The sequence below is a fragment of the Micromys minutus genome (assembly GCF_963924665.1).
Source record: "Micromys minutus genome assembly, chromosome: 2".
Taxonomy (NCBI): Eukaryota; Metazoa; Chordata; class Mammalia; order Rodentia; family Muridae; genus Micromys; species Micromys minutus.
Window position 1 is genome coordinate 30751397 of NC_137971.1, and position 144179 is coordinate 30895575.

Below are 144179 nucleotides of genomic sequence, written 5' to 3' on the forward strand. Positions count from 1 at the left end.
CAGAATTCCCAAAGGTGCCTGAAATGTCTGAGGGACAACTGGATGGCTCTGGCTTAGGTTAGAATCCTCGAATGTGGAATCCTTCAGACCTCATGGTGTCAACAATCAATGAGATGGTGTCACTGTTGATTCCACAGTACAAAGAGAACTGGAACACTGTGGGGTGACAGCCAGCAATAATCCACAATGCTGTACTGCATGTAGCCCAGAAGAAAGCCAAAAGCCACATCAGTGACATTGTGTCGCCCAAGCATGACCCTGGAGAGACCCAAGACGAAGGCCCACAGGACCACCAGCACCCTCAGTGGAATGGCCAGTACCAGGTGGTTCAGGATGAACCGCGACACCAGAGCGCCTCTTGTGGCATGGCCCGAGGGAAAGGAATACTTGTCCACCGCGAGGGTGAAAAACATGTCCATCTGATTGTGCGCCGGTCGGCGTCTGCGGACCAGCCCTTTAATCACAGCCACCAGCAGCAGGTCCAGCAGCAGGGCGAAGAGCAGGTTCATCAGCACTTCTCGCCCGGCCCAGCTGTCGCTCCTAAGTAGGCAGTAGAGGGTGCCCAGCAACCAGGGGATGCCATGCCCTGAGATCTCCAGCAGCTTCATCAGGGGCCTCACGCTGCCCCAGGCCGAGCTCTCCCCAGCACACACCCCCAGCTTCTTGGACAGCCACAGGTCGATGGCCAGCAGGGAGCGCAGGGCGATGCCCAGGAAGGACGGGTTCAAGTTCATGCCGGCGTCCTCCGGCGGCGGGGCCGGAGCTGCTTGTGCTGGGCCGGCGGCGGCCAGCGGGAAGGAGCCGCGCCGGTGCACCGGGCTATCGGACGCGCGCAGCCGGGCGCAGGCGGGGTCCGTGCCGGGACGGCTGCTCAGCAGCGATTGGAACTCGAACCTGCCGCCGCCGCCGCCTCCGCCGTGGGCCGGGCTGCCCGGGATGCTGCTTCCGCTCGAGGAGCCCAGCGGCCGTCCCTCGATGGTCCTCCGGGGGCTCGGCATCGCGGCGGGCGGCCGGTCCCCGGTACCCGGCCAGACCGGAGACTGGCTTCCCGGCCCCGCAGTCTCTTCCGCTTCCGCACTGCCATCTCGGAGGGCGGGCCGAGGAGCCGCAGAGCACGATTGTGACACCTGGCGGAGATGTGGGAGGGAACCGGGAGAACCAGCTTGAGAAGAGGTGGGAGGATGGAGAAGCTGGGAAGTGCGGGTGAAGGACGCAGTGACTGCTGTCGTCTCAGAGCTGTGGGAGGATAAACAGCCCCACTGCACAAAAACAAACCCTGATTGCCCTACTCTCTCTCTCTCTCTCTCTCTCTCTCTCTCTCTCTCTCTCTCTCCCTCCCCCTCCTTCCCTCTCTCCCTCCCTCCCTCTCCCTCCCTCTCTCCCTCCCCCTCTCTCTCCCTCCCCCTCTCTCTCCCCCTCTCTCTCCCTCCCCCTCTCTCTCCCTCCCACTCCTTCCCTCCCTCCCTCTCTCTCTCTCCCCCCTCTCTCTCTCCTCTCTCTCTCTCTCTCTCTCTCCCTCCCCCCTCTCTCTCCCTCCCTCTCTCTCCCTCCCCCTCCTTCCCTCTCTCCCTCCCTTTCTCTCCCTCCCTCTCTCCCTCCCCCTCTCTCTCCCTCCCCCTCCTTCCCTCCCTCCCTCCCTCCCTCCCCTCCCTCCCCTCCCTCCCTCCCTCCCTCCCTCCCTCTCTCTCTCTCTCTCTCTCTCTCTCTTTTTTTTTTTTTAAAGATTTCTTGCCCGGGAGTGTTCCTGCCGGACAAGGAAGTTGTGTACCTTGGAGTCTACCTTCTGAATCAGTACCTGGAAACAGACTGCTTCCCCTCTGTGTTCCCTATTATGATTCAACAGAGCATGAGGTTTGAAAAGGTGATGTTGACTTCCCAGTGGGTTTTGCTGACTGAAGCCAGTTTAATAGTTGTTCTGAAGTACAGTGGTTTTGTAGATTGTTTTTCTTTCCTTTTTAACTTAGGGTAAAAAGTACAAGTGGCCTTGAGGCACAAACCACAGTTTGAAAGTCTTGCTTTTTGCTATGCAGGCCTGAGCCAATTTCTGTCAATCGAGTGCTAAATACCCTGGTGGATGCTTTCTATTCTTGGAGCTCCCATGGCATTTCCTAACTGGAGCAGAGAGCGTTTCTGAATGTTCTTGGAGGTGTTAGAGACAGTTGCATTGCATTTATGAAAGGGGCTATTAATAAACTGCAGATCTTTAGAAGAACTTTCTTAAGCTCAGAAAAATAACTTAAAACTATAACCAAATCAGCTATACCTACTCCTTTAAAGCCTGTAACTAAACAAGAAAGCTGCTCATATTTTCTTGAGTTTCCTTAAGTCGTGTGCATGTTATATAACAATAGTAATAAGGGCTGTGTCCTATCCCAACAAGTGCAATTATGATTTAAAAACTTGCAAAAAAAAAAACCCAAAAAAACCACAGGCCAGGGCTTCCCACTGCAGTGCACTGTAGACTATCCAATACTCTGCAATCCCCAACAACAATCTACCATTTTGGTTTTAGATTTGGAGATGAAATTGGAATAATCTTTAGTAAGCCTAATGGTTTTGCCCAGTGTCCCTAAAGTGGACTTTTGGGGAAGAGAGAAGACTGTATCCACATCCAAAGTTTGGAAGATGCTCTCCAGAAACCCACCTAGCTCTTTCAATCCAAGGATGAGAGAAAAGATGAAGGTTGTAGCATTTTTTTAAAAAAAATTGCAGCCTATTTGTTTGAAATGTGTCAAACTGGTTGGGTAAATGTCTATTTTCCTGAAAAATGCAGTCAGAACCCAGGTCCCACTGGCCTTGTGTGGGTGATAGACATGGAGTTCCCCACCCCAGCATCTCCCCCACTCCAGTTGCTGGCCCTGTACAAGACTTCCAAGATAGAACTATAAGATGTGCATAGAAAAAACATTGTGATACAACATTGTGCAAACAGGGCATGATACAGCCATGAACGCCTGGGGGACGTACCCTAATCTGACCTCCTCTGTTTTTTAAAAGAAGAGAATGCTGAAGATTCACTTAGGTGCTTCTCTCCTGCTGGGTAGAAAAGCCCGAGATTACTAGTCAAACATACCATGGGACCATATTTTTTTTTTCCTAAAACAAAAGTTGTTTAGGCTCATATTCTAGTTTCTTCTAGCTCTAGGTTTCTTGCAATCTGTTCTGTTCTTTAGTTGGAAATATGTGTAGCACACAGCAAAAGCATTTGCCTTCTCCAAAAGCCCTTTATGTGGCTTAGATATGAATAACTTACAAGCATTTGGGTAAACAGATTCCTCATAAAAATTCATGAGCCACTGTATTTGAATAGACTAAGCTGACCAGTTGCTCCCCAAGATCACCCTTGAGAAAACCCTTACGCATAGATATGTTAGATTCTGACAGCCGGCATACAGACATACAGAAGTAACCTACAAGCAGCAAACTTACTGCCTCACAGTCCTGGAGAAGGATGGATGCTGGTGGAGACCATGCTACTTCCTGAGGCATGATGGAAGCTAGTATTTTGGTTTATAGCAGTGGCTCCCAACCTGTGGGGTTGTGACCTTTTGGGAAAGTTTAACTCTCACTGGGGTCGCCTAAGACCATTGAAAAATACAGTTATGCTATTATGATTCATAATAGCAGCAAAATTACAGTTATGGAGTAGTAATTTTATGGCTGTGGAGTCACCACACTATGAGGAGCTCTTTTAGCGGGTTGCAGCATTAGGAAGACCAAGAAACTCCGGTTGATAGCATCATATGTCCCATATAACCATTTCTTCTCTATAGCACATGGAATACAGAACATTCTGAGCATTAGCCGGAGGAACACCAGTTCTTTAAGGGAAGAGATATGTGTGATCTGTAAAATGAAAGCAGACACTTCACTGATCTGAAACGTCAGGTGCCCTTGCTGGGTTTGTGACCTATGTTGACTCAGTCTACTCTAACCAAGTAGCTACATTTGCTTTCTCTGGGTTGCATGCCAGAAGAGAAAACTTAAGAGCTTTTTATGGTTTCTGAGCTTTTTTTTCCTTTCCTGCTCAAGTGTACTCATGAATTTATTTTAGTTTATTTTTAACTTTAAAAACATGAAATTTTGTGCTTCCTCACTTAAAAAAAAAGACATCAATCATGTTAAATGCCCAACCTACTCCATTATGACCTCATTCAAAGTTTTAACTAAACATATTTGTAATGATCCTATTTGGAAATAAGGTCATATTCTGAGGGTTAGATGTCAACCTGTGAGTTTTGACAGGGACCCACTCCAACCGATAACAGTGTGGAATGGAAGGATGGAATTGTTGAAATAGTTTGGGGAAAAAAATGTTACCCACATTAGTAATCACAAGTAGGCAAAACAAAGTCCAATGTTGCCCTCAAAGGAGACTTGGCTCTAAAACCTCAAGCAGAATTTGAACCATGTTTAACTTTAAGCATTATTTAAATTAGAAGGTTAAAGGTACAAGGTTAAAATGAAGCCTTGTTTTTAGAAGGCCCTGTCTTTTTCAGTGCTGGCTCAGACCCTTTTATTTCAAGAACAAACCCGGCAGATCTGACGATGTTTAAGGTGCTGTAGTGATGCTTTTCCTGGGCTCCACCATAAGAGTCACTCCTGCCACCATGTCTTTGGTGTTACGCATGGGTAAAATCTGTCTTCCCGTTTAGTACAACCAATTGTATGGACAGAGGAGTCACCTAGTTACCACTTAGTGAGTACCTGCTGTATACAGAATGCTTTTCTGTGCACCAGAGACCCACGTTGGGACACAGTGTGTTTGCTCGTGGAATAGGTCAAACTGATGTCGCCTTAGGAGTGTGACAGACTCAAATGCCTTTGCCCTTATCATTCTGATCATTCTAATTCACCCGTGCTCCAGCCATTAGTTGTCTCTTACCACGTGCGTCTTAAAAATGTTCCCGTTGAAGACTAAAATGTTACATGGCTTGATTTTTATATATGCTCATCCCAGGGAAGAACATAAAGTACAGTTTCTAGAACTACCTCTTAGTAAATCTTTGAAAATTTCTTTTCCCTGGTTTTCTCTGTAGGTATTTGAAGAGGCACTAGATCCTGGAGCTGTCGCAGAACTTTTAGAAAGTAAGTACTTAGGAGGAAATAAAGAGACTCCCATGTAATTCCCAGGTACAGAACTCTGCCACCTCTGAAGTGTGATGCTTCTGTGTTTATTCCATATTTAAATTTAGGTAAATCCTGTGGTGAAATTTACTTTACATTTTATTGTTTGTGTTGCTTAGTTGGTTTTTAGAGACATAATCTTAGTATGTAGTTTAGCTGGCCTTGAACTCTCTCTCCTCCTGCCTCCACGGTCAGGATACAGGGATTATAGACAGATGCTATCACATCGACCATTAAAAATGTTAAGTTATAATAATGATAATTTCTTATTTTAAAATTAAAAATAAATAAAATGATAACAATTATCATTGTGTGTCTATGAATATGTATGTGAGTGTACAATATGTGTTTGAGACAGATAGAGGAGGATGTTGCGGAATTGGTTTCCTCCTTCCGTTCTTGGGCTAGAATTTGTGTCCTTGGGCCTGTGCGACTTTACCCCCGAATGATCTCACTGCCTACCACATCTACCTTGAATCATTATTTTAAATTGTTATAAACATTCTTCTTGTGAAACCAGATGGGGTGCCACAGGTCTCTAACTCCAGTTCTTAGAAGGCAGAGACAAGAGGACCAGGAGTTCAGGACTAACCTTGAGAATCTAGCTAGCTTGAGGCTACCTTGGGCTACATGAGACCTTGTCTTTAAAAACAAAACACAACAAAATTTTGTAGTATAGACATGATTTTTCTGGGTGACATTCTGCTTGGTTATTAAAAACATTATTTGAATGTTGTTACAACAATCAATTAGATCATTTGATTAGTACATTTTCAACGCCACAAAAAGAAACTTTACACCTGTTAACAGTTCCTACTTATGCCCCTCTTACTGTTCTATCGAATGCAAATGTCAACCTATCCCAGAGCCCAGGCTGGCCTGGAACTCCACTCTCTGTCTCTTGACTGCTGAGGTTCTGGATGTTAGCACCAGCCCAGTCAGCAGAGATGTGCTTATTTTGCATATCTTAACATGGAGACTATACAGTATGTGGTCCTCTATGATTGGTTTCTTTCACTTAGCATATTGTAGAATCCACCAATACCCCACTCTCTAACATTCCATTATATGAGTTTATCACATTTTGTCTTTCTAGTCATCAGTTAATGGACACGCGGGTTGTTTCTGCTCTTTAGACTATGGTGAATAATGATGTGGTGTTAAGTTTTGGGAGTTCTTTATAAATTCTAGACATTAATCCTTTGCCTGATATAGAGCTGGTGAAGATTTCCCTTCAGTTCTTCAGCTCCCTCCCATTTCCCTTGCTGTGCAGAAGACAATCCCTCCTGTCAGTTCCTGGTATCACTTCTTGAGCTGTTGGCATTGTTTCCAGAAACTTTCTGCCTTTACCTGTATCTTAGTGTTCCCTTACAGTGCCACTCTCCTGTTATGATCTTTGGTCTCTTTCTAATTGTTTTTTGTGCAGGACAAGGAGTAAGGATATAACTCCATTCTCCATCAGTGGCTCTCTTGTTTCACCAGCACCATTTGTTGAAGAAGTTGTCTTTTCTAGTGTGTATTCTGGTTCCTGGATACTCAGTTCTATGGTATTGTTTGGCATGATCCTTTCTGTCAGTACCTTGTTGGTTTTGTTACTGTAGCTCTGTGGTATGACTTGAAGCAGGCATTGTGATAGCCCCAGCAGTGTGTTTCTGCTCGGGATTGTTTTAGCTAGTGTGTGTGTGTATGTATGTGTGTGTGTATGTGTATGTGTGTATGTATATGTGTGTATGTATATGTGTGCATGTATATGTGTGTATGTATGTATGTATGTGCATATGTGTATGTATGTGTGTATGTATATGTGTGTATGTATGTATGTGCATGTGTATATGTATGTGTGTGCATGTGTGTATGTATGTGTGTATGTGTGTATGTATATGTGTGTATGTATATGTGTGTATGTATATGTGTGTATGTATGTGTGTATGTGTATATGTATATGTGTGTATGTATGTATGTGCATGTGTGTATGTATGTGTGTATGTATATGTGTGTATGTATGTATCTGCATGTATATATGTATGTGTGTGCATGTGTGTATGTGTGTATGTATATGTGTGTATGTATATGTGTGTATGTATGTGCATGTGTTTATGTATGTGTGTGCATGTGTGTATGTATGTGTGTGTATGTGTGGTATGTGTGGTATGGGCACAGATGTAGAAGTCAAAGGATACCTTTTAGGAATGGTCATTTTTTGCTTCTGGGATTTTGTGGTTCACATCATCAGGCTTGAGTGACACATGCTTGAACTTGCTGAGTCATCCATTCCTCCTGGTCAAGATTTAAGTTTTAGTCTTTTTACAGATGTTCTAGACAGCATCTTTAAAAATACTTTAATCTCAAAGAACATAGTAAAATATATTTATGTCACTTTTGTATAATCAAATAGCATGCTTTTTAGGCAAGCTAAACTTCTGTATTGCCAGCACTTGGCTTTCAAGCATTAAAATGAAAAGTGTATTGCTATTATAGTACTTTCAGAATATGCATACTTTAAGTGTGTTTGTGTGTCACGTGTGTACATAGGTGCCACAAAGGCTAGAGAGGGGAATCAGATTCTCTGGAGCTGGAGTCAGAGGCACCTGCTAGCTGCCTGACACATGAGTTAAGAGGGTTAGGGTTAGGGTTATCTAGTATCCCAGCAAGAGCAATGTGCTCTCTTGACATAGCCGTCTCTCCAGCCCCTAACATATATATGTTCCATGAAGTAAAATCCAAACCCTGTAGCTCACTCATCTGTGCTCCACTCCCCCACTGTATCAAAATCTGTTTGGTTGTTGCTATGGCATTTATTTTAAATTATACTTGCTCTGTGGTACCCTTGAGAAAATGGTTCCAGATCTCCTCACATACCAAAGTACACAGGTGCTCAAGGACCTTTTATAAAGTCATTGTTTTTAGTACCTGTAGTAGCTGAGTAGTACTCCATTGTGTAAATATACTACATTTTTTGTATTCATTCTTCTGTTGAAGGACATCTGGGTTCTTTCCAGCTTCTGGCTATTAAAAAAAAAAAAAAGACTGCTGTGAACACAGTGGAGTATGTGTCTCTGTTATATGTTGGAGCATCTTTTGGATATATGCCCAGGAGTGGAATAGCTGGGTCTTCAGGTAGTACTATGTCCAATTTTCTGAGAAACTGCCAGACTGATTTCCAGAGTGGTTGTACCAGTTTACAATCCCACCAACAATGGAAGGGTGTTCTTCTTTCTTCACATTCTTGTCAACATCTGCTGTCGCCTGAGTTTTGATCTTAGTCCCTCTGACTGAGGTAAAATCTCAGGGTTGTTTTGATTTGCATTTTCCTGATGACTAGGGATGTTGAACATTTCTTTAGGTGCTTTTCAGCCATTTGATATTCTTCAGTTGAGATTTCTTTGTCTAACTCTGTACCACATTTTTTAAATAGGGTTTTTTGATTCTCTGGATTCTAACTTCTTGAGTTCTTTGCATATATTGGATATTAGGCCTCTATTGGATGTAGGATTGGTAAAGATATTTTCCCAATTTGTTGGTTGCCAGTTTGTCCTATTGGCAATATCCTTTGTCTTATAGGAGCTTTGCCATTTTATGAGGTCTCATTTGTCAATTCTTGCTCTTAGAGCACAAGCCATTGGTGTTCTGTTCAGGAAAAATTCCCCTGTGCCTATGTATTGGAGGCTCTTCCCACTTTCTCTTCTATTAGTTTCAGTGTATTGGGTTTTGTGTGGGGGTCTTTGACTCACTTGAACTTGAGCTTTATACAAGGTGATAAGAATGGATTCTTAGGCAAATGGATGGAAGTAGAAAATATCATCCTGAGTGAGGTAAGTCAGTCACAAAAGAACACACACGATATGCACTCACTGATAAGTGGATATTATCCCAGAAGCTCAGATTATCCAAGATACAGTCCACAGACCACATGAAGCTCGAGAATCTGGAAGACCAAAGAGGGCATGCTTCAGTCCTTCTCAAAAGCGGGAACAAAATATTCACAGGAGGAAATACAGAGACAAAGTTTGGAGCAGAGGCTGAAGGAAAGGCCATCCAGAGACTGCCCTACCTGGGGATCCAGCCCATGTACTGTCACCAAACCCAGACAGTATTGGGGATGCCAAGAAGTGCATGCTGACAGATACCTGATGTGGCTGTCTTCTGAGAGGCTCTGACAGAGCCTAAGTAGTGCAGAGTCAGATGCTCTCGACCAACCATTGGACTGAGAGTGGGGTTCCCAATGGAAGAGTTGGAGGAAAGACTGAGGCAGCTGGGGGGGATGTTGACCCCACAGGAAGAATGGCAATATCAGCTGGCCAACCCCCCTAGAGCTTCCAGAAACTGGACCACCAACTGAGGGGTACACAAGGAGAGACACATGACTCCAGCAGCATGTATGATGGAAGATGGCCTTGTCGGGCATCAAGGAGGGGTGGGGGAGGTCCTTGGCCCTGTGAAGACACAATATCCCAGTGTGGGGTAATGCCAGGGCAGGGAGGTGGAAGGGAATGGGTGGATGGGGGAACGCTCTCATGGAGGCATGGGGACAGGGGAAGGGATGGGGAGATTCCAGCAGGAAAACTGGGAAGGGGATAGCATTTGAAAAGTGAGTAAAGAAGGTATCTAATTAAAGGAAAGATACAGAATTTGTTTATAACCTATGTATGAGTGTATGTGAGTCTGTGTGTGTCCCATATAATTTGGATTATCTATATATACTGTAAATTTTGTACAAAGTTGTTATTCTGTATAGTTTACAGAATAATGAGAAAAGAATATATATCTTAGTACAGATGCAATTACTTTGTAACTGTTTTCTGTTGGCAGGTGGTTGAGAGATGGCTGTAGAAGCTGCATGTAGGAAGCCTGTGAACACAGAGTCCCAGCTACACTCTTATTACTCGTAGTCTAAATGAGACATGGTGGTTTTAATTTAGCATTTAATTCTCTAAAGTATTAAAATTAAATATTAAAATCTCATTTTCTTCTTTTTTAGGCTTCCTAACCAGATTTGAATTAGTACAGCTAGTGTCTCCAGGTAATATGCTGGCAAACACACTTCTAAACTAACAGTTTCATCTTGAAAGGATGAATGGGGACAGAATTTCAGTTTTCTTATGACTGAACCATTTCTAATGGTTTACTGCTCATCCAGCAGAGTAGAGCTTGCCTGTTTCTCCTGTTTTGGCTAAGCAGGACATTATCATTTGGTTTTATGACTTTTGAGTTGTATATTAATTTGTTTAGAAATGTCTTACCATATTATAACCCCTTATATTTAGATATGATATGTCAAAACTTCAATTTTTTTCTATACTATGATTTGTTTTTGTTTTCCTTCTGGTCATGGTCATTGTTTTTTGTTTTGTTTTGTTTAAGACAGGGTTTCTCTTTGTAGCTCTAGCTGTCCTGAAACTCACTCTGTAGACTAGGCTGGCCTTAAACTCAAAGATTTGCCTGCCTCTGCCTCCCAAGTGCTGTGATTAAAGGTGTGTGTCACCACTGTCCAGCTTCTTCATTGTTTTTGATTGCTTGCAGAATGAGGTTTGGACACAAGCATTTCTCTTTGCTATAAATGTATAATCTATTTATTCAAGTCTTTAATCAGTTGTGATCAATACATATGTATTTCTTTCATTGTACCATTCAGACATTTTCTCAAGTGAACTTTTCTCCTGAGAGTTACTGAGGAAAGAGTGATGAGCTGGATAGAGGTCTCAGCTAAAGACTGAGTAGAGGATTTCCATGAAATGTGTGGATCTATGCACAGTTGAATATCCCTGGGCTAGGCCAGGGACCCAGGAGAGGGGGTTAGAGCTAGGCATCTGCTTCTTGGGTTTTGTTTGTTTGTTTTGTTTTTTGCTTTTTTGTAAACAGATAAGAACTCTACACTCTTAAGAATATAGGGTTGAGCCCTCGGATTATCGCGGTGTGAGTCTAGCAACAGGCGCTCAAATATAATTCAGTGTGAGTTAGGGATAGGCGCTTGAATATTATGGCCTGGATCTATACATAGATGCTCAGATATTGTGGTGTGAATATGAGGATCGGGGCTGTGAACATGCACACAGGTGTTCTAGTTTGAGCCTAGGTGCAGCTATTCAGACACTCCAGTGTGAATCCGGAGATGGCTCCTTGCATGTGTGGGGTGAATATGGGAGCACATGGACAGGCAAGTATTACTCTGTGAGTCCACGTGTCCCTAGATTTATACAATATTAATGTTATGGTGTCAACCCAGGGATAAGCAGGTACTTAGAGACCAGTATCTTCAGATTATGGTGTGAATGTAGAGATAGATATTTGAACAATACAGTATGGGGCTTTCCTTTCAGGATTATGTGTTGGGTAGACAACACAGAGCAATGCCTCCTACCTGCTATTTAGAAATGCTGACCGAAGGGAAAAACAGGACAGGCTGAAACTAGGCCATTGAGGTTTTTTCCATAATTTTTTCTTGTTTGACCCAATTTTATGTTTAAACATATAACCCTGTGAATTGGCAAGTTGCACTTTACATTAATAGAATAGGGTCATATTTATTTTGGTATTGCTTAATTTTGTACTAATTAAAAAATACCCAATATCTAAATATTGAAAAAATTTTCAATTAACAAATGATTCTGTAGACTAAAAGTAAGTAGAACATACTCATTTATTCATTAAGAATTCCTGATAGATACTTTATGACAGTTTAGTATATATTATTTTAGACTTTCAAAAACACACTTAGCATGTAATGTACTGGCATATGTACCTAGTGTTAGAGTAACACATCTGGAACGACCCCTATATATAATTATCTATACTATCCATAGGACATTGTGTATACTTACTTTCTAGAATTTTTATATGTTTTGGACTATTACATGTTTTTAGTCAAGCCTAGGCTGGCTTTGAACCCATGATCCTCTTGTCTCATTCACCCTGTTGAGTGCTAGGATGTGTTTGTTTTTCTGGTGACACAGATATCTACCTGTGAGGGTATAAGTACAGTCGTTTGAAGAGTTGAGCTGGCAGCATGCATACTGTTTATAAGGAATGAGTTACTCCCATGCAGAATGGGAGCCTTACTGTGCTTGCTTAATGTTCACAGACCTCCAGTTTCAGATTGCTGAAAAATAAGTTTCACTCAGCATCGGGTGCTGTTACAGTGAATATTAAAAATAAAAAGACTTATTTATCTCTTTACCAGCGCTCTCAGTCTCACTCCACAGATGCTGCTCTAGTGTGGCACTGTACGCATGGATTCTGTCACTCGGTCCACGAGCTACACTCTCCACAGGATTCCCTTCCCTGGCGGTTTACTCCACCTGCCCTACTGCCTCCGTCCCGGGTAGAATTACTGCCCGATGTCTTCTTTCCTCCACCACCCAACACAAACATCACTTCAAAGCCCGGTAACTTTTCAAACAGGTTTATGTAATAGATTCTCAAGTCACAAACCCTCTACACAATAAGATTACATCCAGTAGACAAAGATACAAACTGCCCTTCCATATGAGATAAAGACCTACAGAATCTCTTTATCTATATCTACCTATGTCCGATTACAGCCACCAGGATCTAAGTCTGCTTTCCCTGGCTCCATCTTGATTTCTCTCAATCTCTGTTCATCTTTCATTTTCCTATCTTTTCTCTGCCTACTTCTCCACTGTCCAACCATGTATCACCTTAACATCAATCTACAAGGTGCTGTGCAGATAAGTCAGTTAATTATACCAACATGGCACGTGACAGCAGCATATGTCTTTGGCATTAACTGAATAAACGTAATTTACTAAAGATTTGCATAGGGTCATATGGAACATTCTGGATCTCGGAGACCAGTTCTTTCACTGGCTGGCCTATTACTTCTTTGTTTACTGAAGATAGTATATTCTTGTTTGATAGTTTTCACAGCATTTTCAGACACACGTAGGGCAGTTGACCATCAGGTTAGGGATACAGTAGCCATGCTCAGATCCGTGTGGATCTTACTACAGTGAATGATGAGAGTCAGTGGCTTTGCTTCCAATAAACAAAGACCCCTCTGGTTGTTCAGTTCACAAAGGTGTGAAAAAGTGACCGACACACGGGCCAGTGTAACTCTATGTGACTGTGAACTTGGTGCTTTCTTCTTATTAATCTCCTAAGGCTTAAGCTTTAATACTCTCTCTTTAGCCAGTCCAACTCACTTTCCCACCACGGTTAGTAATGGTCATTAGTAATGGTCATTACAGTAAGGCCTCATGCAGACCTAGCTTTGAATGCCTACTTTGCCATGTGACATCATGACAGCTGGGTTAAATGAATCAATGAACTACTCTATCTGGAAGCATGGTGATAACTGTCATGTGCTCTAGAAACACAAGGTGGTCTTCAGACTGGGGTTGGTCCTAGAATCTCCTTTCTTATAATCCCTCTTTTTAGTGTGTGAAGGGGAAAACATGTTTACCGAAGACCCCGATGAACGACTGCTTCTAGTCCAAAGTTCCAACCTCTCCTACATGTATCCTGCTTTTAAAACTCAAGAACCACACAATCAAGTTTATGGTAGCAACAATCCTACTCCTGGTACCAATATTCCATCTTAGTTGCTTTTCTTGTTTCTTTGATAAAATATCCTGACCAAAGCAACCTCAGAAGGAAGAGTTTGTTTGGGCTCATGGTTTGAGGGTGTCATAGCATGATCTCAGGAGGCACTTTCTCAGTGGAGGGTCCCTCCTCTGAGGTAACTACAAATTGTGTCAAGTTGATAGAAGATAATTATCAGGCCATCTGAGCATCTGTTTTCTTAAACTTGAGGGCTGTAGAAGACATTTACTTATGTCCTTTATCCTTTTGTTCTAGCATGGGAAGAGTTGGCCTACTATGAAAAAAACACCCGAGATTTCCTATTCCCTGAGCCCAAGCTGACATCCTCACACCTTGGCATGCAGAGGGAGGTTCTCATGAAGACGGCTATCTGGTTTCCAGTGAGTGACCCTCCCACAGGGGCTTCTACAGGAAGAAAAGTTCTTGGAGAGAGAACATTTCATTCTTGACAGGGTTGGCCTTGGGCAGGTAGCTTTCCTTGCTTAGCTTCCATGGTCAGATGCCCAGCTCATGACGCCGAACTATACTGATTTCTACTATTGATCTAAGAGCTGAGAGTTTTATTATCTCACTAAATGATATTATTCACCTATCCAGTTGTCATATGGTGTCCTAGAAGGTTTCTCTTTCAATTAATGTTTATTGCAGATTGATAGAAAGACCTCTTTGGTCATACTAACACTTTTCAAATTAGCCAAGGCCAATATTCTGTTCTCTTTATCAGCAAAGAACTGATAGAGGCTGGTATCATTGGGGAACCATGCTCGGTGCAGCAGATAGTCAACTGATGAGCTGGTAGCATTTATCTATACCCAGATTCAACACCATCCTTTTGATCTCATGGTCTATGACTTCTATCTTTGAAACAACCACTTCTTTTTAAATGAATTTCTATGTTTCTTGGATGGTGTCCCCTTAAAGGGCCACATCTTTGGGAATTTTAAAAAGCTCAGTTACTCCCTAAGCTTTCTGTTTCTGCACCATGGATTGCTATTGTTATCATTTAGTGAGATGCCCCTGTCCTCGCTCTGCCCCAGGACTGTTGAGACTATGCAATCAGAAGAACCTCAGTGCTTGCAATGCCTCTGATGACCGATACTCCAAACGTAGTCATCAAACCTGTCCTAATCAAATTCTGACGCCCTCCCTGTTATCTTTCAGGATCTGGCAAATAGCCCAGAAACCACATTTTTCTTTCTTCAGCATCATCTGCATGTATCACTTAAGCCCCGGGGTGAGGAGGGTGGGGTTCATTCGAGATGTTTACCTTTATTCCTTCAAGTTATTGGCATGTTGTCCTTTGGACTGTCACAGGGAAAGTTCAGGGGAACCAGCCTGAGGAAACTTTGTTTTCCTCAAATTCCCAGTTAAATAAAAGCCACCTTCAAAATCAAAACAAGGAGAAACACTTATTTTTGTCTCTAAATGTCATGTGATGAATGCTCTAGGCACAAGTAGAAAGACTAACCTGTAAGACATTGTATTGGTAGCTATGTAGAAATGGAGGTGATTTATCAGTTTTAAAATGTATCGGAATACCCACACGCACCAGATGAAAAAGTATCACTTCCTGTAATTGGCTTTATCAAACTCTATCAACAATATGTTAAAAAAAAAAAAAAGAGAGATTCAGTTCCTCTGAAACATTTCACAAATAAGAACGGAAGCCATTGCCAAAGCTTCAGAGCAGTCAACACTCACTCCTGGAGTTTGCTGAGGTCACAGTGTGTGTACCTTGTTCGGTCACCTGCCATCCAGGAAGGGACTGCTGTCTCCTCCCCACTGAGTGGAGGGAATGTGCCAGGGCTCAGCTGGTGGGTGGCAGAGCAGAGACTCTTATGCTTCAGCTTTATGTTCTTAGCTGCAAACATGATGCTAATTCTCTTAGATTTTTTTTTTTTTCAGTTCACTCTTCCCGGTGTTTATTATAACTGTAGAGAACGAGAATGAATTGTATAGTCAGCAAACCAATCTCCTGCTTACTCTCTCTTACCAGTTCAGCAACAATTAGATTCCCCCCCCCCCACTTTTTCCTTTTCTTTTTAGTTTTTAGAGACAGGGCTTCACTGTGTAGCCCTGGCTGTCCTAGAATTCTCTCTGTAGCCAGGTGGCTACATCTTGAAGTCACAGATGCACCTGCCTCTGCCTCCCGAGTGCTGGGACTAAAGTTGTACACCACCTCTACCACCACTACCTGGATTTTTTCCCCTCTGCATTTCCATTTCATTGTTGTTTTATTCCATTTTCAACCCCATCAGTCATTTAGATGATAAAGCACCACACCAAAGTAGTCATCTAGTAGTTAAGAATAGGCCTGATGAATATAAATGCTTTATAAAAGTTTGCCAAGGGAAGAAGACCCTCTACCTGTCTCCCCAACTTACTAATTTCTTTTTCATGATCCCATATTTTAGATAGAGTAGCTAATAGCATATTACCCAGATGCCTCCAGTGACCATCTCTGTCACTGCTGGCCTGTGTCTGGGATCACGCTTATCCAAATGAGCATTTTATTAGGAACCACTTCACAGGGTTGTGTTAGAAGTGTGCATGTATTCCAAGTTAGGAGTGTGCTCTGTTGACTTACACCTCAGCTCAGTATGGAGTATACATTACATAGGTGTTTATCCTAGTGCTTCTCAACCTTCCTAATGCCGTGACCCTTTAGTCCAGTTCCTCATGTCGGGGTGAGCCTCAACCCTAAGATTATTCCATTGCTACTTCACAACTGAAGTTTGCTACTGTTATGAATCAGTTATGAATCAGTATGTAAATATCTTACGTGTGACCCCTCAACACACAGGTTGAGAACCGCTGTTTTAGCTCTTGTTTTAATTTAAAGTGCATTCTGAGTATGCTGACTACAGGACACTTGGGCTCTTGGTGGCTTCCCAGTGGAGACAAGATGGGCAGGTGAATCCTTTTCAACAGTTTTATTTGCTTCTCTTTGTGCTGCCTTATTTTTAGGGCATTGCTCCCAAACTAGAGTTTTCTACAAGGACAGCCATCCTAGAACGTGTGTTCCCGTCTAAAAACAGATTTTCTTCCGTAAGTATAATCAAGGGGCTATCGTAAAATTCACAGGAGCCATTCCCCTGTCTCCACCCCAACTTAAAAGACTGTTAGTCTGAAGTCAGCTTGCTAAGTTTAAGTGAAACTGAACATAGGATAACCTGGGCCGTTTGTGCTCAGTTTGTTTTGTGTTCAGACCATTTGCTTAGACTGTCACATTAGAGCATGTTTGCTGTGTGTTCAGAATGGCGATGTTCAAGTGGAGGCTGATGGTTAAGTCACGGTGTAAAAACCAAAATATGAGACCACTGTCTCCCCCCCCCCCCACACACACACACATCACACGCACACACCACAGATACACTCGACAGAACAGCTAGGAGGATTGTTCCGAGGAAAGGTGGGATTTCATCAAAGATGCTTGTTCGTTCACCGAGACAGCTAGTTTTAATTTTTTACAAACCATTTGAAGCTGCTGGTGGTGGAGGTGACACATACCTGTGATCCCCGAACTGAGGAAGTTAAGGTGGGAACTTGCTTATAGGTTGAAGGGCAAATCTGGGCTACGCAGCGAGACCCTGACTCCAAACAGCCACCCTAAACTATTAGAAATGCTGTCATTCAGTGCACACAGCAAGACTTAATTCCTCTTAAGTGAAATGAACGGACCCATGTGTGTATGCATGTGCCGTCCACGCTTCTCCTGGCCTGTGATCTCCTGCGCTTGGAGGATGTTGGTGTGTATCTGCTGTTTTCAAATTTCTGCTAATACATATAAACCTTCCTGTTATTACTTAAAACGTGATTTTAGTGAGCTATCAACACTAATTATGTTAAGCTAAATGATTGATTAAACAGAGAAATGCTCTTTTTTAAAGGTTTGTTTTATAAATTTGAGGCATTCTTCTATCTTAGTTTTTAAATGTTCACCTAATTGCAGTTATAATCTTGACTGAATTATCTTTTTTTTTCAATTGAAAGAATATTTTTGGCTGGAGGTAGGGCTCACAGGAAGTGCGTCTTCCAAGCATCTCCTAGAGCTTACGCTCAATTCCAGCACTGGACAAACAGAATGAAACAGAACAATACATCTTTGCTTGTTTGTTTTCTGCTTTCAGGAAGAAAGGTGTAAATTGCAAAGGTCTTTCTCAAAACCACATGGACAAAGAGCCCCGGCAAATAACAGGAAAAAGAACCAAAAGGAGAAAAATTCTGGCCAACTCTCCAAAGGCACACAGTCCTGGGGACCCTCCCCACAACGGCTCCATGTCCATCGGCCCAATCAGTGGAACCATGGAAAAAGCTTCAAGTTCCTGGGAGAAGGGAAGCCTCCCTTTGTGGTTAGACATGTGAGCTTAAAGTAATTTTCTTTTTCGGAGTAGCTTCCTGCATGAGGATGTTGATAAGAGGGGGAGAAAGAATTGTCCAGCCTTGCAAACGAGTGGGTAGTAGTAACTGAAGAGGGAATTCAAATGAGTAATAACTGTCATTAAATTATGTTCATTTCCCAGGGCTATTATTAGGAAATGTCTATAAAGGCATCTCAGAGAGAACTTGCTCAGTAAATGTCAATCAGCCCATTTTAAAAATTTGAACATGATTAATAGAGTGTGACGTCTGCAGATGACAGCTCACCATTACTCAGAAGAATGTGAGCTGCAGGAATTGAAGATGTCAGCCCAAGGCTGGCAGACAAAGTGCATCCGTTCAAACTGAAGCTCCGTCATTTACAAGAAACGCTTCTCACTTTCTCGATGAAATCGGTGCTCAGTAGCCAAATGTTGAGCAGGGACAGGCTTTCAGCATGGGAGCTGGGAAGGAATCAGTAGTCAGTGTCATTGTCACTGTCTTGGGAGATTGTTCTTAATTACTGTATTGTAAAGTAGAGACACCCAGGATGAGTTTACACATTGGCTCATCAATGTAATAAAAAGAAAATCTAAAGTCAGGTGTGGTGATGTGCCCTTGTGGTTCCTACACTTGGGAGGCTGGGGCAGGAGGATCACCATGACTTTGAGGCTATAGCTTTGGCTACATAGTATGTTCAGGAAAAGTTGAGCTACTGAGTTTTACACACACACACACACACACACACACACACACAAACACTCACACACACACACAAACACTCATACACACGTTCACAAACACACACCAGCCATAAATTCATTTTCTTCAGTTTTTGTATACGTAGCCTTTATGTTTTCCACAGAGATGTAATTATACTGTTATATAGATACATTCAAGTTAATATTTTTTTATTTTTTAATACTCTTTGTGATCTCTACCCCAAATTCCAGTAAGTGACTGTCTTCAGAATGTTAGTGATGGATAAAATGCTAAATTAATATTGACTTAAAATCACTAGAAATGATGATTGTGCATCTGATAGAGGCTGTGAGTTGGGGTTAGTCTCGGTGAAGGTGCTGATGTAGGTGTATGTAGTTTGCTTGTAGGTAGACCAAGTTTTCTGGCTAGAAAATTTGGACTGACTAATATAAAAATAAGAACTATTCATAAGCACAGAAATATAATGCGGCTGGTTTCTTTATGGTGATCTTGGTAAAGATGCCTAGCAAATGTAGTAACCTGTCATTAAACATAGCCCCATAGAAGTATTGATAGCTTGAATTTTTTTGACAATGTAGTTTACTTATTCTATTCCATATAAATGGTTAAAAAATGTAGTCCCTGACACTGGATTAATTAATCTTAAAAATAATGGCTAGATTTCTTAGGGAATGAAAACTTGACATTTTCATGATTTAATAATTCATTACAGTTTCCATTATGTGTTTAGCTTGTTTATAGGTCATTTTGCATACTTGATTACCTAGGTTTTCTGATCATATGTGAAACATTAAAACTCAGAGAACTTGTGTCTGAAGAGGTGGCTCAGCAGTTGAGCACTGGCTGTTTATCCCAAGGACACAGGTTCAATTCCCAGCACCCACATAGTAGCTCCTATGTTTGACTCCAGTTCCAGGGCATCCGATATCCTCTTCTGACTTCTCTGGGCACCAGCACACATGTGATAGACACATGTACATATATGCAAATAAAACACTCGTACACCTTTTAAAAATTAAATTAGAAAACTTTACTCTATTTCTTGTCATAAAATAAAAATTAGCATTGCAGCCTGCCTCACCAAAATAAATAAATAAATAAATAAATATAAACAATTTCAAAGTCTAGCTTTATGCTGCAGAAGAATCTCCTTTTTGAGTATTTTGGTCTGTTTTTGAAGATTGTGTTCACCAATTTTAAAGAATTTAAGTTTTAGGAAAGTGTGGTCTGTCACATTAAGTAAGAGTGTATTTAGTGCTATTGTGTTTTAAAATAATCTAGACAGCAGACTGAAAGGGATTCTGATCAATCTCTTGATTTCTAGAATCCCCTGTCCAGTTAACCTGCAGTCCCAACATGCAGGAGGCATAAGCTTTCGGCTCTGTCTTCTTATCATTACCAGTTCTGAGAATATACCTTGTGTCTAACCTTAGTTCTTTATGCTCACAATTAACTCACACCCTCATATCTAGCCTCAGTGGAGATGGTGGAACGTTTCTTCTGTGGAGTAAACCTAGCACTTGGAGACTGTGATTATTTTCCAAGATTCTCTTTGACTGAGGTAGAAAGGCATCATGGGTAATAAGGTAATCCAAGCGATGTAGGTGAGGAAACTTACAGGTTCCCTTCACTTTCAGGTGGACAGTGGAAACCCCTTTGGTGAAAATAATTCGGAGCACAGTCCACAGAAGACCAGAAGAAAACCTAAGTTTGATCTTCCAAAGAGAAGAGGTACCTGAGTTCCTTGTTACCGACATTCCCCAATGAACAGCGCTGCATTCCACTAAGCATCTTCCACTGGGGAGCTACAGGTTATGCCGGAAGCTGTGGGCTTGATTCTCAAGGTCTCTCTAGCTGTGGCGTTCCCATGGGGCAGAGGAACTAAGAAGTGGTTTGTTTTTAAGTTGTCCCTAATACATGAAGGGGACGGAGCTGGATGGTGTGACTAACCACATGTGGCCACAGCTCTGGCTAGGCTGGCAAAGCTGACAGCATCTTGTCCTCCTGCGAACTCTGCACAGGCAGCCCTGACAGTTAGCAAATGTGTTGTTTGTTCTGCTGGTTTTGTCTGAGAGGAAGGAGTGAGAGACTCATGGTGGTCAGGACACTTGCTGACCAGATCCCATGTTAGTGAGGATTGAACCAGCTCTCTGAGACAGGCAGGCTAAGGTAACCAACCGTCTTCAGTGCTGTGGGCCTCAGGATCGCATCATTTGTAAATGATTCTGGGGGCTCTAGAGAGCTTTGGTTTACATGAATGATGGCGATCCACATTTAAAATGTTGGAAATTGAAGCTGAGTAATTGTGAAATAGTAGTAGCCCAGCAGAGAAGTCACTAACCACTAGACTGGTAATGTTATGACATGACATGGCACCATTAGAACAGTAATGTTATGATGTGCCGTGGTGGCCTTTGTTAGACTATGGGAGAATGAGACTCGGAGGAATAAATCATGTCTTTGTGTAGTTATAAATGTAGGCTTTAATTGGGAGGTTTCATAAAAGGTCCTGAAGCGATCCCTGTCCCCCATTGAGGTTTCTGGACTAGTTACTGGGATGTGTGAGTCTGTCCCTAGTGAAGGTCATGGTCGCTTGCCCAGAGGTCTAAGTCTAGACAGGGCTGGTGATGGTCCCCTCTGATACCTCCTGGGAGAACTGGCTTGCAATGTGCTCACACTGGAGTTCCCTGTGTTAGTCTTAACGGTTTGTACCATTAAGGGACTGCCCAGAGTTTTAAGCTAACTCAGGCCAGTGTTGTAAGAGCAGAGTGTCTGATCACGGCTGACCACAGACAGAGTGTGGGGTTGAGACGGGAGAGTGCTTTGTCACATCTGACATCTAAGCCCTGCAATTAAAGGTCACTGGTGCGGCCTGTAAAAGTGGTGCCATCCTCCCCATCACTGAATGCAGGCAGCAGCAAACATCCTTTCCTAAAGGAGAGGGTCGAGCTTGATGCTGGCTTGTGCCTGATACACCATGTTTGTTCTGGTCTTTGCTTTTTCTTAATCCTGGCAGGAAGGACGTTTTGCAGAGGTTACAGTGGGAGTGCAAGTCACACATCCAGCTGTTAGCAGAGGTGCAGCCTGCCTAAGTTCAGATCTCTGGAATTAGATCCTGCGATCCCTGTGGCCTGTCAAGCTATTCCTGAGTTTAGGCCACCTCCAGGCGTGTGGGAGAGGGAAGCATTGCCACCCAACTGCAGGTCTTGATTCAGTGCTGTCCTGGGGCCTGAGCCCTTTTCTCACAAGCTTCTGGGTGGTCTGACGGCAGCATCTGCAATGCCAGCAGCTGTTCCGAATCTGGAGAAGGTCTGAGGGTTTGAAAAGAAAGACACAACTTGATTATCCGTGTTACCAGAAAATGCTGCTTTACTCTGACTCTGACCCTATTCCTCTTTCTTCTAGCATCTTCTCTTGACAGCCTGGAGGCAAACATAAAGGTAAGTTTATCAGCAGCATCTAAAGGTGATTTATTTCCAGCATCTGTGTCAGGCCCCATGCAGTTAGTGGGGAGGATATGTCTCTAGCTGTGGCGCCCCTCAGAGCTGGCATAGGGTTTGTACAGACTGGTACTCAGGCTTCACGGTCTGCTCCACTGTGGGGTTCGCTGTCTGGCTCCCCTTCTTCCATTTGTGGGATCCATTACCAAGGAAGGGTTGCTATCGGGTGATTTTTACTTCATCACCAGGGACTCATGTTGCCTTTCTCCAACCAGACACCTCTATACAGTGAGGTGGTAAACGTGGCCTCAAGCTCGATCCATTTGCTAAGCTGAAAGCTTGTGTGCTACACACTGAAGGAGATGAATGTGGAGGAAATTAGAAATACATTGTATTGCATATGTACAGCACAGACATTCTTTGTTTAAAAATTAGATCTTTCCCAGAACCAAAAGGTCTGTGTCCTCGGAAATCCAAGTTCCAAGTGCGAGTTCAGTTTTTTCTTGTTAACATGCAGAGCTTTTTGGCTGTGTACCCCTGGCCTGGACTCCTGGCCTTTCTGGACCACGGCCCCCCTTTATGTACAGGAGGTCCCTGGCCCCTATTGTTATCTTGCCTCAGTTTCTCTTCCTTGTCCTAGCCTGCCCCTAGCTATTACTAGGCGAGTCAAACCCCAAACTCCAAGTGAAGAATAATGACCATTGTCACTCAGGTTATCAGAGAGCCAGACGAGCGGATTGTCCTCAGGAGTCCGTCACCACTACCTTTAGATTCAGTGGAGTCCAGAAAGCCCTCGCTTACTCACCAAGGGGATATCAATTTCCATCCGGAAACTTCGCTTACCACCTCCCAGCTCTCCAGACCTCCCAGCTCTCTGGGTCAGCCTCTTCTCCAAGAAAGGTCAGCAGCCAGTACCTATTCCCTTGCCCGAGGAGTCTCACGCTCTGTCAAGAAGGAAGCCTGGGTGCTCTCTCAGTTGGTTTTGCTGGAATGTGACCATCTCTTTTCCAATCTGCACAAAACATACCGTTAGCCTCTTCTCTTTCCCTGGGAGAGTGTGTGAGGATCCCTGGGGTAGGGTTAGTGCTGCAGCTCAAGGGCAGAGCATTTGTCCAGCATTCGTGAGATCCTAGGCTCAGTCCTCATCTGTCAAAGGGAAAAGCCAAAACTGAACTAGTGCTGCAAACAGCAGCAGCAGCAACAAAAAAAAAAGAAGAAAAAGAAAGAAAGGAAAAGAAACACAGGCTAGAGAGATGGCCCAGGGGATAACAGTGCACACTTGCTGCACAGACTTGAGGGCCTGAGTTCAGAACCCCGAGCACCCATAGAAAAATGCCAGATGTGGCCCCACTGGTGGAGGTGGGTTGGGTTGAAGTCAGAGAGTAGCCCACTAAACAAAGAAATTAATGAACTTCAGATTCAGTGAGAGAACCTGTCTCAAATGGAATAAGGTAGAGCATGACTGAGGAGGACATCCGACATCTTTCTTCCTTTGCTGTGTGCACTTGTGAGTGCACACACACACACACACACACACACATATACACTCACACACACATACACTCATACACACACTCACACACATACACACACATGCACACACTCACACACATACACACACACATACACATACATGCACACACTTACACACACACATGCACACACTCGCACACATACACACACACTCACACACACATACATGCACACACTCACACATACACACACATGCACACACACACATGCACACACTCACACACATACACACTCACACACACACATTCACACATGCACATACACACACGTTTGCATGCATACACACCACAAACACAAAACAAAATAAGATGCTTGGTATACACAGTTTGCAAAACAATATTTATCTGTCTATTGTTGTCTGTCATAAATTTTTAAAACGGAAGCTTTTAGTTTTACAATACCAAAGTGTTCACTAGCCATACGCCAACAGAAAGGAGCCCAGGAAATTGTTTGTGTTCTACCAGTCAACAATAAACACCATTAGTGTGCATATTTAATTTATTTAATTGAATAGGCATTATTTCTTGGTTTATTTACATGGCTGCAAATAGTGAAAACATCTGCATATGACTGTCTAGAGAGCTGAAGCAGGGACCTATATTTGCCAGCCAGCATCTCAAATATGATCACTACTTGCCTGAGTTTGCCAGGAGTTAGCCAAAGCCCTATGTTTTGGATTGATTGGCAATCCGGCAGAGCAGCAGAGGGGTCAGTTACCTTCACTGCATGGAAGGGCCCTGAAAAAAAATCAGACAGCTGCTTTGAAAGGAACATAAGCAGGCCATCTCTTCTCTGCATTGTTAGTGATGAGCATCAGAAATTCCTTCCCCAGAAACACACCTGCTACACACAGAGGGACTCCATTAAACTGTCCCCGAATGGCCCTTGAAATTTAATAGGAATTATATGTGAGTTTAAGATAGTATAGGAAAGTAACAATCAGTTTTTTAGTATTTTTTTTTCAGAAATGATAGAACAACTATATTAAAATGTTAAACTATTTAAGGAAATTAGATCAAACATTTTAATAAGCTAATAATGTATGGTCAATTTTTGATAATTCACTGTGTTGGATAGAGGTATAGCAGATTTTTTTTTTAACTTAAACAGTCTTTAATGAAAGTCATGCAAGAAACGTCTCTATTCTTGCATTTTCTTGATTATTTCTTCCTTGTATTTGCCCTTCTCTTTCCCTACTTATCCGGACTTGACTTTTCCCTCCAGGATCTTCTTGTGGTCCTTGTCCAGCTTTAGCCTGGTGATGACCACCTTGCTGGGGTGGACGCCCACATGGACAGTTGTGCCATTAGCATTCTCTCTTTGGACTCATTCAATGAAGATGACATATTTCTTCCTGTACACTTGGACCACTTGGCCAATCTGCTGGCCTTTGTAGTCCACGAACAACCTGAACTTCATCATCCTCTTGGATGGGCCTAGACCGAATGTTATCCTTCTGTCTCAGTTCTTTGGAAAGAGGGGGAAGATATGATCTCCTTCCGAATGTGAGAAGGTGCATTGAAATGCCATTTTTGGTTCTTGCTTCGGTCAGAAGTCATGAAGGGATTGAACTACATCTTGGTGGCTTTCGATCAAGTGATGGCCGCCGGTTTAGCAGATTTTAAAACACTGGGTTTGTCAGGCTCCAAGGGTCAGAGTCACAGTTATCCCTGTCCAGGGTCTAGTTTCCTCCCCTTCTGGTTTGTGCTTTTCCAGTGTTGACAACGAGGGGATTGTTCAGCATTCAGAGACCTAGAACATGAGGTGTGGTGGGGACCTCGAGGTGTGGTCTCCAGTGACATTTGTCTCTTAAGTGATGTGTGATCTCAGCAGTTATTCCACCTTTAAATCTGTTTCACTGTGAAGATGACTTTGACGATCAAAGGCCCATCTGCCTCCAGCCACAGTTCCTCTGCCGCAGGCAGAGGCTTTGTCTGTGAGCTTTGTTTAGCTATACCCTCCCAACTCCCAGAATTAGTTTTACAACAGGCGTTTCTGACACTAAGATACATATGAACTTCTTGGACAGCTATTTGTAAAGATCATGACAGCTCTACTTTCTAAGGGCTCACAAACTACACAGGAAGGTTGACATAACCCCATCCTGCTTAACATGACACACATCATGGTATGATCTCAACAGTAGTCCAATGCAAGGGAGGACAGAGCAGATGGGAGTGAATTCCACAGAGAGCAGAGGGACACTCTGCTTCTGAACATGTCAGATGGCATCTGCATTTGAGTATCCATGCAGCTCCCCTTAGATGAGGGTCTTCAGCTGGCCAGCTGGTCCTCAGTTTTGGCTCATGTTGGGATTGGACGTTGAGTGTGAGAGATTAGGACTGATCACCTGTTTACCACGCCTGGAATGGAGACCAACTTAACACCTAACACATTTCTCCCATTCTCTGACAACTTGCAACATAGCACAGAGTAAGAATACACGTGCATACTCATGTACACACACAAACACACACACGTGCACATGAGCATGCACATGCACATGAGGCAGAAATTGACAGATACCTCTGGAGAATAAACGAGGAGAATGGTTTCTTCACTGGGCCCTGAACAAGACTGGTTCATGGTTGAGTGAGTGCAGGGTGGGGGATGGGAAGTAAGAAGACGGGGCTTTGTCAGCTTCCATCAGACGATGAGTTTGCAGAGAACTGTTGGGTCCCAGGGTCCAGGATCTCATGATAACTGGAAGTACAGTGGAGACTTAAAAGGCAGAAGAGTTCCAGAATGTTCAGTCATGAAAGCAGGGCAGGGAACATAGGAAGACGAGAGGTCATTCAGCCATCTCAGATGAGGCAGCAAATTCAGTGTGCCCAGTCATTCTAAACAGGTGACTTTGGACCTAACCGGAGTAATATGTATGTAAGGCCATTATCCACAGTGACAAAGAATTGTGACCACAGAAAGGCCATCATCTAGTTGGCTTATGGCTGTCTTGGCTTTTGTCCCCAAGGTCCTACATTGTGGGAAAGGCCTGATTCTAGGGTAAGCCAGGTTAGTTGGTTACCTTTCCAGTAATGGAGTAGTGGAATGGCCTTAAATGCTCTCTTTTAAAGAAAGGTGTTTGCATATGACAATGTGTTATGTGGTGACAAGGACAAGGGGAGGAGGAGCCTTGCGTTCAGCAATGTCTGTGCTTTTTTTTTTTTTTTTGCACATTTGTTTGCCAAGCTTGTTGACTTGCTTGTTTCTTTTTTTTAATTGGAAATTTTCTGCATTTACATTTCAGATGTTATCCCTTTCCTACAATCCAATATCCAGTCCCCCCTCCCCCTCCCATTGCTTCCGTGAAGGTGCTCCCTCTCCTACCTCAGCACCTTGGCATTCCCATACACTGGGAAAATGAGACTTTGCTGGACCAGAGACCCTCTCCTCCCACTGATGTCAGAAAATGCCATCCTCTGCTGCATATGTATCTTGGGCCATAGGTTTTTTTCATGAGAACTGGTTGGTGTTTTAGTCCCTGGGAGCTGTGGTGGGTTTGGCTAGCTGATAATTTTGTTCTTCCCATGGGGTTGCAGACCCTTTCAGCTCCTTCAGTCCTTTCTCTAGCTCCTTCACTGGGGTCCTTGTGTTCAGTCTGATGGTTAGCTGTAAGCAACATGACACCTTTCATAATAGTCACAAAGAATATAAAATACCTTGGTGTGACCCTAATCAAGCAAGTGAAGGATCTATACGACAAGAACTTCAAGTCTCTGAAGAATAAAATTGAAGAAGACCTTATATGGAAAGATCTCCCATGCTCATGAATTGGAAGAATCAACATATTAAAAACGGCCATCTTGCCTAAGGCAATCTACAGATTCAATGCAATCCCCATCAAAATTCCAACTCAATTCTTCATAGAGTTAGAAAGAACAATTTGTAAATTTATTTAGAATAATAAAAAAAAACCCAGGATAGAAAAAACCATTCTCAACAATAAAAAAATTTCCAGGGGAAATTACCATTCCTGATCTCAAGTTGTATTACAGATCAATTTTGATAAAAACTGCATGGTATTGGTACAGAGACAGGCAGGTAGATCAATGGAATAGAATCAAAGATCCAGAAATAAACCCACATGCCTATGGTCATTTGATCTTTGACAAAGGAGTAAAAAACATTCAATGGAAAAAGGACAGCCTCTTCAACAAATGATGCTGGTTCAACTGACAGTCAGCATGCAGAAGAATGCAAATGGATCCTTTCTTATCTCCTTGTACAAAGCTCAAGTTCAAGTGGATCAAAGATCTCCACATAAAACCAGGTGCACTGAAACTAATAGAACAGAAAGTGGGGACTATCTTAGAACACATAGGCATGGGGGAAAACTTCCTGAACAGAACACCAATGGCTTATGCTCTAAAACCAAGAATTGACAAATGGGAGCTCATGAAATTGAAAATCTTCTGTAAGGCAAAGGACACTGTTGAAAGAACAAAATAGCAACCAACAGATTGGGAAAAGATCTTTACCAATCGTATATCTGATAGAGGGCTAGTATTCAATATATACAGAGAACTTAAGAAGTTAAGACTCTAGACAATCAAATAATCCTATTAAAATGGGGTAGAGAGCTAAATAAAGACTTCTCAACTGAGGAATATCAAATGGCTGAGAAGCACCTAAAGAAATGCTCAAAATTCCTAGTCATAGGGAAATGCAAATCAAAACAACCCTGAGATTCCACCTCACACCAGTCAGAATGGCTAAGATCAAAAACTCAGGTAACATGGCAAGGATGTGGAGAAAGAGGAACACTCCTCCACTGCTGGTGGGACTGTAAACTGGTACAACCACTCTGGAAATCAGTCTGGTGGTTCCTCAGAAAATTGGACCCAAATGAAGCTCCAACATCTAACAAGAACACATGCACAACCATGTTCATATTAGCCTTATTTAAATAGCCAGAATCTGGAGAGAACCCAGATGTCCTTCGACAGAGGAATGAATACAGAAGGTGTGGTACATATACACAATGGAGCACTACTCTGCTATTAGAAACAATGACTTCATGAAATTTCTAGGCAAATGGACGAAACTTGAAGTTATCATCCTGGGTGAGGTAACACAGGCACAAAAGAACACTCATAGTGTGTACTCATAAGTGGATACTAGTCCACAAAGCTTGGAATATCCAAGAAACTATCCACAGAACTTATGAAGCTCAAAGAGAAGGAAGACAAGAAAGTGGATGCCTCAGTCTTTCTTAGAAGGAAGAACAAAACATTCATGAGAGGAAATAAGGTAGAGGAGCAGGGATTGGAGAAAAGATCATCCAGAGACTTCCTCACCTGGGGATACACCCATATGTGCCCAATAAACCCAAGCACTATTGCTGATGCCAGGTAGTGCTTCCTGGCAGGAATCTGAAATGGATGCCTCCTGAGAGGCTCTGCCAGAGTCATACTGATACAGAGGAGGATGCTTGCAGCTAACCATTGGACTAAACATGGCTGTGCCTTTCATGTGCTTGAGGAAGATTCCATGGCTCCCTTCACAAGGTTAGCTGATCACAAAGGCAGACATTTGGAACCTTGGTGGCTCTAGTACCTTGTCCTTTCCTTTCAACTGCCCTTTCACAGCAGCCAACAAGACCAGCCCCTCACAGGGATGCATGAGAAGAAGCATCTTTTGAGACTCAGTTTGCTTACCACTAGAGGTAGTCAATGCTCAACTTGCAGGGATGAGGAGGCCCAAGGGCATCTTAAGGTATTTAAGATAACAGTAATGGATCTCATTATGACATTCTCATATATATTTTGTTGTTCAGACTCCCCCCATCTCCTAACTCCTTGCTGGTCCCCTTCCTTACCTTGAAGCAACTCTCACGCTCTAGTCACATGTCCCCTACTACCCTCCTCCCAGCAGCCACCCCGAGCTTTCTTCCTACTTGATTTCTATCCTGGTTAGTGTTATCATTGCTAGGATGAAACACCAAGACCTAAGCAAGTTGGGGAGGGGAGGGTTTATTTGGTTTACAGTACCAAATCACTGCTCACCAGTGAGAGAAGTCAGGACAGGAACGCAAACAGGACAGGAACCTGGAGGCAGGATCTGATGCAGAGGCCATGGAGAGGCGCAGCTGGCTTGCTTGCTTGGTTGGTTGGTTGTTTCCTTCCTTCCTTCCTTCCTTCCTTCCTTCCTTTCTTCCTTTTTTTCTTAAATAGAATCAAGGCTCATAAGACCAGAGATAGCATCATCCACAATGGGTTGTGAGCCCTCCCCCTTCAATCACTAATTAAGAAAATACCCTACAGGCTTGCTTGTAACCTGGTCTTATGAGGCATTTTTTAAAATTGAGATTCCCTTCTTTCAGATGACTTTAGCCCGTGTTTAGTCCACATAAAACTAGCCAGCAGAATTCCCTTCCTGGTTTTATGACCTATATGAATAAAAAAATATAGTATTTGTCTGTGTGAATTTGAATTTGTTTGACATAATTATTTCCAATTCCATTTTTCTGCATATGTCTGGATTTTCTTTTTCTCTGCTTTTGTTTTGTTGTTTTAAAACAGGGCTTCTCTGTGTAACCTTGGCTATCCTGGAACTCACTCTGTAGACCAAGCTGGCCTTGAACTTATAGAGATCTGCATGTTTCTGCTTTCCAAGTGCTGGGATTAAGTCATGTGACACCACCACCCATCTCAGGACTTTATTCTTAATGGCAGAATAGACCCCATTGTGAATACTTTCACATTTGTATTGGTACAAATACATACCACATATGTATCCATTCCTCTGTTGATGGGCACAGAGTCTGGTTCCGTTTCCTAGCTGTTGTGAATGCTAGAGCAATGAACAGGATGTGCAGATGTGGTAGTTGTGTCTTAAGGCAGTCCTACTTTTGGTTTTTGAGAGACTGCACATTGAATGCATCGCTGCCCACTGACTTCCACGGTGGCCACATCAGTTCCCACTCCCACCGGGTGAGTGAAGGGGTGGTCCTCCATGTCCTCAGCTGCGTGTGTTCTCGCTTCATGGTAGCTGCTGTTGTGGATGGTAGGATGGACCTCAAAGCAGTTCATTGTCATTGGCCTTTCCCTGATGGCTAAGAACGCAGAACTTTTTCTCCCAATCACTTATTGTCCATTTGTATTTCCTTAAGAACGGTATTCAGTTTACCAGCTCATTTATTACCTGGATACCTTCTTTGATTTTTTTTTCTTTTTTTTTAGTTCTAGATGTTCATCTCTTCTTGTCTGAGGTATCAATAGCAAAATTTTTCTCTCATCCTGTAGTCAGCCCAATGTTTTAAAAATTAAGTTTTTATATTTTTAATATAATTCACTTTCTCCTTTCCCACTCTCCCCTACAACCCCTCCCATGTTTTCCCCACTCTCAAACTGATGCCTCTTTTTCTTCACTGTTACACATGCACGTGGACCCTCTTCTGAAATGTTCTCTGATCCATGGATATAGGAGATGGGCTGGGCTCCCCAACATCCATCAATCTTTTCAGTGTGTCCAGTTGTGGTTTCCTGGGATGGTATCTATTTTCTGTAGAGAGAAGCCTCTTTAGTGAGGGATGGTAGCTATATGTATCTGGTTACAAGGACAAGATTTACAAGAATTTAAGGAATTATGCTGTTTAGCAAAGTAGCAATAGTAGATTCTCTTCTAATATTCAAAACCTCATTACCCAAGCTAGGGTTCTGGTACTAGCCATGATGTTCCTTCTGTTGAGTGGATTTTACCCAGAGAGCTGTTGGTTATTGCCAACCTGTGAGCACCGCTGATTGACTCCCGTGCATGTCTTGCTGTGCTGTTCCTTGTTGTGGTTTTTAGGTATCACAGCTGGGTGGGGCTAATACTTGCTCGCCCCCCCTTGGTAGCTTGCATAGGACTTTATGATACCAAGTAAACTAGACTGCAGGGAGGATGCGTTCAGATCAGCTCAAATAATCCAAGTCCTGTATCCTCCGTGTTCAATGTCTTCAGCCATAGGGTCTTACCGTCAACGTCTGAGGGGCAGCCCAGGGCAACATCAATGACCTATATTGTTTTGGGAGCCATCTGGACCGTTCTGACAAACCACTCAAAAGGAGGTTTCTCATGCCCCGTACAGTTTGTTAATATACTGTTCTTACAGGAGCATTGTCAGCCCGAGTGGCACAACTTCATTTAAGATCTCCCCTCCCTGTTTCTGTCTTTCTGTCTGTCTGTCTCTCACACATATTGTATATAATTATTTTAGGTAAATATAAAACAATATTATTCTTTGGTGCTATTTATCCCTCCTCCTTCCTCCTCTTTCTGTATTGACATCCCTCCCTTTCCCAGCTAGAGCCCACCTCCCATTTTCCCTCTTCCCCCTTCATATTACCTGTATACGATTCCTTTCTCATGCCACACCTCCCACAGTACCTTGTAACTTACTGCTTTCTGTGGTTCCTCATGCTGTGTACTAACATCTGCAGATCTAAGGCTGAGCTAGGGGCCTCTGATAGGAGAGAACATGTGTGTAATGTTTGTCTTTCTGGGTTACCTCTCTGAATATAATCTTTTCCAGTGCCACCCATTTGCCTGAAATGTTCATGATCTCATCTTTTCATTCCAGCTGAATAGCATCCCATGGGGTATGAGTTCCACATTTCCCTTACACCTTCATCTCTTGCTCTTGTGAATGGGGTGGAAATCCACATTGCTGAGCAAGTGTCTCTGGAGCAGGTACCAAGTCCTTTGTGCCTCTGCCAAGGAGTGGTATTTCTGGGTCACATGGTAGATTGAGTTGTAGGTTTTTCAGCCCAAGATTTTAACGGAAGATACACAAAGCCTTTTGAACACCAGAGTGAGGAATGTAGGCTCAAAGGAAAGAGGGATAGTCCTGCTTCCCATCGCCCTCTGCAGCATGTTGTCTGCCTTCACAACTCCCGTCTGTAATGAGGAGACTCACAGAGAAGGCGGGGCGGCATGGCTCTATTCCTTGTATGCCACCATAGTACTTTAAAGGACCATGTGTCCATCTGGTGGCTGTGTTTAAAGACTCTGTATTTCTCCTGAGATTCTTGGGGGGAGCAGAAATTGTGCCTGTAAGGTTGTCTGACATGCAGCTGTGCATGAGGGCACAGGCACTTGCTTCCCATTGTTTTTCTGGGTCAGTAGTAGACTCTGTCCCATTCAGCCTTATGTCCTTAGGGACCATGGAGCCTGCTCCAGAGAGAGGGGCATGAAGAAAGAATGATGGGAGTGAACTACACACCGGCAGAGATGCCTGGGGTCATTGGCATAGTGATCCCGCCAGCTACTCCAGGCTTCCGGAGTCTGCTGATGGACAGTTGTCCATCCATTCTTGACATCCTTGTTAACACCCTAAATTCTCATGTCATTCGAGTGCTTCTCACACATCCACAGAGAAGGGCTTTACCTAACTTGCTAAAATTCTTTGAATGCTTTTAAGGAAATCGTGTCTACACTTGTCATCATCAAAGTTCTGTGTGTGCCTTTAGCTTCGTGACCTCAGACTTTAGGATTTGATGCTCAGCCCAGTATGAAGGAAAGATCGTTTCTTAAAGATTGATTTTACGGGCCCAGGTGTATGTCTGTGTATCCTGTGCATGCATGTTCCTGGGAAGGGCAGAAATGGATCTCCTGGTACTGGAGTTAAAGGTAGTTGTGAAGCAGAAGGTATGGGTGCTAGCAACAGAACCTAGGTCCTCAGGAAGAGCAGTAAATGCTCTTAACTACTGAGTCACTCCTCCAGATCCTCAAACAATACTCCTTAAAGCCTGCTGTGGTATTTAATACCTCCTGTGAGCTGAAATGAATATTTTTTTTGCCCCCTTTTTTGAGATATAGTTGTGCTCTATAGCCCAGGCTAGCCCCAAACTCATGATCCTTCCACCTGAGTCTCCTTAGGGCTAGGACTGCACATTTAAATTGAGATCAGACATTAATCAGAGTCGCAGCCTGAGTTTCAGTCTAGGGGACACATTAACCAGAAGAGGCCAGTGTCTACTGTCAGAAGTGTTGTGAAATGAAAACCACACAGGTCAGCTGGCCTCTATAGGTATGGGTTGAGCTCTAGCAGGACTTCTGGAGAAATCCGCAATGGAGTTCATTCACAGTGAGTGGTTGGGAGTTAAGAGTGGGGACTTAGGCGGGCAGGCTGGAGTATTCTGCACAGAGGAACCCGGGAATCTGTGGCAGGGGAAAGCACAGTGTGTAAGAAGCTGGGAGACATTATCAGGTTCCTGCTTATATTTGGGCTTTGAGTGGCCAAACGTTGATGAAAACAAAGTCTTTGTGGCAGAAGACCATTGAGATTAAGTCTGTAAAGTACAATTTGAGGGTAAAGAAGTGGGATTTGCTCATTAGTGAATCCCCTAAGAACTAATGAAGTCCAAAGAAGAGCTGGTTATAGGCAGGCATCAAGCGTAGCACTTTTTTTTTCCACTGTGTTGTTCCTGGTATTCCTTCCCACTTTCCTCTTGCATAGGTTTGATACCAGCATTCAAATAATAGGTATTCTGTTTTAGTTAAGTATCAACCCATATTTTGAAGTACTCTAGGTCAGCATCCTTTTACATAGCTGTGTAATACTCCATTTTATTCACTCTGTTGGGCAGGTTCCAGCCTTGTTCTCAATCCATGCGGCAGAAGATCCACGAGAGGGTTCGCCTCCTGACATCCCACAGAGCTTACCCAAAGGTTAGGTGTTCTGGAGAAACTAGATCCTTGCTGACAAATGTGGGAACTGGAATTTCAAGTCCAGTGAGGGAAGCAGATATTAGTGAACTAACCATAGACATAATGTGAAATTGTGACCCTCGCCCAGGAAAGCACATGGCAGCGTGAGCCTGACCAGGTGGGTATCTGTGTGGTCGGGAGTCCAAGCATGCTCGCAGAGGAAGGGACAGAAGAGTGAATGTGAGCACAGCACGCCTTAGGCAGAGGTCCCGACAGGCTATGCGTGCTCTCATCCTCCGCCCACAGTGGTCCCAACACACAGAGAAAAGCACCTGTGAGAGAGCCTTAAGATGGAAAGAGCATACACACACATATGCACGCACACGCACGCACGCATGCACACACACACACACACACACACACACACACGCTCCACCCCATTTGTAGGGCACAGAGAAGCTGCACACTGAAAGCCGTATGTCTGGGTGTTGCCATTCTTTATCTCGTCTTGGGTAAAGCAATTGCTGGATATGTTTTATCATAGGAAGACTCTTTCTCTGAAACAAATTTTATCCGTGAAAGGCCAAGCTACCTTCTGAAGAATCACTCGCTACGTGAGCAGAGATATTTTTAACTACTATCTCGCGTAAGTAAGCAGCTGAAGTACTGTTTGTTACTGCGGTTTGCTAAAAGCTGTCACTGAAGCATGGAGGAGGTGGGGAGGGACTCTGAGAGCGCCCCCATCCCCGACCCCTGCTCAGGGGAACTCTGATAGCAGCAGCCTGCCAGTGTTGGCCCACACCTCCCTCTTTATGTAGGAAGCCCTTTGGCTCCTTGCCCACAGCCTCTGTCTTGCCTTGAGTCTCCATATGCCACCTGGACTACCACCTCCTGACTCAAATGGAGTTCCTCCAGCTTGTCCTTGGTCTGCGACTTCTCTGAGTCTCTGCTGTTGTAACACACACTCTTGAGCGCTCTGCATTCTGTATGAAGTAGACACGATGTTTATTGTTTAAAAATCGGTCTTCTGTAGCCCAGCATTTAGCTCAGTGTAGAAAGTCAACCTCATACTGGGCTTTGGTCCTGAGCAGGGTCCTGCCTTCCCATGCTAACCCACTGCTGTCTGTTGACCCTTCAGGGTAGTGGTTAGCAAGGGCACTTGTGTGTGAATGTTGAAGGAGGTGCTGAGACAGGTCTGGGATACTGATACGGTACCATATGTGCCATAGGATGATGCTCATCATTTCTTACATATTCTCCTAGCTTCCCTTCTTAATCTGTGCTCTGAATAATAACTGTTTTCTTCAAAAGTGGCATGCTTGCCTGTGAGTTGCAAGTTGGGACTGAGGCCGGGAGCTTGGGTTCTGCTATCATGTTGACAGCTCTCCACTCTTCCTTTTGAGTTTCCGACATCGGGTCAAGAGTTGGCCAAGGGCATCCCATGAACTAAATGAATTGCTGTTTAATTCTGACGATCACCCATGAGGGTAGTGATTTTACTGAGTTCTGCTTTTGAAGATAGCAAGGCCAGATACCTTGCTCAAAGCCACATGGTTAGTCAATGGCAAAGCCAATGGCAGGGCCAAGACTATGATTGATAGGACTCCTTGGTGCACAGTAGACCTGAAATCATGCTCCAAACTGCCATGTTCTTTTGCCTTCCCAAGAATAGGGTATGTCAGAAGAATGCAGAGGAGTGGGTGTGGGTGTTAATGGCAGCCCTTTGGCACCCAGGTACCAAGTGCCTTTAACTGTTTCCCCCGGGAGTGATCGTGCTATATCTTATTGGCCATCAGAAAGGAGGAGGCCTTTTTAAACAATGAATGAGATGACCTGCTAAATCCACCCCCCCCCCCCAAGTCAGGCTCCTGAAAGTCTGGCTTGAGGCTCATTTATGCTTTAGGACACAAACAGCCTTGCCCTGGGGCTGTCAAGGATCTCTGCCTTCAGTACAGAGGAAGGAGGACATCTTGATAATTGCCCATCCTGCGTAGGCTTTATTTTAGAGCGTTCTGCTTGGAAGATTAAAGGGTAGAGTCCAGGCCACTTAATCTCTTGTTGCAAGACTCTCTATGCTTTTATTCAGTTGTTACACAGAGAATAGCGCACGTAATCACCAAATGCCAAATTACATCAAGTTTCTACGTGGGTAAAATCAAGTTCCATAAAGCTGATATCTGGATGCTGATAATGAGGGGCTAGGGAGAAAGTATAATAGGCTCCTACCCCCTCACACTCTCCCCTAATAGACTCCCACCCTCTAACCTCTCCCCCCTCATTTCCAAGTCTGTTTTGGAAAATGGGTTCCTTTTATAACAGGAGTTCCCTCACAAGGTTTGGAAGATGCTCCTAGGCCTTTCCCAGAAGTGCCTGTTTTTCCTTTGATTGCTGTTGCTTCTTGGATCCTGGATCTCTGGTGAGGCAAGGATCTCAAAGGACAGAAGTAGGAAGGGTCACCACAGGCAGAGCACTGGGCAACTCGGAAGCAAACTGGGCATCTGTTATGAATGACCCAGGAAACCTGGGGAGAAACTGAACGAGCAAGGTCAAGGAGCAGCAGTAAGGGGAGAGCTGGAGCTCTCCATGGGAAGAGAGATTCCAGAGGGGACACATTGGTACACAGCAGAGCATCCTCAGTTCCTCCTATGTGCCCCTGCTCCACTTCCTGAGGATTCCCGTGACAGATTCAGCCCTCGCTCTGCTGGTTCATATTTGCTCCTCCACTGTGGTCAACTTACCTGGTCTCGGCTTCCCTGTGGTCAGTTCCCCAGAAAAAAAAAAAAAAAAAAAAAAAAAGATCCCCAGTCATAAAAATATCAAGAAAAATTGAACCTGAAGTAGGGATTCCTGCTGGCTGTCCAGGCAGTGGTGGAGAGGAGGTGGATAGAAATAGGTGTAAGACGTTGATGGTTCTTTATCTGATGTGTCAGGACATGGGGCTTGGGGCATAGGTGGATTATCTCTGGTATACTTTAAAATGAGAAAATGTTCTACCAAATAAATATGTCCTCCCCAAACAAGGAGAAGAATCTCATAGCCTCCCCAAATCCCTCAGGTAACCCAGAATTCTGTGCTCTGGCCTTTAGTAGGCTAATGACCATGTCTAGTGTCACGTATGAGAGTCCTCGGTGGGAATGGGCTCCAATGGTACCAGTCCCCCAGGCAGTGCCTGGTCCTCATCCTCTGTGCACGAGGGTGCGGGTGTGTATGGAGGAGGGCGGTGACCATATATCACACACACACACCAACTCCAGTCGACTGGATGCCAAGGTCTCTCCATGTGCTCCCAGATTTCATCTGGAGGTGACCCTCAGTGATAGGGAGCAAGATCCAGCCTCAGCGTCATGCTTCCAAGTAGAAGGTGGTCAAGGACCTCAAGTCAGAATTCCCCTGGATAGGGGAAAACTGTAGCCTCCTGCTTTTTGCACACTAAAAGGAAGAACAGCAAGAAAAGAGAAAGGCTACATTGAGTTGAAGTGCTAGTTTCTGGTCCTAGCATAGCCCAGAGCCCCAGCTCCTAAGACAGGGGTGGCCATGGGGTCTAATCTCACCTATTCTAGAGAATCCTTTATATCTAGTATCACCACAGCTGAAAGGGAGCCAGCCCTATCTGACAGAGCCCAAGCTTCATCAGTTGGCAATTCCATCTGAATTTTGATGGTTTGTGGGGGCTGATGGATGGATGGGGAGATGATGATGGAATGATACATGGTCTGTCTTCATCCTGTATGTCCACATCAGCATCCAACGGACCACACGGGTTGGTGACTATGCAACAAAGGTGCACAGCAGCCAGTTCCCAGGCTACAGGCCTCAAAGAGCCGTAGGATCACCCAAGGGGCTCTGAGAAAGTATTAAAACCTATGGCTCTATCTGGCACCAGTTTAACCCCTCGTGGTGCCCAGCACTGGGAATGCCGTAGGAAATTGCTCTTTAGGAGATTATGTTTAAGATGGACATCTCTACATAGGAGATTATATGAACATTTTAGATGGACTCAAATAGACTTCATTTTTGTGAGGAATCATGGGAATTCACAATAGAGTGGATTGGAGTGTGTTTGACACTCCCACGTAATGACATCTAGCAGGTTTGGGCACATTTGCTGTGAACAGAGGACTTCATTAACTGCACCCATAGCATGGGGAGGGAGATGCTCTCAGTGCCATGAAGTTACACAAAGAGGGCAAATGCTTTCCCTTATTCTGAACCTGGGACACAGAGGAAAGGGGCCCAGAGAACACACAATTCCATGGCTGAGTTGGATCTAAGCTTAGGATAGTTTGTGACTCTCCCTGGCAGTGCCAACTACTCGCCTTATTCCCAATGCCACGTGCAGATGTGCTCTTTAAATTTCACAGGGGAGCATGAAGGAAGGAGGAAGAGTTCACTCATCGAGACACCGAACCACGAACAGCATCCACAATTGTCTGAGTTGACTTTCTGGTGCCTAGCCCTTGTTAATTCAAACCTTATAATCAGTCTTTTGTGCCCAAGGTAAGAATTGTTGATTAAATTCTATCTGGGGCTGTCATTCACTTGTCTCCTGGAGAATTTGTGTCTTCTGTTGTGTTTATTTTGAGCATGAAAAATAGAAAACACAATAGAAGTCTACCAGGGGCTTTCAATTTGCAAATCGTGTTTTTAAATTGTAATAAACACATTAAAAATTTTTAAAAATTGTAACAAAAATATCTCACATGAGAGGGACATTGATTATTTGGGGAGATAACCTGGTAAGTCAACTGGGAAAAGACCATCAACTTGACTGTCTCTTTTTGATAAATCTGATTTTGTATTTCATTTTTTTCATGTTAAGCCCTAATGGAATTGAGTCTCTTATTAGAACCCGAGGAAAAAAAAGTATTAACATCTGAAGACTTCAGATCTCATTTTAACACTTAATTTTCTAGGATGAATTTGCAGGAGGGATTAATTTCTGTAGTTTAAACCATTTCCTCTCCCTATCTCCCCTTGATAAATTCTTAATAAATATAGATCAGAAACAAAATCTTCTGTAAGCACTTTTTCCCCTAAGAGAACTGCTGTAAGTGAATAGATCCCACTGAGAGGAGAGTGTTGCCCAGGCGGGCTGGAGGGGCCTTTAGGAAATGCTTATGCAATCTGAGGGAGCAAGAAGAGGAAGGAAGACACTGGGAGGGGCTGTGGGAACTTCTGCCTTCCTTCCTTCTGTCCCATTTCCTAACTTGAAAGATGATACCATTAGATGGAGCTTGTGTGTGTGTGTGTGTGTGTGTGTGTGAGAGAGAGAGAGAGAGAGAGAGAGAGAGAGAGAGAGAGAGAGAGAGAGAGAGAGAGAGAGAGTGTGTGTCCTGGGAGCTTTGTTCCTTCTAATGCACATGAGGGCACAATCAGTGAGGGGAACCAAGCAAAGGCCTTTAAAGATTCCAATTTGCAAACACCTTAACTTTGGACTTTATGACCTCTACACCTGTGAGAGACAGACTTCTTTTGTTTATAAGTTATCTAGGTTATGGAACTTTGTTTTACTCAATACGCTAAAAACATTTTCGTTTTTATAAGATGCAATGAGAACCAGGATTGCTGTGGGGCTTTTTCTGCAGAAATTGGTATTCAAAAGTAAATTGAGAAATAAATAATTATTAAAGCAAACAAACAAAAATAATCCTGAAACAAAATAATTTACTCTTCTCTCAGAATTTCAGCCAAAATAAAGGTGCATTCCACCTTTGGAAGCACAGTATAAGCCTAACTTACTTTCAAATGTCCACAGTCCGTTATTTTGATGTGAATTTTAAGTAGTCATCAAAAACAAAAGCTACTACTATTAGCATTCTGTCTATGCTCTGCCCCACAGTTACCTGGCAACAGCCAGGTGTGCCTGACACTATAAAAGGGGCTGCTTGCCCTCCTCACTCTCTTGCTCCTCTCTTGCTCTTACCTTCCTGCCCTCTCTCTCCATCCTCCCCACCCCCATGGCTCATGGCTGGCCTCTATTCCTCTCTTCTCTACTCTCTCTGTCTCTCTGTCTCTGTTTGTCTCTCTGTCTCTGCCTCCCCCCCACCCTCCGCTCTCCCTTTCTCTGCCCCTACTATCTTCTTAACTCCCCTCCCCATGCCCTGAATAAACTCTATTCTATACTATACCAATATATGGCTGGTCCCTCAGGGGGAAGGGATGCCTCAACATGGGCCCGCCAGAGGCACCACCTTCCTCCATATCTCACCACACCTCCATAGAACATATCTCCCCCCCCCTTTATCTTTTTATACACACATCAATAATTCTCAGAAGAGGGCCACCTACATGAACAACAGAAGCAAGCCAGCCCTAATGAGCCTGCCTCTAATTTCAGTTGATAAAAGATAGGCAGAGCCATTCAGTGTTGATTTTCAAAAACATCTTATTTTTATTTTTCCTAATTGTGTATCTATGTGTAGCTGTGTGCACGTGAGCGCAGGTGCCTGCAGAGGTCACAGGTGCCTATCCCCCTGTAGCTGAAGTACCTGGCAGGTGTGAGCTGCTAAACATGGGTGCTAGGAATTGAACCTGGGTCTTCCTCGAAACCATCAAGTGCTTTTAACTGCTCATCCATCTCTCCAGTTTCTGGTTTTCCTTATTTGGGAGGTAAAGGGGGAGGGTTTTGAGCATGACTTTTTAATTTAATAAGAGTATAAATGCTCATTTTTATATGAAGCCTTTTTTTTGGTTTTGTTTTTCTCAAACAATTATTTTCCTTTCTCATCTTCTGATAATCTCATTGTTTAAATTATTTATCAGGAACTGCTTAAGTTTTGAGATGAGGATTGATGTTCAGGTATCTTGCTTTTGGAGTCTATGATAGCACAGGCCGTTTTGTGATGGTTGGGGGGTCGGTTTGCTACAGGGAGAGCTGCATCACTGTGGTGGATTGAATAAGAATGGCCCCATAGGCTCATATATTTGAATGTTTAATCACCAGGGAGTGGTGCTATTTGAAAAGACTAGAAGAATTAGTAGGTGTGGCCTTGTTGGAAGAAGGATGCCACTTGGGGGTCGACTTTGAGGTTTCAAAAGCCCATGCTAAGACCAAGGTTTCTCTCTTGGCTCATGATGATGAAATAAACCTCAAACTGTAAGCCAGACCCCCACTAAATACTTTTATAAGAGTTGACTTGGTCATGGTGTCTCTTCTCAGCAGTAGAAAAATGACCAGGACAGTCTTGAAATATAATCAAAAAGCTTCTTCCTGTCCCGTTTTGGTTTATAATGACTTTCTTGACTTTCACAGTAGCAGATCTGACAAATCCAGACTATTTTTTAATAAGTGCATTTCATAGTGTTTGAGTTTTCCTGGGCCCCTGGAACAGCATCCCTTTTGAACCTGGGCCTTCTAAGAATACCTTCTATATGGGCAACACCATCTCTCTCTGCTCCCCTGACTGGCTGAAACCTATAGGCTTTGAATGATAACAGAGATTTTTAAAAGGATGTCATGAAAGATAATGTCTGACCTAAAATGGTTTTAGGTGCTAACTTGAGAAGCTTGATGTGTGTACTGGCTGGTTTTGTGTCAACTTGACACAGGTGGAATTACCACAAAAAAGGAGCCTCCCTTGAGAAAATGCTTCCATGAGATCCAGCTGTAAGGCATTTTCTCAGTTAGTGATGGGGGGAGGGGGATTGTGGGTGGTGCCATCCCTGAGCTGGTAGTCTTGGTTCTATAGAAAGCAAGCTGAGCAAGCCAGGGGAAGCAAGCCAGTAAGTAACATTCCTCTATGGCCTCTGCATCAGCTCCTGCATCCTGACCTGCTTCCACTCCATTCTTGACTTCCTGTGGTGATGAACAGCGATGTTGAATTGTAAGCTGAATAAAGCCTTTCCTCCCCAACTTGCTTCTTGATCATGGTGTTTATGCAGGAATAGAAACCCCGACTAAGACAATGTGTTTGTTACCTATGTGAGGTCAGCTTAGTCTGGATGTTGGGGCCCTTCTCAGTGTGCCTATGCCCCAACACAGACTCCTTTAAAGGGATTTGCTGTGGCCCAAACAGGGCTTGCCTTCAGTGCGTGCTGTTTCCCACATATCTGCTAGCACTGCCAGATGAAACCTGCTTCTTGATTAGGTCACCCATTTCAGCACCACTTGTGGATTTCAGGTCTTGTAGGGACTTCTTTTTTCTCTTTTGTCCTGATGACAATTAGAGCTGTGACTTCTACTCCCTTGGTCTGGGACCATTCTATCCTCCACACTGAGTCTGGATGTCCCAAATTGTGGTGGTCAAGTTATTTTGTCAAAGGGAAGAACCTGTGCTTGGTGTCACTGTCAGAAGTAGGGAATTGGGACCAAACAGGTTCACATGCCAAATGGGTCCTTTGCAGGACAGAGCCTCCTCAGCAGGGTGAGGGGTTGCAGTCCTGGAGAGTTCTACCTTGGAATTCTGGAGAACCTGGTAGCCGGGTCCACTTTGTCCAGACTTGAGTCCCAACACCACACCATCCCCCTCTCCAATGTCTTTATTTTTAAAATGCCCTACAACTCATTATTTTTAAAATCACCCCTCCTTACATCAAGAATTCCAGCTTGGGAAGTCAGTCATACTCTGTGGCTTATGGCCAACACAGCTTTGCCTTCTCTTTAAGGCTGGGCCAGCTATAATATAGTACAACATATGTTCTGTCTGGTTTGCTTTACATGACTGAGGAGTCGGGAGGGAGGGTTTCTTCTCATCATCTCTTCCATATGACGGCATCGAGGGTTCCCATGGATGCCCCAGAAATAGTGATCAGGATTCCAGAGCTTGTTGGCTCCAAGACACATGTCGGCTAGGACTTAGAAAGGAAGAGTCAGCTGAGGATGTAGCTCAGTGGCAGCGTACCTGCCTAACAAGCTCCCGACTTGAGTTCTAAGCCCAGCACTGCACTTATAAGGGAAGGGAGATAGATGTCTGGCAATGTTGAGACCTTGCTTTAGGCTGGGAGAGTTGAAATAAAATCTGTAGAGAAGGGTTGGGTGGGTTTTTGGGCCTTTGGTTGTGACTGACTTGGGGGTATTTTTGAACCAGGCAGGGTGTATCATTGTATGGAGTTGCCTGGGTTGATGTGAAAGGGCCCAGAAAAAGGACAACTTTGGGGTAATTTGGAGAACCATGTCTTCCAGGTATGTCTACTGCTGCCATAGGGTGGTAGGTGAGACCTGAACACCATAACGGCAGATGAAGGTTGTGCTCCTCTTTGCAGGCCCCTTATTTGTTCTCACACATTTCTCTGCTTAGCATTTCTGTTCACCCTGCGTCTGTGACCAGACTTATCATGAGCACATCAACCCAGCTGTGACCGAGCCCCTGGTTTTCCATCCAGGTTCTGCCATCGTAGGCGCGGACCTTCGACATATGAGCTTGTCACGTCTCGGTGTCCTTCTCTATGAAATGGAAGCCATGATACAATCTGCCTTAGAATGTTGGAATGCAAATGACTCATTATAATAGCCTGTTAAATCCGTGCCCACCAGCTATTAGCCACTAGTATTTCCATCTCTTATAATCATTCAAGGAAATCATCATTTCCCCTCATTTTCTTGCTAAGGACATGAAGGCTCAGAAAACCAAATGTCTGAGCCAGTTTTCAAACCCCGGTCAGCCTTGTTTCCTTACTTCTTGGTTGGTTGTCCCAGGAGCCTTACTGACCCCAAGGCTAGGATTGCTGGAGATCCACCCGAGGGCTAAAAAACTCATCTTTAAATCATCATTTATCTCAAGTGACAGGGTGACTCAGGTCCCCACTGGCATTAAGAATGAGGTTAGCCACCTATTGTGTCAACAAGAGGCACTCTCGTTATTTCCTGGCCTCGAAATGTTGTGTTTGTAAATAGCAATTTTAGGAAGCTCTCTTCCCCACCTCCTCACCCCTCCCATCTCCCGACACCCCCCCCCCACCCCCCGCAAAATAAGCCTCCATGTTCCTCTTCCTTCAGTTTCCTCCAGGAACTGACACTTAGATCCATGTTTTGAACTGAGATAAAGATCACACCTGTTTTAGTGGAATGACTTCCAGGAACAGAATGTGAGCGGTAGGTGGAAATGCTTGACTCATTGTGGAAACTCATCATGTAAGATCATCTGACTTTTCGTAAAGGAAGTTCAACCCTGGACATATGACGGCATCATCCTTTGTGTGCTGGGTCATATACTGCCCTACCCCCAATGAATCCCCTTCCACAGCCTTGAGGGGATCTCCCACTTTCTAGTTACTGTGTGTAATCAGGTTCCAACTTTGTGCTTAGTGGAGAACTGGATCCTGTGGGGAGGGAGAGGTCATGTTAGGGGACAAGATACGTCCTGTCTCCCATTGGAGTTTCTATCCTTAGACTGAATAAGATGTTCTAAGTGTGGTTCTTGGAAGGCGTTGTAAGCTAAGACTCAGTGGATGGATCTGTGATTGTCAACCACAGTTAGGTGTGAAATAATGGTGTTTGGGAACTGGAGAGAGATGAATGGATCATGTAACCCCCTTCTCCAGTCTCACATGAGATGTTCAGATTCCCCAAACCCAAATCTAAAACTACGGAAGTCTCCATGGCTATATGGTGCTGTGCTTAGTAGTATAAGCTAATGATAGGAATTGAAGTGAGGCCTATAGAAATCAATTTCATTATCTTTTTTTAGCCAAGTCCCATATTAGCTTAATAAAATAAGGCAATATCTGACCATGTGACAAATCCTGTTATTTCTCTGTGACCCTGGAATCTTTCCTGGGAAGGGGACCAGTAATTTCCTTGGATGTTAATGAATAGGAAGAAACAAATTGGACAGAAATTTGGGAGAAGTAAGACATTTGGAGAAAGAACATGGGGCTGTGTAAAGGATTATCCCCTGAGGGCATCTTTTAAAGTGTTTTAGATATTAGCCCTGGGACTTGTGACTTTGTGCCATGGGGTGAGAGAGGACTTTCTGATGGCAGTGCTGCAGAGCGTGGAAGTGGCAGGTCAGGCGTGGAGATGGGAGGAAATCACGAGGCAACTTACCTTAATGGTGTTTCAAAGTGAGTGTGTTTGTGGTGGGAGCCAGGATCCCATTTCTCTAAGGAGGCAGCGGGGCCAGTGGCCTTGACTGAGCTGGATGGCAAACACAGAATGTTATAAGAGCAAAGCATTGGCCAAGAGGACAACCACCTTGTAGCTAGAACTCAGGACACGAGCTCCTTCCTTTACCGAAATCTGTGAAGAGTCAAGATGAATTCAGAGACTAGGAGGTCAAGTAAAGTCTTTTGGGAAAGGATATATTTTAAAAATATTCTCTTTTTAGCAGGGGAACTAGAATAGGAAATACTCAGAATACTTGGTAGAGGGGGAGGGGTTACTGAATGGCTCAACTGGGATTGCCATGGGCTGGAGGCCTTTGTTTATTTTATCTTTCTGAATCTCATTCTCATTAGGAAGGCTTCATTGTTGCAAATAGGATTTAGAGGATTATTAACATACAACTTGTTGATTCAAGGATTAATGGGAAGAGGAAATGCAGGAACATTCAGGTTCCATTATTGTCTAAAAGGCAAAAAATAAAAAAATAAAATAAATCCTGGGCAGCAACTTCAGAATCAACATGGTCCATTCAGGAGTTTCTTTACTGAAATGCAGAGCAGAGGAACTCAAATGATTGAGCTAACCTCTATAAACACACTTACCATTCAGATCTGTTCGATTCAAAGGCAGGAAGAACCATCACCACCCTAAGATAAACGGTTATGTTCTGGAAATACTACACTTAGTTCAGGAGAGACGTCTGGAAAAGGTTCTGAGGTTGGTGTGGAGTCCGTTTAGTTTAAAAGCCCAATGGGAGTTGGAAATGGGATTAGGAGTTTGGCTGTGTGGTTAGGGAAGGAGATCTACGGGGCCACCAAAACGACAGCCATTGGCCACTGACTTTCGGCAATCGTCTGTGTAGAGCAATAGTTATGTACAAGGGATGCACATAGGACAGAATGATACAAGGCTTGTCCACTCATTCCTCGGTATTTAAAGGGCCCATGTGCATTTAGCAGAAGCAGAAAGCAGCAGGAAGGCTTGGGAAGGTGTCAGGAAATACAGAGGCACAGGGTACTAGAATCTAGGCCAAAGGAGCTGAGTACAGCAGTGACCATTCCCCTTTCTGCTTCTATGAGGATGCTCCCCCTCCCACCCACCCACTCCCACCTCACCACCCTGGCATTCTCCTACACTGAGGAAATGAGCCTTCACAGGACCAAGGGCTTCTCCTATTGATGCCAGACAATGCCATCCTCTGCTACATGTGTGGCTGGAGCCATGGGCTTCTCCATGTGTACTGTTTGGTTGGTGGTTTAGTCCCTGGGAGCTCTGGTTGGTTAATGTTGTTCTTCCTATGGGGTTGCAAACCCCCTATTTTTAATCACAGGCATTATACTGCAAATTAGATCTCTACTATGACTGTTAAGTGTTTCAAAATGTTTAGGCCACTCTAGACTTGAGTTAACGTGAAGCACCAGCACCCCTGCCTGGCCATTTCTACCTGGCAGTGCCCAGCGAACAATTTTGGCCCTGGAATAGAATTGCTATGTCCCCTACCTCTGTTCCTTATGTGACCCTGGAAAAATCTCTTAACCTTTTGTGCCAGGTTGTTTGTTGTTTTGTTTTGTGGTGAAGGTGGAGGGATGGCAGGCATGTCTTATATTACTGGAAAGGGTTACAAAGGTGAGAAAGTACTGAGTCGTGTGTCCACAGATTGTGTCTCCCCTGGCTTCTTACCGAGAAATTGCTAAATGTAGAATACCAGTGCCAATGTACATCACCCCACTGCTGCCAAGGGTGTGGCTCCTTCCTGCACAGAGGGAAGCCTCCTACCCACCATCAAAACCACTACTGCTTCTTCTGGTCACCAGGTCACACTGTTTCCCATGGTGATATAAAAACAGAAGCAGGTTTTTAATAATCCAGAGAGCTTACAAAAAACTAAAGTCACTTGTTGGTACTGGTAATGACACTCTCCATGGGTGTCATTTGGGAGATGGCTAAGCTCATGGTGTGGGCCTCTGCTCAGTTCCACTAGCTATCCCAAACTTGTTGGGAATGTCTCCAACCCACATCACAGTCACAACTCAGTCTGTATTCCTGTGGCCAGAAAGCAGCTAGCATTTCTATGCTGCCTTTCCTCGATGGGGCCAGCAAACTGTCTGTTCCTTTGATCTCTATTACACAAATGAGTGCTGTTCTGAAGAACCTGCTGGTAACTGGAGTGCTCAGGTAGGAGCATGTCATTCCTCTCAAGGGCATTCAAATCCAGCCACTCGGAATTGGCAGTCCTAGTTCAGAGGGCAGAATTGATCTTTCAGTGAACCAAGTCATCACAGCACTGGGATTCGGATGACTTGCATGATAGCAATTTCTAGCAAATCCTCTATCCATTTCAGACACAAAATAGGAGCCCAGCTGTCCACAGTAGCTCTGCCTTTCAGTCTTGTAATCCTCACTGGTGAACAAGAAGGATCAGTGTGTCTTCCTCAAGCCCTGACTTTCATTCTTCTCTGGTTTTAAAGCCAGTGATCTCAGAGGGCTTCTAGTAGTAGCCTACAATTCACCTCTTCACACCTACCCAGGAAGATAAAAGAGCAGATGAGAGGCAGAAAGATAAGGGAGAAAGAGTGTGGGAGATGTTTATTGAGAAATAAATGGAACATGTCCTCTTGACTTAACAGCACAGCGTGTTAAGTGGCTGGTTACAAGGATGACCCCAGTGAGCTTGTGAACAGCTCTTCCAGTTCAGGGACACCAATGAGAACCAGAACCTTCCATTCCTAATCGAGTATTCATTCAGCTTCATTGAGATTTAAATTTACTTCCTATAAAGAATACAGACATTTGTACTTCAAAGTTCGGAGTCACTGGTCACTGTGATGGTCAGTCTGGAGTTATCAGGTGGGCGTGGCCCACACTGGGCATTTGCTCACCTTCCTGCTATCTTTGGCACGATTTCTGGCTTCTTAGATATGAAAGCGCAGGTTTAAGATGACTAAGGACACTACAGAAACATGGCTGTTACGAATCTGTCTCCATGTTAAGTGTACATTTCTGTTGGGTCTTATTTACAGGATGGGGACAGAAGCGAAGACTTTTAATATTCCATCTTCAGAAATTAGCAGGAGAAAGACAGGCAGAGGATTCCAAGCCATAAGGCCAAGATTCTCAGAACGGTCCTCTCCAGAGAAGGACTAAAGCATTTCCCCTGAACCGCCGGTACTAGTAGCCTGTGGCCTGGTTTTTATGCTTTTATTCTGTGAGAACACCATATAGAACTGGGCACGATGGCACTTGCCTTTCAGGCCAGCACTGAGGAGGCAGAGGCAGGAGAATCTCTGAGTTTGAGGCCAGTCTAATCTACATAGTGAGTTCCAGGATAGCCAAGGCTATGTGGAGAGACTGTCTCAAAAAAAAAAAAAAAAAAGATGAAAAGACTACAGTATAAGGGTAGCTCGGTCACCTGGCAATGAGGCTTATTCAATGTAGGCAGCCCATTTTGAAACGGCTTAGGTGATGGCTCGCCACTGCTGGTTTGACCCTGGGGGTCAGAGAAAACCAAGGGCAGAAAAGTGACGGCCTTGTGAAGTGGGTACTTGAAGAATGAAGCCTTCCACTGCTATGTGAGCACACCCTGCCTCTACAGTGCCATTGTAAATGAACTCACTCCATGTTACTAGGGATCTCCCACCCTCCAGGGAGCTTCTTAGAGTTTCACCACAATACGCTTCTGCTTTAGGGCTTGAATCACAGTCACTCAGCAACTTGATCTCTCATCCCAGAGCGCCTGACAGTGCTCTGGTAAGCTCCGAAGCACACCAAGGCTGGAACTATAGTTTTGATTCAAGTACAAGGAAAATTTACTTCACATTGATATTTCACTACTGATCTCTGTCTTGCAAATTACATGAAAATAATAAATATACACACATATACATATAGTTCTATACCGAACACCGGCTAAACAGCTACCAGTATCCCAATACAGTACATTGAATAAAAAACCCATTCCCTTCCCCTAAACCACACAGCTATCTTTAAACTGTTACTGCAGAACTATGCTGATCCTTTTTGCTCTTTTTTTTCAAAAGTTGTCTGAGAGTTGCTTAGAGATGAGGTCAAAATGGAAATTTGGCACGTTGACTGAGTGGGGCTTTTGGGATACATTACAATCTATAAAAATGTAAGAAGGCAAAGGAAGCCCTGCCAATAAAAAGCCTGAGTAAAAATTTGTAGCCAATAATATTGTTTAAAAACCCCAAACACTGGTCTATGTAAGAGAAAGCAATTTCTCTTCCATCTCCATGACCTAATCCCAACAATCAACACTTCATATACTTCCAAACCTTGTTTTACAGAATTAGAAAATCCAGATAACACAACTTTCTTAATTTCCTTTCAGTCCATCCCACCCCAGATCCCCAAACCCAGAGAACAAAGGCTGAAAAGCCAAGTATAGAAAATAATCTGGAGGTTTATCAAACTAAATGTACAGTTGACTCTTAGTGTCCTTCTCGTCTCTTAATGCTGGCGTTTGCTAAGATGGCTCCTGGGGAGACGTCCTTCACAATCCCAGGCTTCTGAGGCCGGGCATCTAGAACTGTGAGGTCTGAGTGAATGAGATGGTGTCAGATTTGTCTACCGAGAAGCCCCCATTGACATAAGACTTCTTGGTATCTGAGTCTTCATTATCAAGGATTGTGGGTTCCAAGGCAAAGGGGTTCACAATGTTGACTTCAGATGAAACATCCATCTGCTCCAGCTCCTTCTTGGAGAGCTTCTCCACGATGCCCGTCCCGAATGCATCACCCAGAACATTCACCATGGTCCGGAACCGGTCCCTGGGAAAGAGACAGGAGAGTCAGAATGGGCTCAGACTTCCTCTTCTTTCTCTGTCAGACGGAGAAAGGAAAGGTTCTGATGTGTTCAGTTAAGATCTAAGTCAATGCAGAATGCTGACTGCCTGGCTCAGCAGATGCTTTACTGGCCTGGTGCAGAAGGTGGTTTCTAAAGGGCTGAATAAGAAAAAGGGCCCCATTTAGTCTGTGCTCCCAGTAAGTAGCTATGACATCTCAGGCTCTTGAAATTCCCTTCTTTCTTCCCAATAAGAGTAAGGTTTTGAGCTCTGCCTTCTGTTCTGTGGGTCTCTCAGTTGTAATGACTAAGGTGAGAGACTCAGTATTTGGTTGGGGTTTAGATGCTGCCAAGGATGTGGACTTCACGTGTGTCCCTGGTGTACTCATTTCTTTAACAAATGTGGTCACTCCATGGACAATATGGCACGGACATGGAAGAACAGTGAGGTCCAAAATTCATACAGGTCAGCCTGGAAGTGAATTCCTCCTTGATTCATCCTCAGTGTGTCTTAATCCCAGGCAGGCTGGAGGAGAAGCCAATAGGAGGAAGGCCTATAGAGGGGTGTCCCTTTTGATGCTGAGATTGGGTGAAAGAACTGGGAACATGGGCACACTTGTGGAGATGACATTTGGGAAGCCAACGGTGACTACACATGCCAACGTGCATGCCCTCTGTCAGGGACTGCACTGGCCCAGCATCTTTGCATCCTATACTTTGGACCTCCATTCATCTTGAAAGCAAAAGTCACTGCTTCTAGGAAAGATCAGGGTTCAAGTCAACCTGTTTTCTTCTCTTACTTGAAATGGTCATTTCTGTGCAGTGGTCATGGTTTCCACACCAAGTACAAGCTTAAAACCTCCACCGCATGACCATGCCCCTTTCTCCAATCTTAGCTGCTGTTTATGAATTGCACATTCCTGATCTCTAATAGGAAATGACATTCAGTACGGAGCTACACTTACTCTGATGGCCAAGGGCAGAGCCAGCCCTTAGAACTAGAAGGCAGGCATATGCATGTACCGACTGCCGGCCACATTTCTAGACACTTGGCTCATATGAGTCCATTTGGTCCCCAGAACAACAACCACTGAGGTAGGCATAGTTTTTTTTTTTTCATCTCATAAATAATGCAATTGAGCCTCAGAGAAGTTGAGAAGCATCCTCAAGATTCTAAACCTACTAAGATACCAGATGAGGATTTAAACACAGGCAATATGCTAAAACCTCTGCTCTTGTCACCAGCCCTTTCCAAAGATGCCTGGAAAGATGCACTGATTATGAAGCTTGTGGTCCTCTTATAAAGCTGACTCAGGACTAAGAGGTGTGGAGATAGGCTTATCCTGCTTCTTCACCCCAGTATCTCTCATTTAATCTCGTCCCCCACCCAGCCCCTAACCTTAAGTGTCACCAGGTACACCACAAACTGATGGAGCTCGCTGGCTTTTGAGCACCCCTGCTGAAGTTATGAAGAGTTAATTTTAAGCATGCACCAGGCAGCTTTGCCAGAAGGAAATGAAAGCAGTAACAGACGGCTCATGAGGCAACGAGAGGAAGAACATGGCACAGAATCTGCATGGCTAGGAAGCTGCCTGCCCAGTCAACCAAGGCAGGGGCATTTGTCCCAACTCACAGGAGCCAGTCAACGGCAATGATCAGGGTGACATCCTCAGCAGGCAGCCCCACAGCACTCAGCACGATCACCATGGTCACCAGGCCAGCCTGGGGCACACCAGCAGCCCCAATGCTAGCAGCGGTGGCTGTAATGCTGGAACCAAAACACAGTGGCAGGAAAAGGTTAGACATCCATTTCTCCCATCAAGGCCTCAGGTCTGACATAGGCTCCACGGCTGTTACTGTTATGTTCCCATACTGGACAGTCAGAGCCCATTTGTTAAATAACCAGTCTTATCGTGTGTGTGTGTGTGTGTGTGTGTGTGTGTGTGTGTGTGTGTGTGTGTGTGTGGTGTGTGTGTGTGTGTGGTGTGTGTGTGCGCGCGCGCGCCCTGGAACTATAGGGGCTTAAGAGGAGCAGGATGTCACAACAGGAAGAGAGCATGCGGCAGATCACTCTAAAGCCAGGAAGTACAGAATAGCAACAATCCACAAAACCGAGGCAGTCACTCAGAGCGAGGGCTGGGATTTGCCATTTTTTTTAAATACAATTTTTTTTATACAAGGCTTTATCTACCCATCCAGTGCCTTCATAAGTATCAGATCCTTCTACCCTGGGTTCCTTCCTCCTCCAGTCTCAGCTGCTCAGTCATTTATAGAACACCTAGTATGTGACAGGAATTTTCGTTGTCTTGGGAAGATGGGCAGAGGATGGTAGAGTGGATGGGCATGAAGGCAGAGGGATAAAGCAACGGTTAGACAGGTTTTACATAATGTCTGGATGCCAGCAGACTCTTGTCTTCCCAAAGAACGTGAGTTTAAGGCACTGAATTGAGAAAGTGTGACCCTGTCCAAGGTACAAGCATTCTGGCCACTTCTTCAGGCCAGCAGGTGTACTGTGCACAAAAGGAAGAGCGATCTAGAATCTTGGGTGGGTAACCAGATGAATTTCATTACTGTGTCCTTGACAAGATCTCTCCTGAGCACACAGTGTAGGGCATGGGGACATTCCTGCTGGCATCATGCACTTTCTTACCAGCAGTGTGTTTATTTTATTTGGGCCATTCTAGAGAAATCAAGGCTCACCATGCCCTGAAATGTCATTGAACGGAAAGAGCAGGCAAGGACACCCACAGTGCTTTTTGGAGCTGTGGCCTCACCCTCAGGGTAAAGTACCATTTCCAGATGCGGGCAGCCTGAAAGGCAAAGGTACAGAAACTACTGATGTAAACGCGATGAAGCCCAGATCTAGCCACACATGCGTATTACTCTGGGTCCCAAAGGCCTCTGAATTCTCACGAAGGGTTCTGCTGCCACTCAAGGGTCAACCCCCCGCCAGCTGCTTTGCCTGGCATGTGTTCCTGGAGGGGCTATGGCTGCCACTTTACAGTGACTTACTTCTGAGGTTGTGCCAACGTTTCTAAAAGTTTCAGGCTTACATAATCCATGGGAGCTGTCCTTCCTAAGTTCTTTTTGAGAAAAGAAAAGTCCAAGTTTATTTCAATGATGGTTGATAAAAATATTAAACTGTATCAAGGGGTTTTCTTTGTCAGAAGGCATTTGTGTCCAGGCTCATTGAGCCCCTTGGAAGCCTCAACATGTCATGGTTAGCCATGTCCTCATAAGCTCAGAACTCATTCAGTCAGAAGACTCTTGAGCCTTGGACTTGTTCACAAGGCTTCTGTAATTTGACTGGCTTTGGTGTGACATTCAGAACATTCTGTCTTCAGATAAGGTGAAAACCTAGTCATTGTTTACACACATCCTGTCTCGGCACAGCTGAACCTTTGGCTTCTGAGATGCAGAGTTCTGCCCTGACGCCCAGCCTCAGCAAGACTGGGGGATGGACGGTGAGGTAGAGCATGGACACAGGGTTTGGAGTTAGAATTTAGTACATCTTCAGCAAGGTATGCCTCTGAATCTCCTTGTCTGCATTTGAGGGGTTAGATGTCTGCATAGTTTTTGGGTAGACAAAACTGAAAAGTCAGAATAGTTCTTGTGCAACAAACTCAGAACACGCCATTTCTGCTTTCTGCTCTGAGAACAGCAGCCACCACCAGAACAACACTGTCTGAGAATATGGAATAATACTGTCAGAATACTGAGGGACCATGGGTCTGACAGCTCTCTGGGTAAGCAGGCAGACAGGAAAAGGATGCTCTATATACATCAATGTACTTTCCCATTAAACAGTTAAGATGGCTGACTTCCTTCCTTTAAGGTAAAGCCTTGATGTTTTTCCTGCCCGAGGAAACTGCCTGGTGTTGGTTTTTGAATAGGTGAGAGGAGACTAATGGTGGGAACCGATCAGCTTTCTGAGTTACCCAATCCATTGCAACAGCCCAAACCAGTCAATTCAGAGGGAGAAAGAGAACTCGTCCCACCCTCCAACATATGAAAGTTTTGGCTCTACCAGGAAGACTCCGATTCTGGATCCTCTATATGACTGGAGGAGTCTGTCTCTTTGGGTACTTTTGTGTGATTTCAATGAAACCTGGCTGAGTGCTGCAATCTTGCTTTTTCTTTTTACTCTCTAATCAGCCAAGAGGAGGACTCTGTTCCTGCAGCCCCAGTTAACCTGACCATGATGACATCAATACCTAATTTGAAAGCCTAACATCATAAGCTCTCCAAAATCTAAGTAAGACTAATGTGACACTGTGAATGGAAAATTTCACAGCTGACCTCACATGACATCACAGTTAAAATCTAAGCACACTACAAATACTTCATAAAATCACGGAGACTACGCATAAAGTGTACGTGAAATAAAGATGAAGCTCGCCCAGGCTCATCTAAAACTGACGCTTGAACCTGGACTGTGGTGCAGCGGGAACCCCAGTCTTCTCACTGTGCACTCCGGCTAGCTGTCTGCAGTCAGGGCTCATCTGTGCCTTCCGGTTCAGCCAGCCATCGGCACGCGTGGCTACAAACCAGGACACAACTCCAACGAACCCACCACCAATGTCATTTCTCCCACCTCCTTAATCAATTTCAGGCTTCATTTGACTTGAAATTTTTTAATTTTAAATTTAATTTTTTAAATTTTAATTTAAAGATTTATTTATCATATAGAAGTACACTGTAGTTGTCTGCAGACAGACCAGAAGAGGGCATCAGATCCCATTACAGATGGTTGTGAGCCATCATGTAGTTGCTGGGATTTGAACTCAGGACCTCTGGAAGGACAGTCAGTGTTCTTAACTGCTGAGCCATCTGTCCAGCCCCTAAATTGAATTCTGTTTGGCATCAGACACTGGACCATTTTAATCTTTGAAAATAGACCTCTTGTTCCCAGGTTTTCACGATGCCCCGTTTTCATTCCTGCTCCTGTTTTCTCCCTCCCCCTCTCCTTTCCTCTTCTATCTACCTCTAGAAAAATTTTCTGAGGTTTCTCCCTCAGTTCCATCCTTTCTACAAACTCTTCCCAAATAATGTCACCTATTCCTCACATTTACTGGGGACTCACTGTAGGCACCAGGACTTTATAAACAGTCTCTTGGCTCTTGGACTCACCAGCTCTGAGGGATGCCTAGTGTGTGTCTCGGTAGAGACCATTTGATGACTTCACTGATCTAGTTTATGGTCCCTGCTTCCATCCATGCCTCCCAAACACTGCCAATTATCTTTAAAATACTTTAAAGAATCTTTCGATACTCCCAGCATACTTTAAAATGCAAATCAGTTCATCATAATAATCTTGCTAGTTCTGAGCTATTTCTCCTGTTCTGAGCTCTTAGCTCTTGTCTTCTGCTATTCTTCTTCATCTAAGATTTACCTACACTTCCCCCTCCTCTAGGAACCCTTCCTTCCTCTTCCTAGGTACGTATGATCCCTCCCTCATTGGTGCCCCCTTGGCCCCTAATCAATTTTCTGTGAGAGTCCTATCACAAATGACCCTTGTCCACCAGGAACTCCCATTAGAGCAAGGGCTGGTGCTGGATTCAACCTTGAATCTTTGCTGTGTAAAGTGTGTCTGGTACCTGTTGGCCACAGTGAACTGAACAGAGATGCTTCAGCAACCCATCTCCTAAAGCAGGAACTGCATGGGCCATGAGTCTACCCCACATCTTGGGCAGGGACTTATAAACCAACAGAACCTTCCCTCTCTGGTGCTTCCTGGTTTCTCTTCACGGATCACGTTTACTTGAGGCAGTCCAAGCAGTGACGCAATGGGAGCGACAGTGTGCCTCACCTGATGGTGACGATCTGCCCAATGCTCAGGTCCAAGCCATTCAGTTGCGCAATAAACACAGCTGCCACGGCTTCGTAGAGCGCAGTGCCGTCCATGTTAATGGTGGCACCAACAGGCAGCACGAATCTTGTGATCCTCTTGTCCACCCGGTTCTTTTCTTCTGCACAGCGGAATGTAACTGGCAGGGTTGCTGAACTGTGGGATCAAGAGAAAGGATTTTAGGTCTAAGAATGGCAGGTCTCAGTTTCCACCCCCCAAAGGCCCCAAAGCATGCTGATAATTAAAAAAAGAATTTCTTCTACTTTTTTATGATTGGTATGTGTGTTTTGCCTGAATATATATCATTATGCTTGGTGCCCTCAGAGGATCCAGGAACTGGGGTTATAGACAATCATGGGCCACTATGTGGGTGCTGGGGATTGAACCTGGGTCCTCCCCAGCCCATATGCTGGTACTTTTGGCCAGACCAGAAACAGAAGGTGCTGTGCCTACCATTGTCTCTCGTTACATCAGAATCTTTCCTGGGTATCAGAATACCGCAGGGGTATAAGAAGTACTCAGGAAAGGCAGAGAAATACATTCGAGATTACAGGCAATATCTCTCAAAGGTGCCTATTAAAACCAATTGTCTTAAAGTGACAGAAGCTGGCAGAGCTTCTCCTAGACGTTCTTCTCCTGGTTACCTGGATGAGATCATGAGAGCTGTCAGGAGAGCCTGCGCCATGCCCAAAGCAAAGCGGAAGGGGTTCTTCCGCACGACTATGAAATAGATCAGTGGCAGTATTATAAGGGAGTGGATTGCAAGCCTGCAAACGAGAGAGAAAGTCTAAATACCACTTCTTCACACCAATCCTGCTTTCTCAGTCTGCTTTAAAAATTCTGACATCTTTAAACTTTCATAAAGACCCAATGAGGCAGGAGCATCTGACAGCAAACAGATGTCCCCATTCTACAGATGGGGATGTCAAGGCTTGCTTAGCAAAGAAAACACCTTGTCAAAGTTATTAGCAAATTCTGAAGATAAATTTTGATTCCCAAGCTCACTGAGCACCCCATCATCTGCTCTGTCCCTATAATGCATTCCTGCTCTGTGGGCAATGATGTTCTTTGCCACCTTCTACAGAAGTTTCAGTCCTCTCTCAAACCTCCGAGAAATGTCTCATACCTTCCCTGGCTGAGTGGAGTCTCCCTTCAAGGTCACATTTGTCCCCAACCGTGATACCTCATAGCTTTCTTCACAGGACACCCCACCCTGTTCTCTGGACCGTGCTCTGGAATGGTGTCTACTACTTAAGAGGAGGTCAGAGTTGCAATTAGGAGAAGCTTGTACTTTAGGACTGGCCCCAAGTTCTTTATTATTCCTGTCCTCTCAGAATGCTTCACTTGGGAATTGACGGGTTACCCTAAATGGGGCTGACGACATGACACTCGCTAGCAGATGCATGCACATTAAGTGACAAGCAGACCGTTCAGTTAGACAAGACTGAACAATGAACAGCGAGCTCTACAAAGAGGGTCTTGAGAGTCTGAGAAGAGAGTCTTTGGTGCAGAGAATCATGAGATTCCCTGTGTTTACTTTTCTGTTAGAGACAGAACAAGAGACAAGAACTCAACAGAACCCCATTAAAAATGGCTTGTTTTCCCAGACAGCCACACCACTACCCACCCCACCCTTGGTATAGCCTGGCTCAGCAGCAGCTCCAGCGCAGGGCTAGTAGAAAGTAGGAACCCTGCCTCTCTCATCTCCGTGGTCCTGCAGGTCAACCCTGTTGGGACAGACCACTTCTGTATGGCTGGGAAGCTGTGTTTTCAGCACAGCAGGTTTACAACTACTGCCATGTTGTGGGAACTCCTCAGTGTAGCGAGCTTCTGAGAGGGGAGCCGAGCGATTGGCCCATGGGAAGAAACTCAGTGTTTCCTTTACTCATTCTCTTGCTCCATATTTTTAGCAGACAGAACCATCCTTGCCTTGCCTGGGTATTTGGAGGTACCATTCAGAACCTGTAGCATCTCTTAAGGAGCCAACTGCTTGGCAGTAAAAATGTGCAAGAGATTCAACCCTGGTACCTTCCTGCTTATTTTACGGCTTCTGAAAGGTCTCAAACACTAAACAGCCCAATTTTTTCCCTAACATCTAGACACCCTCCTGACACAAGACACAACAGTAGCTACCAGCTCAGTAAGAACAGCAGAACCAACCCAGCCCTCCTACTCCTACTTGCGTGAGATCAAATTTATTTAGGACCTTCTTAATTTCTTTCAGCCTTGGGACATGTGGGAGGTATTCTCGCCTGCTTGATTCTTTCATGTTCTTAAGGAAGTACGGGACAGGAGATAGCCCTGAAAGCCTACAGATGAGCTTTTCCTCTTGTTTAAACACAACTGATGAAGCGTGTGGCTAAGTCTAGTCCAAGCTGTTCTGCCAGGAGCTGGCAATTAGCACCGCACGATCCACCTACGGTACAGCTATTAAAGGAAGCCTCAATGCCCTGCCGTCCTCCACGGGAGAAAAGCTAAGTCTAACCAGCCGCACCCTGGCCTTTCTACAGTAACCCTGATGCATCTGCAGGGAGTTCTGTTTCTTCTCTTGAGCCAGACATACCCACTCAGGACAGTGGCCATGTAAAGGCCCAACTTGCGGAATATTTCCCAGTCTTCAACTTCGATGATTTTCCCGGCAATTAGGAATAAAATACCAATCGGCATGTAACTAGAAAGCAAGCACAAGAGAGGCACAAATTCAGTAGGCAGAGGTTTTCTCAGGCAGGTTGCCCGGGAGGGAGCCAGCCAGTGTGGGCATGCTCAGTGTACGTGTGCTCTCCACTGGGAGGACCCTTAGAATCAGGAAGCCAAAGGCTCAGCTTTGAGACCAGCATCCCCCAAATTAAGGGGGTGCTTGTAAAAATGTGTGCTGTGGAAGCACACATGCAGTGCACACTCAGGACATTGGATGTTCTAGCTTTTAATCTCACAGGAGCAAAATCTTTCCAGCCATGATCACCTTGCTTCCCAGGTGTCATAGTAACCGCACTGTGGGTGGCCACACCAGCTCCATTGTGGTTATTTAGCTATGCCCTATGCTGGGGAAGTATTTTACATGCACCATTTCACTTAATGCTCTTTCCCCTAGCCCTGGGCTAGGTTTTATTATCCTTTTCTTAGAGATGATGGAGCTGAGGTTTTAGTGAGATTAAATGACTTCCTTGGCTGTCACCACTGGATGTTTTCCTGTTAATTTCTACTATTTAGATTATAAAATATTGAGCCAGTTCCACATGAGCTAGGGGTGGTGGAGGTCTCTCGGGAAAGGTGAACTTTCAGAGCATCTCACAGGCAGTGTCTTTAGATGCTAGAAGGCTGTTTTCTCATTCAGATGTGGTCATACCTAGGCTAGAACAGTTGTGATATTTTGAATTTCATTTCTGCCTAGGGCCTAAGAAGAAGCACTTAGTGTTCAGATACTCTAGGAACTTTCAGAAATCCCCTCTGACAGGAAGGCTGGGCAGCTGCAGGTTGCTCTCCGGGCCTCTGAGGCAAGAGACAATGGCTAAGACTGAGGAGGTTTCGAAATCAGCTAATACTCCCAATCTTGATTTTAAATGTCTGCCTTTTCTTGGAAGGACCTGCTTAGGAGCAGGTTGTAAACCCCCTCTTCCCAGTTCTGAGAAGGCTTTATCAAGAGGAACAAGACGGCATTACTCAGCGCTGCTCACCACATGATGATCTGAACGATTTTCATGGTAGCATCACTCAATGCATTGAAGAAATCCACCAGAATCTGCCCCTTCTCTCCCATTTTTCCAATGACAAGTCCAAAGACGAGGCAGAAGATAATCAAGCCCAGGACGTTGATACCGTCTGAGTACAGGCCCACAATCTTGTATTCCTTTGTCTTGTTCTGTGGATCAAGCACAAGGAAGTGCACTGAAGCATGATGGGAATTGGAGTTCTGAGAAGAGACCTAAGAAGTGAACCTACAGTGGAGGGAGTCTGCATGTGCCACTATGGTTCATGGGGCTTTGTCTTCTTAACAAGCACATCTGTGAGCATCTTTTGAAAAATTCCAGCGCTGTGGTGTCACACGTTTTTATGAATTTTCTAATTAGGGTTAACCACTAGCTACATTTGGAAGCTTCTTTCTAAAAAGATAAAAATTAATAATGCAAGAACTACATGGTGTTTACCAGCATGAACATTCAGGGGACATTATACCATCTGTTTCTTCCTGATAACAAAGTTGAGGGACATTCATCACTGCCTTGGGTCTGATTACCAACGGGATTTTTAAAGAGATGAGAACTGGCCAGACATCTGAGAATATGAATCATTTCATCACTTCGTTCGGAGCCAAAAATAGCATGGGGTTTACTAAGAGATGACGTAACCTGTGTAGGACAGACCGGGTCTATGAAGAATTACGCTGATGAGCCACTGAACAACTAGAATGTTCTAACTGCACAGGCTATGGTGTAAGGTCTTAAAAATGTAGCTGGAGAGACAGGAGAAACCTGAGCCAATACTGACACTGTAGGGGAATCATAGCCACACTATGAGTTATAAGTGCTGCACAGATTCTAGGACACACGTGTCTGTGAGGTTAGGGAAGACTAGGTGAGGGGTAGGTACCCATGAGACAAGCATGCTCAAGAAAGATGCATGCCAGGGGCAGAAGATGTGATACACTGTACCTCTGTAACCTGCCTCGCTGGGTCTTCCTCAACCTTCATGGCCCCCAAATGCTCCCAAAGCACCCTGGTCTCTCTGATGATGACATCCATCACTCCTTGCCTGAGGACAGATATGTCTGCCTTCTACTAGTCTACTTACAATGTGCAGCAACAACTCCAATATGGAGGGTGCTCAGAACAGTCTTTGTGGAGCCTTATCAAAAGACAGGAATGCAGAGCAAGTGAAAAGTGAATCTGGTTAGAAGTGTTACTGCTTGTGTGTGTGTGTGTGTGTGTGTGTGTGTGTGTGTGTGTGTGTGTGTGTGTATGGGGATGCCCAAGGAGGACAGAAGAGGATATCAGATCTCCTGGAGCTAGAGTACAGATAGTTGTAAGCTACTCAGTGTGGGCACTGGGAACCGAACCCAGATCCTCTTGAAAAGCAGAAAGTGTTTTGAACCCACTGAGCCATCTCTTCAGGTCCCTATTTATTTATTCAGACAAGGACTCACCCAGTATCCCAGGGTGGCTTCAAACTCATGACCTTGTCTTAACCTCGTGGGTCCCAGGGTTACAAGCATGTACCACCAACCCAGCTTTAATTGATTACTAAGTCGACTGAATATTCTTCTCTATAAATCAACCATTTAATATCTCCCTCCATTTCCCCCCCCTTCTCATCCCACGTCCCCTTTCCCTCTTTCCCTCAAACCCAGAACCTGTAGACCATCCAAAAGTCTACTGTGGGCCGACTACAAAGAGCCATTCCACGAATGTGATTCTCCACTTTCTCAGTGTGAAATCTCAGTAGTACTCAAAGCCTATTCATTTTTATGGTCCACCTCTCTGAATGGAGATGACTGGCTGCTGTGCTTCTCACTCGGAAGGACATTGTTGCAGAAACATAGGTGGTGCTTGACTCTGGAGTAGTGCTGGACCCCATTTAGAGAAGCGGTCTGTTAGCTAGCACACATGCTGTGAGGCTCTTCTGAAGTCCAAGATGGTCTGGACTCCAGATCACATACAAGCAGAGAGATTCAGGCAAGGAACCATGGGCCTGTATTTTGTATTGATAGCCCTGTAAACCTCAGGCTGTCCCCAAGGTACCCAAGTGTATGGAGTGGCTAAGGCACAGGACGAGGCTCATCGCTCTCACTCTGTGATGCTCTTTATTTCTGGTACTCTTGTTCCATACAGTTCCCACGGACACCGTGTTAGTGCTGCACGGAGCAGTACACAAGCCTTGCCACACTGCTCATATCACACAGTCAGGGCACTGATTAATGTGCGTTTCTATTAAAAGACATCTGGTTTGCTATACACCGCTGACTCACGAGCATAGAACTCATAGCTAGTGGGACTACAGCATGCCTGCACAAAGCTTTCAAGCACATGTGTTTTTTCTGTAAAGTGCATCACAGCATTCTTCTACTTAGAAACATTATAGAGCATTTCGTCACTATGCTTCTGTCCATCTTATATAGTAAAACCAACAAATAGCCAATAAATATATGACTATAAATGTACAATATCCTTTGCCATCAGGGAAATAAAAGTCCACCAAGATTCCATCCAACCTCAGTCATCACTATTTTTTTTTTTAAGAAAATAAATGCCAGCGAGGGCACAGATATGATCTAGCGGTACCACTCCAAGGTACACACTCAGTGGAACCAAAGTCCCCAAAGCACAGAGACACCTGCACATTCATGCACATCACAGTGCTATCCACCCAGCAAAGACATGTATGGTTTAGGTGCCCACTGACATATGAATGACACACAAAGAAAATGTGGTAAATATACACAGTGGAATAGGATTCATCCATCAGGATGAGTGAAATTCTATCATCTGCAGGGACGAAAATGTTATAGCTGGAACTGAGGCGTAATATGCCAGATTCATAAGTACTGCACTTCTCTTATATATGGACTCTAGCTAGGAAGGTCTGTGAGGCTGGGTCTTCGTGGTAGAGTCACACACATGCACAAATACATATATGAATGTAGATGGGTTCTCAGGGAGGGCAGCACACAGAAGATAATAGAGAGACTCTGAGCAAAGTGCATGAGACTGTGAGAGGACCAATAATGTTAGCCATTATTATTATTAGGCATGTGAGGGGGTGAGGGAGGGAGGGAGGGAGGGGGGAGGGAGGGAGGGAGGGAGGGAGAGAGAGAGAGAGAGAGAGAGAGAGAGAGAGAGAGAGAGAGAGAGAGAGAGAGAGAGGGAGAGAGAACTGGGAAATAGCTCAAGGGTAGAGTATTTTCCAGGCATACAGGAAGCCCAAGTTTCAATCTTCAGTACCCCTCACCACCAACCCACTCACATACAGAGCAAGGGAGAGAGATCCTCAGTGCAGTGCAGGACAAATGAAATAAAAATAGAAACACCAAATCACCAAGAAAATGCACAAAAGGAAATTAAGAGCGGAATGAGACAGACCAAAATGGATGTCTGTTGATTGAATGAAAACCAAAGTGGAAAGATATTCTAGCCTCATTCAACCTCCGTTTGGAACTGAGACACTGTATGACTCCGTTTTGTACCACTCCTGAGGGACCGTGAAAAACTACAAGTGTCGATTTTGGGGCTGTGGACATGTTTGGAGAAGTGGTCAACTCAGAAATGTGGATTCTGTGCATGGTGAAGACTGAGCATCTTTCTCTCCAGCCATCGAAGACTGGCACATGCGTACTGGGGAGGGGTGTGGGTGGTAGAAGGTACCTCAGACATTGTTGTCATGGCCGTGGCAACAGACACCTCTGTCTTGTTCCCCCCAGGATCACCAACAGGCTTCACTTCTTCACGCTTGGTTTTGTACTGCACATGGGATAGAAACAAAGGCACAAAAGATAAAAAGGAGATTTCTTTTTCAGCATCAAAGGCTACACCACATGGATCTTACTTTAGCCAAATAACTGTCACCCAAGGGTTCTACTGATGGTGCTTCTGTTGCTTCTTGTTTTTGAGGATTCTTTCCAGAAGGCACTGGGACTAAAAATTGGGATCTAAAACTCCAAACCCCAGACTCCCTCAACTGCTGTTCAGTGGTACCAGAATGTTCTTGCGCTTTCACGGTAGAGGAAACGGATGGAGAAATACTTCGGAAGGAAGCAAGTTTTATCTGTAGGTGCTTCCAAGCCAGGGAGATTCCTATCAATCATTTTTGTTTTTATAAGCATCATTTTTAATCTGGAAAAATAACCTTAGTGCTCTGATACAAACAGTCAAGATGACTAACACATTCCAAGAAAGGTAAGTGGGTGGTTGTGCCCAAATCAACATTTCCTCCAGGCTATGCCATGAGGGAGAGCGTTCTGTTGAATCTCTCCCTTCAGTCTTGTTTGGTTCTGTGACGCTTCAATCATGGTGGACTGAAAAAAAGCTACTATATTATGATACTAGAAAGAACTGTCCCCCACACGGAATCCCTGCCAATCCTGAACTTTACAAATGGCTACTGTGGTTGAGCTGCAAAGGCTTTTAAATAGAGGTGGTTCTGTTTCTGGTGGGGGTTGTGGAGAGCAACGTAACTGCCATTTTTTTTGGTATATATAGAGGTCTCTGTCCCTGTAATTTATGCAAATGAATACAGCAGTTTGTGATCAACTCGGCTGTTTTAAGGAGCAGGGATAAACAGAAAAGCAATTTTCTGTGGAGTGAAGACAATGGTAAACATTCATGAGAAAGGACCTCTGATGCACCCACGCCTCTGCCTCAGAGCACCAGCACTGGGCAGCTACTGGGTAAGGGAAAGACCCAGTTCTGGGTGGGCTGGCCACCATGAAGTCAGTTAGACATGGATGGTCACCAAGAGAGAGATGGGAAGAAAGAGATAGAGAGCCCTTCTGTCCACGACTTCACATGTGCAGGGAGTCCAAGTTCTTTACAAATACGACACAGCTCTCCAAAATACTAGTAAATAAAATAGAACATGTTGGCAGATTCTTGCTTTTCTCTATCTGAGGGTATGTATTAGGTGAGAAGGAAGTGCTGTCAGTCTTGGCGTCCATTTCGCTACAGCCCAGAAGGCAGGAGTCATCTGAAACCCCATTGGTAACTGGGGTACTTTATGCTGTTCGTTTTGATGGGCTAATTCTGTCTCGTGTCATAGCTGAAAATGAAGTCACAGTGGGTCATAGGAGCAAAGCCATTGATATTACCTGCTGAAAACATGCTTGGACCAGGTTCTCAGGGAACATGTTCCTGTCAGAGACACGGAAAACAGGGTTATAACAGGGAAACACGCTTTGGGGTTATTCAGTTCTATATGTCAATAGGATTGAGAATAGCATAGGGTACGTGTTGTTTTCTCTTCTGGATTCTGCTTTGCAGAGTTCCCCTTGCACTAAGATTGATCTCTTTCTTCTGGGGTCCCTTTGAGTCAACCATTATTTACCATAAGTCTTTCCTTGTCAACCCCACTTAACAGACTCCGTAAGTGACACCCTTGCTGGTCTTGGGGAAATGCTGCACAGGCAGATGGACACTCACAGTCCAGACAGTTATTTGGTTGTCCGAACCCTCCCACTTTTATAACAGTCTGTTGTATTTCTCCCCGAATCCTCAATTCCAGCTGCAATTCTATCATAATTGTCAAATTAAATATGTAGACCAAATACCACTGCGGGGAAAAGTATGGATCCTGGAAATAACTAAATTACGTGCCCCAGAGACTCAAGAACCCCCAAGGGACCACATTTTCTGCTGATGAGCTAGGCACGGGAGCACAGCTGAAACAGACAGACAGACTGACAATGTCAGGACTTCCTTAGAGGTCTTGGCAATTCCTCGTGTTTTGGTTGCTCCACTCTATGGAAATTGAGCCTAGTGATTCTAGTGATGCATTTATAAGCCAGCAAATACTGCAGAAGTGATTGTGAGACTACGGTGGACTGTTATGTGTAGCGACAACCACAATCCTACATTGCCAAACTGCCCAATATGTACATATTCCGTGACTTTATTTTTACATTTGTTTTTGCTTGAATTGATACATGAATTTCTCCAAGAAATTGATACATCAATTCTCCAAACTGATACATGAATTTGAAGTCCTATAACCAGGACTTCAAGAACTATATGAAATAGGTATGGGAAAGTGGGAAGCCTTGCCTAATCCCTGATTTTAGTGGGATTACTTTAAGTATCTTACTATTTAGTTTGATGTTGGCTATTGGTTTGCCATTTACTGCCTTTACTATGTTTACATATGGGCCTTGGGTTCCTGATCTTGGATTCAGAAGCAACTACCCAGTTCTGCCCAGTGTCTTTATCTACTCCTTTTTTTTTTTTTTCAGTGTCTTTATGTAACAAGGGCATTTCCTGCATCTCTGTCTATCCTAAGTCCTACACTAGACCGGTTTTATCCATTACTCTTCGAACCATGCCTGGCAAGTAGAAAGTCCTGGCTGAGTAATGTGTAGGGTTTATGGCAAAATGAGATGCATGATAATTTACAAATTATTAAAAATGTTAAGACACTGGATTGGGGGGTGGTTAAGGGGTATAAAGTTCTTGTTGCACACACGTAAAGATCTGAGTTCAAATCCCCAAGAACTCATGTAAAACTGGGCACAGTCATCTATATTTATAATCTTAGTGCTTATATAGTATAAACAGAGGCAGATGCAGGAGAGTCTCCGGAAGCTACCCTGGCATACACAGCACACAACCAACAAAAAGATGCTGTCTCAAATAAGCCTGAGGGATTAACAGCTGAAGTTGTCTTCTGACCTCCATATATGTACAATATATATACTAATTTAACATGCACATACAAATGTTAAGACATCAGAGCACCCATAGGGCCTTGTTCACCTATACAGATGGCACATCCACAAAGCCACCCACTGGCAAGACTCACCTGATCAGGTCCAACATGGCGTCCACTGTGCTGACTTCAGGGGTTTTGCCCGTCCTGTTGATTTCATTCACTTTCTGAGTGACTCCGGGCTTGATGCTCACAACTAACACAATACCTGTAACCAAGAACGGTAGTCACAGAGCATTAAAACCTTTCAGGGCGTCCAGTGTCCCTGGGTGGCCTTTGGGAAACCAGTTGACAAGGTGGTACAGGCAGTCCCGTGACAAGATGCTAAGTCTTAATTACTGCCTTATTCCCACCCCCACGGCAGTGAGGAAGTGACGTAACAAAGGAGTCTTCTTGCTTTTCCTTTTAATGAAGGAATGGCACTCTAGAGTTGCTTCTGGAAACATGGGGTTAATGGGAGCAGTCTTTCTCCTACTCTTCAGTCTATGAAACCAGCCACAGGGGATTTGAAATAAAGGCACTTTGTTTGTTTGATTTGTTTCTGCTCTTTTTACCTGCAGATTCACTTTTCCTCTAGGACCAGGGAATGCGTAAGGAATGGGGAGGGCCTTGGGATGTAGATGGGTCAGCCTCCTGCTGTTGGGTCTTCTCCATCAGCAACGAGAGTATGAATCACAGTCTCTCAATAAGTATCATCTTGCTCTCTTTTTGCTATCTCCCCTTTATGTCTGTCTTTCCCAGGGATCTTTGAGAAGCAGCTTTGGTTTACAGCAGGGTCCAGCTCCCTGCTCCCCAGCTCAGGCCCTCTGACTGAGTACCTCTAAAACTGCCCCCTAGCCAACCACATATCAGCTCATTAAAGTGGGCACAGGGGTCAAGCTGGCTGCTGTCTCTGGGAACCCTTCTTTTCTTTCTCCTTATTCTGGGGATTCTATTGAAAATGTTGCATAGATTACAAAAGCAGGACCAAGTTTTTACCCCAGAACCATGCTAAGGATAATGGGAACAGCCCGTCTTCTTCTTAGCATATCCCCTTCTCCTGCCTGGAAAGAGTGCTAGCTGTTAGCTTTCAGTACTGTGAACTGTAATGAAGTCCAACCTTTTCGGAACTGCCTTCTAATTATAGTCTATTGCTTTAGGTTAATTATCTGGTTTGAGATAATATAAACTCTTGGCCTTACTTCTTTCTACCCCATGATACTAACAGGGCACAGAAATATCACTTTCTCTCTGTTTCTTACCAGAGAATTTGACACCCAGGGACTGTGGTCAAAATTCTGTTGGTATTGCATTTCATACACATAAAAGGTGTTACACAGATTCAAAGGCGAAAAGGCCCAGGATAATTGGACAGTTCTGGCTAAAAAAAAAATGTGCATTTTAAAGAGCCCAATTACTTTGTGAACACAAAGTTACAATTACAAAGAGGAACAAGAAGTCAGAAATGAGCATCACCTAGGATCACAGCAATCACAGTGGTGGAGAAATAATACACTACAGCACGCAGACCAATTTTTCCAGAGACGTTGGAATCCAGTGCGGCGACACCTGAGAGGAGATGGGAGATGGATAAGGTCAGTTACAGTAAAAAGGCCGATTCCCAGCATTAGGGTCTTTAATAAAGAGCTGGCGTCTTCTTTGCAGCTACTAGATGCATCTCACAAGATGCGACTTATTAGACGCAGCAAATACTTCAAGATCATAAGTGAAGAACTCGGAAATGGGAGCCCAGTGGGGCACAAATTCCCTACCCAGCTTGTTTCCATGGCTTCTGGTTTTCCTGGAGTTGCTCATAGAAAGAGTCCTCCTTCTACAAGAGATGTATGAATGGTGTCAGATCTTTAAATAATACTGCACAAGGGCAGAGTTAAATCTCCCTTGGAACTCTGTACTAAGGAGCCATTTATCTTGAGCAAAGTTAACTATCTTACTGTACACCGACGTTCATGCACACTATAATTTTGTTTGTCTTTTCTATCAGGAGGCTCGAGCTGCAAAGATAACATCTGCCTTTGATTATTAAGGTACTAGATATTGTTCACCTACCCTGGCCACAGGCATATTTCATCTCACTAGCTATAGTTAACATTCTAGTAAACTTTCTTCCAATTCTTCTTCTCAAAAGTTCTGTAAACAAAGGTAATTTTATAGTCAGCTAAAAGAATGCTCTTTACTTACCTGAAGGATAATTTTAATGGATACATAATTGTCTGACCTATGGCTGGACTATAATGTGTTTTATTGGTCCTTGTTGTTAGATCTTCAGATTGTCTCTGAAACTAATAGAATAATAAACCAGAGTAATTTATTATCTTCCCTGCCCAGCATATTTCCCACCCACTTCTCTTTCATGATTTCCAAATTGTTCCTAGGTGAACAAATGTATTATACATGTTTGCTACTGAGAGATACTTGAAACATCCGACTGAAAGGAACAGTGATTTCTACAGCACTGGAAAGTTAATGGACACACTGTTAGATCCACTGTCAACCAGTCTTAGTTACCAATAAAATAGCCAAACATCGCAAGTCTTAAGAGGTTTGTCTGAAAGGACGACTGCACTGAAAATAGAAGGCCCCCATCTCTGATGGAAACACATTCCCTCTGTCAGAGACACTTAACACATTGAGCCATTGGTGTTCGGTAGCTGAGTTTCTGGGAGGGAGATGAGACAGATTGAGAAACTTTATAGAAAGCTGTCACTTGGAGGTTTCAAATTCTACCCTGCCTGATTTCTAGGCTCAGAATCCTATTTTAAGCCAAAGGAACACCATAGAAAGTGATTTTGCATTTTAATATGTGTCGTCCCACAACCGTGTGCAAAGCCTAGAGTTCAGGGCAGCAGGAGAAGGGAAGGGCTTGTCACAGGGCAACTTCAAAGGGAGGGCACTGGATGAGAGGCAGCAGGATGCACAGGTGGCTTTCAGAGGCCTTCCTAGTACCATGAGAGGCCTTAGTTTCCTAAGTGACTGGAAGATTGTGCTCCTCATATTTCCTGGGATATCTGACCTCCAGGAAAACTCTACAAGGATGTCATTGCTGTTGGGATACAGAACTTCTCACTCTAACCACTGTTTTTTTTTAAAAACTTTTAATTGACTCCTTGTAATTTCACCCCAATCCCACCCGTCTCCTTGTCCCTTCACCCATGCAACCTCTCCCCACAAAAAAACAAACAAAATAATAAAACAAACTGTACTGGCTGGTTTAATGTGTCAACTTGACACAAACTGAAGTTGTCACAGAGAAAGGAGCCTCCCTTGAGGAAATGCCTCCACAGGATCCAGCTGTAAGGCATGTTTTACAATTAGTGATCAAAGGGAGAGGACCTAGCTTACTGTGGGTGGAGCCATCCCTGGGCTGGTAGACCTGGGTTTTATAAGAAAGCAAGCTGAGCAAGGCAAGGGGAGCAAGCCAGTAAGCAGCACCCCTCCATGGCCTCCGCATCCACTCCTATTTCCAAGCTCCTACTCTGTCCTGACTTCCTTTGGTGATGAACAGCAATGTAGAAATGTAAGCTGAATAAACCCTTTCCTCCCCAACTGGCATCTTGGTCATGGTGTTTTGTGCAGGAATAGAAACCCTGACTAAGACACCAACCAACCAACCAACCAACAACAACAAAAAGCATCTTGCCATGGAAGCTGCACTGTGTCCCACAGTACACCCTTTTGTCCACATAGCTTTCCTTGAAAGTGTTCATTGCAATGACTCCTTAGTCTGATTTGAGGCCTCTGACTTCTGATACACCATTAATACTTGATCCTCACCAGGACTCCTTTCTTAATCTTGTTGTTGCCCCCTGTCATGGAGATCTTGCAGCTTTGGATCTGCAGGACTGGACCCTACGTGTGCTCTAGATGTTCACAGATGGAATGGATGTTGAAGTGGGTGAACTCAGAGCCCTGAATCTGGCCCTGGGTGGAAGCTGAGTTGGTCAGCCCACTAGCTGTCCTGCACCAGGCATCTCCAGGACCAGCTTTCCTATTTTTCCCAGGTGAGGGGCAGGGACAATTCTCTCACTCTCCAGAGCCTACACTACCAGAGCCAACTACTGTGCTGCCCAGGTGAGGTGCAAGGCCCACTGTGGTGAGGGGTGGAGCCAGCTCACCTTCAGTGCAAGTAGGCTGGGGAGGCACTAAATACTGTTCTTTAACCTGAGGACTGCCCATCTGGAAGCTAGAATTTGGAAAGAAGGTCTTTGGACTCTTTAGCACCCACCCAAGATGATGCTAAGGGTCCACTTACCCACCTCCTGAGCAAGACAACAATCCTCACATCCTAGAAGTCTAGTCTCTTTTTTGGGTAGAAAAATGGAGACAGGTGTGCTGAGGAGAACTTATTTCCTGACAGTAAGGCAATCAAAAGCAGCAGTTGTAACAGTTAAAAAACCCAAGATAGATGAAGGCTACAGTTCAAAAATGAATGGCCTTATCTTTATAAAAAAATATCACTTGCACTTTACCAGAGTTTCAATGCGGTCACATCTCAAGCTTTTTGTGCATCAGATATTGAGTTAATTATCACCAGGAAACTTTTACCCCCAAATCGTGCTGTGCTTAAATATGCCTACAACAAACTACTCTGAGTCAGACTCTCAAAGTTTGAACTCTACTGAACACTGAACGGGTTTCCTTTTGCCCACCTTGGATCAACACTCTGCTGGCTGTGGTCTTTGCAGAGATCCCCAAGATGGGGCCTCCTCCCTGGTTCCACAGCTTCCCAGGAGATGAACTACCTCTCACCAGGAGTTCAGTGCCTCAGCTTGGACTTCAGGATTCAGCTGCCATCAAAGAGCTTTTTAATAATGGGATTCTTGGTGGGAATATCTTAGCTAGATACATCCGAGTAGGTTGAGCAAGTCTCCTGAGACTACCCTTAGAAAGAGTTTTGTTCCTATTCCTCACTCAGGATGATAGTCTTTAGTTCCATCCATTTGCCTAGGAATTTCATAAAGTCATTGTTTCTGATAGCTGAGTAGTACTCCATTTTGTAAATATAACACAATTTCTGTATCCATTCCTCTGTTAAAGGGCATCTGGTTTCTTTCCAGCTTCTGGATATTATAAATAAAGCTACTATGAACATGGTGGAGCATGTGTCCTTATTCTATGTTGGAGCATCTTTGGGGTATAAGCCAGAAGTGGAATAACTGGGTTTTCAGGTAGTACTATGTTCAATTTTCTGAGGAACTGCCAGACTGATTTTCAGAGTGGCTGTACCAGCTTGTAATCCCACCAACAATGGAGGGGTGTTCCTCTTTCTCCACATCCTTGTCAACATCTGCTGTCATCTGAGTTTTTGATCTTAGCCATTCTGACTGGTGTGAGGTGGAATCTCAGGGTTGTTTTGATTTGCATTTCCCTGGTTGAGCATTTCTTTAGGTGCTTCTCGAAAAGGCTACATTCTTATACACCCTGACACACCAACTCCTTCCATGTGCTATAAAATTCCAGGCCAGCACTGCTCACTTCCTGTGCTGTAGACATTGCATTTATATTATCCACTGAAGTAGCCTCAAGCTACATCTGGCTATTGAGCCATGACAGGTGTCTAAGTCACTGAAGCATTAGAATTTTACTTAATTGAAATTAACCCTATTCAAATAACCATGTGTGACTGATGAGTATCACACATACAGACAGCACAGTTCAACCTCCACACATTACCAGACTATTGAGCATTAAGTGAGCACTCAGCCGTGTCAAGGGAACAAACTTCAGACTGACTCCATCAAGGAAACCCCTTGAAGCCTCTTCTCCTTGATTCACAGGGGCAGTAGACAGTAAGCTACATTCTTTTGCATACAGTTTCCTTACTGTTTCAAGCCCTGAGCCCTTTTCTTCCCTAATTCGGCATTGCAGTGAATAAAATTCTCTGTGAATGCTTGCACTCTGAGCTTTCCATGTGACAGGAAGAGTCACGTTGTTATAGGTTATCCCTCAGTACCCACAACTCGTTCCCAAGGTCCACTGGGTAAGCGGGCAGCCTCCTCAGAAAGGTCCTACACAAAGTAGCCTGGTTCAGTTCCCAGAGCAGCCAATGAAAATAAGAAAGCCCACCGAAAATCATGTTTAGCCTCTTGGTGTCCCTCAACTTGTTTTTCTTCATTACGTTGCACCCAGTTCCTAAGAATCATTCAGACATTAGTTTTATAATTCCCACCCCATGACATTTATTTATTTACTACAGTTTGGACAGGCTATCTAGATCTGTGGCAGGTTAGAAGGTTCTCCATCCTACTTGATAATGAGATGCTTCATGACGCCCTGGAGCAGAGCCCTCATAAAAGCTGGAGGTGTCACCAGGCAGAGGACCCCAGGACAGACATGACAGAATTGGATAGAAGACAAGCCTAGGGCAGGATCACTCTTGATGTCCAGAGACAGTTTTGAGCCTGTGACCTGAACAGGGAGAGAGCTCAAGGTTGTCCTTAGAAGTTAAGGGCCCCTGCTGCCTCTTTATTTTAGGAAAAAGGCATTTTCTTTATTTACCTCAGGAGGAGGCTGTGAGGAGTGAGCTGGGGATGTTGGTGCCCAGCCATCAGAATAATCATCTGAACTTTTTATAACAACACTACAAAGGAAGCAGGGCGGGCTAAACAATAGCAGGCTTTAAAAATAAACATCCGAGGCAAGCAAGCGACTCCTCAGAGTCTCTGACGAAGTTGCCACCCACCTGAGAATGAAATTCTCATGACACTCTCCATATACCTTATAGTTAAGGTGTCAAGATGAACTCTCTGTTGCCAGGCATTTGCTAGCACTCTAGGATTCTGAATGGACACAAGTTTCACAGGAGTTGGCCTGTGTCGGGGAGTTAGCTCTGTCACCAGCCAAGAGGCCAGTTGAAATAGCATGGGTTTTGCTCCCAAACTCGATCTGCTCAACACAGTGCACTTGAAAAGCCTGAGTCTCCTTTAACTTGACAGTGAGGAGCAAACTGACCGACATCGATTTGCACCAGCTGTGAGGATGAGAGCTGGAAGTGGTCAGTGATGTGTCTCTGAGCAACAGGAGCATACCCACATCCGTTCTCCCTCCCTTCCTCTCCACTACACAATCATTAAATACATCCTTTAAACCATCGAAACTGTCACACTGCAGTGTAAGCTCCCAGTGGCACTGAAGACAAAATAGTAAATCCTTACCCTGGAAGGTGAGACCCCACAGGCATCTTTCCCTGCCTGTGTACCAGCCGGACCGAGCGCATCCCTCCCCTGACCTCTTCTCCACAGTCCGCTCATCCCCTTCTTCTCCAGCTGCATCTCCCCACTCCTCATCTGGCTTAAGTCCTTGCCTTGGGGTCCTTCTCTGATATCCAAGTGTCCATGCATGGCACCCAGTGCCTATGTTGTATCACTTAAATTTAAGCCCATAAGATTTTTCTCTCTCCTCCCCCTCCCTCTCTCTCTCCCTTCAACCCTCTGTCAACATGTGCTCGCACGCACTCGTGCGCACGCACACACAAATGTGCATGTCTTAGAGAGTGATTACTTAACGTTTTTTATATGTGGTTGTCTACCCAAGCCTTCTGGGCAGCAGAATGTTCTAGAATGGAATTCATCTGTTCCAGGTGCTGTCCTGTGATTTATGTGATCTAGGGAAAATGGTTTAATCTTGTTCCAACCTCCGGTTTCCTTATCTCTACAGATGGAGATAACCCCGGGCTACTTTACTACTTCTTAGGGTTGCAACAAGGGGTAAACAAACATGTTACCATTTTTAAAATGGTGAAACATTTTTTTTTATTCTCTAGGGAAAGCAAGGCTGGAGACAATCACATTTTGTTAATGTGGGACACTGGAGATCTCAGCGACTAAGATGAATGTGTCTGGGATGGGAGAAGAGAAAAGGCAGAGGGAGCCCATGCACCCCCTGTGGCACCTGTATTTCTTGACACACATACAAATAATTCCCTTAGAAAGGGTTATGACATAACCACACTATTATATGACATCAGCAAAACAAACTTGTCCTCAGATGGCATTAAAGAAGAGCCACTCCGGAGCCTGTGCTGTCTGGCCTATGTTTGGTGGCTTAAAGCTTATCAGGAAACAGGGTGTGGGCCTGGGGAGATGGGTCAGTAGCTAAAGGGCTTGCTGCTCAAGCATGAGGACTGGCGTCTGGACCCTTAGCACCCACAAGAAAAGCTAGTGTGATGGTTCAAGTCAATAACACAGAATCATGTAGGAAAGATAGGAGGGCACTGGCATCTTTCTGGCCAGCCAGTCTAGATAAAATGTAATGTTCCAAGTTTGGTTGAGGACTCTGTCTCCAAAAACACATGTGTAAAATGATAGAAGAAAACACCTAATACTGACCTGTGGACTCCCCATTGTACTAGTGAGCACACACACACACACACACACACACACACACACACACAGAGAGAGAGAGAGAGAGAGAGAGAGAGAGAGAGAGAGAGTGTGTGGATGGTTCTTCAGCAAGACAAGTGTTGTTTGAGTTCTTTTCAGCACCACAGAATGTAACAGCATTTGTGGTTGGGGCCAGCTGTTCAGAAGACCCCACAAGCTCTTCTCAGGCCCGTCACTGAGTGAATGCCTTCAGCACAGAATAGAGAATCTGAAGAACTCAACTGTTCTCTCCCACTGTCCACACAAATGATTTTACAGCAACAGCTAGCACACTGCTCAGTGAGAGGATTTTTGTTTCATAACACAACTAGATTTCCTCCCTTTGCAGCTCTGAGTTCTATACAGTTGGTAGCAAAGGTGTCTACGTAGAACTTGTTATGTGCTGGTGAATGTTCCAAGCTGTGGACAGTCTTTTACTATTGGTTGCATTTCTTGAATGACAGCCAGCTTTCCCATCCTCACATGGGTTTAACTGAATCCGATTACTGACTGTTGTATCTTCTGGCCAATTCGTGGACTTTCTAGTAACCTCTAACAAAAAGTACTAGAACACGGTTTTTACATTTGATCACCAATGATGTCTCTAAGGTTTCAAAGTGAACAGTAGAATCTGTGTTGAAACCCAGGCAGTGTGGCTCCCACATCTGACTCTCCCATTAACCAATGAGGAGCTTGCTCCAAGTGTCCATTTGCAGAGACTAGTGCAGATGGAAGTCACTGCTGTGACTCTCTTCCTGACTCTGCAGGTGTGTTGGAGACCTACTTCTATAGCTTTTTTCATTCCCTTCTGGATGGAATTCCCCTCCATTCTCTCTTGACTTCTAGCCTTCCTTCAAGATCCCTTCTTATATTGCTTCTACTGCCTTATTCCCACAAAGTGCCTTGATCCCCTCTTTCTCATTATGCTAGGCTGTAACTTTATATATTGTGGATGTACTACATAGCCTGGCCCACTGAAAACAGAATGAGTCAGTGGTCTTCTAGGTCCACACCTTGAGAACATTGGAGAGACTCTCTATCGTCTTCCGACCTCCTTTGAAGGGGTTTCTTATAATCATGACATAGCTCTGAGTCCCCCTGTCAACAGAAGGCCTGCTCACTTGTACTTGACACTCTGGGGCTCAGCATCTTAACAAGAGACTGAAGTGGGTCGTTTATCTGCCACTTTCCCTTTTGTTACTGTGCAAGGATCACACCCATGGAAAGGCCATGACTTTTATAGGATGTACCCCTTTCCTTGTGAGAAAAGCATTATCAGACTCAAACTAATATAGTAAGTTCTCTAGCTTCAAAGCTCTGTTCTTGATGATCTCTGAGAGGCTTTCATCTTTATAAAGCTGCCTAGGCTCATTGCCAAGTTCCCAACCAAGGATAGGAGAAGGAAAGGGAGACATTTCAAAAGCAGGTAGAGCCCACTGGCTCTGAGTGTTATTCATGGACTTTAGTGTGTTGGTCGATATCCGTGCCTTCTCTAGCACAGGGCTTCCTTTCAGTCTCTAAACCAGCTTGAAATAAATTTCATTAAAAAGCAGAGTGGAATAAACTATTGAATGAGGTTCTAGGGACAGCACACAGGCTCACTTCCTTCTGATGTTCTCATTCAATCTCTCAGCTACCTGTGCTTACAAGCAGAGGCTTCTCTCAATTACCAAGATGTATGACTAGGTGACACATGCCTCTTCAAGTCTTGTCAGCATGGGAACACCCAGACCTGACTATCGAGACCTCGGTTCCATGAATAGGGATGGCTGGGATTTACCCTCTTATAAGTGTGTTTGTTTTCTCATTAGGTTTCACACAGTTGGTGTTGATGCACACTTGGAGTCTGAAACTTAATAAACACTGTCTGAGAGAGGTACCTGTCATGATTCTTGCCACTAGATGTAAGATTGTTTCCAGCACACAGCAGACCACAAGTAAATGAATGTAGATAAGAATGTAGCCTTTGCATATACCCAAAAGACGCTCCAACATCTAACAAGGACACATGTTCCACCATGTTCACAGCAACCTTATTTATAATAGCCAGAAGCTGGAAAGAACCCAGATGTCCTTCAACAGAGGAATGGATACAGAAAATGTAGTACATTTACACAATGGAGTATTACTCAGCTATTAAAAACAATGACTTCATGAAATTCTTAGGCAATTGAATAGAACTAGAAAATATTTTGTGAGGTAACCCAGTCACAAAAGAACGCACATGGTATGTACTCACTGCTAAGCAGATACTAGACCCCAAACTCTGAAATACCCAAGAAACAATTCACAGACCTTATAAAGCTCAAAAATAAGGAAGACCAGAATGTGGATGCCTCAGTCCTTCTTAGAAGTGAGAACAAATACTCACATGAGGATATACAGAGACAAATAGAGGAGTAGGGACTGAAGAAAAGATCATTCAGAGGCTGCCTCACCTGGGAATCCATCCCATATGCAGCCACCAAACCCAAGCACTATTGCTGATACCAAGGAGTGCTTACTGGCAGGAGCCTGATATGGATGCTTCCTCAGAGGCTCTGCCAGAGCCATACTCATACAGAGGAGGATGCTTGCAGCTAACCATCAGACTAAACATGGGGACCCCAATGAAGGAGCTAGAGAAAGGACTGAAGGAGCTGATAATGTTGTTCTACCCATGGGAATAACAACATTATCAAGCAACTAAATCCCCCAGAGCTCCCAGGGACTAAAACACCAACCAATGAGTACACATGGAGAGACCCATGGCTCCAGTTGCATATATAGCAGAGGATAGCATTGTCTGGCTTCAGTGGGAGGAGAGGCCTTTGGTCCAACGAAGGTGTATTTACCCAGTGTAGGGGAATGCCAAGGTACTGAGGTGGGAGTGGGTAGTTGGGAGTGGGAGCACCTTTATGGAGGCAATGGGAGGGGGAGGGGGAGAAAGGGGAAAGGGGATAACATCTGAAATGAAAAAACAGGAAATACCCAATAAAAATGATTTTAAAAAAAGAACGTAGACTTTGAGTCTGGTTAGTTTTGGTAGTGGGAGTGGTGTGTGAAAAATGCCTTTTCATTTAAATATTAAAGCTTGTATATAAGAAAGGATGCCTCCGCCAGACAAAGCAACCTGATGTATCATGCTTACAAGATTCAGTTTAAACAGTGAGGCTCCTCGGATCTTTCAACCTGATCTGCTGTGTTCTCTTCCCTTCTTTCCACTTGACAGCATCTTTTCAAGATGTTAATCAATTCTCTTTTATACAGGGTCTTATGTAGCCCAAATTAGCTTTGAAATCACGGAGTCACTATGTAGCCAAGGCTGGCCTTAAATTTCTGACCTTACTGCCTCTTCCTCCCACATGCTGGGATTGATTACAGGCTTGAGTTTTTACACCTACTGTAAAACCATATGGTCATACAAAGCTTCCATTTTTTTTCATGGTTAAAGCGTAATGGAAAAGGAGAGGTTTCTTTTCGTGGCATGGGCCATACTGAAAGCATTTTGCAGTCCTAATGCGGAAGTTAGAGTAACAATCACTTTATAATTGGTGGCAGTATTTCTGAACTCTTTTGAGATCAAATCAATGTAACCTGGAGAATCTCATTACAGATTTACACCCACTAACTCAACCAGTGCTATCCTGACCCTGACATTCTTTGACAAATAAATGGTAGATAGATTGTGTTGATGTCTAGTGTTTGGTGATATGTCCTGCTCGGGAAATGACTTTAATCCTGGGAGTCACACACAGTGGCCTGGGAGAGAAAGAAGGCTGTTTTCTCGACTTGGCATAAACCTGGAGTTCCTTGAGCCATTCGCTGGGGTGTTTCCTGACTTGCCATGCATGCCCTTGTGTGCTGTTGGCATTTGCAGGAAAGGAGTGTCTCCCTGATGCGGGGGAAGAAACATCTGCAGAAGCCAGCATCAATCTGATCCACGCTGGGCTGGACATTCTTCAGAATCTACTGGCTGGATATCCAACAACACAGCAGGTACTCAGGTTAAGTCCTTTGATGGGGCTCACAATGACCAACCCTTCAAGGCAGCAAAGGAGACCTTCTCTAAGGTGGATGGTCTCCAGTGGCGCATTCCAGGAAGAGGACACATTTCCTGGGACAGGAAGTCTGTGAAGTGATGAAGTCGATGTTCCTTATTTGAATCAGGAGTTGTGTGTTAGGCCTAGGTGTGCTGGGTTGGAATGCTTTCACAGAAGGGGCAGAAGTTTCACCATCTTGGAGGCAGGATGGCTAAGAAGAGGGGAGTCCTGTTGAGGAGCACGGACACTAAATAGTCCTTTTTGGGACTGGCTGAATATTGGGGTCTGCGCTGCTTCTGGTTTCACCTAAGTCCTTGGCAACATTCTCTCCTTATGCACTCTATGGTGGATTGTTGAGCCCCTTGATTGGATGGAGGAGTGAAGGGGAACCTTGTCAGGAATCAGTGTGTGGTAGCAGCCATGGGAGACAGCAGGGGACACAGCTGAGCCCAGTGGAACAGTCACAACCTGGGTAGCAGCCAAGAACATGCAGGAAGCTGTGCCTTGGAATCTCAGAGCGGGATGGGAAGGGCTGACCTCCTCTTGTGCTGGTGGAGGGAGGCTCCAGCCTTCAGACTTACTGTATTGAAGAGATGTAGCCCAGATAAAAACACGTGGGTCGTGGAGACCTGTTCCTGAGTTTTCCCAGAGCCACAATTCTCAGGCAGGCTCATTACTTCTCTCCCAGTTTTTCCGCTTGTTTGATAGAATTTGGCGTAGGAACCAAAACTTTCAAAGGGCATAAGCACACATTTTCACCACGGCAGGAAGGTTCTCTTCCTTTAGGATGTAAATCATGGTGAGACTTCTGCTTTCCGTGCCTCCCACTCTCTGAAAGTGTGGTCACTACGCCTCGGCTCCCTCTTCCATTCTAAGGCAAGTTTGAGATCATATGTCAGTTCATCGCTACATAACTCCAGATGCACGTAGAAGACAAGGGTGTACATACATGTGTATCATTATCACCTTTTGACTAAATGGTTAACAATCACCCTGTACCATTTAATATCACGTCTTAATCTGAATTTCCCTAATAGGTATGCTTTCTTAATCACTCATCACCAAGAAGGACACTAGATGTTAAAAAAAAAAAAAAAAAAAAGCAGCTATGAAATATGGATTTTTATTCTATAGAGACTTTGATGGCAGATTAGGTTTTGGTTTGCCTTGGTTGTTTTACCTGCAGGAAGGAGGGTCACTCCATTAGTCTGGGGTTTGAGTCTTAGCATAGTCTCAAGGGCCATTCAGTATGTATCCAAGCAGGCCTTTTAACAGTGGCAACATGCTATCTTGACTGTGTAGCATACATTCACACTGTTTATCATCATTATGAACATCTGAGTCTTGGTCTCTGTGAATATAGTCTGTCAAGAATTACTAGATGGAAATGTCAGAACACATTCCCTGCTACACCTCAGAGTGCTTCTAAGTTAATATGGTAACAGAAAAGGTATAAATGAGTTTGCTTTCCCGAATTCCTGCCAACACTGACCTGACAATTAGAAACACAAATGTGGCATCACCCTGTCAGACCTGCTTTTGCTCCTGTCACTCAAATCTTTACACTTCATTGTTTCACATCAAAAGATGAGGAGTGTGTTTGCTCTTTGCTGTTGGTGAAGGGAAAGTGGGAAGATACAAGCCAGAGCTATGGAATACTTACTGTTGGGACAGAGCTGAGCTACTGATGGAATCCAAGAGCCATAAATGCTTTCCCTACATAATTTGCAAGGGCAAGTGACACACAAAAATTTCCAGACTGCATATAATTGATGAGTTATTTACTGCCAAGAATCATACTGTAAAAAGAAACACTATTATAGAAATAATGTATTCATACATATATTTAACCTTTTCTTCTAAACTTTAGCTTAGTACATAAATTTTGGACTTGCTGTTTATTCTGAATTAAAATATTAATATATATTTTTAAGATACACACACACTGTTGTTATCTTCAGACACACCAGAAGAGGACTTCTTTGGATCCCATTAGAGATGATTGAGCCACCATGTGGTTGCTGGGAATTGAACACAGGACCTTGGGAAGAGCAGTCAGTGCTCCTAATTGCTGAGCCATCTCTCCAGCTCCAGATTTAGCTTTCCCCATAACCAAAAGAATTAAACCATGTCATGCCTCACATAGTTTATATGCTTTCTATAGATTTATGCAAAATATTCTCTATTCTCTCTCTCTCTCTCTCTCTCTCTCTCTCTCTCTCTCTCTCTCTCTCTCACACACACACACACACACATACATACACACACACAATGTGAATATTTTTGTTGAGAGAGAAGCCCAAGACTTCATATTGTCTAAAAGAGTACAAGATTGAGTTTAAGACTCTTTGATGGGAGCAAACTCTAAGTTATAACTTCAGTGCTTACAGAGGCCTGGCAGAATGTTGGTGGTTTCGGTGTCCTCAAATGCGTGGTGCCAGCTAAATTGAATAGCTGTCTCTTGCTCCAGGACACGAGTAAAGAAATATGAGCCTAGTGTTTGCAGATTTGATATTTTTTAAGTCTAGAAATATGGCTATTTATAGGAACTCTTCCAAACTTTCAATGCTTTCAATAATTTGAATAAGCAAACACGTGAGACAGATGATGGTTCTGTCCCCACCCCTCAGGCTATTAGACTTAAAAGAAATTGGCAATTTTCAACATAATTAAACCCATAAGTAAAAGTAATTAGATGTTCTCTATAGGTTTCTAATAAACCAAGAACACTTGAGAAGAATGGTCCCGTAGGGCTATGGTTTGACTGGATTTTGGCACTTGAGAATAGGCAAATGTGACGGCTTTTCAGAAAAGGGTGAAGACAGCAAATCCTGACACCCCATGGCCACCTCTAATATCAGGAGTCAACAGGCTGAGCCTTTGCCATAAGAGTATAGAAGAGGGTTCTGGAAGGAGGACATGTCAAGACTCCTAATTGAATAGTTACATAAAACCTTCCCCTTTCAAGCCCTAGGGAGAAACATCAGGCCACATTTTACTAAGTGCCAGAATTAAAGTCAGTGGAACAAAAGCACACAATGCACACAGCTGCATACCAACTCCACACACATGCCATTAAATACAAACAAGTTAATCTCCTCATAAGCATGTTTGCTGCTGCATTAGTAAGTGCAGATTTTAAAGTACTCGTCTTCTACACTAGGATGCAAACCCCAACGAAAGCTTGCCCATAGCTCTTGGCGGCCGACACCACGCTCTTGGCAGGTTTGCAGGGCATGTCTGTAGCTAATGCTGAGCTCTGTGGAGGAGAGACACCCTCAGGGTAGCTGCACAGAGGTTAGTGGGCAGAACTGGAGCCTCGGACCAAAGGAGCCAGCTACTGAAAATATGATCAAAATTGACAACTGCATTTTTCCTGAGAAGACAAACTGACACTTCCATGGCCAAATATGCATCCCCACCCCCATCCCCATGCCCTAGATAGAGTTTTATGCATAATATGTTTAAAAACAACATCTTGCTCACAAGATGTTGGACAAATGCAGGCTTGAGCTGTGGTCAACAGTTCCAGAGGGACAGCGACACAATGAAGCAATGCCTCTTTGAGAATCCTACCCCCATTTCAAGTCAAGAAAATGTGCTCTGCAGATGAGGGTTCTATGCACGTGTGTGTGTGTGTGTGTGTGTGTGTGTGTGTGTGTGTGCGAATGCCTATACAATGCAGTTAATGCATCTTGATTTTTCCATAATTAGTAAAGGACAACCCAGGCTCCTACGCACTCCTTACTTAAATAACCAGAGAACACGAAGTACCTGTGATCATGCTGGATATAATCAGTGGCAAGATGACGAGCTTCAGCATCCTCATCAGGATTTCTCCAGGAAAAGCAAAGTAGAATTTATCCAGATTTGAGAGCTCACTGTGTCCTCGAACCAAGACTCCTATGCCAATTCCTAAGAAAAACGGGAAAGGGGAAACATTGTCAGTTCTCTTGCATATAATTTGATGGAAAAGTATTCTGGGGTGCAAATTTCAAAGGCAAGAAAAGCTGCTTAGACCATCTCTCTCAAGCCAATAAAGTTTAGACGTACAGAATCCAAAAGGTAACGAGTAGGAACTATACATTGAAAAATATAAAAAATAATATTCTTCACATGGAGGATTTTGTTTTCATTTCCCCTTCAGTTCACTCTAGTATAATGACACATCAAAGACTACCATAGGAAAGAAAAAACTCACTGTCATTAAACCTCTCGCCCTCCTTGCCTCTGTTTTCTCTCCCTCCCTTTCCCTCTGCAGTGCTGAACAGCAAGCCTAGGTATCGCGCATGCTCAATAAGTCCATGTGCCACGCATGCTCAGTAAGTCCGGGTGTCACACATGCTCAGTAAGTGCACTAGAAACTAAGCCACATCCGCAGCCCCCACACTCATTATTTTTTGCAAACCACTGTAACTCTTTTCACAGGTCACCGTATACTTTATCCATAAGAGAGAACCTATGTGTGTTTTATAGCTCATCTATATTTGCATTTTTCTCAAACACAGTTTTTATAAAATACATTTCGGGGGCTGCAGCGATTGTTCAATGGTTAAGAACACTTGCTATTCTTGTAGAGAACCCAGGTTCTGTTCTCAGCACCCTCGCTGAGCGTCTCTCAAGCACCTGTAACTCCAGTTTTGAGGGATCAGACTTCATCTCACCTCCTCAGAGACCTGTACGCGCGCACACACACACACACGTAAATAAATCTTTTAAAAGATAAAATTTTATAATTAATAAGTTCATCTCTTTATGCAGCTTTAATAATTTTAATGGGAAAATGCTGTTTGCTTGGTTTTAGACAAGGTCTGTCTGCGTATTCCAGCTGGCTTCAACCTTGCCATCTTCCTGCCTTAGGGCTGGGGCTATAGATGTATACCCCCACATCTAACAAATTCACTATTCCTCTGACAGGTACCATGTTTTGGAGCATTGATGTTGTCTAATGCTTTTCATTATTCTAGTTATTTCTAAGAAACAACATGCTTAAATCTATTAAATCAAGAGTATATTGTAAAAGAACTGTATTTTTATTTTTAATTATGTGTGCATATCTGCTGGGGGGGGGGTTGCACACATGAGTGCAGTGTCTGTTGAGGCCAGAAGAGGGCACCAGATTTCCAACAGCTCGAGTTACAGGTTGTGAGCTGCCCTATGTGGGTGCTGAGAGTTAAACTCAGGTCCTCTGGAAAAGCAATATATGCCCTTAACTTCTGGACCATCTCCCTGGCCTTAAATATTTTTTGAAGCTTCTGATCCCGGTTTCCTTATATTCTGAACTTTGAAATTATGTAAACACAAGGACACATTCAGATCCTCCAGGTTAAAATGTAGAGAGTCTCATGAAACTGCTCTACTTTCGGTGCCAATCATAGGATCAGGTAGTGGCCTGAGTTTCCAGTTGAACGTCTCTAAATCAAGATTCCTGCGTTCCTCTCTTTGGGTTCTATTAGTTTGCTACAACAGATTACAAACCTGAAGCAAACATTAAGACTATTCCAAAGCACAGGGTGAGTGGCCAGGGGATTTGATACATAGTCCCATAAACGGGAGACCGGTACAGACTTCCTTGCCCTGTGACACACTACTTTTCCCAAAACACAATTTGTTTACGTATGCAGAAGTGTTAGAACCTAAGTCTTTTATTTTTAAACTTCATTATACAGACATGATTGACTACATTATTGACTATTGGTTTATCGGCCCATTCCCCTCCCTGGGATTGAATGCCTTGATTGAATTATGAAATTGGTTGGTTGGTTCCCCTGGCAACTAAATGGATCCTCTGGCTAGGAAGCCTATCATTAGTCTCATTAATCCAAGGATGTTATGTCCAGCAGCCCTGGGCCCCTACCTTGTATGCTAAAGTTTAAGTAACCTACATGAATCTCGGTCTTAAAATACTGCATGGAAAACTCCAGAAATTAATCATAAATTAGTTATAAATAACTTAAACAAAGAAAAAGAAACAAGCAATGTATCACAAATTCTTTGAAATCTTGTCTTAAGCTGTCTATGAGAAAACCATCTACTGCATGAAGGCACAATTTAACAAGGACTCTGATTGCTAGGACTCATAAAACATTAAAATTTTCATATTATCTTGTTCCAAATACTTCAAACAATGTCTAACTGCTCTGCTTTTCTCTTCCCTCAACACACACAAACCTGTTTTAGAATCAAGAGATAAATGAGCTGGGTGACTCTCATCTCTTTCTTCTGTGTCAGCTTTGATAAGTGACATGTTGGTTGGAGGGGAAAAAAGACTAAATCGCAAGATTTGAGGAGGATATCACTGAATATGCAAATCAGAGACTCAAATAGCTCAGGAGAATCCAGAGTCATTTGGCCCAGTTCACCACCACAGGGCAATGAAAAGGAAATTGTAAGGAACCAGCTTCATTCAAATGCAAGTGTCCATTCTTTTCACATGGATGAGCACCACCAGATGTGTTCTGAAGAACGGTAACCTTAGCTATACTTTATTCTTCTGCATATTCTGCCTTGGCACATATTGATATGCACATATCTCCCAAATTCTAGCTAAAGTTGTTGGCGACTAATGGCTGGGCAGGGAGACAGAGGCAGGACTTTCGGATTTACAGACAAGAGGAGGGAGGAGGAAACAGGATCAACTGGGCAGAAAAAGAAAAAAAAGATACAGGCTTGAGAGACTACAGAAGACACAATACCAATCCTGTAAGAGCCAGGGAAGAAAGGCCCCCAGGGCCACGCCCCCAGCCCCCGATTGGGTCTAGAGTAGCAAAGATAAAATGTAGATTTTAGTAAGTAGTGAGTCAGGAGTATTGGAGGGGAAGTTATAACAATGTAGCCATTTGAGAGTGGCCCAGCCATTATTAAGGTTATATTAAATAAGAGTACAAGTGTGTGTCTTTCACTCCAGAACTCAGAACACTGGGGCAGGTAGCTCGGAAATGTGCATTGCTGCCAGGTGATTTGAGAGGTCTTAATGGTTCAATGCTACATAAAACAGAAGAACTGTATTATCAATCCAATGTAGTTCATAAGTTAAAACTAGTGTTAGAGACTCCTGAATAGTTAAGACACTAAATATTTTAAAATATGTTAAATAAATGTAAAAGGCATGGTGTCCTTGTTTCTGGCTTTGTATGACTGTGTTCAGATGTTTTGCAAAAACCATCAAGTTGCTTCAGGTAAATTTTGGGCTTTCATATAAAAGGAATCTTGGTGTATAAAAACACTCAAAACCAATAACAACAGCAACCACAAAAGTGCTCCACTGAGGAACAGTAGAACAAACCTGCTCAATCCTAACATTTACCTTATCAATGTGGACTCTTGTTGGCATGGAAACAGTAAAAAAAAAAAAAAAAAAAAAAAAAAAGGAAGGAAGGAAGGAAGGAAAGAAGGAAGAAACAAGTACTAACTTCCAGGTGAGTTTTGCTGTACACCTCCAGGTTAGAAGCTCTTCACTGTACCCTCTGGCTTTGGAGATTGGTGTACCCTTACCTAGCCCAAGGTTCGTGACACCAGATGTAGATGCTTGTTGGCATGGAAACAGTAACAAAAAAGAAACATAAGAAAGAAGCTACTAAGTACCACAAAGAAGAAAGGCAACACTTCATTGAAAACTGTTGATCATTAGCAACCGGGAGCTAGGGCTGACCAGAGTTTTCCAGATTGCTCTGTAAACAAACTAAGTCTGCAAGCATCTCCACCCCAGGTGAGTTGTTGGCTAGAAAAAATGCATTAGCATTGTGGGGTTTTATGGGAGAAATAAAAGAGCTGCTATTTAGCATAGCCCAAAGTCATCTCAAGTAATGCAGGAGTAAGTAGGGCTTTATATTTGGCAATTATGATTTCTATCAAGTTTGTTTGAAGTTGAATGCCATAGTACCCTAAAATTTCTGCCTTCATTGCAAAGAACAGAAATGTCAACCAAGTTCTAAGGAAGCAGTCAGAAGTTTATGTCTGGCACCCTGACATCCTGACACAAAAGGGGCTTGAGAGTAACCTCAGCTAAGGGGTGCAGCTTGAAAGTAGTTTTTTCTTCGGTGTCCAGCAAATTTGAAAACATCAGATTCAGAACGATGGCAGCAACTCAAGTGATTCACAAGGCCTACACTAACTACAGATTCCTGTTCAAGGCAATGATGTCAGCTGTAAGGAAAACTCAGCAATTCCTGAGACAACTGAATCCTGGGAATCCACAAAGTATGAGGCGAGGGTGTTAGTGCATAAGAGGAATGGCATGTTCTGAACTTATGCCCACGACTAATGGAAAGTTCCAGACTCACACATCTGAATGGAATGCTTGCCTCTTCCTTTGTTTACAGAGCAATCTGGAAAACTCTCTGGTCAGCCCTGGCTCCCAGTTGCTAATAAGCAATAGTTTTAAATGAAGTGTTGACTTTCTTGTTTGTGATATTTAGTAGCTTGTTTCTTATATTTCTTTTCTTTCTTTCTTTTTCTTTCTTTTCTTTTCTTTTTTTCTTTCTTTCTTTTTTTTTTTTTTGTTACTGTTTCCATGCCAACAAGCATCCACATCTGGTATCACGAACCTTGGGCTAGGTAAGGGTACACCAATCTCCAAAGCCAGAGGGTGCAGTGAAGAGCTTCTAACCTAGAGGAATAGGGCCAAACTCATCTGGGAGACACATTTCCCCAACAAAGTGGGGGTGCAGGGAGATCAACAACCTCTTTAATGAGGGAGACCTTCAGCCAGGGCAACAGAAACCCTCAAAGATATAATCATTAACTAGATACACACTGCTCCAGAAATAGACTCATACATCATTCTGGAGTTTCCTTTCCAAACATCTGCAAGGCAACCCCTATGCAGCTCTAGAGGTAGATTTGAAAGAAAACTGGAATTAGTTGAACAAGTTCAAATTCCAGTTCCACCACCTAAGAACTTTAACTTCTTGAATTTAGCTGCTTTCTTAGGCTGGGGCAATAGTTTAGATTAGCTGACTACAAAGAGCCCCTAGCCCTTCTACTGTCCAGGAGGCAGGGGTCTCACCCGAGCCTTGATTTCCTTGCCTTAAAATGGGATCACAGAATGCCAACTCTCAGAAACCTTCCCATGATGTCTCCAGCTCTTATGCTAACGTGTGCACGTGTGCGCTCAGACACACACAGACACAGAGACACAGAGACACACAAAGAAACACACACACACACACACACACACACACACACTCCACAGGGAATAAAGACCTCAGCTAAGGATTCTTAAATTTGAAGAGTCAAGTTTGAAAGAGAAAATACAGGGAATGCTGACACTTCATGGTCCATTTCCTGGACTAATGATGAAGGAAGGAAGAAAGGAAGGAAGGAAGGGAGGAAGGAAGGAAGGAATGGAAGAAAAAACAAACCAACAAACAAAACCAGGTAAAGGGTTGCAGCTAGCAACAGCTCAGCCTATTGTTCCTCCTCCTCTTCCAATCACAAGGACTTATTCTTTCCATAGTTACAAAAGTAACCTGGACTGCATGGGCTCAGACTTAGAAACCAAACAGCATTCCATTGGAGGGATTTGACAGAATGAAGCGCTAAACACATGCATGCTCATACCTGTAATGGTTGGTAATAGTTCACTACATTTTTAATAACAGTTCACTAGTGTATAAATTAATTTGATCTGGAAATAAACATTACTGACAAAGGAAAATAATTATTACCAGAATACTTAACTATGCCATATCATCACACTAGGCATTAATATAACATGTCTGTCCTTCCAGAGCAATTCTGAGAGGAACATTAGTGACAAGCATAGAAGAACCTTTCATCATAGCAGGATAATGAACACATGGTATCTTGCAACAATACAAGGTATGAAGGGCGAGTTCTCTGTCTTGCTGTATATCTGCATCTTTTCCTTATCTTTTCTTGCTCCTAAAGATCTGAGTAGTCACATTACTGCAAGTTCCTCACAGAAATTCTGGCTTAGAAACTGGTGTATAGGTTTGTAAAGCAATAATTATTAATTAATGAATACTTATTTTGTTTTCAAGTTCTTAAAAACAAAACCATTGTTCTATCAATAAAGATACATTAGACATAAAGCAAGTCCAAAAATTGACACACAAACTGCCCAACTCAAATAAACAGAAGGTAAATAAGAGAGTTCCTATTTTCCGAACTACCACTGTGGGGTAAGAGTGTTCTCATTTTCTATCTACCACTGCGGCTTCCCATACACTCTGTCTGTCACCGCATCGAACACCTCAACTGAATTTTCTCTGACATGTCATTTCTTGTCATTTTATATGGCTAAATAAGTAGAGGATATTTTAAGGGTGTGAGCAGGTGTATATGGAGATTTGTGTGTACGGTGCATGTGTCTATATGTAGGTGTGCATGTGGGCAGGTACACATGTGTATATGGGTATACATGTATATACACATGCATAAGAAAGCCAGAAGCCAGCCACCAGAATCAGTTCTCTGTACTGTCAAGCGCCCAGTTAACTCAGTCTGATTCTAGAAGAAGGTTGGTTTTGGTAAGAATCAAATAGATTTCCCTGCAGTAGAGGCTTGAACTCTGTAAACTTGTAGAGAAAGCCGTGGTTTCCTTCTGACACCATTGAGGGTTAAATAGCATCTTAATGTCTTCCCAACAAGGAAGGAGATTCTGAACCACAAGTCACACTTGGTTCTGTGGCACTGCCACAGCAAGTGGCTTATGCTTTGCTTTCATTGAAACATCGTGGCCCATGCAGACCGCTAACTACATCAGTGACAATAAATCTTCACTGTCATCTTGACTGGGTTAAAAATTATATACAAGATACACCTTTAGGTTTGTCTGTGATGGTGTCTCCAGAGAGGTTTAACAGGATGCAGGGTTGGGGGGGCATTATCTTTTGGTCTGAGGTCCTGTATTAAACAAATAGAGGTGGGGAAGTTAAGCTGAGCTCTACATTTCCCCTCTCTCTGCTTCCTCACTATGAATGAGACTGAATGTCTTACACTTCTACCTCAGCTACAAACCCTACAACCCCTGAGACCTCTGCTCCACTGTGGACTGTATCCTCAAATCATATCTTAAAGCAAATCCTGTCTCCCTTTGTTCTTTTGTCAGGCATTTTGCCACTATGAGAAAGGTAACATACACAAGAGTTGGACAATTCCGTGTTATCTAGACTTCTGATTATTTACAATAGTCTATTACCTTCCAGATCAGATATTACCATTTTTCATCCTATGCAATCTGAGAGCAAGAGAAGTGGACCCTCTTCTTTGCAATGGTCACTTTTCTTTTTTCTCCCCTCCCCAGATTTTCTACTACCAGCCCAAATAAAAATACTGTGAATAAGAATTCCTGAAAAGAAACTGTCTACAAATGCAAACTGACTAACACTTCAGTGATATGGAGAGATGGTGTCAGTCCCAAAGATTCAAGGAGAAAGACCATTGACCAAATCATTATGGCCAAATTAAATAAAGCAAGCAAGCAATTAATTAAAGCAAGCTTTTTAAATACACATGCACGGGTTTTCTCTCCCTAAAAGGATTCTAGAGATCAGGATTGGATGTGAGAAAGACAAGGCGTTTATAGCTCAGGGGTAGAGGGTTTCCAAATGGGGGATTTGGCAGGCAAAATAGGCGGGGCTACCAGAGCAGAACATAAGCATAGCAAGTTAGTGTGAGTACCTCCTGGAACAAAGGCCTGGTTGCAAGGTGGTTGTAACAACAGGTAACCATAACAATGGATGGTCATAACAACATTTGGAGACAAAGACATGGATGTCACCTCTGGAAGAGGCAGTACAGAACCATTTGTTATTAAGGTTACAGGTAGGTTACGGTCAATCCTTGAGAAACAGGGTTAATCATAAACAAGAATGGACCTAGTTTGTTTTTACTACAAAATAGCTTTTAAGCCAAAGATGGAAGCAGGCTGGTTCATCAGTTGACTGTTGCAGGTCAAAATATTTTGATTTATTAGCATTTGACAACCTAATTCTACAATTTCTGCTGTGACCTAGCCAAGCTTTTAGGTTAAGAATTCTGAATGCCTTATGAGAAAGCCACCAAGATAAGACAAGAAACGCTTGTTCCCCTAGACCTCAAAAGGTGGAGGAAACATCACACAACAGGGAAACCCAACAAACCCATCCCATTCCTGAATCAAAGGAACTTTACTTGCTAGCCTGAGGAAGACACAGGTCACCAGTGTCACATGGGAGGGACTCCAGTGTCTTCAGAACCTTCACATTTCTATGAGCTTGCAGAATAATTCCAGAGAGCCAGTGGGAGAAGGAGGTCTCAGGGTGAATACTAAGAAAACCGATCCCCAAAGCATCACATAATCCTGATGTATACACATCCCCTGGAATGTATACATTAGACAGAATGTATACAAAGCTTAGACAGGCAATTTTTCAGAAATGGTGTAAAAGTGAATGGAGATAGAAAGGAGGGTGCATTGGGAAGTGGGTGTGGTGAGGGGGAGGGGTGGGCAGACAACAGTTTCCATAAAAGAGGTGTTGGGCATAATGAGAATTGCCAAAGTCCTTTGCCCACATTCCAGAACCAGGTGCTTCCTCATACCCCACCCCCACCTCATCTTTAACGACTCAGCACCATTGACCCTGCCACCACTAATCAATGCAAGTCCATTAACAATATTGGCATATTTCCCTAGGTCCATGCCCACCAACATGGTTCCATCCTTGTTCAGAAGCAGCCAATTTTTTATTCCTCCCTCCCCAATAAATCTCTTGTGTGATGTCTGTCGTGTGGTGTGATTTTTATGGTACTCTGTCACCACCCTCCACCCCATCCCAGATCTCTGAGATATCACAAGACCCTTTCAGGAGGCAACTGACTACCCCCAGGGATCCAGTTGGCTCTGTGTATGCTAATGATGGACTTCCAACTTGTAAGCATTTAGGGGTAGGAAATAGGAAAGGATAACCTGGTTTCCCAGCTCCCTCTAACAGGAAACATTTAATACCTCCAAACTGGTCTGTCCTGGGCACTTAACAAAGCACTGGTCAATGACATTTTTAAAAATCATGAGTAGTCTGCTATAGTTTAAATGTAAAATTACCTGAAAAAAAACTGATATTTATAATAACAAGTTCTAAAAAACACTAAAGTTAGTTAAAATGAGATGCTAAAATAAGAATTAATTTAAAAATTAGAGTTTATATCAAAACTAGTCATTCTAAAAATGAGCTCCTACTCATCTCTTTCTTTGGCCTCCCTTCTTTAACTCCCACCTCTCAAGCTCACAATTACTAGTCTTATTACTTCTGTCTTAAAGCCAGAAATCCTCAGTCTCTGTTCTGGTATCATCATCACCATCATCATAATCACCATCATCATCTTTACCTCCTTCAACACACACACCACAGAAAAGTATATTGCTCAAACTTTGACATGTAGATACATCACCTGGGATCGTAGGATGAAGGCAGGGGTAGCAGAGATGCAGAGTAGCAGAGCAGCCTAGCAGGTGTACACACAGGGCCATCCTTGTCACTATGGACCTACACTGGTGGAACAGAAGGATCCTGCTGCAGGCCTTGGGCAAGAGGACAGGGAATATGGCAGTCAACGTGCACACAAGCTGGCTAGTCCCTCTGTAAAGGTCCTGAATAAGGGCGTATCTTTGCCCTCTCTTCCCTGCCCTCACCTTCCTTCATGACATGCAGTCTGTAGGGCTCCAGGCTTCTCCGTGTGACAAAGTGCTAACAGGACAGTGGAACACAAAAGGTTGGCTTTCCCTGGAAAGCCATCTTATGAGAAACTGTCTTATGAGAAGCAAGAGGTTTGTGCTGAAGCAGACACACGGAGGATGTTTTGGTGAGAGCAGGCACGTGGTGCTTCTCTGGAAGCCGCCTGGGGAAAGGACGTGTGGTGTTTTGGTGAGAGCAGAAGCTTGAGATAACCATGATGTTCGGAAAGGATATAAATATAACCCAACAGACAGTGGCGGATGCTGGATGGCATTGGTTCACCTTGCCATGCTTTGCTGGTCATTGTCGTGATTTCATAGAAAGAAACACACCACGGAACTTCTGGTAGTGCTCCGGAGGCTTCTTGCTGCTTCCACACTTTCTCGAGCTGGACATTTTGGCAGACTCTCAAGGTTTCTTCTGGATCGTCCCGCTGTTGTTGATTCGTGACTGGTGTTTGTGAGTGGATCAAGCTGCCTTTGCTGATTCATGTGAACCAAACTGGTGACAATATAGATTGGATTTGCCCCAAGGAACTATTTTTGAACAAGTCCACACCCTCCTTTGCTCTATTAACCTTTCCTTCCCACTACCTCTGGTGGGCTGGAAGGGAGGTTAAAGCATTTAAGAACCTACTTATTAAGAGTAGGTTTTGAAAACAATCTAAGCTTATACTACCATGATGTCTCTGAGTCATCCTGGTTAGTTTTTCAGAGTTCTCCACCACCACACTGCAAATAACAAAGCCATTGGTGTGATATGTGGAGTTTCCCACTAGACTCTGGAGTTACAGTACCAGGAATGTGTCTGAGTTCGATGACACCAGCTTAAGACAATTCATGGACACTCGGTTCAGAAGAAGCCACATTACAACTCAAGTCACAGGAATCTCTTCCTCCCGTGCCCATGACTAAGTTTATGTCTGTGAGTCTCCAGCAAATTGCACTGTGCGATTCTGGGTGTACCAGTCTTTCCGTCTGCTCTCCCCACACGTGTGGCTGGATCTCACATGTATGCCATGTCATACATGTTCAGCATAGATACCACCTTCTGCCATGGGAGGAGCTGCACCTTCCTCAAGGCGGTGCTTCCACAGTGAAGCCTTCTACAAATGCAGACAAATGTAAGGCGGGTGGATCTCTCTTGCCCAATTCCTATTTCAAGCATGAAATCTGTTGGTCTTCCAAAAAAATTCACAGGTATAAAAAAAATTCCAAAAATGAAAAAAGAATTCCAAAAAATTCACAGGTCCGAAAAAAAGAGCACAGTATGACTTGTCTTTACACGATAGCAAAATGACAACAGTCTGAAAAGTTTTACATTTTTTTAAACTGATTCAACAAAGGCAGATATGCAAATCATGTACCTGATAAAGGTTTACAGTGGAAAAACAAACTCCTAAGTTTTGGGTTTTTTGAAACTTTTAAGTAAAAAATAAAAAGACAACCTCATTTTTCTGGGGCCTACAGCAGCTGCCCCAGTCTCAAGGGATGGCAGCAGCTAGTAGGGCTCTCAGGTATTCAGGATGAGTTTTGCATTTAGATCCTCAGCCCCAATTTTTTCTCCGTAGACAGGAAAGCCAGTGATAAAATTTAAATTGGCAGTGGAATACAAGGACCTCCTGTACATGAATGTGCTGCTTGCAAATACCGAAGAACACAGAGATGGAGCACTGTCTGGACATCTGAGGAGGGTTCTAAAAAGTTATAATAATGTCTTATGCCAGAGACAGTGCAGAAGCCAAGGGAATGAGAATAGCACCACATGTCAGAGTTTTAAATATGTATATAAATCTAGGTGTGGTGGCACATGTCTTTAATCTCAGCACTCCGGAGTTAGGGGCAGGTGGATCTCTAAGTTCAAGGCCAGCCTGGTCTACAAATCAAGTTCCAGGAAAGCAAGGGCTATGCTGAGAACCACACACACACACACACACACACACACACACACACACACACACAAAGATTTTTTTCTTAAAGAAGATAACCCACTTTAAAGTAGGAAAAGATTTTGAATTTCTCCATATAACACATATAATGACCAAAGGTACATGGAAAGAAATGATTAAGTATGAGTAAATCAAAACCACAAGATAATGTTTCATGTTCATTAGGTTGGTCATATTAAAACAACAACAAAGCCAACATTAGTGAATGTGTAAGGATGTGGGAACATACTGTGGGTAGGAGGACAGAGCAGTGCAGAGCCCGTTTTCTCTTCCAAAAAGTCCATCATAGTTACCATCTAACCCATCAGGACCACTCCTAGGTGTGTAAGATGTATACCACAGAAAATGAAAGAAGTGTCCACACATAATCCCACAGCAAATGTTCACAGTAGAAGTAATAATAGTCGGAAAGTGAAAGCAATTTAACTTCCCAGAAGCTTCTAAACAAAGTAAGGCATGTGTCTACAGGGGATGCTATTCGGTATGAGAAACTATAAAACACTGGCTGCCCTGGACTCCAGCCTGGCTGAATCCTGAAAACCTTATAGGAAGAAAGAATGCAAACACACTACACTATTACCGTGTGACTTTATCAATGTCTGCAATAGATAAACCGCAGAGACAGACAGCACAATGCCCATTGCCAAGGGGGCTGCCACTGACAACAGACACAGATTTTCTTGAGAGCATGACTGGAAACAAGAAATTAGATAATGGTGCTGGCTGAACTAAATAAACTATATACACAAAAACCCATTGCATACATAAGTGGTAAGTTATATGTGAGTTATAGTCAATTGAAAGGACACACACACACACAGATAAATGAAGCAAATTGATTAAAATGGGAAAACGCAAAGCTGATACTAACGCCGAGTATGATCTATTTACATTTTGATTGCTTAACAACCCGTTGGCTTTTCCGGGGGTGGGAGGAACAGCGGCAACATAAGGAAACTTGTTTATTCTTCTCATCATCATATTAACAGCACAATGATTGCCAAAGCTGTGGCATTTTGTTCCACTTGGTAGGATGTCTGAGAGCTTATCAGATCTGAGAGTCTCACCATCTGGAAATAATAGTTTGAAACCCCGATAGAAGCCAGGCCTGTTTATTAACAGCTTAAAGGAGACTCATCTGTTTAAGAAAAGTGATTACAGATTGTGGTTCATAACCTGCCAGGGTAGTGTTAAAGACTCATTTTCACTTATAGAGTATAAAAGTGAATCAAACCAACTAATAGACATCCATGATTGTTATAAGAAAAATGTTATCTGCAAAGTACTGGGAAAAGAAAAAACAATGAAAACAAATGACCTTAAAAAGAAACCATTTGTCATTAATGAAAGAATGACCTACATGCCTGTTTACTGCAGCCATTTCTGCCATCCTCGGCTAGATCCAGGTTCTGAGAGGTGTCTGGAGAGGCGAAAACATGGATCCAAGATGGCGGCCCATGTTCTGCAGAGATGGCTTTCCAGACTGCTCTGTGCTCTGCTCCAGACAGCATTTTTTTTTTTTTTTTAATTCTAAAAACTCTCTGAGACAGCTAGCTAACTCTCTTTGCTAGTAAAAATTCTAAAAGCTCTCTGGATAACTCATGGGTTTTCTGACCAAAGTCAGAAAAGCTGCTATAGAAAAAAAAAATTATTGGACCTTCTGACCAAGTCACAAATACTGTTAGAAAAATTCTAAAGCAGTTCTCTGATTTTCAGTCAAAATCAGAAAGAAAGAAAAACTCTAAAAGAGCTATGTTCACTTTGCAGACAGCCTTCTCTGGATAATCTCTAGAAAATACTCTTAAAAAGCTATGTTAGCTCTCTAAGTAATTTTGGAGATTTTCTGAGAAAAAAAAAACCTGTTAGAAAAAATTTCTAAAAGAGCTGTGTTCACTCTCCAGAGATTTTCTGATTAAAATCAGAAACCCTGCTAGAAAAAAATTTCTTGAAGAGCTGAATTCACTCTCCAGAGATCTTCAGACAGCTCAGCTCCTGCTAGAAAATAATTCTTAAAAAGAAATGCTATCTCTTTTTGCTAGCTCATCTCATGCAGACCAAAAGCCCAGGTTTTTATTTACACATCAGTTCAGTTATTCCAGGCTCTCTCCAGACCATCCCACAAACCAACATTCTGTGACCTTGGCCCCTTGACTCTTAAAAAAGAGACAGCAAGCACAAACACAGACAATAAAATAACTGGGTGGGATCCATCCCTGGAATTTCCAAGCCCAGACCTAAATTCCAGTCTGTCCCAGGAGGACCTTGAACTCAGGAATCTGCTTACATTTGTATCTGCCTATCTTTGTATCTTTCTGACAAGCTGTCTCACGCTGTAGCTATCTCTGTTCTGGGAAGCTCCTTATACAATCCATATCGCATCCCTATATTTTTACATAGTTGACGAATTATATTTTTTCGAACTCATGTTTTTAGAGTTCTTTTCCACAGCCTTAAGGGCTGTCCTGAAGGTCCCAGCATTCTACCACTTTGCTGAGACATCAGTCACACCATCTTTTCCTAGACTCTGCTGTCTCTGTTAATCATGGAGTCATTAACATTAAAAGGAAGGACATTCCTTGGAGGAACATGAAAATGTATACACTATTATACAAACAAGCCTTATACTCACAGCAGCCACCGACACTTAAGGAGACCCAAGCTTGCTGGCCAGGTCCCAGGGGCAGGAACCATGTCATTCTGTCCCTACCAAGGCCATGTCGGACTTGGCACCTTTCACTAAACTTTGTAGAGGCTCTAAGAACCTGGTCTCTACTTGGTTTACAGCCTTGGTGGGTCTGATTTATCTCATTTCATGTGCATGAGTGTTTTCCCTGAGTGTATGGATGGATGTACACTTGGTACCCACAGAAGCCAGAAGAGGGTGTTGAATCCCCTACAGTTGGAATTGTGAGCTGCCACAGTAGGTGTTAGGAATCGAACCTGGATCCCCTGCAAGAGCAGCCAGTGCTACAGCTGCTACAGCCAGAGTCACATCTTCAGCCTCCCTGATTTCTTGCAAGGACTTGCAAGAGTTATTGGTTCCTCGAGCAGAATCCTCTCTTTCAGTTCCTAGTAGTGTGACAGTAAGCTACTTAACCTTGGTGAGCTACAGCATCCTTCCCAGTTAAAGGAGCCTTGCCACCTGGACATTGTGAGCTCTAAACAACACACTGAAGGCGAGACTCAGCTCAGGAGGGCTCAATCAGTGTTTGCTATGATTGAAAAGTGACAGAAAGCAACAGTAACAGCAAGAGTAGATAGAACAGCACTTGACAATACTGTCCTCCCTGGTACAAATACAATCAGCTAAACGGAAGAGGACTCAAGAATCTGGGTCTTAATTCAACTTCTTATCCCTTAGCTCTGCCATTAACCCTTCTGCTTTTGGATGCTGAAAAAACCTCAGCAGAGTTGTTCAGGAGAGATGAAAACTGAAGGAGGAAATGCACGTCAGAAGCACATTGCAGTCACTGTTGTCCTCTATCCCGATCTCAGAACACACAGATCTTTTATGCTCATTCCTACTTCCCAGAAAATCATTTAAATTTTAGAGATATTTTGGGTGTAAATTATGAGGCCTAAACACACATTCCCGGTGGATGGCAAAACAAAATTTTTCATTGAGAGGAGAAAGAAACCCAGCTTCTGCTTAATTCAGCTCGGCTCACAGCCGTATTCAGACTAACAGGCATTCGTGGAAGGACAGGCTTAGAGACTAGGCAGAAAGTTGCCTAAAACCCCAAGGCAGGCAGTAAAGCAGGTAAACATGATATAGGTTATATACACACAATTGGACTCAACCTCTACTAAACCTGTATTTCCCAGCTTTGGGCAGAAAGTAAGGGCAGTCTGCGGTCTCTTCATCATGTCATAGGTCAGGAAGGAATGACACCTGACCCTGAGACAGGCTGAGCACAGATGTTGACATGGAGTCAGAAACCACCCCTTCTATGTCTCTTCTGTCACATTTATCCTTCTCTTCAGGGAAAGCAGAAACCCGTGCTGGAAAGGAAGCAGAGCGACCTGGTGCCTCCTGACGGCTCCTGTATCTGAAATAAGCCACCGACATGACATTGAAAAGGGTCCAGACCCACTCCACCACAGACTCTGAGCAAACAAAGATGTCTGGAGATGGCTGCCACAGAGACAGTGCCCATGTCACAGCAGAACCTTCCCATTGCTCCAGGAAATGATACTTCCTTGGTTATCTGTCCTAGAGCCCAGCTGTTAGCTGGATCTCTTTTCTACATACACAGGATAGTATTCCAGCCCCTTGGTCCTCTCCTCCAACCTTGGCCCATGGTACTGGCCCTTTCCCATTGCTCCCTCTGATCACCATGTCAGCTACTAGAATCTCTCTCTCTCTCTCTCTCTCTCTCTCTCTCTCTCTCTCTCTCTCTGTGTGTGTGTGTGTGTGTGTGTGTGTGTGTTTGTGTGTGTGTGTGTGTGTGTTTTAAAAGCCTTGTCAACTTCTTTGTGATAGTTGTATTATCCAAATTAAAACATTTTCTCCTAGAAAGAGGAGGGAGGTTCATAAAATTCAGGAAGTTATCTAGGTGGTGATGCACAACTTTAATACCAGTGCTTTGGAGGCATAGACAGGCAGATCTCTGAATTTGAGGCCAGTCTTTTCTACAGAGGGAGTTTCAGGACAGCCGGGGCTATACAAAGAAACCCTGACTACTACAATTATTTAGTTAATTAAAAAACACCCAGGAAGCTAAAGAAATTTATAAGGCCCAGAAAGATCACAAAATTTACAGAGATTTTGGGAGCTCGTAATGTAACCAATTCACAAGGTCTCTCCCTAAGTTATGTAAGCAATAAACTATTAGTAGGAAAAAGGAAACTCTTTACTAAAGATGCCTACAAGTTGCTCAGGGAGCTTCAGCGATGTGGATTTTGTTCTCAATGAGGGCTTTGTCTATTTTAATATATCACATAGATGGAACCATATAGAATGTCAACATTTATGTACCAGTTTGGATATTACTATATGTATTTCTTTTTCTAGGGTCTGTATCTAAGAATGGGATTTGGGGTACAGTATGTACAAATTTAAGTCTATAAGAGCCCACTGAAGAGCTTTCAGAGTGGCCCTAGCCATTGTAGTTCTGCCCGCTCCTCTTCCTCCAGCACTTGGTGCTTTGTGTTTTATGTTAGACATTCTAGTATCTGGGACCTTAAGGTTGTAGTTTTTCGTTTTCCTGGTGGATCCGATGCTAAACATCTTTCTGTGACTTTGTCTTCATTACGTGCTCTGTGGTGAAGTGTCTCTACTCGGGAGTTGGGTATCTTGTTTGCTTACTATTGCATTAGAAAGTTCTCTCTAGATTCTGGATATTGTATTGGACAGGTGACCTCAACACTTGTCACCTACTTTGTAGTTTTTGCTCATTTTTTTGTGTCTTTCATAAAGAAAACCTTTTGTTTTTTATTAAGTGAAACATCGTTTTTCTTTTAAGAATTATGCTTTGGTGTTTAAGTCTCTTTGTCAAACTGAAGGCTATGAACATTTTTCTCCTGTGTTTTTCCTTAACATTTTATATTTTGTTCTTGTTCTTTATATCAGTGACTCATTTGGACTTAGTGGGTTATTAGTTTACTACTATTATTACAAAATGTAATGCTTGGGACTGGAGAGCTGGCTCAGCGGTTAAGAGCATTGACTGCCCTTCCAGAGGTCCTGAATTCAAATCCCAACAACCACATGGTGGCTCACAACCATCTGTAATGGGATCTGATGCCCTCATCTGGTGCATCTGAAGACAACTAAAGTGTACTTGTATATAATAAATGAATAAATCTTTTAAAAAATATAATGGGTCAAGAGTCTTTTTTGTTTTTGGACCTATTATATCCAGCTATTCCAGTACTACCTATTGAAAAAGATATCCTTTCTTCTTTGAATACACCTTTGTCAAGTATCAGCTGGGCACATTTTGTGAGTTTATTTCTGGAATCACTTTTCTGCTTCATTGACCTGTGTCTGGCCTTTTGTTATTGTAATTCTGGTTTAGCTAACTGTGTTAGAATAACAGTATGATTCCCCCAATTTTCTTCCTATTTTCCAAAATTCATAATTTCTGACTCCAGTCACACCACAGTAACATAGCCAACATTGTACTGGCTCAAACCAGATCTGTAGACAATTGGTGTGGGGAAGTCAGAAATAAATCTACACAATTAGAGCCGTGTGGTTCCTGACAAAGGTTTCAAAACGTGTTGGAGAAAAGACAGCTTTTTAAATAAATAGTGCCCTGGAAGCTGGCTGCCCACTACACCTAGACATCCATCTCTTGCCCAATACAAAAAACAATTCAAACTGGATCAAAGATTTCAGTGTCAGACCTGGAACTTTGGAAAGACAAGAGAAAATATAGGGGAAACTTTTCAAGTCACCAGGAAGGATTTTCTGAAAAGGATTCTAATCGCTAAGGAGATAATAAAATCAGTTGACGATCAGAACACACCAAATTAAAAAGCTACTGCACAGCAAAAGCAACAATTGCCACAGTAAAGTCAGAGAGCAAAGAACAAAAGAGAACTTTAACCTGATAGGGGGCTAATACTTAGAACTCAAAATAATTAGATGTCAAAATCCCAAACAATATAATGAAGGATGAGCAAATGAATTGAATACATTTAAAAAGAAATACATATGACTAATAAATATATGGAAACATATCCAAAGTATTTAGCTATAGAGAAAACGCACAACAAAACTACAGTAAAATCCTACTTCACTCTGGTCCAAATGGCTATCAATAGGAAAACAGAAAATACAATGACACCTATGTATAAACATGCCTCAGTGAAACTGAAGACAGAAAACAAATCCTTCTACACTGTTGCTGGAAATGTAAATTGGGTGGGGGGGGGGAACTCTGGAAGCCAATATAAGGCCCTTCAAAAATCTGGGAATTGGAGCAACCTCATCATCTGAGGCAACACTCCTTGCTATATACCTGAAGGAATCAAACTTAACTTTCCCCCTCGATCATCACAATATTATAGAATTGACCAAGGTGCCTGTCAGGGGATGAAGAGACATGCTGTATATATACACACAGTGGAGCTATAAAGAACAATTATGCCACTCACAGGAAAAGATAGAACTGGAGATTATCATGTTAAGCAAAATACAGCAAACAAGTATTACGTGTTCTCTTTCATATGCAGGATCTAGACAAAACTAAACCAAACTGAACCGAAGACAGGTAAGTGAACAGTAAGTACTAGGGAAGAGGAAAGGAACCAGGGAAGGAGGAGAGGATATAAGGATGAATGTGGGCAAAGCATATGATGTGCATGTACTAAATTGCTGAAATAAAGTCCATTATCTTATAATTAATGCGTTAAGTGAAAAGGCGAAGGTAAAACAACAATGACCCTTCCTAACTCCATCAGTTCCAGGTGCACCAGTCCCACAGCGACTGGAGAAGTTTGGGGGCGGTGAGAAGTTTGAGGATGGAGGAGTGACTCAGTCTGGCCAAACAAATCATCATAGTCCTTTTGTATCAGGGCTTAGTTGAGGAACGAGTCTATCACTTCATTAGGGTTGAGGGAGCCTCAGGGGAGCCTTGGGTGTGTTTTTTGAACCAACAGGGATCAGAATCTTTCTCTTGTGCAAAAATAGGAAAAGAAAGCATTGAGTGTTGGAAACTATCTTGCTAGCCAGGAATATCTTGTGCTCACCAAAAAACGACACAGAAATTCAGAAACTCCCAGACTGTAAGTAAGGAAAGAAGAGGTCCAACTGTGTCCCCGGATGGTTTGAGTTGTGGGGTACAGCTATAGCTGAAGCTAGGAGCTACATTTTTGGATGCCTAAGTTATAAGAGCCATAAATTCTCTCCTGACTTAAATCTGTTTGAGCTGGATTTCCTGACACTTCCAATTAAGAGTCTTAAAGGTGGGAATCAAGACAGATGATGTCTTGGTGTCTTTGGTACTCTGAGTAACTCCTTTGCCCAAACACATATGCCCTAGTTACAATAAAGGCCGGTGATGTGGAAGGCCTTTTAGATATGGAGCTAAGAGGTACATGGGGCAGGTCAAAGGAAGGAAAGTGGTCGTGTTGGTATTGAGCTACCTTAGTGTGGAAGCCACTGTTAATTCACTTCTTACAGTGGCCATTGGGGACAGCCACTAATTATCACCATTATTACACAAATCACTTCCTGGCCCACTCATGAACCCTTTCTTTCCAATGCTTATTTCTTTTTCATTATAGTATCCTGAAAATGGCTTCAGTGTGGTGCCTGCTGCCTCTTGCTTCTGCGTGGCTCACTCTCTGCCCCTTTGTCCTGCTCTGTGCTGGCCAGTGAAGCCATGGTTCCTTGCCCTCTGGTTTGGCTGGATTAGTCAAGATCTTACAGTGGAACCAGGAATTGGTATTTATTTCTCCTTTCTTTCCTTCCATGCCAGGACTCTGGCAGCAGCTTTATTTCGTGAGGACAGTAAAAGCCCTGTTATTCAGCGGCCCCCCTGCCATAGCCTCAGCCCATCTAAGACCATGGTTATCACTGCCCGTTCAGGCCCCAGGGAGATTATAGCATGCCACATCTGTTGGTCCCTGGACCCAACCATGGCTTCCTAGTTCCCTTAACTATGTCTAACTCTATAGTAACCCTGTACTGAGATGCTGTCTGGTGGAACCTGAGTAAATGTGACATCAGCTTCTTGACAACTGGCTCAACCCTCCTGTCTCTCCCAACCTCTCTCTACACATTTCCAGGTACCATAAATGCCCTGCCATCTCTTAAAGAAGCTCTGCGGGAAAACCTTTATCCTATCATGGCCTAAAGACGTTCTCCCATTTCTATAGAAACTGTCACTTTCTCCATGAAGCCTGTCCCAGACTTGTCCCTGAGCTGCGGTCTCACTGAGTCCTATTTGCATCAATCCCCTCCCCCCCAACAGTCTCTGTCTCTCTGTCCCAAACTGGAGGCCAGAGCACTGTGTGTCCAGCCCTGTGCTCCACCGCCCAGCATTTAATGCCACACACTGTAGGCCTCTGCCATCTGCTACACTTAACTGAACCAGGATGCCTTATAATTACACAACTGCCTCTTAATGTGGGTATCCAGGCAGCCACTTCATCAAACATGATCATGACAAGAGGAAACCAGGAAGAGGCCATTAGATGAGGGCTGGGCCACAGGAACAGACACAGGTTACACATTCTGTCTCTTAAATGTGACCTTCATAGTAATCTTGATTCATGGCTGGTTTACCCCTGACTATGACTTTGGTGCTGGGGACATGAAGTTCAAGGTCTGGTTCCTACACCTGGAGGCTTCTCCCAGGCTTCTGGAGTCCCCGGAGAGTCTCCTGTATCAAGGGAACCTGGAAATGACTGGGAAAATCAACTAACAGCAATCCAGTCTCCAGAGTGAGCTCCCACTGGCTCAGAGGCCTGGCTTGCGGTGAATGGCTCTTCCCTCCCCTGCAAGCATATGTTAGTGCTACAGGAGCATGGTTAGGTTAGTTCCTGGGAGATGTATCCATGACCTGAATCATGCGTTCTAAACTTGTGTATTTCCTGGCTGGGGTCGACTCTATTCTATTCCCCTCTTCTTAGAGTGGTCTGTTTTGCTAACCTCAAGGGCAAACCTAACAATGTAAATTTTAACAATTCTGATAAAATACCTTCCTTCATCTACCTTGTGGCCATATTTCATTCTCTTCTCTTTTCAGCAAATATTTTATCTCCAGTCACATCTGAAAGGCTCCAGGAGGCTCTGGAGTCCTCTGCTACACAGGCGCAGCTTTTCCTCAAGTGTTGCTGGGTCAGACCTCTTCTATCGAAGCTCATTTCACAGCTGCTATGAAAACACCCAACTCATTACAAAATCTTATGAAGCCTCTCTCTGTCTGTAAATAAAACCTAACTCCTGTCTCCTACTGGGGAGTTTACTTAGGAGGAATGGCGTCAAGGAAAAGGAAGTGACCAGTCAGCTTAGACTTTCTGAAACTGCTACAATTCTGGGATTCCCCACTCTGATGGATTCCAGTTTGAGTCTAGGTATCTGGGGCTCCCTAACTTCCCTCAGCCTGCTCTCACCCCTGCTTACAACCTTGTGCCACTTAAACTCTGTTCTCCATGAGCTGGATCTGAGCAGCCACTGGACAGCCGCACACCCACACCCCGGGGTGAAGCTGGAACTCTATTCCTCTCCACTCCCACCAGGAGCCCAGAAACCTTTATTTTCAAGTGAGTTAAGATGCACTTTAAGCTTTTGTAGTATTTCTTAAAGTCAAGATGAAGGCCTCCCCTCCCCTGTTCAAAGGCTAGATGAAGAACCTATCTGTAAACACCCTGTAATCCAGTGAATTTAAGAGTCAGGGAAGAGACACTGTTAAACTCCGGAGTTCTTGATGTAGGACATAGTCAGTCCTGTGGCTAGTGACTTCAGAGGTTAAAAAGAATAACCAGATCTAACAATCACAACAACCCTAAACCATGTTTAAAAAAAAAAAAAAAGACAAGCAAATCGGAGATTACTGGAAAATATTAATTTTCAACGTAAGCAACAACGTTCCTGAGGAAACACAGACACGCTTTGCAGGTTCTGAAGCTCCCAAAGTGGCATTATGTCTCCAAACTCCATCACTCTGCAGAACTCAGAATCTCTGCAGTCTAGTGAAATTTGAGGAAAGAAACAAATCCGTCAGAAGTGGCAGTGCATGCCTTCAATCCCAAGACTGTGAGGCAGGGACAGGTAGATTTCTGTGAGTTCAAAGCCACCCTGCACTGCACAGGAGCTCCAAGACAATCGAGAGCCTATCTCAAATAAAAAGCTCCCCCCTCCACAAAAAAATCAAACAAACAAAACCCAGAAAGAAATCCATGGAGAGGAAACAGAAGTGGAGACAGGCTATTAAATCTCCTTTTTGATAATAACTTCTACCAATAAACAAAACAAAACTGCCCTTCATAGTCTTTAACAGAGTGGCTCTCAACCTTCCTAACATTATAACCCTGAAATACATTTACTCTTTGCCGTGGTGACCCACAACCATAAAATTATTTTGTTGGTACTTCGGAAAAGTTCATTATTGTAATGTAAATAGCTGATTTGCAGGATATTTGACTTCTGTGGGGGTCAAGACTCAGGCTGAAAACCAAGGCTTTAAGGGTTTGCTCAAGGTCATCTGTAGCCAGAAGCACAGATAGGCAAATTAACCTATTATCATAGGCGCTGTCTCCAGAATGTGAGAAAGCAGACTAGGAGGAAGGATTCTTGGAGGAGGGGAAGCTAGCAGTAAATTCACTCTAAGGTGTAGCAGGAGCAGCTAAACCTTGTCACTTTTAAAAGTCTCTATCGGCAGCTGCTCCAGCCCAAAAGTTAAAAGCCAACTATTGGAAGTCAGAGAAATAATTCACTGTCCTCCAGAGACTACACTGCTTCTTGCTCTGATTTCATTTCTCCCCCCAACCCCGTGTGTGTGTGTGTGTGTGTGTGTGTGTGTGTGTGTGTGTGAGAGAGAGAGAGAGAAAGAGAGAGAGAGAGAGAGAGAGAGAGAAAGAGAGAGAGAGAGAGAGAACTGACATGCACTCTTATCTTGACACCATGATTCACAGTGTGGCAGACATCGCTATATGATGACAATGGTTTTTACAACTGAGGGCCAATGGTGCTGTAGACTGCTCAGAGTCATGTTGAGCCTATAGGGCTGTTCATAATCCGTCCCCTACCCCCTGGTATCTTCAAATTTAGACCTAGAAAACTGGAATGGAGGCCTTATTACCCAGCTAGTGCTAATAAAGGAACAATGGGATAGACTCATTAAGGGCTTACATGTTTTACTCATTGATAAGGAAGGTTTGTGTAACCAAAAGACGTTTTTGGGTTTCTCTTTTGAAGCAGATGCATGACTAACCGTCATCTGAATGACAAGTTCATCAAAGACAACATTCCTAGCTCCTCAGTGGATGGTGAGAAATGAAATCTGTTGCTACGGGCTGGATGCGGTCTGTCTCCTCTGAGACTCAATGTTCTGGTAGTGTTGGGAGAAGGGGGTCTATAGAGTGATTGGGTCACTAAAAGCAGAAACAGCCTTTTATGCTCAGAGGCCACTCCCTCTATTTCAGTGGCCCTCGCCCCTTCTAACACTGCAACCCCTTCATAGGTCATGTTGTGGTGACCCCCAACCACAAAATTATTTTCATTGCTACTTCATAAGTGCATTTTTCTACTGTTATGAATCGTAGTATAAATATCTGATACGCAGTTGGTCTTGGTCATTTGACCCCCCAAGGCGGCCTCAACCCACAGGCTGAGAACCACCGCTCCTCTTCCACTTCTTTCAGACGGATCTGCTTACCCTGCTTTCGTACCGTACACTGACGTGTGCCTCACGGTCCTGTACACTGGAACTTCTCAGGTTCCAGAGCTTTTCCCTCAAATAAACTTTTTAAATGCAATTTTGGATTTGTGTGTGTGTGTGTGTGTGTGTGTGTGTGACAGCAACTGAGAACAGAACAGGACAGGTAGAGAGCAGTCCCATGCAACTTGAAAATCAGGTACGGAAGAATAAAAGCTCCAGACTCCGATCTTAAACTTCTATCTGTCCTTGATATTGCAAATATTACAAGGGGAACGTCTCACCTGCTCACAGCCCCTGCAGCTCTGGCTCTGTTAAAACTGTCCCCCCATTCCAGTCAAGGACTGTTAGAGCATCCTTCCAGCCCTACCTTACCCGGCTCATGCCAGCGAACCAACAGACTCAGGCAATAAACCACAGATATCTGAGTCTGCATCTCTTGCCCCTAAAAATCCATTCTTGTTCAGTTTAAATTGCTTTCATCATTGGCTGCTAGAAGGATTGATTTCCTAGCCACAGACTACACTTCTCATCCCATATGCCAATTTTGTTTGATTAACAGTGGCTGCCTGGAACATAGTTTAAAAGTAACCAAGTAAAAGGTGTTGTCATCTGTTAGTGACATCTGCCACAGGGTAGGCTAGGGGTTGGTGCTGTGATTGCTGATTAGTTCTGGATATAAATTAGTGGCTATCAGGGTATATATAAGGAAGGGAGAAGGCCTCTAACTGAGCAGTCTGTATGATCAAAACAGGAAACAGAGCCACCACCAATAGATAGAATGAGGGTAGGAGAAACACCTGGGTATCAGCGCTGTGAACTGCAACTCACCCAGGGGAAGCAAGTACTAGCTAAATTCATCTAAGGTACAACTTAAAACAGTGAGCTTATGTGGGTCTACCCAATGTGGAATATTCCAAACTAAAGGACAAAGTAGAGACCAGAGACTGAGCAGCCATAAAACCAAGAGGAAGTTCAAGGGCCTTTATCTCCTTTGTAGGAAAGTTGATAGTGTAACAGGATAGTAATGTAATAGTAGTAACAGTAACAATAGTAGCAATAATGCCCATAAGTTCCACTTAGGCACATTAGCATCCCCTGAGACTGGAGAAAACTTGCTTAACATCAAACTTTCAAACCAGACAGTCCTGGGTGCAAATGCCACCACTGTTCTTACCTGCATGACTCAGGGCTTGAGAGTTCCCATTTCCTTAATCACAAACTGGATGCCCCTCAACTTACTAAGCAGTAAATATTAGTACCAGTCTGGTCAGCCACAGACAAGAGCTTCTCAAAGAGAAGCCTCTGAAAGTCCACAACTCCAGGAATCCGACCTGAAATCCACAAGGTGCCCAAGCAGCCCAGAAAAGAAGTATACAAGACATGCATAAAAACTGGACAAAATCAGTCCATTTTCAAAGAGGGTGGAGAGCTGTAGGTCTGGCTTTCTGCAGATGGACATTCGGGTGAGGGTAGCTTTGGTCGTTGGCTTAGAGCTGAATTACAAATAACTACACAGCTTCCAAGCAGTAGCACACCAGTAGAAAAATAATTAGACTCACCTCAGCTCCCTCCCCTGAGGATTTCCCCCTTGACTGAATGGGTACTATAGTGTTAAACACTGAGCGTAGATGAGTCTCCCAGCACAGTTATAAGAACAAACACACTGTGGGCCATCTCTGAGTTGGTTTTCTAGCTCTACTCTCTAGGTTACCATTTTATCCCCTACAGGCCAAGGTCACAAAAAGCTGGTGTCAAGACACTTCCTGGATGCAGCGAGTTCTGTAATGAATACCTTCATGCCTCGGAGCCTGGGGACTCTGGGAGTAAGAAGGGGCTCAGGAGCCATGGCCTCAGGCTAAGCAGAAGACTTGTGGAGGGTCTTATTCCTCAGTGGTGGTTCTGGTTCCCAAATGGGCTGAGCAGAATCGTTCAGGACAAGCTTCGTGAAGCATCTGGAAGCTGGGACAGAGGTCCACATTTTCTGGAGTGCGCAGGAGTATCTGGGGAAGGATGGAGTCTATCCGAGGGAATGGAAAGGCAGGTATACTCTCTGAGTCAATGGGGCTGCGTTTCTGGAAAGGAGTGAGTCACAGAAACATTTCCTTCCCCACAACAGAGATGCTACTGTTAATGGTGCTCATGACAACAGAGCACCCTCTGTTGCACTTTAGGCTGTTCCCCCAGCAAGCTGAAATGAACGCACTCCTTCTGTGGCTGCACCCCTGTCTAAACTCGGCTCTGAAGGAAATTGCTGGTCCATGGTAACTGTCTAAGTGCTGTCTCCTATTAGATGCACGTTCAACATGCAAAACACAAAAGGCCATTTTAAGCGTTTGCTGCTTTAACAGATACCACCGCAGGGAGTTGAATGGTCACTGGATGACGTCTATAATGAGTACGTTTTCTTCTAAGTGCTTGAGTCCCCCCAGTTGAAGTGGCCCTAGGTCTCTGGTGACACTGGGAAGATTTTCAGCTCCTTAGGCAAACACTGCTTCTCTGGCACCCAGCCAGCATGTTGCTACTCTCTAGGACAGCTATTTTCAGTCTCAGCTCTGTTAAAGGTAATCACAATTGCTTCTAAGTAATTAATATGGAACACTATCTGTATGAGCTCGAGTGCATTCAGTAATATATATCCTCTCTCTCTCTCTCTCTCTCTCTCTCTCTCTCTCTCTCTCTCTCTCTCTTTCTCTCTCCATAGCTCATTCCTAATCCTGCTTCTTGCAGCTTCCCAGACCTTTCATTCACCTTACCTATTTTTGATTATCAGCACACACTTAACGTGCTGTTCTATATAATGTGCTTTCACTTGGAGCTTCTTCTATTTATTAGCCTAATGCTTAAAATTCTGAAAGGTGGGTGACTTTGATTCTACAGTTGTGTTAAGTTAAAAACAACAACAACAACAACCCACTATGTTTTAGCTTAAACAGCATGTAACAAGATACTTAACATATGTCAACTGTTAGCAATTTATACTCAAGCATTCTCAGAAGGCAGCCATTAAGATTGGACAGGAAATAAGAATGAAAAGCTGTGGGGGTGGGGCATCTCTGGGACTAGCTGGAGACCTGGGGCAGGGGAGGCTCTAGGGAGTCTATGGGGGTGACCCTAGCTGAGATTCCTCCCAGCAGGAGATATAAAGACTGAAATGTCCATATCCTATAGCCAGGCAGGACTCCCAGTGGAGGGAGGGGGACATAAACCCACCAACGAAACCTTCAACCCAAAGTTTGTTCGGCCTACAAGATGTGCACGGGTAAAGATAGAGCAGAGATCAAGGGACTGGCCAAACTGAAGACCCACCCTTGAGAAAGAGCCAACCCCTGACACTGTTAATGATACTCTGCTATGCTTGCAGACAGGAGCCCAGCATAACTGTCTCCTCCAGCAGCTGATGGATGCAGACCCACAGCCAAGCATCATGCAGAGGTGGGGGAGTGAGGAGGAGGGTCAAGGACACTACAAGAAGTCCTAAAATGTCAACTAACCTGGACACAAGGGGCTCATAGAGACTGAAGCACCAACCAAAGAGCACACAGAGGCTGGACCTAGGCTCTCTACACGTTTGTAGCAGATGTGAAGCTTGGTCTTCATATGGGTCCCCTAAGAAGTAGAGCAGGGACTGTCTCTGATTCTGACGCCTGCCATTTCCTGGTTGCCTCAGTGGGAGAGGATGGGCTTAGTCCCAGGGCAGTGTTATATCCAAAGGGGGTCTTTCCCTCTCTGAGGAAAAGGGGAGGGGGTGATGGGAAGAGAGACTTGGGAGGATAGGATTGAGGAGAGAGGAGGAAGGGGAGTTGCAATCAGGTTGTAAAGTGATTAAATAAATAAATAAATAAATAAATAAATAAAGTAAAATTAGAAAATGATTAAAAAGATACATATATGTGCAGAATCTATAGATTGGTTTTGGTAACATAGTCATTTTCATAGTATTAATTATTCCAATCTATATGCATGAAAGGTCTTTCCATCTTCATTGAAGGGATCTTTCACCTCCGTGGTGAGGTGCATTCTTAGGTTTTTAAAGAAGCTGTGAATAGGATTACCTCCCTGAGTTCTTGCCAAGTTCACTATTAGTATAAAGCGAAGCTACTGGTTTTTACTGTTATCTGTTCAAGCTTGAATTTTGTATTATACTGCTTTGGTCAAAGTGCTTCTTAGATCTAAGCATTCCTGGGGTTCTTTGGGGTGTTTTAATTGTAGAGTCTCATCATCGGTAAGTATGGTAATATGATTTCATTTCACATTTGTTACTCCTTTATTCCCACTTCTTGTCTGATTGTTCTAGATAAGACTTTGAATGCTAACCTGAATGAGTAGTGAGAGTAGGTATTCTTGTCCCATTTCAGATTTAAAGCAAATGCCCATTTCCCTCCATTTGGTATAATGCTGGGTACCAGTTTGTTATAATGGCCTTTATTGTACTGGTGGATGTTCCTTTTACCCTAGTTTCTTCAAGGTTTTTATTATGAAGGGATGCTGAAGTTTGCCAAAGGTTTTTTTTCTGCATCAGTTGAAATGATCAGGTAATTTCTGTCCTTAGGTATTTATGTACCATTACATGCATTGATTCTGCACATGTTAAACAATCTCAAGTCCTTGGGATGAAACCAATGTGGTTATAATATATGATCTTATTATGTTCTTGAATTTGGTATTCAAGACCCACCCCCTGAATTTGTATTTATGTTCATCAGGGAAACAGTTTGTAGCTTCTTGTGTTTTCTGGTTTAGTAAAAGGGAGCTGGCTTTGTAGAAAGGGTATGGTAGTGTCTTTCCCCTTCTATTTTATGGGGGCAGTTTGAAATCTAAAGCCCAATTTTCTAGTTTTAGATCTTCAATATGTGGAACTTAGATCAAAAGTCTTGGGTACCTATGTGAGCAGATATTGAGGATAGATGAGGACAGATGCTAGATAGATCCCCAGGATGAGAAAACATAAACAGTATTGCTCATCAAAGCACGTTTATATGAACTTAGCCATCGACAAAGTCAATGAAACCAATATACTACCAACCTCAATGCTTCCAGAAAATGACACAAAGCCAATTTTAATAATCATTATTTTCCTAATTTTTTATCTTTGGTAAGCTTGGGATTAAATATATATACTATTATAAATAAAACATACTTCTAAACCAGTTTCTGGAAATACATAAACAGAAGGGGTTCTAATCTTCATTACAAATTAAAATCCTCAAAAAAATATATAAATCTTTTATTACACATGAGAGATTATGCCTTTTTTTCTTACATCAAATTATCTACTCTATGTCACAGAAATGAGTGATTTTGCAGAAGTGATCTTCCTATCATGTTAAAGATCAGATAATATTTTTATTTTGTGAGTTGGAATATTCTATATTTCAGGAACATTTTAAACTACAGATATGCCAAGGCCAGATGCATGTGTTTATTAGACTTGACTACTGCTGGGGACATCTGAAACCATGTAGGTTTATGTTAAGGAGATACATGATTGGATTGGACAGTGGAGAAGTAGGGAGGTGGGGAAGGGGGAAAAAGGCTGGAGGAGTGGAAGAGGAGGTGGGAGGCAGAATTGACAGAGGAGGAGGTGGAGGCAGATGTGTGTGTTTCTCTCAGCGCATCTCTAGCTTGATGAGGTTCTCATGATTATTTCTAAGGGTTTCTATGGGTCTAATTTATCTCATATAGATGGGCAGTTTATATCTTTGTCTATTGGTTGTAAGCTTATTGTGTAAAGGGTTTGTGGATTGAGAATTTAACATATAAACCTGTTTGATAAGTTAATGGATGTGAGTCATGTTTTTACTGGGCTGTGTAGATAGAATGTGAGCTAAATTCTCGGCTGGTAGAGGAGCAGCTGGGGCAAGTGGTTTCAGCTTCCACATGGTGGCCTGTGGCTCTGTGCGGAAACCAGTAGCCAAAGTTCCAGACTAAAAGAGAGACAGCTGAGAGTGGGTGGTGTGAGGACCGTGTGGAAGAGAAAGAACCCGGACACAAGGCTCCACACTAGAGCGGCTCCCACAGAGAAAGACTGAGCAGGATTGGTAGCAGCTGATCTGCTACACACAGACATAGAACATTACCTTGGTACTGTCTCTAAGTCACAGAACAGTTGATGAGACATGTCTTAGTTAGGGTTTTATTGCTGTGAACAGACACCATGACCAAGGAAAGTCTTACAAATGATAGCATTTAATTGGGGCTGGCTTATAGGTTCAGAGGTTCAGTCCATTGTCATCAAGGTGGAAGCATGGCAGCATCCAGGAAGACATGATGCAGATGTAGAGCTGAGAGTTCTACATCTTCATACAAAAGAAGCCAGAAAAAGACTGAGCATCCTCAGGCAGCTAGGAGGTGGGTCTCTAAGCCCACCCGAGAGTGACACACTTCCTCCAACAAGGCCACACCTTCTAATAGTGCCACTCCTTAGGCCAAGCATATGCAAACCATCACAAGACATCAATGTCATTTCATCTACCTGTAATACTTCCCAGGACAACCTTAGTGCCTTACACAGGAGTTTCTTTGGTTCCTAGCAGTTAACTGGGGGGTGGCTACATGGCATGGAACTGTAGGTTCTTAAAACTAGAAGGATACTCAGAGGTTTTGTAACCCAGAGACAAGGATGTAGCCTACCTAATCCTGTGTCCAGCTCTTAAGTCTTTGGCAGACATCAATAATCAACTTCAGAATGTCTAATTCTTTCTCAACAGACACTTCATCACTTAAGACAACCTACCACCTATAAACAAATTATCATGTGAATGGAATCATCTTTGCTCTTTTTAGTTAATATAAACAATATTTTCCCCTGAAATGAACCAAAGGCCCTGAAAGTATATCAGATATAGGTTTTTTTTTCTTTGTATGGATTCTAAAGTGTCACTTGCAGTATTTTATGGTCTCATTTAGTTTTGGGGTACCTTCTGGGGAGTGTGGGAACACCCTCCACAGGTGTGTAATTTAGTTTTAAGAAAGATAAGAGTTGTACATTTGCTTTCCCTCTGGATCTGCCTTTTCTGGTGGCAGAGCCTGGCTGGCTCTCACTCCTCTTCAGATCCTGAGGTAATTCGGATCATAGTGTAGTGGATGGTATTTGTAGGGTCCAGAAACTAATGACTAGTCTAGTTGTTAGACATGAACCTGTCCATTTGGAGCCTGGTGTATATGCAGACTGATTACATATTAAACTGATCAAAGAGGACTGAAGCAGGCAGAAAAGGAATAGAACCTGGTGTAAACTTTGTGTTCATTTATTAATTTAACAAGGATCATGTCTGCAGGTCCCAATACCCTTTGGAACCCACAGCCATGTATGTGTGGGTCATAAATGACTCAACAATTCAATAAATCTACAGAGCCTACAAATCAATGGGACAGTTCTGTAGGCACAGACAGGGTTGGGACAGAATCCTCCATCAGGATCTATGGCTGATGGGGAAGAAGAAAAATCATAAGATATTAACAAAGACCTAGCAGGTATGGGCTCTGTACTGAGTGGGAAAGTAGAGCATATAGCAGCAGAGCCTGCTCAGCCAACCTGCCTGGACTGGAATCAAAGCTCTGCCCTTGATCAGCAACCTTGGGCAAATTTCCTGTCAGTGCCTCGGTTTCCTGGAAATATGCTTGCTAGAAAAAAAAGAAATGGGTAGGAGCACACATAGCACTTATGATAGTATGTATCTGTAAGTGACATTAAGCCTTAGATCTTACCAAAGGCAAAACAGGGAGGATGGTGCTTTGCTTTGTATCTCTCCAAAGGAGTATCACTCAAAGGAAGATGTGCAGAATTATATGCTGAAGAATGAGGCTGCCGGATGCTGACAGTGGAAGGTTCCGGATGCTGTGCTACAGTGATGGCCTCTCCATCCTCGAGGAGCAGGAGCTATAAGCTATTTTAAGGCCCCAGATGATAGAATCTGCTCTGCTGCTAAGCAAGGTCACTTTGACAACTGTCTTAACTCTGCCCATAGCAGAGACTCGAACGGTGGCCTCGAAATGGACAGATCCATGTCTAACAACTAGACTAGTCATTAGTCTCTGGACCCTACAAATAGCATCCACTACACTATGATCCGAATTACCTCAGGATCTGAAGAGGAGTGAGAGCCAGCCAGGCTCTGCCACCAGAAAAGGCAGATCCAGAGGGAAAGCAAATGTACAATTCTGTCCCCTGCTTGGGGCAAGCCCTCACCAGGTCCCTCTACTTTGTGGGCAAACATCCAACTCTCATGGGCCTTGTCCAACCCGGCATAATTCCTATGTGTTATGTGTTTTCTCTCTCTCTCTCTCTCCCCCTCCCTCTGCTTCTCCCTCTCTCTCTCTTCTTTCATTCTCCCTCTTCCTATCCTCTCCTCTCTCCCCCACTTTCCCTCTCTCATCTCCACTTTTAAGACTGCTTCTTTTGGAATTAAAGCAGATGCAAAACCCTACAAAACCAAGTGAAATAAGACATTGCTCTTTGGCTCTAACACAAACCCCCACGATCTCCCATCCCTTTCACACTCCAGTGCCTCGGAAGAAAGTCTCATGAAATGAGGTTACCTGCCTTCTTCCACACTCTCTCACTGCTGAGCATCCTCGCTTACTGCCTGCCATTGTTTGGTTTCTGGTCAGTATCCCCTCTCTGCACTCCTTAGCCCTGGCTCTTTTCTTCTCCCTGTTCCAATGGGCTCATTTGTCCCCAATGCTTTAATCTCTTCCTGAGTCTGATGGGATCTACCTAGTACTGCACCCATGAGCTACCTGTCTCCAGACACACTTGTCCACTGCTTGCTGCTGCCTAGATTCACTCAAAGACCCCTGGAGGCTCTTTTACCTCAGCATTTCCACATAGTATCTGTTTCTGGAACTCTTGATTCTGCTGGAGGCAGTCAGTTCTCACTTGGACCAAACTCCACCAGGCCATAGTGGATGAACCAGATGGCCCTCATTCCCTTCTACTTCCGGGGCAGGCTGCCTGGATGAGGTTGTCTTTTTCTTTGCTTGGACATGAACCTGGCTCACCCTGTCACCCTGTCCTGTTCTCATCTCTATCTTGACCTTCTAGCCCACCTCACCCCATCCTGCTATGCATGCAAGGAGTCAGGATGTCCCAGATATCTGTGCAATTTGTTTTCCACTTGGCCTCAAATTCACCATGTAGACTAAGCTGTTCTCACAGAGAACCACCTGCCTCTGCCTCCTAAGTGCTGGGATTGAAGGCATGTGCCATAGTGACAGGCAGGTACACTCTTAAATCGGATGTACCAAAGCCAATGAGACAAAAAGCTGACTCTGGAATCATGTGAGTCATGGCTGGTTCCTTTCCTCAGGGGTGTCAAAGAATTGCCAGAAAATGAAACAACAAAAAGCAAAGGCCAAATTATCACTGTCAGGCCAGAGACGCAAGACTGGATAAGAGTGTTACTCTGAACTTGGAGAATTAGCTCAGAGTTTATAGAATACAGAATTGCTTCCTCGGAGCTTCATAGACACTGCATTACAGTGAACAAGTTTGACAACTCCGTGGTACGAGCATTATCTGAGGCCACTGTAGACTTCTTCACACAAAGCACGGAAGGGAGATGATACTTCCTGTTTCGAGTAGGGTGAGGAGTCCACAAGAATCCCCCCAATACTATAGCCTTCAGTATTTTCATGTCTGAATTCGCACACATAAGAATTCTGCTTCCACATTATTCCCACTAAGAACACAGCACTTCTTCCCAACTGATTTTATGCCTGTTAAGTGAGTCGAGAATTAGTCCGTGGAATATAAAACAAAGTCATCAGCTCTTCCTGTTCTCTCTTCTAAAAGTGGAGACTATTGCAGAAACTGGTATTTGGTTTGATAACGTAGCTTGTCATCAAAATCCTTGAGTCACCATGGACTTGGAATTACAGACTAGATAGTAGGCAGAACAGAGAGTCAAATCCAAAATAAAATATTCATTTTCTCCTGTTTGAATTCACATTTTCTCCAATGTAGCATTTACTGGATGCCTACTGGATGCCAGCCACAAACTGGGTATTTCCAATTTATCTTAATCAACTCTGGTCACAAATGTTCCCAGTTTTTAAGAAGAAGGAACTGAGGGCCCCGGAGATTAAGCAATGTGTCTGAGTCCAGGACTCCTGAGCAGGCCCCATGCTTTTTCTCCTGCACTGTGATATCAGGGAATGTCTCCAAGAGTTACCGTGAGCACAATTAAATGATCCTCTCAGGCAAAAGCATTGTTTTCAGAATTCTGTATCGTTTCACAGAAGTTATCAAAGACAATCACCTATTTAATTCCAATGCGGCACGTAAGGATTTGTTAAACACTTATCTCAAAGCATCTCCTTGGCCATTAAAATCTAAGTTAACACCACACATCTAATGAAAGTGATCTTTAATTATACTTTCCCTCACAAGACATATCTAAGAAACTCAGAGGCTTTAAGCAAACACCACACACACACACACACACACACACACACACACATTCTGAAACAGTCTCAGTGTCATATAGCTCAGGCTAGCCTCAAACTCACTCTGTAGTTGAGGTTGACCTTGAACTCCTGATCTTCCTACTACTACATACAGGCTTGTACCACCTTGCCTGTGTGGGGGGGAGGGGCAGACTTTGCTCTTAGTTTCCCTAAGCAAAAAATTTTACACGGTCATAGCTGCTGATTTACTTTGGGGCCCAAATATTTCCATGAATATAGTCGGAAGATTTCACTACAAAACTAGCTGCATTTAACATTTTTGTTTTGTTTTCCTTTTTTAAAGCCTTCCCAAAAGAAGACTTTGTGAGAGCTCTGGTAATTTCACTTGATCGATTATGGAAGTTGTAGAAGAGCTGACCACCACAACCCAGAAAGGGCTAACAGATACCTAGGACAAGAGGTGGAGATACCACTGCTTGTTAAACAGGCTAGCCAGTGTAGTCAGAGCAAAGGTTCTCAGAGTGGCAAAGAGGAGGACCCAGCAACTGATGGTATTCTAAGCAGGAGGCTTCTCATACCAGATGGCATCATGCCCGAGTCTGTCCCAGGCTTCTCGGGAGGAGCAAAAGGACTGACTGGTAAGACCTCAGCAGGGCACTTACAATTTTAAGTAGCGAATTTATGGTTCCAACTAAATACCAGAATCAAGTTCCTGTGGCTTACCCACAATGAAACCAGGGAAAGAGGTCCACCTGAGACCACAGGGCATGCAGCAAAATAAGAGAAAAGCCTTTCTTGGTTTGAGGATGTTGCTTACGCAAGCGGTCTAAAGGCCAGTAACTAATTGCTAGGCTTGCTTTCCACAGCAAGCTCTGGTGAACTGGTATTCGAACTGTGGGGCATCAACACCCATGCCAGCTGCTGGTGAAAAGCACTTGGTGATCAAGTGGGATTTCTGCAGTGCCCGGGGCTGCAGACACACAGAACTGGGAAGGAGCCACAAGTTTTGGTCACCTCCTTTCAAAACATGTTTAAAAATAAATTCTGTATTCATCGTTGGGAAAACAAACAAGGCCATGTCTTCCAGTTCATTCTCTCTCCTGGTAGGAGCTGTTACTTACATGTGGTGGTGCATGATAAACCTTCCCCAAAATGCCCTAAACCACTTAGCACTGGGAAAAGTAAACACCGGTGAGTTCTTTTGCATTCCTTCACTCCAACAAACGTCTTCAGTTAATACCACTCAGGATGTTATTTATTTACCAGAAGCCTGACTTCCCTTTGCATAAGGTTCTGGAGGAGCCCATAGGACACCAAGGATTCCATTAATTTCCCAAGAGATTTCATTTTTGGCGGGGAAGACCTTGAAGGGGAGCAGGCAACACCAAGTATTCCCAGACTCAAGAGCAAGGTGCAATGCTCAGGGAAGAGAAGGGGCTGCCCTGGTCCCTTTCCAACAGAGGCAGCTACAATTTCCAGACAGAGGGTGGAGCCTGCCTAGGAATCCACTTTCCCTCAAGGTGCACCTGACCTTACCAGCAGGACCAGCCCCACCTGAGGTTGTGAAGACCCACCCGGTTCCCACCCTACAGTACATTGTCAAGTTCAAGTTACAGAGACAACCTGGCCAGAAAATGAAATTCTAAGCATAAGAAACTCAAACCTCTGAGCAATGGCCCAGACCCAGCGGTATGTCAGGCATGGGCTACTTAAATACACTCGAGTGTGAAAACAAACAAAAGCGGCTCATATTGATTTTATAGAAAAACGTGGTGAGCAGGTAGTCCCGGAGGAAGAAGGGGGCTGAGTTCTCTCAGCGCTCTTTCCCTGTGGCCTCAGTGAGCCATAACTGCTCAGAAATCAGGCGTGATCTATCTGATTGGAGAGGTATCCTTCAAGAAGATACACCCTCTGCTCCAACATTCCCAGGGTCTCCACCATCCCACAGGCCCAGATGTCTCTTTTAATCCGACGGAGAACAGTAATTCATACAGTCGTGGTCGGGCACGAAGGTGATGGTGGTGGTGGTGGTGTGTGCTGCCTGTGGTGTGAACAGTTAAGGACGAAGATCAAATTAAACCCTGCTTAACCCCGCTTGTTTTCCAAGGACCCCTGTCCACCTCTCAAGCCCCTCTGATGATTTCTGGAAAAAAGCAGAGACTGCAGGTCGCGGAGCACAAGAATGGGGGTGGCGGTGGTGGCGAAGAACATTGTTCCCCCGCGTGAAACCAAAGCGCTCAGGTTGATCCTGAGCTTGGGGGCCCAGTTCCGTAGAATGCGAGCAGCGTGCGCCACGCCGAGCCCACCCGGTCCCGCACGCGGCCTGGCCTCGGGCACGCGCCCAGTGGCCCCGCGAGCGACTCACCTAGTACCACGGCGGCCACGGTGGAGAGCAGCAGCCAGTGATTCCGCAGGAAGCGGCGCCAGTCGTATCCCGAGCTCGTGGGCTTCCCCATGATGGGCTCTGGCGTTTGCGAAGAGTCAGGGAGCCTGGCGGATGCGGGACGCGGAACGTGGGATGCAGGGAACCGTGGGGACCCAGCGCACGGGCCGCTGTCAGCGATGCCAATGCCGCTGGGGACCGAGCACGGTAGGGTTTTGCGTGGCGGGCGCGCCCGGCTCCTCCCGCCGCAGCTCGCTGCAGCGCCCCGACCAACCAGCGAGGCCGAGGGCGGAGCGTCCAGGCGGGGTGGCGCGCGTGGGGCGATCAGGTCTCCCTGGTCTCCTGGTGGAGGCTTCCCACCAAAGGAGCTTCTGACCCAATGCGATTCCACACCAGTCTCCTTTAAGGACGCACAGCCCTAGCCGGGTGCAAAGGGATTTGATATGGCACACGTTTCTGCCTTGGGCCTCAGGCCCCAGAGCCACAAGAAGGGACACACGGTGCGACTTCAGAGCAGCTTTGGGGATTTTTTTTTTATTTCCCCACGTGATCCCTGGTATTCTCTGCGGGATTATTTAATTCTCTGTCTCCAGGGCCAGATAGGATCTGCTGGGATCCAGGCTTGGTTGTACACCTTGTACGTGGGCGTTGTCATCTCTTGCACAAGTTAACAAATGCACCCCTAGGGACTTGCCTTATGGCCTTTACTGGGTAATTAGGGCTAAGAACTAGGCCTGGCTGCTGTGGGAAGGTGGGCAGGCCCATCCTTTCCCCAAGGCCAAATACCTTACCGGGTGTAGCTGGAGAGTCTGAGTTAGTGTGGCCTCACACACTTCCTTAAGTGAACTTCTTATTCTGTTTTTACTTAAGACTCTTACCCCGCCCTTAGCATATTACACTTAACTATGTGAGCCCTGTACCCTTTTAGCATTGTGGGACTTACTCTTCAGTTCCTGTCAGGGGACTTTCTTTGTCCAGATTACTTGACCACTACTAGAATCCCCCAGTTAGAGTCTCTTTTGGTTCAAAGTGATTTTTTTTAAAAAACCCTTCAAAAGACAGTAGATTAAGCTTTATTAACCATGCACATTATACTAGGAATGATCTCACCTCCTTTCCAGGAGTTAAACTGTCAAAAGAAAACAAAAGTCAGGAAAGAAGGAACCTAAGATTACAGGTGTCTCAGCTAGAAATAAAAATTCCTGAGGAGGACAAACTGAAGTAAAAGATTCATTCTACAGGGAGGAGAGGGAGGAAGGGGAGGGAGGGAGAGGAGGGGGAAGGAGAGGAGGGGAAGGAGGAGGAGGGGGAGGAGGAGGGGGGAGAGAGGGGGAGGAGGGGGAGGGGAGATGAGGGGGGAAGAGAGGGAGAGGAGGAGGAAGGAGAGGACACCATATGCAGTATACACACAAAGGAAACTAAGGGAGTCCCTTAGTACCATGGGGTAAAAAAAAAGTTAAGAGCTGTATTAAATAAATTTATAAAACCGAGGCATGCACTTAGAGACGACTCGGTGAAGTACATCAGTGGGTTCCACAGTGGTGTGCCATGTTTTTGTGTTTTCTCTTCCCAGTGTCCTGTGGGGTGGGAGTGTCTGGCATACCTGTGATCCACTGTATTTATAAAACTAACTTGCCCTGGAGATAGGACACAGGCAGGGAAGCAGAGAGGAGGACCTTGTCTGCCTCACAGCCTTTCTTCTGCAGGGGAGAAGCTTACTTCCAGTCCCTGCTCTGCCCACTACCAAGGTGACCTTGAACTAGGTGCTTAATGCTGAAGTTTCAGTTGATGTGTGACAGGGGTGCTCCGGGGTTTTGTGGTTCTCTGAGAATCAAATAAGACGCTTGCCTCGCCTTCGTCTTTCGGTGGGCAAACGTAGGCACAACGGTGTTAAGACCTGTGCACAAGTTCTCTGTTGAGAGGAGGAGAAGGAGGAGTGGGGATTGAAGTGAGAAGCCCACCTCCATAACTGGTCACTGAACTAATTTCTCTTATGTGAGGATATGGAGGGGGAGGTGCACAGAGCTCTTGGGTCCCTGCTTTGCTTGACTCAAGGTCTCTAAGCAGTTTATCCTCTCCACTTGCAGATAACACTTGGTACCTTAATGAGCTACGCTCAAGCTGACAGCAAATCCATTTTATGAGAGCAAGGAATAAACTCCTGAATTCACTGTTGCTATGGCTGGCATCTCATACTTTGGGATTTCTCAGCCTAAACCAGCAAAGAAATGGTAGGGGCAGAATTGGAGCTCCCTAATGTATATGTGTGTACTCTCTCTCCATCTCTCTCTCTCTTATCTTTGTATCTCCGTGGACACAAATGTCAGATGGGGTGAGAGTTGAGGGCCATTTCCCTTGAGTGCAGCACACCTGTGTCTGAAAGGTGAAGTCAGTTTCCTGTCATAAGAACCTGAAATTAAGGGGAAAGAAGTGCTAGCTTGTTTTTCTACAATAAATAGTAGCGCCTTCCTTTTACTCCCAAGTCTTGCAGACTTTATCCAGAGAAACCTTTGGCTGATTTTTATCAATAAGTTTCTCTCATGCATAGTACTCCCTCTTCTTCTAAGAAATTGATGTTCCCCGTTGTTACTGTTTTCCTTTTTAATGTTGACTTATGGGATATCTAGTTAGTGATTAAGGAAAAGAGACTTTGACTTTGTCATACATGGTTAAGCAGCAGGTGACAGCCTGATCTTTTGTAACAGCTCAGATAGAAAAAAAAAAAAAAAAAAAAAAAAAAGACACCCAAAAACCAAAGGCCAGCTCTCTCACTAGCCTCTTTGGGGGTGATTTGATGACCTCAGTTCCCCATCCTAAGGCAGACATGGTTGCATGGTTTTACACAGCTGTGACAGTGAAGACCACAAGCACATGTGACCTTCAGTTTCTCAGGTCTCATGAGTGACTGTAAGCTTGGAGGACACTGCGCGTGTATCAGATGCCATTTGACTTTGGCTCTTATTTATTTTCTAATATTGATCTTGAGTAATCTTGGGATTACAACTCAGAGATACTAACTTCCACAGAAATTCATGTTTTTGAAAATTTGAATCGGGTTATCATTGTTACATGCCCTTAAAAACTTCAACAGGCTTTATTGCTTCCTGAGAAAAACTGAAGAACAATTTCATTTTACCAAGCATATACAAACCATCACATAGGAGACAAAAATGAAACATTTATATTTGCTTCCTACAAGATAATGTGGCTTTGAGCAACTTACTTAACCTTTATCTTCTGCTTCCTTCTCTTAAGACACCATATAAGATAGTAGCTATTCATGACATTTGTCTGTCTGTCTACCCATCTGTCTTCTATCATACCTAACTATTCATTGTCTATCCATTATATCTATTTGTCTGTCTGTCTACTTACTTATCATCTATCCATCATTACAATTTGTCTGTCTATGTATCTACCTATCAACCATCTATCTTCATTTATCTATCTATCTATCTATCTATCTATCTATCTATCTATCTATCTATCTATCTATCATTTATTCATCATCATCTACTATCCTTGTAGCTAGCTAGATATTATCATCTCTAGCTATCTAGCTACCTATCATACATCCATCTATCATATCATCATCATCATTCATCTATCATCCATCCAGCTAGAAAACACTATGATTTCCTTTTTTGAAGATGTGTATATAATTTTTCATGTATTTTTACCAGAACTTCTTGACCAGTGTTGAGTTTCTGTCTTCCTAAGGACTGCTGTAGGAAGCTTTTCTGAGCAGAGCTCAGCATTAACCTGTGAGCACAAACATAGATATTTAGTTGTTGACAGACACATCACATCTGTGTTGAAAAACAACAACAGAGCTTGTGGTAGTGACTAAGACCTCCCAGCCATGGCTTTTGTTTGGATTTATAGTAACAGGTATGAATTCCCCTCCCATGGAGCAGGTACCAGATAAGAGCCTAAGCAGGTTATCTCTTGACTTCTAATTCTCTGGCTCACTCTGTCTTTACCTGTGTCTAGCTTATTCTCTCTTTAACCCTGTTCTCTGTACAACCCTCTTGGTAAAACTGCCTAACTTACCTGCTTTTAGAAAGAACAGAAGACAGAGAATCAAGTAGGCTGTCACCATGCAGGGGCAATCCCGAATGTGGGAAACTGTGTAGGGCAGTTCTTTACTATATAGGTGAGACCAAGATCAATTGCAGCATAAAAGAGACTTTAAAAAATTAACAAGCCAGGTGTGGTCCACACACCTGTAATCCCAGCCCTTGGGAGGTGCAGGCCAAAGGAGTTCAAGGTCATCATTTGTGAATTTGAGGACAACTTGTGATACATAAGAGCTGATATCAAAAAAGAAGGAGGAAGAGGAGGAGGAGAAGGAGGAGGAGGAGGAGGAGGAGGAGGAGGAGGAGGAGGAGGAGGAGGAGGAGGAGGAGGAGGAGGAGGAGGAGGAGGAGGAGAAGAAGAAGAAGAAGAAGAAGAAGAAGAAGAAGAAGAAGAAGAAGAAGAAGAAGAAGAAGAAGAAGAAGGACAAAAACACACTGACAAGCAAAAGTATGTCAGTATGGACATATCCAGAGTCTGACATCCATATGCTCATCCTCCCTGACTCTGGCTGACTTGCCCTGTAGCAGGGCTGAAACCGGTGGGTGTGTCTTGGACTGTTCTCAGGTCAGGACCCAAAGTCTCCCCCCAAGCAGTGCTGGGAACCAGGCTGAAGGGTCTACACGAAGGCAGTGCACACAGATTCCGCAGGCTCTGAGTTATTGTGTCCTGCTAGCAAGCCATGGAGACTCCCAGGGCAGCATGCAGGCATCAAAAAGAGGGTAACTGGGAAGTGAAGTCTCCGGACTGTTGTCAGCTTCACTACCCTGGCTGGCTGGCTAAAAGTTGATGAATGCACTTAAAATTGGAAGGAGGAGCCAGTGGGATGCTTCCTAGGAGTGTTGAGGCTTGCTTCTTTTAACATGACTGAGGCCATTCTGTATTCAATCTCCATTTTGCTCATAAGGTGAAATTAAGTTCATAGCTAACACTTTAGCTGACATTAAGGGATGTTACTAATAAGTCAAAAAGTTATGGTTGAGTTGCTTGCATCCTGTTATCTCAACCTTCTGAAGTCCCTCTGTTCACTACCTGTGGTTCAACAGATGAACCCTGATGTCAGCTGGTTTACCTGTGATGTATTCCTCCATAAATTTTTCTCATTTGTCAAAGAGCGTCTTTGGTGATGATTAAGACCATTCAACCTAACTCATCCTGACTCATCATTACTCCTTTGTGCATGGTACCAGGAATTTACATGTGACGTTTTTTCTCTTCTTCTTTTTCTCTCTCCCTTTCCTTCTCTCTCTCTCTCTCTCTCTCTCTCTCTCTCTCTCTCTCTCTCTCTTTCTCTCTCTCTCTCTTTCTTCTTTCCCTCCATTCTTCATTTCCCCCTCCTCCTTCTTCTTTTGATGTACAGACTCACTACATGGTCCAACTGACTTCCAAATAGACATCCTAATACCTCAATCTCCTGACTGAGTGCTGGGATTTCAGTCATGTGCTACTTCTTTTGGATTCTTTCATTCACTCTGAATACATGTTCTGGGATCAACTATTTGATCAGCCTGAAGTAGACTTCCTGCAGAAGTGTTGGGATCTGCTGGTGTTTTTCAGTGATGGACAGGTGAATTGGTAGCTTTGGAATGGGACTGCTGAGGCTTTGTAACTGTACCACTGAGCAAGCAGAATTAGTATGTTGTAGGTAGATGAAAGTTTTCCACTCACATGTTCAAGTTGCCCCAAATTTAGCCAACAGGAGTCCTCTCATTTTATTCCATGGGTTAAGCAAGCATTTGTCTATAACTACACTCACAGTAACAGGCCTCATTCTGACCAGACTGTCCTTGTTTCCTGACATTATGGCAGGGGTCGGGGGAGGCTCCTGGGTCTCCATTCTCAGTGCTAGAACCACAGAGAGACACTGCCATGCCTGGCTATTTTGTGAGTCTGTGGAGAGACTTGAACTCAGGTCCTCATATGTGCGCAGTAAGCACTTTACCCACTGAGACAGCCCTTCTTTCCCAAAGGTTTTTTTGTAATTTATTTTTATTTTTTTAATTAAGCTACATTAGTTTTAGTGAACCTTGATTTCCTGCTGGTAACTCTGTCTCCAAGACCTACACCACACACAGTGCACAGGGAATGCACAGAGTTATATGTGTAGGAGTCATGCGACATAATTCTTCTATGTAATTATGCCCTCGGTTAGACTCATACTTTTCTTTGGAGGGGGCATATGCATCCCACAGTGTATATGTAGAAGTCAGAAGGTCTGCAGGAGTCCTCTCTTTCCCAAGGCAGGCTGCAATCATCAGTGTATAAGCATGTAGCTTGTCCTGTTGCTCTGTCTTAGAAAACACAGAAGCTTCCATTCACCCTCCCCTCCATTTGTCTTTCACAGGTGGCATTTTACCAGCCCTGCCCTGTGTTTGCCTTTTCTTCATCGAACAATACGGCTTAGTGCTCACTCAGCAAAGGAAGAGTTCTTCCTCATTCCTTTTTTTCTCTGCCTAACGCTGCTCTGTGCAGACATTGTTCTGCAAGCTTCTCCTCATTCCTTCCCATGATTGCAGAATCCACCAGTGTATGGCTGTCCGTGATGACGGACTTTTGGATCCCTTCCAGCGTTTTGCCCTTATGAACAACAGTTACTGGAGTAGCTTTCACCTCATTCAACACTGCTGTGGTGCAAATGCTTACCAGCAATTTTTTTTTTTCTGTTCTGTAGGAAAAAAAAAATAGAAAGAAGGGCAGGAAGGAGAAAGCAGAATGAAAAATGGCCCTGCTATGTAAATTCCCTATTAATTGTGCCTTCCGTGGCCAGCCTCAAGTCGACAGCCTCCAGTGGCAGAATGTGATGGCAGGAAGAGATGGCCAGTGTCTGCGTTTTTCTAGCCACTTCCTGGGAAGATAGGATTGATGGAAATCATCTTAAGAGCATGCACACTATGGACGATAGCAAAGATAATCAGGAGAGGTTAGTCTGAGCCTTTATTAATATTGTTTAGATATAATGTATTTTGTTTATTGTATATAATTTTATTTGCATGTGTGTGCACGTACATATGTGTCTACATACTGGAGGCCATTGTTCGATGTCCTGTGACTCTGCATCTTGCCTTTTTTTTTTTTTTTTTTTTTTTGAGACAGCATTCTTTGAAGACCCTGGAGCTCACCTACTTGGCTAGGAGGGTTGACCAGTAAGCCTCTGCTTCCTCAGTACTGGGTTTTCAAATACGTGCTATCATACTTGGCTCTCATGACTTGTTTGTAACCAACAAATCATTTTATCTGAACCTGTTTTAATATCTGGGCAGAATGTTCTTTTTTTGTCTAGGTTAGCTAGCACACATATTCCATTTTTTCTCTGAGGAAATGAAGTTTAAAGGCAGGTAGCCTGGGGTATACATGGAAGCTTTCTCTTAGCATCCTCGAGTTTTTTTCTTCCTTCCTCCCCCCTCCTCCTCTTCCTCCCTCCCTCCCTTACTCCCTCCCTTCCTTCTATCCTTCCTTCCTTTCTTCTTTTCTTTCTTCTCTAAAAATAAGCTCAGCAGCCTTGTGGTTCAAAGTAGATGACAGAATACCAGACATCATGTCCACAAACCAGAAAACAGGAATGAAGAAGGGGGGCTGATTGCAGTGCCCAGGTAAACCTTCTGTCTACCCAGATATTTCCTGAAGACCCATACAGCATTCTGCTTGTAACTGACTAGACACCACAGTGATGGTTCCAGGGAATGGAATCAACTATACATGTCTCCTCAAATAAAATCAGAGCCTTTGTTTATTTTAGCTAAGAAACAGGAAAAAATGACATTGCATGGGAATGTGATCCTTCCGTATAACCTTTCAGGTCCGCCCCTTCAGAACGATGTAGCTGCTCACACACAGTCTCTGATCTACAGCATCCATGCTTCCAAAGCGACCTTGCACACAAGATCACATGAAGTTTCCCAGGCTAGTATGTTGGTGTTTTGTGTACATATCAGGTTTCTACGTTCCAGTACCCTCATATTTATGCACATTTACAAAACATACCACAAGATCTGTATTTCCCATGTCTTTCTTGCTTCTTTTATAGCTTCAAAGTAGATTGTGGAAAAGCAGACTGAGGTTTGTAAGACAACACAGTGTTACTGGGGAAAGTGAAGGAACAAGACTCAGGAGAGACTAAAAATCATGTCCTGTTCTACTGCTTACGTCTCTTCCTTGCTCTCTCTCCTTTTACCTCCCCCTCATTCCTTTCATCTTTTCTTCCTTCCTCTGATCAGATGTAAGGAGGAGGCTGAGGAAGGTGGGATGGAAACATGTCTCTTGGTTGGATCAATGAGACGTGCACATTACGGAATGTTTTCTGCAGGTAAAACTGGCGATGGTATCTTGATGGGGGTTGGACTTCCTGTTCTAGGCACATGGCCAGAATGACCCTTTAGGTACACTCCTATTTTCTTACTTACTATTAACATGTATTCTTTGTGTCCTTGGATCTGGCTTCTTTCACTCCATAGTATATATGTATAATTTATCTATATTTATAATTGGGTCTACTCAAACAGTCTTAAACATAACTTTGCTGTATACATGGGTATATGGCTACCTGTGGAAGCACTGAGCTATAGGACATACATTCACCTGTGTTAGAAACTTCCAGACAACTTTGCAAAGGGACTGTGCTCACCACACCCAGAGCTCCCAGGTTCTACACCTTCATCCCCGGTTCTGCACCTTTTTGTGCAGATAATGTTCTGGGCCAAGTCTTGTAAACCCTCATGGGAGAACAAAGGACCCCACTCAGGTTTACTGGTCAGGTATCATTACCAGCTGATGGTTGTGTACTGAAGCCGTCTGTGAGAAGCACCTTTACAAAGAGGGTGGTTCTACATGCCTCAGGCAGCCCCCATGCTCATTCATCTGTGGTGGTGCTGAGGATGACATTGGCTGAGGTGGCCATGCAGTGGTGGTGGTGTAATAGAACTTAATGGAAATTGGCCTCTATTGTTGTTCCATCTGCTGTGCTCTTAGAGAGAGAAAGAGGGAGAGATAGATAGATAGATAGATAGATAGATAGATAGAGAGAGAGAGAGAGAGAGAGAGAGAGAGAGAGAATTATCCCCTTTGCCAGCACCCTCACACCTTTAAATCCCCTCTCAAGAGAATTTTTGGATATCAAAACAAAACCGCAAACTTGAAAGGCATCAGTCTGTACCCTCCAGGACCTGACCTAGATTCTCAGATTTTAGGAGATTAACTAGGGGTGGGGAGGAGGGAGTGTGGATCAGTTAACAAACCACTTTTGTTGAAGAGAACGTTCAGTGGCAGGACGCCCCAAGCCAACCACAGAATCGGGATGCGTGGGCCTGGCCTGGTAACAACCAGCCAAGGGAATTGTGAGAGTGAAAGCAGTGTAGTGAGGTGCCACGCTGGAACGACTCGTGGGCCGCCCAGGTCAGACAGAGCTGGGGGCAGCATGGAGCCTCTGAGATAAATTATTGGTAGTTCCATATGGCCCAACAGTGCCAGAACTATCGTGGGAGCGACCGAGCATCCAATCCAGAGAGAGCCAGGCAATGTGGATCAGTAATGTGCAGGAACTGGTCACGCCCTTTTAAAAATACTTACTGCAACAGAGACATGAGGATCTCTGAGACCCACTGGTCAACAACCAAGTCTAATCAGTGAGTTCCAAGTCAAGTGAGGAGCTCTCAAAAGAGGTGGACAGTATTCCTGAGAATGCCACCTCAGGTAGTCCTTCATCCTATGCATGTCTGCATACGTGTGGACATACACATGTGCATGGATATCCTCAGATCTATTCATCAATGCACATATAACATACGTCTATAAAAAAATAGATGGGCCACTGTGGTTGAAAAACGATGGCATTTTGTGGTGATTTTAATGTTCATTTCCAAAGAGCTCTGAGGTTGAGGCTGCTCCCCACAGAATGGCGGGCAGAGCTGACTAACTGTCCCCATCTACCCCCCCCTTCTTTCAGCCCCTCTTAGCCTTCAATTACTGTGACTTAAGTCCTTTATTACATCTTTGTATTTACAATCCCTCTTCTTCCTCTCTGGCTTGCGTTTTATTCTTCTAATTTCTACAGATATTCAGAATGAGACGTTATGCTTTCCAAGTTAAGTTTGGAGAGCCAAGGATTTTGCTTAAGAAACACTTGCCTACAACAAAGATAAGAATATGTTATATGCCTTATTCTAGAAGCTTTATTTTCTTTCTCTGATTTTGGCTTAAAATCCATTTTTCTCTGTGTAGAGATACAATGAATCTAGCAGCAAGAAAGAAAAATGGGCATTGTTCTCGTAGGTGTTCCTGGGCAGTCGGTTTTGTTCCGTTGATATATTTCTGTGTCTTTCTCCATTCTCACTCAGAACTGTTATTATAAATCAGTTACTAGATAGGCGGTGGTGGTACATTTAATCCCAGTACTTAGGAGGCAGAGGCAGAATCTTTTCAGCTCGAGGCCAACCTGGTCTATAGAGTGAGTTCTAGGACAGCCAGGGATAAGCAGAAAAACCCTGTCTCAAAATAAGAATAAGAATATCAATATTCAGTCAGTTATTACAGCTTGCAAGATTGGATCTTACAAATCCCACTCCCACAAATTGTCCTACTTAGTAACAACCCTCTGAATTTCCATATTTGCTCCAAACAACTTTTCAATTTTCAAGGAAAGATTTTCTACTGTTTTGCTTGAGAATGATTTGAATCTGTAGGTGAACTTGGCAGGGAAACAGCATCATTACAATGTGTGGGTTTTGTTTTCTAATACACTATCCTAGAATCTTTCTTTATTCAGATTTCCCTTGGTTGTATAAATAATATTTTGTGGTCTCTGTGTGGAGGTTCTGTGAATCTCTTTTTACAACTTTTTTTTTTCTCCTGGTATTTGATGTGTTTTGGTAGTTTGATGCAGTTCAATGCAAATGGTATAGTTTTAGAAATCTTAAGACTAACTGATTTTACATGTATGGGTATTTTGTCTACATGTATGTATGTGAACAATGTACATGCTTGGGGCCTGTCGAGTGGTTTCGGTACCTGAAAATGGAATTATGGGCCATTTCGAGCCATCGTGTGGGTACAGGTTAAGAGCAGTTAGTGCTCTTAACCCCTGAGCCATCTTTCCAGCTGTCAGACAAAATAAACCCTTTGCTGTCCAAGTTGCTTTGCCATTGTGTTTTATTACAGCAACGCAGACACTGCTTATGACATATTGCAAGCATTATATCAGTTATAATGTTACATAATTGCATTTTCTCATTATTGTATTGTCTGCTTTAGAATTAGAGGAATTATAGCCTCTGCAAATAGTTGGGTGTTTCCCTCTTTTTTATTTCCTAGAAAAAAATGTGTACAGGATTTGTTTTCTTAAATAATTGGGTGTATTCATCAGTGAAGTCATGTAGACATGAATTTTTTTGTGTGTGAACAGTTGTTTACTACGAATGTACACACACACACACACACACACACACACACAGGATCTTTCTGGGTAGCCCAGGGTAGACTTGAAGTTACTTCACAGCCCAAACTTGCCTCCAATTCACAATCCTTCGACCTCAGACTTCTGACCACTAGGATTCTAAGACCCACCATGCCTGGCACTGAATTCCTTTAATTCGAATTGTCATTGCAAGTTTTCTGTTTCTTCTTAAATCAGCTTTTGGAAATCACACATTACTGGATTTATTCATTTCATCTAAGCTGTCAAACTGGTATAAAGTTGTTCATAAGAGCCAATAATCTCTCAATGTCTTCTAAACCCACAATGTGGCCATCTTTTCCACCATCAGTATGATGTGGATGCTGGTGTTGTGATCACTGGCTTTGAGAGCAGCAGGAACTCTAACCTGCCAGCTCGTATTTCATAAGGACTGGAAGCCATCTGGGAAGACTCATACTGGATGCAAAGGAATTCCTAGGTCTGAGATTTTTCATTGGTGAGTAATATTGCTATTGTAACCTGTGCAGGTCCTATAACCCGGATAAGTTTAAGTCTCCTTGTCTGAAAAGTGAGGAGAACAATATCTTAAATCACAATGTTTCCATAAGAATTAAGTAATTCAAAATGAAATCGCTTCATGAACCATAACAAATTTTATAAACACAGTCCAGTTTGTGTTTGGTTTCTTTGCAAGAAGAATAGAACTTTTCTTTATATATATATGTCTGCAATACCCAACACTGTTCCCAGAACATATTTTGGTTTAATAAATATCAAAGTTTTATATATCAACAGATACAATTTTCATATACTGACTCCAAAGTCAACATGTACTATATTCCCAAGATTGATTAACTTTGGATTAGTCAAGATCACACAGTTTACTTTTATTATCATTATTTATACCAAATGCATGCGCTAGTGTATGTAAATTTCCTGGTATCTCACAGGATTAGCCCATTCTTGCAGAACTAAAAAAAAAAATAAAATAATAATAACTAACAACATGTGAAAAATGGGAAATCCCCAAGCCTCATCCAGGAAGCTGAAGGGGAAATTCCCTGACTCCGGCAATCCAATAGTCAGGGTGCACAGAATTTGTAAACAGTTTCCTTAGAGATGTGTTACTGGAATTTGCCAACTCTTAAGGCGTGGCCACACCCCTGTGACTTGATACAAATCTGCTAAAGAAATATTTACAAGTGACAGAGCGGGATCTTGTCTTCAAATTCAAGTTTGAAATTTATTCAGGTTTGATCAGGATTTTCTGGCCTCAATGTTTGGAACAGAACCTTCCTAAGTCTTTGTCACACGTAAGTACTTCAGTTAAGTGCCTTACTTAATATTGTCTTTTGACTTCTTTTACTAATAGGAGTGTGTCCTCGAAGAAACAGTGTCATCCCTTCGAGATCAGTAAAAATAAAAACAGTGACAATAATGTTACTAATTGCTTCCCAGCGGCTGTTTCCTCCTGAAGAGTCAGAAGCAGGGTCTGCTCTCCTATGGGAATGAAAACTAGTTAGAAACTTGTCAAAGTTTACATAAGCTGAATTGTCTTTAACATAACAAACCTCCTTCAGAAATGGAAATCACAATGTGATTTCATGTCACTTAAAGATGTGTCCCATATCACCCAAAAGAATCTCTTGGGCTTCACTTTGAGATTTACTGGGCCAGGTACCAGACCTCATCCATCTTACATCTGCACTGTTCCGTTTGCCTTCTACAGTGTTTTGCCTCCTCCAAGCGCTTATACTTTACCCATCAGTTCTCACTCACAAGGTGTTCTTGAGCTACAATGACTTACTGATGGCCATCTCCTCTCTCATGTGGAAAATAAATAAATAAATAAAAACTCTGGAAATTTATGTAGCACCAGTAATAGGAAAAAACTCAAAAGCAGGAAGTGGTTGGTGACCACAACTCTGACAAAAGTCACGCAGCTTTCCTGCCCAACAGCATTTCCAAGCTTCTCCTTTTCACTTTCTTGTGCTTTGCCTTTCCTTGTGTTAGGCACATTCTCCCAAAGCGCTTGGCATCAGGGCCATTCCAGCATTCTTGAAAGGAGGAAATCCTGTTGACCTGTCCTGTCTCTTTAAAGAATCACAGAGAGAGTAGGGCAGGGCAGCTTATGAAAGGTATTCAGGAAATGTTAATTGCCTAATGTTGATAATTGATTATGTAAGAAAATGCCCTTTTTAAAAATGAAGTACAAACCAACATACTTAGAGTTAAAAGAGATTTTTGCCATATTGTACTATCAAATGGTTTAGAATAATAACCAGTAGGTAGGTCATGACAGGTAAATAGAAAAACACAACTGAAGAGAAGTTGGAAAAAATTTACATTTCCACTCAGGTAAAGAATACATGCTGATTCTTACACAGTGCTTAAATTTCTTCTTCCTGCTCCTCCTCCATCTCCTCCTCCTCTTCTTCTTCCCCTTCTTCCTTCCCTTCCTTCTCCTCTTCCTCCTCTCATATTGTAGCCTAGGTTGGTCTTAAGTTCTCAGTAATTATTCTGCCCCATGTGTGCTGAGATTATAGGTGTAGGCCAACATGCTTGGCTCTCGTCTTATATTTTTTCAGCAAGTCTGTAAATTTTTAGAACAATATGTTCTAAAAATCTGCTCTGCACTATAAATAAAGATGAATCCATCATGATAGTTTTACAGCTTTAGTTCACTCTACACCCAAAAGTCTCAGAAAGTCTGAGAGCTAGAGGAAGAGAGTGGGTATCATGCTTTCAATGTGCACCCCAAGTCCATGTATATGTACGACAATTTCTGTATCCATTCCTCTGTTGAAGGACATCTGGGTTCTTTCCAGATGGAAACAAGAATGGATACAAATAAATAAGGCTGATTGAGGGTGTATCCTTGTTAGATGTTAGAGCTTCTTTTTGAGTATATGTTCAGGAGTGGTATAGCTGGGTCCTCAAGTAGTACTATGTCCAATTTTCTGAGTAACCACCAGACTGATTTCCAGAGTGGTTGAACCAGTTTACAATCCTACCAACAGTGGAGGAGTGTTTCTCTTTCTCCACATCCTTGCCAGCATCTGCTTTCACCTGAGGTTTTGATCTTAGCCATTCTGACTGGTGTGAGGTGGAATCTTAGGGTTGTTTTGATTTGCAGTTCCTTGATGACTAGGGATGTCAAACATTTCTTTAGGTGCTTCTCAGCCATTGGATATTCTTCAGTTGAGAATTCTTTGTTTAGCTCTGTACCCCATTTTTAAAATAGGGTTATTTGATTCTCTAAAGTCTAACTTCTTGAGTTCTTTGTATAAATTAGATTCTAGCCCTGTATCAGATATAGGATTGATAAAGATCTTTTCCAATTTGTTAGTTGCTATTTTGTCCTTTTGAGAGTTCTGGGCAGCCTTTCCCAGGATAGACAGTCGGGGAGGGGACATGAACTCACCCCTGTGCTCAAGAGTGAGAGCCTTTCTGCGGCTCTTCTGAGCGCCCAGCAACCTGAGGGCAGGCTGCTAGTCTTAATGAAACTGGTCTGGGTCTGGCCTTAGACCAGAAGTAGAGGAGAAATTTTTTTAATCAGATTGTTCAAATCAGAAAGAGCTATTCTAGTTCTGGGTCATGCCCTCTGATGGCAGCCCAGATCAAAGGACATGGTAGAAGGAAGCTTTACTTTTTACCTGCTTGTTCTCACTCTCGCTGGCAATCAGTTCACCTGTCCTGATACGGAGGCATCCCTTCACCAGTATTAGAATATACTTCCTTAGAGTTCCAGTTTAGGCTGAAGATCAACAGCTATCCAGGAAGCCTCCAGGACTCAAGCACCAGATTGGGACTCCAGAGACATCCAGCCTCACATACTGAACAAACAAAACATCCACTGCTTTCTCAGTAGATTGTTTCCATCCGGAGACAGTTTTTATTGGACTATCCTGTGCATCAGTCTAATAAATCATGCACACACACATACCCCCACACACACCCCAGTTCTTTAAGACTGCACTAGCAGGGAAATGAATTACTCCTCTAAGTAAAGTAAGATGCTACACCATAAAAGAAATATAAGTTTCTGGACAAACACAAATCCATCCCGTTCTAAATTCTCAACCATCTAAGCAAGGCAGTGTGCGGTGGGTGTGTAACTGATGCCTCACAATTCAGACTCCCTAGCCTTACCACACTTAGAGCTTACTGGAGTATTCAAACCCTACGTCAGTTGGCAACTGACTCTTTAACTTTAATTCTGTCTACCTGCATACCTCCCAAAATACTCCTTTCAATGGAATCACTTCAAAGACTAGCCAACACAAAATAAGTCGGCATCCACTGAAAGAGAGCGTCTGAGAAACTATGCCGACTCTGTAGAACTGAAGAAATGCAGAACAGCTTGTTTTATTGCAGAAATTTTCAGGTGACTGAATAGTTCAAATTCAAGGAGTTCTGTTGAAACAACCGCAGTCCAACCAAATAGATGGTACCATCTTTGAAGTACAATTACCAGGATTTCACTGTAATTGGAGGAACCATGGACAGCGCCCAGGCCTGCATAAGCTCTTACCATCTCAAACAGGAAGAAATCTTTGAAATAGTATGTGAAAACTACTAATTTAGTAGACAAGTAAAACAAATCTTCCCCACAAAGGTTGTATATGATTTCCTTCCAAGGTTATGGAGAGCTGAGACACAGATGTAGGTATGTTTGTCTGAGTCCAAATGTGTTTGTCTTCTCTGTTTCCCTGCTCATTAGGATGGTACATGAGAGAAGAAAAATGGGCAATTCTGGTGACAGATGTTGATATTTTCCCCTTCCAAACCTGTGCATCCTTTTCCCATGGCAAATGTATCTCCATCTCTCGTCCGAAGGGCTAGGCTTCCCATCCACACCACAGGGAACATGTTCTGACTCCTCTAGAAATTGTTCTAGCTTGCTTTCTCTTCCTGTGATTTTTTTTAAGTTGACTAAAAGCAACTTGGGGAGAAAAGGGTTTATTTGAATTACAGATCTGTCATATAGTAGAGTCAAACAGAAAGTCAGGGCAGAAACCTGGAGGCAGGAATGGAAGCAGATAGCATAGAGGTTTGCTTCCTATGGCTTGCTCAGACTGCTTTCTCATGTAACAGAGGGCCATTTGTCCAGAGGTGTCACAATTCCACATCAATCTTTAGTTAAGAAAGTGCCCCATGGACTTGCCTACTAGGCCAGTCTGATGGAGGAATTTTCTCCTTTATAACTAAGTTCTGTCTTCGCAGATGATCCCAGTGAGTGCCGTGTTGACAAAGACTAGGCACTGTAACAATCATTATTAATCATCACAGAGGGCGTGAATTAAGGCTGAAAATTTTTACTTAAAGAATTATGTCAATACTCATCCTAAGAGATGATGAAGCCCGGCCTGGGTGGGAAAGTCGGTGAGAACCAATCAGATATTGACTGTTCTGAAGGTAGCCGATATTATACGCTCAACTCCTGTATATAGAAGTGTGAAAGGAAACAGAATTCAAGGGTGGGGGGAGAGAAAGAGAGCACACAAGGTGTCTGAAGCCTGAGCTCTGAAGTTCTCCACACTTGGAGTTAGGAATTTGGGGACAAAACTCCAAATGAGCACGAGAAGGAACAGCTAGCAAACAAAAGAACCGAGAGAAGGGAGAACGTGACACAGGAAGTGACCAGACACCGGAAATCAAGTTTGAAGATTAGCACTGGGTGGCCATCGGGCCACAGGTGATTCGAGCAGAAGCCAGTGGAAAGACGAAGAACAAGACACAATGATGGAGGGTTGCACCACTGAATTCCCAGTTCCTTTTTTTAAAAATTAGTTGTTCATTTTAAAATTGTATTATTTTGTGTCTGTGAATGTTTTGAGGCACAAATGCACCATGAGCATGCAGTATCCCCAGAGACCAGAAGAGGTAACAGAAATGGTTGTATGCTGCCACATGGGCTAGGGATTGAACCCAGCTCCTAAGAACAGCCAATGATATTAACCTCTGAGCTATTTCTCTGGCCTTAGGTCTACTTTTAAAATTCCCAAGACAGAACCTGGTTAACCTGGTCCAGGCCAGGTATTCATCTGTAGATGAGACAGTTATGGTCTTGGGAAAGGGTCTCATGATGAGTTAGAGACAGACCCAACACCAGTGTAGGATCTCCGAAGGCCATGTGAGAACACAGGCATTGCCAAGTAGATCCAGGCAGATGGAGAAGGAAGACAGCTCTTGGGGAGAATGAAGCCATTCTCATATCTCTGTGTGGAAAGGCAACAGCTTGCACGAGGCATGATGTTCACAATGTTGGGGCTATAACTTGATCTTCAATTGTAAGGTAAGATAGGAAGCTAAAGCTTCACAGAATTGGTGTCAGATTAGATAAATAAGAGAACATGGCCAGTGAACTCCGCTTGCTCTGACTTCAGTAGGAGGGCAATGAGTCACTATGGGAAGCTTAAAAGTTCCTAGCGTATTTCCAAGATGGCAGTCCACACATGCATGGCCCTTCTCCAACACTGTACTTCGTGCTCCCTGAGGAAGCTGCAGACATGCGGATGAGAACAAGTAGAGCTGTGTGTCCTGGCCAGTGCAAAAACAGTATGGTTTCCCTCCGAGCTTGTATTCCAGAAGCACTAGAAAGCACACCCTTAGTATTTTTTTAAAACACAGCAGGAAAAAATATATCCCAGGAGGAGCTCAAAAGCAACAGTCGTATGACGTTCAGAAGCATAATAAAAATTATTGCCAAGGAGAAAAGGGAACGAGCAAATAAAAAGCCTCCTGCGATATCGCCACACCACGGGGATTTGTCTTTATTCCCCCATTCTGCTCCTGACAGAGCATCTCATCCAAAGTGTTTTTAAGTAAAAAGAGAACTTAAGGATTCACAGGCTCAAGTGAGCCCAACCACTCACAGGCTGCATGGTCCATACTTAAGGAGGCTTATTAATTATTTGATACAAATGAGTTCCATTTGAAGAAAAGCCTGAGGGAATTTTGTCCCTACCTACGCAGTATTGAGACTATTTAAGAACCAGAGTGCCAGCGTGTCTGGAGTTGGAGATGCTCTGTCTTATGGTACTGTAAGAGAATAAATATCTAATAAGTCTTGGGCATGGTTATGCCACTCTCTTTCTCTCTTGGATACTTTTGAGATATATTTTAAATTAACTTATAAAATTGTATGCATTTGTTGTCTATGGTATATTTTAAAGTATGTATACATTATGGAATGGTTACATATAGCAAATGTATTGCCTTCCAGGTACCATTTTTGTGAGGGGGAATTCTAAATATCTGTACTCTTAGCATTTTTTTAGGGCTACAGTATGGTTGTAATTATCTACAGCCACAATGCCACAGGTCTCCTGATCTTAATGATCTTTATTTCCCCTGCTCTCATGTTAGCTTTGCCTTTCAAAGGACCACACAAATTATGATCCCGAAGGTTTGGCTCCTCCAACCACGTTTCGCTAGCATCAGACTAGACTTTAATCTTATTTGTACTTACTTTATAAGCATGATTACTCACATCCGAGCCTTCTGTAATTCTGAAATAAAGATAAATCCCCCATGACATTTCTCTTTTGGGTATAAATTCTCCCACAAGGGCTACATCTTACACTCCGGAGCTTTTGAACAAGTTATTGCTATGCCTCACTATATCACGTGGCCGGGTAGTTCAGTGTTCCCTCTGTGCCCTTGGCAGTGGAAGGGGCAGTTATATTTATGAGGAGGTTCTCTGTACTCCTGTCCTTCCAACATCGTGTGACTGAGGAGAGCTACAGTGCTGGCTTTCGGGACCAAACTGTAAATGAAGATCACTTGGAACTTAAAAGTGGATGAGAATTCTCTGGCTCCTTGGTCCCGGAGAAAACAGAGGGGTGCTGTCCGCAGCCTCCAACAGTAAAGGATGAAAACTTAAAACATTGTTCTGAGCTAGGAAATTAGAGGTTTGTCTTCCTGCGGCATAGGGCATAGCTAGTGAGTCTGGACCCCATTATCCTCCCAACTATGTTCCTTCTGATGTGTTAGACAGAGGCGCTATTTGTCTCTGCAATTAAGAAATCCTAAGTTCATACGGCATTGTTGCTATAACCACCCTTCAAATGGCTTCCTTGTTATGTGTATCCTTTGCCCACTCCAACCTAACCTGCAGAATTCGGCTGGTGCAACCTTGGCCCGACTCACGGTGGATCATTTACTTCTTCATTATTCACAGGCACGAACTCGAGTCTTACCTCCACCCATTGCCTTTATCTTTTCTATCACCTCACTCTGAAGCCCATTGATCTCTGGTTGTCCAGAACAGTCTATGCTCTGTGTTCTGAGGATCTGGCCATCTACTCCTTCTATCGGGAGAGCTACTTCCTTATTTCTGTAATATCTGACCCATCTTAAATGCTAGCTGAGTTTTTCTTTGGCCTTTTATGTGCCTTGCTATTCTGTTTAAACCTGCGGACACACATTTCTTTTAGTCTTAACCTTTATCTACTTGGTTATATTTTCTATGAAAGCTTTTGGAGAGAAAAACAAAGTTGCATTTGTCCTTTAACATCCCTAGCTCAGAGCCTTATCTGGACTTAACAGCAATAAAGGTTTCTGTTCAGTATGGCTTCTATCTAACCATAGGGCCACAAAACTTCACTAATCCTTCTGGTATGTACAATAGGTTCTGGTCAGTGTGCAGAGGCAGGTGAGGTATTAAGCAGAAAGACTGGGCAAAATGACTGTTTATATTCCAGTTTTCTCACACAATCACTTAACAATGGCAAGCCCTATTTTTTCGCCATAGGTTTGCATTGAAAGTCATATTTAACATTCAGAGTCTTAGGCACAGGGCATTATGGGTACCAAGGGCAAAATCATCAACTCCCCCCTGTCAACTCAGAGATCAGGAAACTGAACTCTCGGTGTGATGGAAGATTCGTTTCTTGGTAAAACTGTAATTTTATTTGTTGCAGGATTTCAGTCTCTAGAAGCCATATGAGAAAGCAGGCACACTTCTGTAATTACAGCATTCCTGTGGAAAGAGACAGAGAGATGGAAAATGGAGACAGAATTACTGAGAAGCTCATAGGGCAGCTAACGGGAAGAATTAGGAATATGAAAAATAAAGAAGGCTTTTGCCCAAACAAGGTAGAAGGCAAGAACTGACTTCTTAAGGCTGTGTCCTGACTTCCACATAGATGCTGTAGTGTGTAGCACAAGCATGCCTATGTACACGTGGGCATGTATGCACACATGTGCATGCATGTGTACACACACACAATAATACGTAAAACATGGCTATCGGCTTCCCTATTTCAGAAACAGCTGCAGTGCCAGCCACACCTCTGAGAAATGAAGGTCAAGTTCAGAGTGAACCGCTTTGGTAGTATTCGGTGCCTAGTCACTAGGGATGTCTTCACCTTGGGCAAACTGGGTACTATTCTCATCACTGACTTCAGGTATACATTATACATGTTTCAGTATGATTCTACTCAGAAATTCCTACCACTCAGAGAAACAGGGAATCTGTCATTAACAGGAAATCTACCTCCAGCCTGCAGGAGTAAGATTTTTGCCAACATCAAATGGGGCACTGCTGGTATTAAGTTTGCTGTGGATTCCAGTGTTTTTGTTTTGTTTTATTTTTAATTACCATCTCCTGGCGATACCCCCATGTTTGTAATGGGTGTGAACCATGAGAAGTTTGACTACTCATGCAAGATTGTTAATGATGCTCTTTGTAGCACCAACTGCGTAGGCCCCTGGCCATTGTCATCCATAACAGCTTTGGCTTCGTGGAGGGACTCATGAGCAGGGTCTCTGCCACCATCACCCAGAGAACTGCAGGTAGGCAACACTTCTACAAAACTGTGGAGGAACGGCCATGAGAATGCTTAGGGTATCATTTCTGAATACACTGGTGCTTCCAAGGCTGTGGGCAAAGTCATCCCAGAGCTGAACAGGAAGCTCATTGGCATGATCTTTCAAGTTATTAGCTCTCACTGCAGTGGATCTGACTTGCCATCTGCAGAAAGCTGACAAATACGATGATACGAAGAAGGTGAGGAAGCTAGGATTGTTGGGCTTTTTAAAACAGCATCCTGAGCTACAGGAGCTTGTCTCTTGCAACTTTAACAGTGATGACTCTCAGTCTTCTACGTCGGATGCTGGGGCTGTCATTGTCATCAGCAGCCACAGTTAGACTGCTTAATGTGGCTAAAGCAAGGGATTGGAAGGCCTTGAGGTTCCCTTGGCCTCCAGAGTTGGAAGCCCTGGGTTACACATCCTGGCAAGAACTGGGGAGAAAGAGAGAGGTCCTCAGCAGCTGCGGAGTCCCTGCTCCAACTTAACCCACCCCAAGTTCTTCCCTTACAATTTCCATTGCAGAAACCAAGAAAGAGAGGTGCTTGGAGAGATATACTGCCCCATATATCAATAAAGCTCACCATACTCAGGCAAGTTAATAAGTAAATAGAATTTGAAAAATTACAGAAAAAATGACTGTGTGCATTTAAATGTGAAGAAATAACCTTTATTTTGATTTTTTTCTTTTAAGTTTTATTTATTTTATGTACGTGAGTACACTGTAGCTTTCCTCAGACACACACCAGATGAGGGCATCAGATCCCATAACAGATGGTTGTGAGCCACCATGTGATTGCTGGGAATTGAACTCAGGACTTCTTGAAGAGTAGTCAGTGTTCTTCTCTCCAGCCCTGATAATTTATTTTAACATAGGATTGTTAATTCTAAATTCAAATTTAGCTAAAAACATTAAATTTAAAATGAAAAAAAAATTAGTAGCCAGTGAATTTTAAAAGAACTTAGTTCTTGGAGAGGACTCATTATAGTTATGCATTTATGTTTGATGTGGTAAAAGACTCTCTAAACTTTTTTCTTTATACTTTTAATTTTCAAAAATCTTGATTATCGTCTGAAAGTGGGATCTAAACCACTAAGACTGAGCCTGGCCTATGCATCAGGCAATTCTGGTTCTAGGGGTTTTCAGCTCTTCTTTCTTTGTGGGCATCAATGGCCATAGAATACATACCTTATAAAGGGTTTGCATGCTTTCCTGATTCTAAACTTTTACAACTGATTGAAGGAGGAGTGTGGGGGAGAGATGCTGTTATGGGTCAAGAGGTTAGGCTGGGACATGTCATCTGCTGTGTGAACTAGGTGAGAATTAAATATCACAAGTGATGCAAGAGTAGAAAGCTAGCCACTATGGTGGCACATGCCTTTAATCTTAAGGCAGAGGCAGGCAGTTCTCTTTGAGTTTGAGGCCAGCTTGTTCTCCATAATGAGTTCCAGAACAGCCAGCGTATAGTGAGACCCTGTCTCAAATAAACAATCCAGAAAAACTATTGTAATTTAAAGTCATAATAAAAAGATACTCTTAAAAATCATAATAATTTGGAATTAAAAACAAAGCAAAACAACAAAAAAAAAACCCAACATGAAACAACAAAACCAAGCCAAGAAGACCATGTGTCATAATCATTAACATCAGATCTTGAGGGGCAGAGGCAGATAGATTCCTTGAGTTCAAGGCCAAATAGCCTTGGGATATCATAGCAAGAGTCTACTCCAAAAACAAAATGATATAATAACAATATCCTTTCTAGTAATTATTAGGTAAATATGGTAAATATGAAGTTATGACATAGCTTTTTCATTAAAATGTTGTATACATCCACCGGAAAGGACCACCTATGGTAACAAATAATCCCTAAATGTTTTATGTACTTATTTTAAAAATTATTTCTTTCATAAGGTATACATACATCCAAGATAGGCTTTAACAAAGTTAGTCAAAGTTGGGAAACCTGGCAGTTGGAGATCTCAGGTCAACATGGCTCTGGCACTGCTTGTGTTAGAAGTAAAAAAGACATGATGAAGTTCACACCGCAACAGAAGTTCCTTTCCAGATTGCTCTAATTGATTTATAATTATTGTTTTCCAAAGCCACTTATACGGCCACATCTCCTTCAAAGTAGTGGAATACAGCACTGTTCATCTGAAAGACCTGAGAGCTATCATGCAGTTGTTGTAATGACAACATCCAGGAACAAAACGGAAGAGAACTTTAAAGACCTGACAGCCCACAGGACACTATCCATGGCTGGCTCAGCTCTGGCAAATGGCTTCTTCTCTCATAGGAAGGTGATGGCATTGATGTGACCCTCACCCTATGTGCCAATAGACTTGGGAATGGGATCTGGCTATCTGTATGGCTAGGTTAACTGGCTCAACTTTGGTGATTCTATTGGGAATATATTGGCCTTCTCCAGTCTCAAGGGAACACTAGGTGGAAAATTTCCTTGCCCAATGTGCATGTTGAATTAGCAGGGAGTTCAAATCTGCAGCTGAGGTGGTTGTCTTATGAGACAACCAGAGTTATGTTAGAACAGGAAATAAGGGTTCATGAGAGTTGACTTCAGTAACTAGTGACTCCATTGGATGGGACACAGAAGAAGTGAAGCGTGGAAAATAATGCCAGAGAGAGTTAGGAAAGAACATGCAGGCCAGCCTCAGTGCTGACAGAGGAATGAACAGGCTTGCTGCTTTCTAAGATGTCTACCCAACAGAAAATGTAAAGACCTCTGGTCTCCTGCAGATGAATGTTCTCTGTCAAGTCATCTGTTACATAGAAACTCTGTTTTTTTCTTTGACCAGCAATAGTTAGAGTCAAAAACAGAGCTATGAGAATGGGGTTCAGAAAGGGTGATGAATGTTCACTTCTCACCAAGAGAGATCATGAAGAGCGTTCGTCAAGGCTCTGGTTGGAAGACACATCAGACTAGGACTCTCAGCCCTACGAGGTAAACAAAACAGGATAGTGTGATGACAAAGAAGACAGTCTGATGACCTGAGTTTGATCCTTGAGACCCACATGGGAGAAGGAGAGAATCATCATACCATATCATATCATACCATATCATATCATATCATATCAATCATATCATACCTTATCATATCATATCATATCTTATCTTATCATATCTTATCATATATCTTATCATATAATATCTTATCCTATCATATCCCTTAAATTTGTCTTCTCAGCTCTACACATGTTCTGTGAACATGTTTGTTTTCTCCCTCCTACAGACATACACAAAGTAGTCAAATCTTTACAAAGA

General features: G+C 43.5%; 2 protein-coding genes and 1 pseudogene across 3 annotated transcripts; 1 reads left to right on the top strand and 2 right to left on the bottom strand.

The window, feature by feature from the left end:
• Positions 1–446: 446 nt before the first annotated feature.
• Positions 447–38844, top strand: SPATA6L (spermatogenesis associated 6 like). Its single transcript, XM_080913568.1, has 13 exons — positions 447–846; positions 1724–1861; positions 5040–5088; positions 10106–10147; positions 13942–14066; positions 16654–16734; positions 17817–18047; positions 20406–20499; positions 22174–22208; positions 22921–23108; positions 34313–34394; positions 34918–35019; positions 38735–38844. The coding sequence occupies exons 1-12, from the start codon at positions 577–579 to the stop codon at positions 35005–35007; spliced, it is 1425 nt and encodes a 474-aa protein (XP_080769694.1). The 5' UTR covers positions 447–576; the 3' UTR covers positions 35008–35019; positions 38735–38844.
• LOC308418194 (ribosomal protein uL24-like) lies at positions 24882–25306 on the bottom strand (annotated as a pseudogene). The gene has a single exon. The product of its transcript is annotated as a ribosomal protein uL24-like (transcript).
• A 10991-nt stretch (positions 38845–49835) lies between the features above and the next one.
• Positions 49836–119753, bottom strand: SLC1A1 (solute carrier family 1 member 1). The gene is made up of 12 exons (XM_080912149.1): positions 119580–119753; positions 82620–82760; positions 67922–68014; positions 66560–66674; positions 64857–64899; positions 63418–63513; positions 59737–59921; positions 58626–58733; positions 56707–56829; positions 56024–56218; positions 51848–51982; positions 49836–50201 (listed from the first exon to the last, which is right to left on the bottom strand). The coding sequence occupies exons 1-12, from the start codon at positions 119668–119670 to the stop codon at positions 49955–49957; spliced, it is 1572 nt and encodes a 523-aa protein (XP_080768275.1). The 5' UTR covers positions 119671–119753; the 3' UTR covers positions 49836–49954.
• Between the last annotated feature and the right edge of the window lie 24426 nt (positions 119754–144179).

What these genes read in the sequence shown, in the direction of transcription:
- SPATA6L (XM_080913568.1), top strand. Translation starts at nt 577, where the DNA reads ATGCCATGCCCTGAGATCTCCAGCAGCTTCATCAGGGGCCTCACGCTG. An exon ending in CAGCCTCTTCTCCAAGAAAG is followed by an intron (nt 23,109 to 34,312) that starts GTCAGCAGCCAG and finishes TCTGTTGGGCAG; the next exon opens with GTTCCAGCCTTGTTCTCAAT. An exon ending in CCCACAGAGCTTACCCAAAG is followed by an intron (nt 34,395 to 34,917) that starts GTTAGGTGTTCT and finishes GTTTTATCATAG; the next exon opens with GAAGACTCTTTCTCTGAAAC.
- SLC1A1 (XM_080912149.1), bottom strand. Translation starts at nt 119,670, where the DNA reads ATGGGGAAGCCCACGAGCTCGGGATACGACTGGCGCCGCTTCCTGCGG. An exon ending in GCCATGTTGGACCTGATCAG is followed by an intron (nt 64,900 to 66,559) that starts GTGAGTCTTGCC and finishes TGTCTCTGACAG; the next exon opens with GAACATGTTCCCTGAGAACC. An exon ending in ATCGTTCAGATCATCATGTG is followed by an intron (nt 58,734 to 59,736) that starts GTGAGCAGCGCT and finishes CTTGCTTTCTAG; the next exon opens with TTACATGCCGATTGGTATTT.